Source organism: Babylonia areolata, chromosome 17 (assembly GCF_041734735.1).
Source record: "Babylonia areolata isolate BAREFJ2019XMU chromosome 17, ASM4173473v1, whole genome shotgun sequence".
NCBI classification, from domain to species: Eukaryota; Metazoa; Mollusca; class Gastropoda; order Neogastropoda; family Buccinidae; genus Babylonia; species Babylonia areolata.
The window spans coordinates 16,427,644-16,566,067 of NC_134892.1; the positions used below are offsets into that span (position 1 = coordinate 16,427,644).

The 138,424-nt window shown below is 41.2% G+C and overlaps 4 protein-coding genes across 9 annotated transcripts; 2 read left to right on the forward strand and 2 right to left on the reverse strand.

The window, feature by feature from the left end:
- Nucleotides 1-45,651: 45,651 nt before the first annotated feature.
- LOC143291686 (GA-binding protein alpha chain-like) lies at nt 45,652-78,112 on the reverse strand. Of its 4 annotated transcripts, none has more exons than XM_076601702.1 (11): nt 77,975-78,112; nt 69,784-69,943; nt 68,471-68,648; nt 66,864-66,948; nt 62,453-62,530; nt 60,186-60,335; nt 56,947-57,159; nt 55,609-55,674; nt 54,929-55,012; nt 50,858-51,081; nt 45,652-50,454 (listed from the first exon to the last, which is right to left on the reverse strand). In XM_076601702.1, the coding sequence occupies exons 2-11, from the start codon at nt 69,930-69,932 to the stop codon at nt 50,254-50,256; spliced, it is 1,428 nt and encodes a 475-aa protein (XP_076457817.1). In that variant the 5' UTR covers nt 69,933-69,943; nt 77,975-78,112; the 3' UTR covers nt 45,652-50,253. The 4 variants fall into 4 exon arrangements, with proteins under 4 accessions (XP_076457817.1, XP_076457814.1, XP_076457815.1 ...); XM_076601699.1 differs by having other exon boundaries at nt 54,929-55,024; XM_076601700.1 differs by having other exon boundaries at nt 54,929-55,024; nt 69,784-69,940; nt 77,975-78,083.
- On the forward strand, nt 78,076-85,814 carry LOC143291688 (ATP synthase-coupling factor 6, mitochondrial-like). The gene is made up of 4 exons (XM_076601706.1): nt 78,076-78,212; nt 80,247-80,413; nt 81,926-82,059; nt 85,537-85,814. The coding sequence occupies exons 2-4, from the start codon at nt 80,250-80,252 to the stop codon at nt 85,647-85,649; spliced, it is 411 nt and encodes a 136-aa protein (XP_076457821.1). The 5' UTR covers nt 78,076-78,212; nt 80,247-80,249; the 3' UTR covers nt 85,650-85,814.
- Nucleotides 85,815-86,614: 800 nt separating this feature from the next.
- LOC143291687 (PIH1 domain-containing protein 2-like) lies at nt 86,615-96,657 on the reverse strand. Of its 2 annotated transcripts, none has more exons than XM_076601704.1 (5): nt 96,476-96,657; nt 95,568-95,808; nt 95,063-95,183; nt 90,672-91,261; nt 86,615-89,681 (listed from the first exon to the last, which is right to left on the reverse strand). In XM_076601704.1, exons 2-5 carry the CDS (start codon nt 95,790-95,792, stop codon nt 89,541-89,543), a joined length of 1,077 nt encoding a protein of 358 aa, XP_076457819.1. In that variant the 5' UTR covers nt 95,793-95,808; nt 96,476-96,657; the 3' UTR covers nt 86,615-89,540. The 2 variants fall into 2 exon arrangements, with proteins under 2 accessions (XP_076457819.1, XP_076457820.1); XM_076601705.1 differs by having other exon boundaries at nt 96,512-96,651.
- Nucleotides 96,658-96,726: 69 nt separating this feature from the next.
- LOC143291689 (uncharacterized) lies at nt 96,727-112,126 on the forward strand. Of its 2 annotated transcripts, none has more exons than XM_076601707.1 (5): nt 96,727-96,811; nt 102,885-103,050; nt 104,972-105,264; nt 107,568-107,672; nt 109,351-112,126. In XM_076601707.1, exons 2-5 carry the CDS (start codon nt 102,973-102,975, stop codon nt 110,246-110,248), a joined length of 1,374 nt encoding a protein of 457 aa, XP_076457822.1. In that variant the 5' UTR covers nt 96,727-96,811; nt 102,885-102,972; the 3' UTR covers nt 110,249-112,126. The 2 variants fall into 2 exon arrangements, with proteins under 2 accessions (XP_076457822.1, XP_076457823.1); XM_076601708.1 differs by having other exon boundaries at nt 96,741-96,753.
- Nucleotides 112,127-138,424: the final 26,298 nt, after the last annotated feature.

The window sequence follows — 138,424 nt, forward strand, 5'->3', positions numbered from 1 at the left end:
ATGGCTGGTGGGTGAGTGGCTGGGTGGGTGGGTGGGTGAGAGGTTGGGTGGGTGGGTGGGTGAGTGGTTGGGTGGGTGGGTGGGTGAGTGGGTGGGTGAGTAGTTGGGTGGGTGGGTGAGTGGGTGGGTGGGTGAGAGGTTGGGTGGGTGGGTGGGTGAGTGGTTGGGTGGGCGGGTGGGTGAGTGGTTGGGTACATGGCTGGTGGGTGAGTGGTTGGGTGGGTGGGTGAGTGGTTGGGTGGGTGGGTGAGTGGTTGGGTACATGGCTGGTGGGTGAGTGGTTGGGTGGGTGGGTGAGTGGTTGGGTACATGGCTGGGTGGGTGAGTGGTGGACTATTTGTGGAGCTGGTTGGCGTTATGGGTGATGACGATGTAAACAATGACTGTCTCAAGTGATGAACTTGTCACACTCAGTGTGAACAACACCCAACGATGACGACGCTGCTGCTCATGTCCCCCCCCCCCCCCCCCCCCCCGCCACCCCCCGTGTCTCTCTCCTGCCCCCATCCCCTCCTGCACACCCCCCCCCTTCCAGTCAGCAACATCGCACTCTCCCAGAGTCAGCAATCTGCGCCCTTCTCAGATTTGTATTTATCTCTGGTCCACTGCAGAGACCAACGCTTCCAGTCCTTCCATCTCTCTGCCTGTCATCCTGCCCGTGTGATCTCCCCCTCCCTTCCTCCCTCACACACACACACACACACACACACACACACACACACACACACATGCTCACACACACACACACACACACACACACACACTCTCACACACACACATACACACTCACACACACACACACACACACACTCACACACACACACACACACACACACACATGCTCACACACACACACACACACACACACACACACATGCTCACACACACACACACACACACACACACACACACACACACACACACACGCTCACACACACACACACACACACACACACACACACTCACACACACACACACACACACACACACACACACACACACACACACACACACACACACACACACACACACACACACACATACCGCCTACCCCCTACTCAGCCTCCTAATTCCCTGGCCACCCCATGGTGTCGGCGCTCAGCTCAAAAGCACAACCGTGTTCCCGCTGGGTCATCCGGGACCCTCCAGTCCAAGATTATCCCCCTTGAATCCGTCCCAGCGGCATCACGCGTCGCAGAACTCAGCACGAGATGGCGCTCTGGGGGTGGGGGTGGGGGAAATTAAGAGGTGTGTGTGGGGGAGGGGACCGGGGGGAGCGAGGGGGGAGGGGAGGGGGTTGGATAAACCACACACCGCCAAACAACTTCCTAACTGCGCCGACACGACCTCCGGAAAGCAGAACTGGCGGCAGGGAAAAAAAATACTACGGACCTATTGTCTCCTGCATGGCAATTAGCTGGGTCGATAATGTTGTGTTGTGCGCGGCAAAGCGCGACGGGAGGTGGGGGAGAGAGGCGAAGCGCGATCAGCAGTGCACGTGAAGTGACAGTGAAGATTTCCTTTCTGCACGTGCAGCCCGCGCATGAGCAGATGGCTTGCACTGTGTGTGTGTGTGTGTGTGTGTGTGTGTGCACATCTCGTGCCTCAAAACGAAAGGGTGAGGGAAGGCGTCGGTGAGAAAAGACTCTTATCGTACATATAGAGGAGCGCATGCACGTGTGTGTGTGTGTGTGTGTGTGTGTGTGTGTGTGTGTGTGTGTGTGTTTCCGAAATCATTTTAATGGAAATAGACCTCTGCCCACCTCCCCCCCCTCTCTCTCTCTCTCTATATATATATATATCATTAAACGTGTGGCCACACTCCATGTGAGTCATATTGTGCGAAAGTTTTCATCCAGAGTTTTACTTGTACACGAAGCCCCAAGCAGGAGACATTTGAAAAAATAAAAATAAAAATAACGGAACATTTCCTGGCAGTTACGTAAGAAGTATTCATATCAGAAGTCTGCATGTGGGTGATTTCCAAGTGTTCGACGGACATAGAGAAACATTCCATGTGCAGTCTTCTTCTTCGTGGGCTGCAACTCCCACGTTCACTCGTATGTACACGAGTGGGTTTTTACGTGTATGACCGTTTTTACCCCGCCATGTAGGCATGCATACTCCGCTTTCGGGGTGTGTGCATGCTGGGTATGTTCTTGTTTCCATAACCCACCGAACGTTGACATGGATTACAGGATCTTTTACGTGCGTATTTAATCTTCCGCTTGCGTATACACACGAAGGGGGCTCAGGCACTAGCAGGTCTGCACATCTGTTGACCCGGGAGATCAGAAAAATCTCCACCCTTTACCCACCAGACGCCGTCACCGAGATTCGAACCCGCGACCCTCATATTGAAAGTACAACGCTTTAACCACTCGGCTATTGCACCCGTCCCTTGTGCAGTCAATAATGGCACATGTACCTACACAGTGGTCCATCCCTTCCTCAACAACCCTATCAAGAGAAACAGAACTCGGCGTGGCTTGATCTTTCCACTTCCTTTTTACTTCTCCTCCCCTCCTCTTCTTTCTTCTCTACCTCCGATCCTTCCCTCTGTCTGTCCTGTCTTCTGTACCTCCACCCCTTCCCTCTGTCTGTCCTGTCTTCTGTACCTCCACCCCTTCCCTCTGTCTGTCTGTCCTGTCTTCTGTACCTCCACCCCTTCCCTCTGTCTGTCTGTCCTGTCTTCTGTACCTCCACCCCTTCCCTCTGTCTGTCCTGTCTTCTGTACCTCCACCCCTTCCCTCTGTCTGTCCTGTCTTCTGTACCTCCACCCCTTCCCTCTGTCTGTCCTGTCTTCTGTACCTCCACCCCTTCCCTCTGTCTGTCTGTCCTGTCTTCTGTACCTCCACCCCTTCCCTCTGTCTGTCTGTCCTGTCTTCTCTACCTCCACCCCTTCCCTGTGTCTGTCCTGTCTTCTCTACCTCCACCCCTTCCCTCTGTCTGTCCTGTCTTCTCTACCTCCACCCCTTCCCTCTGTCTGTCTGTCCTGTCTTCTCTACCTCCACCCCTTCCCTCTGTCTGTCTGTCCTGTCTTCTGTACCTCCACCCCTTCCCTCTGTCTGTCTGTCCTGTCTTCTGTACCTCCACCCCTTCCCTCTGTCTGTCCTGTCTTCTGTACCTCCACCCCTTCCCTCTGTCTGTCCTGTCCTGTCTTGGGAAGAAGGCTGTTATCCACTTGAACGAGCCTGTGCGATGTTTGCTTTGGCGGTGATTTCTGTCATTGATGGGTAAAGTGGGTATTGTGTGACCGCCTGCCGCCCGGTTCCACCCGTTCTTGTGTTGCCACCCGTCCCCGTATGCAGCGACAGACCGAGCTGTTAACTGTCAATTATCATACCTGAGGCTGGGGGGTGGGGGGAGGGGTGGTAGCGGTGGGGACAGTGATGTTTTCCTTTGCTGACTATTGATCCTCATAGTTCACACACACACACACACCAACTGGTCCTCGGCATGTCTTTCTTCTTGTCTCTGGAAGATCGATTTGAAGAATATCGTGTATGGGTCTTCTTCTTCTTTTGTCTTTTTTTGGGGGGTGGGGTGGGGGTGGGGGGTTATTGCTTTGTAAAACGTGGCAATTATACATAATTATGCCGCTGTGCATGATTCTCTTCTTGTTGCAACGATCCATTCGTTCTGACTCTCTCTCTCTTTCTCTCGCCTTCCACTTGCTCGTGACTCTTTCTCTCTCTCGCCTTCCACTCGCTCCTGACTCTCTCGCTCTCTCTCGTCTTTCACTTGCTCGTGACTCCTTCTCTCTCTCGCCTTCCACTCGCTCGTGGCTGTCTCTCGCCTTCCACGCGCTCGTGACTCTCTCTCGCCTTCCACTCGCTCGTGACTCTCTCTCGCCTTCCACTCGCTCGTGACTCTCTCTCTCTCGTCTTTCACTTGCTCGTGACTCTCTCTCTCTCGTCTTCCACTCGCTCGTGACTCTCTCTCTCTCGTCTTTCACTTGCTCGTGACTCTCTCTCTCTCTCGCCTTCCACTCGCTTGTGACTCTCTCTCTCTCTCGCCTTCCACTCGCTCGTGACTCTCTCTCTCTCGCCTTCCACTCGCTCGCTCTGTCGTCTGGTCGTTCCAGTGTGGAGGTCGGTAGAAAAAAGAGAAACCAATCTTTTTTTTTAATAGTATATTTACATTCAATAGAAAGTGGCTTAATTTTCTGAATGTTTTACCCTGTCCATAACACACGGCGCCCCAGTTCACAGAGTTAATTGGAGAAGAAGAAGGAGAATTAGAAGAAGAAGAAGATAACATACCAGAATATTGTACAATGTTTCACACATGACAATTTTCCTCTGCAGATGCAGAAAAACAAACAAACACTTAAACGATATCGCCAAAGCAAACATCAAAGGCAAACTCACAGGAGACGGCCGGCACCAGGTTTCAATACAAATGTTCAACAGCAAGACGTATCGATTGAATCCACAGCAGCGTCTGTCGTTGTTTTAGTTTGCTTTGATCATTTTCCGGGACAGTGAGGATCGCTTTCTTTTCAGTCCTGTCTGTCCGTCTGTTTTCTGTTCCGTTCGTCATCATTCCCTCTCTACCCTCTCTCTCTCTCGTGTGTGTGTGTGTGTGTGTGTGTGTGTGTGTGTGTGTGTGTGTGTGTGTGTGTGTGTGTGTGTGTGTGTTTGTGTGTGTGTGTGTTTGTGTGTGTGTGTGTGTGTGTGTGTGTGCGTGTGTGTGTGCGTGTGTGTGTGTGTGTGCTGCTTTGTTTCTTATCCCGATGAGGAAAGAGGTGCCGCACAGTTGAGACTGCAGTCAACCCGATCATGTGGAAAGTGACGGACGGTTAGTGCCTTCCAGTTAAAACACACACTTCCTCTGAAGAGCAATTCGGTGCTCTCTCATTGCCACCGCTATTCCCACCTGTGTGTGTGTGTGTGTGTGTGTGTGTGTGTGTGTGTGTTGTGTTGTGTTGTGTGTGTGTGTGTGTGTGTGTGTGTGTTGTGTTGTGTTGTGTTGTGTGTGTGTGTGTGTGTGTGTGTGTGTGTGTGTGAAATCGAGCCTGAATAAACAGACACAAATGCTTTGGTTCACATCTACACTGATATCAACGCCTTTGGCCTTTCATCTCTCCCTTCCAACACAGGCAATGGCGCTTCTTGTACTGAGCTTTTGTCGGTTTAAGATTTCAGTTAGATGTATTGAATCATTACTTCAGTTACGGATCCACTCCGAATGATAGAATCGAAGACAACACCAACTGCAAAATGAGCTTTATAGCTGAATGAATATGAATTAGCACAGTAATCTAGAGCAGATGGAATACCTACAAGCGAATAGTGGCATACAAGGGGCGTGTGATTATGATAACAAAGTATGTTCTTGTATGTTAATGCTGGGGCGTATGATGACAAGTGCGAGAACAGTAATGATAATGACTACCATAATAATTCATTATTATATGGTAATGATAATGTAAGTATACGACGTGTACAGATGATCAGTGAAGGAAAATATGTAAGAGTAACTCTCTCCATCGTCTGCTTTTTTTGTTTGATTTTTTTGTTGTTTTGTTGTTGTTGTTGTTGTTGTTTTTATGCAGGCGAAATTGACATGACTTAATTATATTGATTCATCCGTTAATCAACATGGTAAACGAGCTGAAGTTTTCAGGGTCATTGAAACACATCAGGCTTATTTCTTTTTCTTTCCTTCTTTTCTTTCTTTTCTTCTTTTCTTCTTTTCTTTCTTTTCTTTCTTTCTTTAATTCTAAACAGAACAAAGCATCTTTTCCACGGCGGCAAACCGCAAGGATTCAATTAAGCTTCCACTGAAAAAACACACAGCTCCAAACACTCAGAAACACGTGCACATACAAACACAACAAACACACAAAAGCACTACAATCACAATACAAACGGGCGGGAATGCGTAGAGAGTCAGTGAAGACCTCTTTGTTGCACACATCACCCCCTCCTTGCCCTCACACTGTTTCCCAAACACCGCTCCGGGACGCCATTGCCCTGATCACGTGACCTTTTTGTTTGCGCCACGAAGCCTGCTGGGCGTGATGGGCCGGAAAGAGCGTATTAATTTGTCGCGCGCAGCGTGAGTGCGGTCAGAGGTCGTGTGTCTGCAGGACAGCCCCACTGGTGATGAGAGGCTGGACAGCTCTTGGATGTCACACACCTCTCTTCAGGACAGAGGCGTCGGCTTCTTCCTTCGTGGGCAGCCGTTTCCACGTGCACTCCTCTCTCTCTCTCTCTCTCTCTCTCTCTCTCTCTCTCTCCAGATCTTGGCCCCACCCTACCTACCACTCATCGTTAAAAAAAAAACAATATTCCAGGCAACTATCCACCGTTTTCGGGAGTTCCCAAAACACGGGTTTTCCAGCAGAAAACGCTTTGAAACTCATTGTTGTTACTGCCTTTTAAGTCACATTCTTTGAGATGATGTGATTATGTCCGGAGAAAAACACTGTTGAAGCGGCACTTTCCTGAGCTGTGGTTGAACCGCTTTTGTGTTTGGCATCTCGCGAGCTTTTCCTGGCTTCAAGATTAATTGTTCCTTCCGTGACTCTGGAGACACAGTGATTGCACACATAAAATCCATCAATGCTTTGACTCGCGTGCACGCCGGTGTGTGTGTGTGTGTGTGTGTGTGTGTGTGTGTAAAGAAGGCAGCACATTCATGCACATGCACATAAATGCGATCGCTTGCACGCTCACACGCTTGCATCACAAGAAAACACAATATCTTGATGTGTTTGTTTTTCTTTTTTTTCCTTTTCTTTTTTTCTCTCTTTATATATTGTCACGACTGGCCTTGCAGGCTTGATGTGCATGCTCCTTTCTTTTCTTTTTTCTTTTTTTACTGGATTTATAAAGCGCTTTGAGCTTGCTTATGCGCTATACAAAAAATAAACCATCATTATTATTATTATCAAACATGCATACACCACATTTACAAACATATTTTCACACGCATTTAAGGACATATCAACCCTTATCCCGAGCTAAAAGAACACGTGAACTGGACACATTGCAACAGAAAGTAACCAAATATTTTCAGGTTTCTTTAGATGTAATTTAAACCTTTCGCTGTTTTCTTGGATGAGCAAACGTTAAGATTTGGATACAACGATGTGATTACGTATATTCCGTCCTCTTCAGGTTTCAGAGAACTCTGTATTGATAATTGTCCTCGAAAGCTATGATATTTCTCAACGTGCGGGTTTTAAAGACAGCATGTGATATGCTTTTTTTTGTTTTGTTTTATTGTTGTTGTTTTTTTAATTTATTTCATTTTTTTTTTAGCTAGTAGCAGTTTATTGATGACAGAATAGAACAGCGTTCTCTCTCTCTCTCTCTCTCTCTCTCTCTCTCTCTCATAGACACAACACAACAGTTCTTCAATTTGCTATCAACTTATATTCCTCTTCCTCATTTACACCCCTATCTCCCACCCTCCCCGCTTCCCCCACCCCCACCCCCCGACCCCCACCCCACTCTCCTGACTGTCTCGTAGTTTTTCCTGAAGGACTGCTCAGAGCGAAGCGCCCTCTTCCCCATCACACTTTAAATTACTTCACCTTCTGTCGCGTCTGTCCCTTGCAGTCGTGGACTAATTTTCTCCAGCCGACAGACTAGGGAGAGAAAGTGTGTGGTACAAATTCAAAGTTTTCACACACAGGGTGGGACTAATTTTCACTCTGAAGCTGGGTCACCGGCAAAATTCAAAGTGCGAGACTGAAAATGCTGCGGTGTGCATACGAAAGCGGCTGGAAGTCATTGGTTCCCAATCATTGGGGATGAGTCCCATGAGGTTTGGGGGACTTGGTGACTGATATCTGTCTGTGTGTGTCTGTGTCTGTGTGTGTCTGTGTCTGTCTGTCCTTTCCTCCACCCTGTCTCCCCCAACCTCCACCTCTTTCTCTCTTGGTCGATCTGGCTGTGGATGTGTCTCTGTCACACACACACACACACACACACACACACACACACACACACACACACACACACACACACACACACACACACACACACACACATTTGTATACATACACTGTATCTCCCCCTACACTCTCTGTCTCTCAGCAGTATCGGGTCATTGCTCTGTGTGGATGGGCATCTTGCATTGCTCTGTGTGGATGGGCATCTTGCATTGCTCTGTGTGGATGGGCATCTTGCATTGCTCTGTGTGGATGGGCATCTTGTATTGCTCTGTGTGGATGGGCATCTTGCACTGCTCTGTGTGGATGGGCATCTTGCATTGCTCTGTGTGGATGGGCATCTTGTATTGCTCTGTGTGGATGGGCATCTTGTATTGCTCTGTGTGGATGGGCATCTTGCATTGCTCTGTGTGGATGGGCATCTTGCATTGCTCTGTGTGGATGGGCATCTTGCATTGCTCTGCATGTCTATCTAGAAAACAGAAACAAAAAGAATAAGAGAGAGAGAGAAGGGGGTACCAATAAAAAAGAGTGAGTGAGAAACAGAGAGAGACAGAGAGATCTACCCCTCAATAAAAGGAAAGCAAGAGGCTGTTGTAAGCTTTCCAATTCCCAGTGTGATATGACTCCGCAACTACTCTAAACAATCTACATAATTATGTCCAGGCCGAACACAGACCATTCGAGAAGTCTTGCAACAGAAGGTCTTATGACGATGAAAAGTTGGAGCGCTCTTACCACACTCTTCCGTATTCAGTTTCACACGTGATGTCCGTGCCTCGGCAAGACACCAGCACTTCCTGCGTTTCCATATGTTTTCTCTTTCCCTCACAGTGGAGAGAAAGCGATGTGGAGAGGCTGGCAAGAAACATGTGGCCAAAAAACCTGCAGGCAGACAGGAATACAGGCCTGACCTGAAGCCAGATACAAGCACAGGCACACGACAGGCGACAACGATCTCTTGACTGACCGCGTGTGCCCCACGAGGGGTGAAAGGCCTGATTTTGGTACACAATGTTGACAGGTCAGACTGTGGGGGGAAAATAAAAATAAAAATGATTATATATATATATATATATTTGTATTTCTTTTTATCACAACAGATTTCTCTGTGTGAAATTCGGACTGCTCTCCCTAAGGACAGCGCGTCGCCACACTACAGCGCCACCCTTTTTTTTTTTTCCTTTTTTTTTGTATTTTTTCCTGCGTGCAGTTTTATTTGTTTTTCTATCGAAGTGAATTTTTCTGCAGAATTTTGCCAGGAACAACCCTTTTGTTACCGTGGGCTCTTTTACGTGCGCTAAGTGCATGCTGCACACGGGACCTCGGTTTATCGTCTCATCCGAATGACTAGCGTCCAGGCCACCACTCAATGTCTAGTGGAGGGGGAGAAAATATCGGCGGCTGAGCCGTGATTCGAACTAGTGCGCTCAGATTCTCTCGCTTCCTAGGAGGACGCGTTACCTCTAGGCCATCACTCCACATAACCTGTTGTTCCACTTTTTACAGCAGTTTGGTTGGTTGTTATCGGCAATAAAGAGGTCACATGATACACACGTGACCCATGTTTGGGGAACAGTCTGGAACTCCCACACCGTGTGTGTGCACAGCGGGGGCATGACGTCACATGTTCGTATCGCGTTAACGGTTTAAGATTGCAGCATTTTCTCTGCAGCTGTGTTGATTTTCTCCTTATATATCCCCCCCCCCGCCCCCACCCCCACCCCCGCCTCTTCATCGCGATTCCTTGTGGAGGTTCATGATGGGGTACAATATAGTGTTCCTTCCCAGAAATCACATCCGCGTGTTTCCATAAAATCGTCAGCTGTAAGCAAACATGCTACATACAGGGTTTTTGCTGTGAGGTTCAGAACCTCTCGGTGAGTCTACCTTTAAACGACCGACTGCTGCAGCTGCGGAAAAGAACAGTCACACGGAGACTGATTCGCGCTTAGCATTGAAACACGCTTTGACAAAGTTCTGATCTTTGACTGTGTATTCATGTCGCAAAGATATACTAGTGTTCTGACATATGATGACGAACTAACGTCGTAATGATGTGTTCTATTTATTTAATCTCATTTAATTATCTTTTGTTTTAAATAATGATCGAATTGAATTTCAAATGCACCCAGGTACTGGAAGAACTATGCTAGAATGTATATCAGCATGAACATTGATCTTATTCCAGCTTCAGTACCTGACAGTATGCTGATTTTCCAATGTCAAATTATTGCTGGTACATTTATTCATACTGGCAGCAATGTCAGTTTAAATAATTCAACGTCTGATTATCTTTATAAACTGTATGTCAAGAGAGGTCTAATCAATATTTATTACTGACTGTTTTCATTTTTGTAATTTTGATGATTTTGTAATGCCATCGCGCAGGCACACACACACACACACACACACACACACACACACACACACACACACACACACACACACACACACACACACACACACACACACACACTTCAGAATTGTGTTAATGGTTTCTGATTATTATAATTATTATTATTGAATTGTTACTGTTAAATGTAATAGCATGTTAGTTATACCCCATGCCCCCACCCCACCCCACCCCACCCCTTTAATTTTTTTTATTTTTATTATTATTTTTTTAACGTCTAATATCACTGATAGTGAAAAGACGCTAAACAAAAGAACGAACACACACACACACACACACACACACACACACACACACACACACACTCACACACACACACACACACTCACACACACACACACACACACACACACACACACACACACACACACACTCACACACACACACACACACACACACACACACACACACACACACACACACACTCACACACACACACACACACACACACACACACACACACACACACACACACACACACAGATTGATTTAATTGCATATTGTTGTTCAAGGACAAAGGAGTACCTTTTTTTCAGTTACGCATATTTGATGCTTCATGAATTTGAGATTATCAACCACATAAAGACGCGCAACCTAAACATATACACCCGTGCAAACGCACTCTCAGCCACACGCCCCCAAATGCAGACAGTGGCAGTCAGTAACGCAGAACGTTCCAGTGTGGCAGTCAGTAACACAGAACGTCCCAGCGTGGCAGCAGTCAGTAACACAGAACGTCCCAGCGTGGCAGTCAGTAACACAGAACGTCCCAGTGTGGCAGTCAGTAACACAGAACGTCCCAGCGTGGCAGTCAGTAACACAGAACGTCCCAGCGTGGCAGCAGTCAGTAACACAGAACGTCCCAGCGTGGCAGTCAGTAACACAGAACGTCCCAGCGTGGCAGCAGTCAGTAACACAGAACGTCCCAGCGTGGCAGTCAGTAACACAGAACGTCCCAGCGTGGCAGCAGTCAGTAACACAGAACGTCCCAGCGTGGCAGCAGTCAGTAACACAGAACGTCCCAGCGTGGCAGTCAGTAACACAGAACGTCCCAGCGTGGCAGCAGTCAGTAACACAGAACGTCCCAGTGTGGCAGCAGTCAGTAACACAGAACGTCCCTGTGTGGCAGCAGTCAGTAACACAGAACCTCCCAGCGTGGCAGTCAGTAACACAGAACGTCCCAGTGTGGCAGTCAGTAACACAGAACGTCCCAGTGTGGCAGCAGTCAGTTAACACAGAACGTCCCAGTGTGGCAGTCAGTAACACAGAACGTCCCAGTGTGGCAGCAGTCAGTAACACAGAACGTCCCTGTGTGGCAGCAGTCAGTAACACAGAACGTCCCAGCGTGGCAGTCAGTAACACAGAACGTCCCAGTGTGGCAGCAGTCAGTAACACAGAACGTCCCAGCGTGGCAGTCAGTAACACAGAACGTCCCTGTGTGGCAGCAGTCAGTAACACAGAACGTCCCAGCGTGGCAGTCAGTAACACAGAACGTCCCAGCGTGGCAGCAGTCAGTAACACAGAACGTCCCAGCGTGGCAGTCAGTAACACAGAACGTCCCAGCATGGCAGTCAGTAACACAGAACGTCCCAGCGTGGCAGTCAGTAACACAGAACGTCCCAGCGTGGCAGTCAGTAACACAGAACGTCCCAGCGTGGCAGCAGTCAGTAACACAGAACGTCCCAGCGTGGCAGTCAGTAACACAGAACGTCCCAGTGTGGCAGCAGTCAGTAACACAGAACGTCCCAGCGTGGCAGCAGTCAGTAACACAGAACGTCCCAGCGTGGCAGTCAGTAACACAGAACGTCCCAGCGTGGCAGTCAGTAACACAGAACGTCCCAGCGTGGCAGCAGTCAGTAACAGAACGTCCCAGCGTGGCAGCAGTCAGTAACACAGAACGTCCCAGCGTGGCAGTCAGTAACACAGAACGTCCCAGCGTGGCAGCAGTCAGTAACACAGAACGTCCCAGCGTGGCAGCAGTCAGTAACACAGAACGTCCCAGCGTGGCAGCAGTCAGTAACACAGAACGTCCCAGCGTGGCAGCAGCCGGGGAGGGGGAAGGGAAACAATGAGGACAACTGGCCGGCCTGAACAGAAGCAGCGTCCCCAGGGGCCCTAAAAGTGTTGCTCCTTTCCACTGTAATTTGCCGGGGCGTGGACTCGCGGGGTCCTGACATTTATTGGACACATTGTCTCCCCTGGCTCCCGGGCCCCTGGTGCCTGAATGGTCCTCCTGTGGTCCTCTTTGATTTGATTTCACGTCCTTCTCCACTAGCGTTCTTATACATCGTCTGGAGCCGGTCTGCTGCCTTCTGTTGGTCATAAGTGTGTGAGGTAAATTTTCAAGGTGGAACGGGGGGAGAGAGACACAGGGGGGCGGGGGTGGGAGCAGTGGGGAGGGGGGGTGCGAGGGGGGGGAGAAAGCTTTCAGGGTTTTGTGGGGAGGACATACAATCAGATTGGAATGAAAGACGTTTTCCGCGCTTTACACACACCACACAGTGTGATCCCTCCTTTACTGGCGACGGATATCTATCATTCTCACAGGGGACAGCCAGATGGTGAAAGTGACATAAAGGTGCTGATACACGGTACGGTGAAGGCGAACGTCGTGAGAGACACACTAGTTGTCACACGACCCAATTAAAAAAAAAGAAGAAAAAAAAAGGATAAACAAACAGGCAGATAAATCAAACTGAACCCAGCCAGTAACTGACAACACGCGGACAACAGTACAGCCAGACTGAGGAAAAGCTGAGAGATGCATACATATCCTCCCATCAAAATCTGAGGAGACCGCGATTTATACGAAAGAGCAGAAAATGATTCAAGTAGTTATATTCTAGAAGAATGCTTTTTTTTTCTTTTTTCTTTTATTGCATTGCATTATATGGTGTTGCTTTTTACTAGTTAATTTTACTCCCCGGGGAGTGCGCGTCGCTGCAGTACAGCGCCACCTTTGTTTTCTTTTTCCGGTCTGCAGAAAACAGAGAAATGAAATCCATTCCAATGAAAGTGGATTTTGCTACATGACTATGCCAGGGACAACCCTTTTGTTGCCGAGGGTTCTTTTTATGTGCGCTACATAAATGCTGCACACACTTGACTTGGGTGTAAAGTTCACTTTACTTGTGCTGTTGTTGTCGTGTGTTCATGTCAAATGAAGTGTAGGTGAATGAACTTTCAGCTTCCTTTTGTTTATTTCTCTGTGCCCTTTATGTATCTGTAGGTGTTGGCTAATGGGTAGTGTGAGCAGCGACGGTTCGAATGATTTTCCTTTGTCTTGTAAGAAAGATGTTCACCAGGTGCATAGTTATCCAAAGGCTGCTTCTAGAACTGTGAGAAGATACCACAGGTGTTTTCGCTTTGATCCCTGATAAATGTCACTTCTTCTTCTTCTCTCTGTCTCTCTCTCCCACTCTCTCTCTCTCCCCTCTCTCTCCGTCTCTCTCTGTCTCTCTTTTTCCGTCTCTCCCTGTCTCTCTCTCTCTCTCTCTCTCTCTCTCTCTCTCTCTGCCTTTCTGTCTGTCTGTCTCTCCCTCTCTCTCTGTCTTTTGTTCTCTCTCCTTCTCTCTCTTCCTCTCTCTGTCTTTCTCTTTCTGTCTCTCTCCTTCTCTCTCTCTCTTTCTGTCTGTCTGTCTCCTCTCTTTCTCTGTCTGTCTCTCTCCTTCTCTCTGTCTGTCTCTCTCTGTCTCTGTGTCTCTGTCTCTCCCTTTCTGTCTTTTGTTCTCTCTCCTTCTCTCGCTCTCTCTCTCTTTCTGTCTGTCTGTCCCCTTCTCTCTTTCTCTGTCTGTCTGTCTCTCTCTCTCTCCTTCTCTCTCTGTGTCTCTCTCACGCGTGGTAACAAGGTGAGGGTGGTGGGAGCGGTGGATGCTGGGAAGAAGAAAAAGAAAGGAAGTGAAACATTCGCTTACAAATGAAAAGAATGAGTGAAGAGAACATTTGTATTGCACACTGCAGTTGTGAATGTGGTGTTCTTTCAGTCTTTGGCTTCCTTCACTGATGTACTTTCTGGCATCTTTCTGTTCAGTCTTTGGCTTTCTTCACTGATGTACTTTCTGGCATCTTTCTGTTCAGTCTTTGGCTTTCTTCACTGATGTACTTTCTGACATCTTTCTTTTCAGTCTTTGGCTTCCTTCACTGATGTACTTTCTGGCATCTTTCTGTTCAGTCTTTGGCTTCCTTCACTGATGTACTTTCTGGCATCTTTCTGTTCAGTCTTTGGCTTTCTTCACTGATGTACTTTCTGGCATCTTTCTTTTCAGTCTTTGGCTTTCTTCACTGATGTACTTTCTGGCATCTTTCTTTTCAGTCTTTGGCTTCCTTCACTGATGTACTTTCTGGCATCTTTCTTTTCAGTCTTTGGCTTTCTTCACTGATGTACTTTCTGGCATTTTCTTTTCAGTCTTTGGCTTTCTTCACTGATGTACTTTCTGGCATCTTTCTTTTCAGTCTTTGGCTTTCTTCACTGATGTACTTTCTGGCATCTTTCTTTTCAGTCTTTGGCTTCCTTCACTGATGTACTTTCTGGCATCTTTCTTTTCAGTCTTTGGCTTTCTTCACTGATGTACTTTCTGGCATCTTTCTGTTCAGTCTTTGGCTTCCTTCACTGATGTACTTTCTGGCATCTTTCTGTTCAGTCTTGCACATGAACACAGAAGCAATCTGCTTTTGTTTGTGTGGGGTTTTTTTTTTTTTTTTTTTTGGTTGTTTTGTTTTGTTTTTGTTTTTTTACTGCTGAAGGACACACAGCGGATTTATTTCTCCAGAGGACTACACCTTCCTGACTTGTATCTTTTCCACTTGGGTTGTGTTAATGGCTGTTATCCTGGCACGTGAGTTTCGGCGTAATATTCTGTCAGAATTCGGGAATTGTTTTAAAGAGAGAGAGAGAGAGAGATAAGAAAAAAGGTAACAACAAAAAAAAACAAACAAAACAACAACAAAAAAACAAAAAAACAAAAAAAATCAAAACCACCAGAAACAATCACAGTCAAATCAACACTAAAAGGCAAAGTCATTCGGATGAGTCGATAAATCCAGATTCCGCGTGCAGCATGTACTTAGCGTAGGTAAAAGAACCCACGACAATAAGAAGGTTGTCCCTGTCGAAATTCAATCAGAAAATCCACTTTGTTAGCCGCAAAACAAGTACACTTACACACAGACAAAGGTAAAGAACAGAAACTGGTGGCGCTTTGCTGTGGCAAAACGAACTCCACGGAAAGGGAAGCCCGAATTTAACACAGAGAAATCTGCTGTGACCAAAAGTAATACAATACAATACAATACAACACAATACAATACAACAGACACAGTACAATACAATACAATACAATACAATAAGTATACAATATGATACAACACAATGCAATACAACACAATACAACACACACAATACAACACAATACAATACAACACACACAATACAATACAATACAATACAACACACACACAATACAGTACAATACACACAACACAATACAATACAACACACACAATACAATACAATATAATACAATAAGTATACAATATAATGCAATGCAATACAACACAATATGATACAATATAATGCAATACGATACAATATGATGCGATGCAGTGCAATGCAATTGAATCCAGTGCAATGCAACTGAATACAATACTATACGATGCAATACGATGCGATGCAATGATGATACAATAAATACAATACAATACAATACAATACAAACTACTCTACACGCCAAAGACAGACCACACCCCCAACATGGAGAGCGAAGTGACCATGCACACAGCCCATCATGACGACCACCGTGTCGTCGCCTGCAACTGTCCAGCATTCCCCCCCCTCTCCCCCACACCCTCCACCCCTTCCCCCCGGGAAGTGAAGAAGTGGCCGAGTCGTGGAGTGAGCAAGTTTCACGCCACAAAACCATATTAGCCTCCTCAGACACCAAGGCGAGGGCCGGGGCTCCGAACGAGGCTCGGGTACTTAAAGCGAGGCTGAATAATTCCGTCTCTTTGAATTTGGAGTGGAGGCCCGGCAATTCGATCACAGAGACATTAGCGAGAGATAATTATTGTTGTGGTCGTTTGGAAATAGAGGTGGAGGGAGGGGGTCTGGGTGGAGAAGACGGAGGGCTGAAGAGAAGGAGCACGTGAGATGAGATGCTGGAGGGTGTGGAGGGGTAAGACGCAGCAGTGTCTTTGATGTTAGTGGTTGCCATGTTGCGCGCGATCTTCATTGTTCCTTTAACCGTACCCACGAGGTGATTGTTCCGTTAACACAGAGGTTGAAAGAACGAGTCGAACTCATTGCTTACTGGTCGTTATCAGTTATTTGAGTGGAAATTGTCTTTGGAAGGACGACGTCTATGAAACTCTGTCTTCTTCTGTCTCACGAACTGCTATCCTTAATGACTTGATATATGACCGGTATTGTTGGAGCCTTGTTGAACCCTCAGTTCTACGACTTCAATGGCTATCTATAAACAAAATTTAGAATTCGCAGCTTGGCTTGAACAAAAACATAGAAATGAATAAATAAAGAAAACAAAAAGCGACATCGAGTTCTTGCAGTTTGATTTTTTTTTTTTCATAATGGTTGTTGTTTAGCCAGTGATATACTGAACTTGATACTGTATCTGTAACTTTGTTGCTGAAAGCCCAGGCAACCACACAGGTCATAGCATGGCTGAAAAACTGTAAACATCGATCCCGTACAACCAGAAAAAAAAACAAAACAACAAAACAACAACAAAACCAGGAAAATATAATTTGGCACAGGTACAGGCACATTCTTGCACATAATCTTACGATATGCCTCTGACGTTGACCATTCCGTCAATTTTTCGCCAGAGAATAAAAGAAGAAGAAAAAAAAGGTAATCTGAACATAGACATATAACACAAAGGTAAAAAAAAGAAGGCATACAAAACGAAAATTGCGAACGGACACGTCACATGTGCCATGTGCAATGAAAGTATACAACATGAAAGGACTGTAGAATTGACTTTATCTGGGTGTGGACATGAGAGACAAAAGAAATTAGAGAAAGACTGTACAGCTCCTTTTGTTATCGATGTCATGGCCACTTATAAAATAGTTTAAGAGATTCGGAAATAACAGTACAAGACTTGTTTTGGAAGAGAGAAATGGTGGATAGGTTAACTCTCTCCATACGAACGGCGAAAGAGACGACGTTAACAGCGTTTCACCCCAATTACCATCATCAAAATATTACAAGCGTAAGGCTCTTATACTGAAGACATGAATGTTGACAAAGAATACCACAATTCTGACGACGGAAGCTAAAGTCATTCAGACACCCACTGGACATCCGAGGGGTCTGTGTAGAGGAGAAGAGACACCACTGAATGGCGTACTGAGTGAGTTAAGGATGAACACATATCGCAACACACTCGCTCAGTTTAGGATGGGAGTACCACAAACCAATGGTCAAAGACACGGCCATTCAGGGAAAGAAGAAAGGTGAAATTGTCCGTTTTGTAGTGACACACTTTATCTTTGCGTGTCCAAAGTATGAAGACTTGAGATCTAGGTATTTACAGAAAATTGTTAATATCGAAAATTATCATATTTTGCTATACTCCGCAAAAACATAGGGATGTGCATTGCTGCTGTGGAGGTGTAGATGCTAACAAACATGCTTAGACTTGATGACGTCAAGACAGAAGCATATACCTACTGATTCTGAGTCAGCACTTAGTCATATTTCAGACCATACCTTGACTGTCTGCAGTGGTAATGTCACCTTTGAAAATTCTGTCAGAAACGGGGTACATATTTTGTTTCAGCTCTGTCCATGCATGACCATGTCAGTAATTTATGTAAAACTGCAAACTTCCAACTGAAAAAAATCCGTACATTGGACCGTATCTAACTATTGAAGCAACCACTCAGCTTGTCTGTTCCTTGATCCTAAGTCGCATTGACAACTGCAGTTCATCACTTGCTGGTCTGTCTTCTGATTTGTTGTCACGCCTTCAGATTATTTTGAACAACACTGCAAGAATCATTTTCAGAAAAGTCAAAAAAGAATCAGGTTACCTCACTCTTACGTCAACTTCATTGGTTACCCATCCTGTACAGAATTCAATACAAAATTGCCACTTTGAAGGATCTCTCCCATCTTACTTATCTTCTGTCCTTTATACTCACACCCCTTCCCGTTCTCTCGGGCCTTCTGTTGAATGGCTCCTTCAACTCCCCCAAACGTCTTCAAATACATTTGGCCGAGGTGCCTTTCAGCAAATTGTGGTATTATCGTGGTGTTTATAGATATACATATATGTGTTGTTTTTCCATGTGCAGAGGTATGTTATCATGCGCTATCGTATTTGTATTGTTTCATGTTAGGCGCTTAAACCCTATTATATGGGGAGCAGTAGTAGTAGTTGTAGTTGTTGTATTTTGTGAGAATTTCAATGGAGGGTGATCTTGATTTTGTCAGGTTCCTATCGCATGCAGACAGAAGTCTACAAAACAGAGGTGAAGCAGCGTTTTTGACAAACTGGTTGATTTCATCATCACGAAACATAAATATTTCCATTAATTTGTTGATTATTTATACGTGTTGTTTTTGCTTCTTTTCATTATCTAATTAGTAACATGTCTGTCGAACGTGAACCTCTGTTGAAAGGGGCTGTTGTTTGTCTGTTCAATAAACTAGTGTCAGCGTCTCTCTCTCTCTCACACACACACACACACACACACACACACACACATATATATATATATATATATATATATATATATACGCACGCACGCACTCACACACATTTACGCACGCACTCACACACATTTATGCACGCACTCACATACACGCGCACACGCACACACACACACACACACACGCGCGCGCGCGCACGCGTAGCCTAGCTTGATGTCGAGACATGACAAATGTAACACACTCAATTAAAGATAATCTCTTTAATTAAATGGGTATAAACCTCTTTCTTGTTTGTGACAAATAAATAATGACTAACATCATGTGAAACCATTTGTCAACATTCATTCTATGCCAGATAGTTTAAGGTAAGCTTGTAGCATCCGAAAATACAAAAATTGCTTCTTTTTTTTTTCTTTAAATGATTTTTGCACATCCACTAAGTATTCACCAGTTTACTAGATATTTGGAAGACAGATTGTTTAAATATTGTTGTTTGGATTTTGAGGGCATTATTTTGAAACACAGGTTATACGTTATGTTGTAAAAGTGTATTCAAGATTTATGAATAATTGCTCATGTGGCAAACAGTAACCTCAGTGTTTCCCTGATTTTTTTAAGTGTTGTAAACATGTTGGCGGTAAGGAAACATTCAACCAGTCAACGTGTAAACGGTTCAGTTTTAACTCCTCTTTTGAAATAGTTTATTTATGACGGGCGCAGTAGCCGAGTGGTTAAAGCGTTGGACTCTCAATCTCAGGGCCCCGGGTTTGAATCTCGGTAACGGCGCCTGGTGTGTAAAGGGTGGAGATTTTCCGATCTCCCAGGTCAACAGATGTGCAGACATGCTAGTGCCTGAACCCCCTTCGTGTGTATACGCAAGCAGAAAATCAAATACGTACGTTAAAGATCCTGAAATCCATGTCAGCGTGCGGTGGGTTATGGAAGCAAGAACATACCCAGCATGCACACCCCCGAAAGCGGAGTATGGCTGCCTACATGGCGGGGTAAAAACAGTGATACACGTAAAAGCCGACTCGTGTACAAACAAGTGAACGTGGGAGTTGCAGCCCTCGAACGCAGAAGAAGAGGAAGGAGAAGAAGAAATAGTTTATATCTCAGGTTTCTTTACGTAGATATTCTTTCCTATCAAACAGGAACAGCTGTCTCTTGTTGGTAACAGGTAGAGGGGGGATGCGGGAGGTGGGCATGGGGGTAAGGGGAGGTAATTCTCTTTTTTCATGGTTCCAAGATTAGGAGATGGATATGGCAGAGGAGATCAGAGATTTCGAGGCAGAGGAAGGAGATGAATAAGAGGACGGCAATGTGTGGATCAGATGGCTTACACACACACACACACACACACACACACACACACACACACACACACATATATATATATATATATATATATATATTATATATATGTCATGTGAAATCTGGATTAAAGATGGCTTTTTTTTTCTTTCTTTGGGGGGTCACTTCACCTTTCACTTCTCTCCTGGCGGAATTGATTCAACGCTGGTTAACTCAGCTTCATGCATTAAGTCTGCCTGTACCCATGTCGCACAAGAAAGATTTTTCCAAAATAATATATTGTCTGTTCAATGCTCAATCTATCTGCCCTGATCAAAAGACTGACTATATTTCTGATTTTATTTTTGAAAAAAAACTTTCATATCGTATTTCTTACCGAAACTTGTGAAGTGGAATGATGGCCTAGAGGTAGGAAGCGAGAGAATCTGAGCGCGCTGGTTCGAATCACGGCTCAGCCGCCGATATTTTCTCCTCCTCCATTAGACCTTGAGTGGTGGTCTGGACGCTAGTCATTCGGATGAGACGATAAACCGAGGTCCCGTGTGCAGCATGCACTTAGCGCACGTAAAAGAACCCACGGCAACAAAAGGGTTGTTCCTGGCAAAATTCTGTTGAAAAATCCACTTCGATAGGAAAAACAAATAAAACTGCACGCAGGAAAAAATACAAAAAATGGGTGGCGCTGTAGTGTAGTGACGCGCTCTCCCTGGGGAGAGCAGCCCGAATTTCACACAGAGAAATATATTGTGATAAAAAGAAATACAAATACAAATACAAAATTAAAACCTGGTTAAAGTCACAAGGTCACGAACCCAAACTTAAACAACTGACCCCCACCCCCCCACCCCCCCCTGGATACAAAACTATGTCACTTCCTCGATTGTCTCGTGGAGGTAGCATCGCCACCGTCTACAGAGATATCTTGGAGTCTTCCCTCTCCTTCTCCCATAACCACGCCTTTCTACATGATACCTTCGAAATGCTAGAAGTCACTCTCAGTGTTCCCGGTCACTCAATCATCTTCTTTTGTCTCTATCGGCCTCCTCCTTGTCGCAAAAACAACCGAACGTCTTCTCAGTTTCACGATAAGTTCCGAACACTACTTGATTACTACAACCTTCGTTCTGGCAAACTTATTATCCTCGGAGATTTCAATTTTCATTTCGACAACCAGACTTCCACTGATGTCAAACGCCTAAGTCTATCTCTGTCCACTCATTCTCTCTCTCAGTTCGTTACAGAACCAACACACAGATCTGGCCATACGTTGGACTGGCTCATCGCACGTGAGTCTGATGCCATGGTTGCGTCAGTGACTGTAACTGACAAACTTCCTTCCGACCATTCTGCTGTTATATTCTTGCTTAATATTTCAAAACCTACCAGAACCAAAAAATCTGTTACTCGTCGCAACCTGAAATCCATCAACATTAACACTTTTTCTTCTCAAGCTGCTGAACGCTTTTCCAAAATTTTTTCCCGTACCGACGTATCCGCACATTACAACACTGTCCTCTGGATGAACATGCACCCCCCACTACCCGCATGCTCCCTGACAGACCCTCCGCCCCATGGTACACACAAGACATTCGACTTGCAAAACACAAACGTCGCCAACTGGAAAGACGATGGCGATCAACAAAACTGCAAGTCCACAATCAAATATTCCGAAAACAAATAAATAAAGTCAAACATATGATCTCATCAGCAAAAACAAACTTCTTTTCTTATCAAGTTCTCGATGCCACATCCACCAAATCTCTTTACTCTGTCATGTCAAATCTTCTTAGAACTGCAAAAAAGACTCCTCTTCCTTCTGCCTACACTTTATCTGAACTCCCCAATGTCTTCTCCTCTTTCTTTTTCGACAAAGTCCAAAATATTCGTACCATCTTAGACCAAATGTCTTTCCAACCTGTCCATCCTGATCCTCAATTCAGCGGCACTCCTCTCCATTCTTTTAATCCATTGACTGAAACAGAAGTTCATGAAATCCTAAAAGATATGAAAATAAAATCCTGTGAGCTCGATCCTAAACCAGCCTCGGTCTTTTCCCAGTGTGTCTCACATCTTCTCCCCACAATCACCAATATTGTCAACTCATCCCTTCTCACTGAAACGTTTCCATCCACTTTCAAAACTGCAATCGTCCAGCCTCTTCTGAAGAAACCCAACCTTGACGCAAACATTTTGAAAAACTATCGACAAGTTTCTAATCTTCCATTCCTGTCCAAACTCGTTGAAAAAGCTGTCCTCAAGCAGCTCAACAACCACCTTTGTTTCAACAATATCATCCACCCATTTCAGTCTGCCTATCCCGCTGATCACAGTACCGAAACCACTCTCCACCACATTCTGAACAATCTACTGATAGCGTCTGACTCAGGAAAATTTCCCTTCTCATTCTTCTCGACTTGTCAGCCGCCTTTGACACGATAGACCATTCAATCCTTCTTTCCCGTCTTCATTTTACATTTGGTATCAACGGCACTGTTCTAAACTGGTTCAAATCTTATCTCACTGATCGATTCCAGTCTGTCATTGTTGATCATTTCCAATATGAACCCGTTAAAATCGAACATGGAGTCCCACAGGGATCTGTTTTAGGCCTTGTGCTCTTCACACTGTACACTACTCCTCTCGCTGAAATTATCAACCGCCATCATTCTTATGCTGATGACACTCAACTCCAGGACCCCTGAAAAATTGTTGTCGCTCTTGCAAGAAACATCCAACTGCTTCCTGGACATTCAAAACTGGATGACTCGAAATAAGTTACAGTTGAACGCGGATAAAACTGAAGCAATGATCATAGGAACTAAACAAAAACTGTCTTCCATCACAGTTGACACAATCAAACTTGGCAGTACATCCATCCCTCTTTCCACGTCAGTCAGGAACCTCGGCGTTGTCTTTGTCCTTGACAATACACTGTCCATGCAAAAATTTATCAGTCAGACATGTCAGTCCTGCTACTGTCAACTGCGGCGCATCAGTGCCGTCCGAAAATATCTGTCCACTGACACAACATCTAGACTTGTCGTTTTTCTCATTCTTTCTCGCCTTAACTCCTGTAACTCTCTATTGTCTGGTTTGCCTGCTTCATCCATTCAGTCCCTTCAGCGCATACAAAACTCTGCTGCCCGACTTGTCCTCAGAAAGAAAAGATCTGAGCACATCACTCCTCTTTTGCAACATCTCCACTGGCTCCCTGTCTCACACCGAATAAATACAAGATCAGCACTCTATGTTATAGATGCATTCACAAAACTGCCCCTTCCTATCTCTGCGGCTGCCTTCACCTCTACACTCCATCTCGCTCACTACGATCGGCTTCGGATCCACTCTGTTTACGCATACCCAGATTCAAACACTCGACTGTTGGCCGCCGTTCTTTCTCTGTCTCAGGACCTTGCGATTGGAATGAACCTCCTTTTTCGCTTCGTCAAGTCTCCACACTCAGCTCTTTAAAGTCTGGCCTTAAAACCCACCTCTTCCCAAAATAGCCTCCCTTGCCTGCCCTTCCTTGTCTTTAGTTTCTACAGTTTTAGAGTTATGCACGCGTGTGACAGACTGGTGCGAAAGCGCTTTGATTTGCCTCTGCACAAGATTCAGCGCTATATAAATACCATTATTATTATCATTATATGTTACGCATTATGTGTATGGTCTTGTGTGTACATTCATACGCTTTCAGGATCATATATTCTCTTTTCTTTTTTCGTGTGTGTATGTGTGTGTGTGTGTGTGTGTGTGTGTGTGTGTGTGTGTGTGTGTGCTTTGTTGTTTTGTTTTTGTTTTTAATCATCCATACATGTTCAATGATTTCAGTGCTACTGGGCGAATGGAGCAGACATCAAGAGAAGAGGAAAGACGACCTTGTGCGGATCTGATCATCCACGAACACGGTCCACAAGAATCACACACGGACATAGTAAACCCCCAACAACCTGTATTCGAAAATTGCCGGAAAAACGTAATGTGCGGGACATGATAAAAACGACTCTTCATTAAATTGGCGCATTCACATTTACAATTCACGGCGTCTTCACCATGGCTAATATCATTGCCACTGCTGGTATTTTGCAACATTCTGTTCAACGCTGAGACTAGTTTCCATGTGCAACGGAGTTTTAAAGTCACTTTTATCAACTTTTGTGTCTCATGAAACATACATTTGTGTTGTGTTCGATAAAACTGTTTCAGCAAAGACAAACTACGTGTAAGATTTGCAAAAGTGACCTCAAAGCGCTTCTTCTTTAAAGTGGACCAACTGGCAAGCAGAGCTGCTCCACCACTGTGCAGCTGTGTGGGTCAGTGCACAGCGCCTTGAAGCGCAAGACGTGACGGACTGTGTGAGGAGCACGTGAGACATGCGGATGCAGATGGAATCCACTGTGCTGCCAGTGGAGGAGCGGGGCACGTTCAGCAGCATGAACTGCAGCATGGACAGCAGCATGAACTGCAGCATGGACAGCGTGCAGGGACAGGGCCTCAGCCCGGACCACCACCTCCCCCTCCCCCTCAAACCTCTCCCACAGGACATCGACTACCAGCCTCACAGACATCCCCGCTGCCCCGCGCAGCCGCAGAACGCTTCTTCCGGTGGTGCCAGGACACGAAGGGGAAACAGCCAGGATCACCTCTCGCACCTGTCACGTGAGGAGCGGCGCAGGCGCAGACGGGCCACGCAGAAATATCGCACTGCGCATGCTACAAGGGAGAGAATTAGGGTGGAAGCTTTCAATGTGGCTTTTGCTGACCTCAGAAAGCTACTGCCCACGCTGCCTCCGGACAAAAAGTTGTCCAAGATAGAAATCCTCCGACTAGCCATCTGTTATATATCTTACCTGAACCATGTGTTGGAACTGAGTTAGTCCAACAAAACAAAGGATACTGACGAACAGTGCAGACTGCCACTCTGTGTCATGGTCAGTGTGATCCATGTATATGTTTCGGTGGCAATTTAAAAACCAGGGATTTTTCCTTTTCTGAATAGAAACTTATTATTTTCCATCTTATCTGTGTACTTTTTTTTTCTTTTGTAGGAACGATAACTTTATTCGAGCAAATTGTGTTCTGTGAATAATTGATACGATGTACTGCCAGGTGATTACGGCAAAATCAGGGGTATTATTTCTCTGTGTGTTGAGGTATAGACATGTAAATCAATTCGTGAATTGCTGTCAGTCTCGGGTCAGATTTTTTTTTATCTTAATTTTCTTATAAATAATCCGTTCAAATATCTTTGGTAGCACAGGTTATCTTGCTGTTAGTCTGTACCAAATTTACCCAGCAAAGTTGTTCAAACTGTAAAAAAAAAAAATTAAATAAATAAATAAAAGTAATAAAAATAAAAATAAAAAAGAGATCAAAGAGAAAAAGCGTTGTTGTGAAACCTACAATCACTTTGAACTGTCAATATTGCACAAACTGTAGTAGCAAGTCAAGCACGTCAAACAACATAAATGAGAGATGAAGAAAAAAGAAAAAAAAATGAATAAAGTGAAATAAGCTATTCCGAAGTTCCTTTTCTTTCTTTGTGATGTCTGTGGTCTGTGTTGAAACGTTCGCTGTACAGTAGAAACAAATGTTGTTCACCTGTTGTTACTCATTTTCATAAATGTATTAAAATTTAGATGCATGCCGAGGGGGGAAAAGCCAAACGACAATAGAAAGCTCTCTCTCTCTCTCTCTCTCTCTCTCTCTCTCTCTCTCTCTCTCTATATATATATATATATATATATATATATATTATATATATATATATATATATCTCACGCACACACACCGCCGTTCAGCACACACACACACACACACACACACACACACACACACACACACAAAGAACATAGACTCCGGCTCAAACATTTATAGATTTATCAGATAATGAACTAGATTATCATTTTTCAGCGTAACAAAACAAGCCAAGTAATTCAGAATAGTGAATTCAAAGATTTGGAAGAAATAAAGAAATATTGCCAAGCAGAGAACATCAACTGAGACCAGAACAATGGTAAGTGCTTTAGGCGTTCATCACTTTTCATTGCTGTGAGGCAGTTCAGACAGCCACTCGGGATGATTGTATGCAATACATGAACATTCTAAAACTATCTGCACAGATACAACTGAAACGCTTACATATAAACCACACACAAGCACTGTTTTGACAAGAACAAAAACAGATTTACAAATGTTTTGAAACAAGCAAGAAGTATACCATTACATAGATTAGGAAACAAACTTTAACTCACCACAGAGTACAGACCTGTCTCGACTCTGCCCGTTCTATGAGAACCATCAGAGCAACAGTCAACAACTGTCTTCTTTTTAATGTATACATTTGAATAATCTTTGTGTTGTTGTTGCTGCTGCTTCTAGCCCAGATGACCACAAAGGCCATAGCGGGGCTTAAAACCTGTAAAAACGAAGAACCTGAAAAAACAAGAACAAAGAAAATGATTCAAAATACACACCTGGAAAAGGAAATGAGGCACAGGTAGATACACGTTCCTGCCCCTCACGTTGATCATTTCGTCCCCCCCGAAAGCGGAGTATGGCTGCCTACATAGCGGGGTAAAAACGGTCATACACGTAAAAGCCCACTCGTATACATACGAGTGAACGTGGGAGTTACAACCTACGAACACAGAAGAAGAAGATCATTTCGTCAAATGTTCATCAGAGGATAAAAACAACAACAACAACAACAACAAAAACAACAACAACAAACAAACAAACAAACAAAACAAACATGAACATAAACACTGATAAACATACATAATAAACATAACCATTCATAATGAATAACAGACACACAAAACCAAACATTGCCAACGAGCACCTCACACGTCCTGTGAAATAATAATACAGCATTATAATCACGCCCAATTAGCAAGCAAGAAAAAGAGAAAAAAAATCAATACTTTCTTGAGAAAACATACGTGAATGGACCAGCAAGGGAGAAAAACAAAAAAGGAACAGACGACAGTATTAAAAGAAAAAATCCTAAAACAAAGAGAGCGACAGAAAAGTTAGAAAAGAGGAAATTCCTAGTGCAGAATATAGACAGGGTGGGGATGCTGTTTGCACTGACAGATCCCCCGGCATCCCCACGGGGTCCGTGTAAACAGGTATGATCTCGTATCTACAAATCCACAGTATTACCGTCTACATCTGGGGATAACCATTCTTGTTACACAACACTTATCAATGGAATAGCTGTTTGGCTTGAAATATTAATATAAACAATTAACCAATTTTTTATGATACCGCAAGCGGCCCTTAACGTCATAAACCACGAACTGTTCATTAAAGAATTAATAGTTTATAAAGTATTTTCTAAAACACTGAAATTCATTTCATGTGTGTGTGTGTGTGTGTGTGTGTGTAAGTCGAAGTCGAAATATTTTAATTGTCAGACCACAAATCCATAACAGTGGAGTTCACAAGGACAAACAGAATTAATACAGGGAAATGAATATTAGGACAATCACTGAACAACATGGGCATCGATAACGATTCTATAGCATTTGCTCGTAATGATAACGCTTTGAATACAAATTTGCACATACTGACACTCAATCTCTCGCTCACACAAGATAACAACATGGACATCTTAAAAGCACTTGGATGTTTGTGAAATATAGCAGGAATAAACTGAGAACGCAGAGAACAGTACTTAGACAGACCAAAAGAAAATGCATTTCGGTTTCCGAAGTGTCATCACAAAAAGGACAATTCCTACTTTGCCCATCATAATTGAACTGCAAAAAAGTGTGAGCGCAAGTTGGACATTCCAATTCTAAACCGCGAAAAAACACGGCGCATATTCATACATTTGACATTGTTCAAGTAAGGTTTAAGTGTCAGGGACTGATTGTAAATTGAATACACATTATAAACAGCGTGAGACTGGAGAGCTGAATGTCAGTCTTGGGTAAAGCAATCAACCAGACGCTGCTTAAATTCAATCATAAACATTTTGTCATTACCAACTGACTGAGCCTCCCAAACAACACCAAATCCAAATTTTATACAAAACATTTCTCACAGAGCAAGCCCAAGTACAATAATTATGACTTTACAAAAATAACATCATATCATAAGCTTTCTTGGGGAAACGGTAATTATCCATAAAGACAACACGAAGCCAAAATTTAATGCACTTGGAGTTGGTGGTCACACTGGGGATATCGACCAAGTTCACGTAAATCAAGTGTCTTGAAGCTCTCTGACTCACGTCCAAAAGACGCTTCATTGCAGACAGGTGCACCCTTTCAATGCACTCTTGATTTCCAGTCAAACCCCAAATTTCTGCTCCGTATGTCAAAATTGGTTCGATATGCATGTCAAATAGTTTGAAAAAAATACCTGGGGAGTGTTCACCAACAGACCAAAGCATTTTAAAGATAGCTACACATCCCTTTCTAGCACGTTCAGACAAATCACGCATAGTGGGATGGAAAGAAAGCCCTGTAGTAAGGATAACACCAAGATACTTGTACATGCTGACAGTTTTCAGTTGTGCATCACCGAACATCCATGCCTCGTTTTGTGCCAGAAAACCTCCATTTCTAAAGACAACATCATTTGATTTATCAAGGTTTACAACTAAATCAAGGCGTCTGGCGGTTTCGAACAAAACATTCAGTTGGGTTTGAAGACCAATTATGCTGTAGGATAACAAGGCAACATCGTCGGCGAATAACAAGATCAAATGTGGATAAACTCTGGTGAAAGTTGAATGCCGTTCCAACCATGTTTATTAATTTCTTTTGTTAACTCGTAAATAAATAATTAAAACAATGCAGGAGAACATGCTTCGCCTTGTTTCAGCCCGCGAGGACATAGAAAAGTGTCTGTGAGGTCACCTCCGACGCGAACACGTGCCTTAACTGTGTAAATACTTTTCAGTGCATTTCAAAATTTTCCATTGATACCATTGACACTCAGAATTCTCCAGAGCTTATCTCTTCTAACAGTATCGAAAGTTTTCGAAAATCAATAAATGCAACATATAATTTCCTATGTCTGAGTAGGTGCCTCTGTATTAATATAAGCAATGTAGAAATGTGATCAGTTGTGGCATGACCCTCTCTAAACACAGCATGTTCTTCCCCAATACCCCATTTTCTTCAATCCATTTAGTAAGACGTCTATTTAACACAAAAGTGTAAAGCTTGCTGCAAATGTTTAACAGGGAGATAGCACGGTACTTGTCAGGCACATTCAAACCGCCCTTCTTATGGAGTGGCTGCAACACTGACAAACACCAACCATCTGCAAAAATGCCGTGATCAAATATGAAATTAAAAAACTTCAGCAAAAAAGGCATGATGTGAAATGCACTATGTTTGTAAAATTCTCCAGTCAGCCTATCAGGCCCAGCAGCTTTCTGACTCTTGAGTGCCCTGACAGCAGCTTCGATTTCTGATACAGAAATTTCTTGATCTAATGAATTATTTCTCTCGCATAAACGGCATGCCGGTTATCATAATACATACAAATGTCATCATCCTACCGTTATCCACAGAAAAAATCATTGAAAACATTTTGAAAGTGGGAGAACCAATCACTGCAAGAAATATTGTCGGTACAACCTGATCTAGACCTAACAGAACGAAATGTGTCCCAGAATTGCTTTGGATTAGTCGAGTGACATTGTAGAGACTGAATCACATCCTCTCTATGCAGTTTTCTTTTTTGACGCAATAACTCTTTATATTCTCAACGTTTTTGGACATAAACAAGACGGTCAGTGTCCAGGTTAGTTCTAGAGGCCCTATGCTCTCACGGCATACAAGGTCAGACCACACTTTTCTTCTCTCATTCCCAAACACAACCGTTTTCTTCATACATTCATCCGAGAAAGCAAAATATTCATTAAATTTTGACGGTGCAGCGTTAACATCAGCATCTACAAGTGAAATTGCATCCTGCTTGACTGCTTCGAACTTTTCTCGTTTTGAATAAAAGCCCATTGGCAGGGTAACTGTTGTGTTTTTTTCCATCGCAGTTCACTTGGCCTACGTTCTAATGTTGCAGTTCCAGGCAATATTCACACCCTTCAAATATAAATGTATTTCAGAGAACAAGAGGGGGAACAGGGTATAAAATGGCCCAGAGGATACAAAATGGTCTTGGCAAAACTTACAAAATATCCGGGGTATATTCTGACCAGTACCAGATTATACGTTGGCATGTTCTGGACGAGGCCACTACGGGATCTTACCCTGGACAGGGTGGAGGCTGGCCTGTTCACCGGCAACTGAACGAAAATCATGTGAAGCCTTTATCCTCATGGGAAACCTACTCTGTATGTTCTCTGTTCATCCTGAGACAGAGACACGGCTAGCCGGAGAGAGACAGAGACGAAAGAGAGCACAGCGAAAGACAGTCATCTGGAGTATCAAATTATCATTGGAGGAAAGACAAAGGTCACGCAGGCAGTAAAATGTGGACAACGAGACATCAATGCCTGGAGCAAGTGCCCGTTTCTTCTTCTTTGCGCTGCAATGACTGCACGACACAGGTAATAACAAAAATCAAAGTTAAATCTGACAAGCGACACAGGCACCTGATGACACAAATATTTTGGCGAAGGCGACAATAACAATAGAAAAAATGGAGAGAGAGAGAGAAAGAAAGAGAAAGAGAGAGAGAGAGAGAGAGAGAGAGAGAGAGAGAGAGAGAGAGAGAGAGAGAGAGAGAGAGATTTAACACATACATATCAAGCACTTTATTTTTTTTTTAACAAAGTAACCATGTTCGGATTGTCCTTTTGGGCTTGCGTGCGCGCGCGCGCACGTGTGTGTGTAAGAGAGAGAGAGAGAGAGAGAGAGAGAGAGAGAGAGAGAGAGAGAGAGAGAGAGTCTCAGTAGTATGAGTGTGCGGGGGGGAGAGAGAGCAAGACAGGGAAAGAGAGCGCGGGATGGGGTGGGGCGTGGGGGGGTCAGGGGAGGGGAAGGGGGTCAAGGGGCGGGAGGAGGGTGGAAGGGCAAACCTCCATCCACATCAGATCTTGAGCGGTGGTCTGTGTGCTAGTCTTTCGGATGAGGCGATAAACCGAGGTCCCGTGTCGCTTACGCAGTTGAAAGAACCCGCGTCAACAAAAGGGTTGTCCCTGATAAAATTTTGTAGAGAAATCCACTTTGATGGTAAAACATATTTGCAGACACACACAAAAAAATAAGCAAAAAAAACAACAAAAACAAACAAACAAACAAAAAAACGGGAGGGGGAAGGTGGGGGGCGAGGGGGAGGGGGGCCGCGGGGGGCGGGAAGGGGGGGGGGGATAGTCGTAGCGCTGCACTGCATCGTCGCGCTCTTCCCTGTGAGAACAGCCCGGCTTTCACACAGAGAAATCCGCTGTAACAAAAAAGTAATACTTAAAGACAGTTTCAGTCGTTTCACTGTGTAGTACTCCAGAAAATAACCAGTTGAACTTTAAGTCGAATCAAAGGCCGGAGGAAAATGCAACAACAGACTACTCGCTTGACCTGACCGACCCAGACCACAGACACCCACTTCACTCACAGCACACCACCCCCACCCTTCCACTTCCCTCTCGTCAGGACACGGAGAGAAAAAGATCACCACGAAAACCAAATCAAAGAGAAAAAAAATGACATAGTAGCAGACGACAAATTTCATCGATCAGATGACACACGGGTCACTCTCTTCAAAGGAAAGGAAGGATTGACGGTGAAGGGAGGAAACTCCGCTTGTCTCCGCCCTCATTCCGGAGACATATGGCGGGGAGGAGTTTCGCTTTGTGCTCGCGGACAAACACGAGAGGGCGAGGGACGCAGAGGTGGCAATTAGGGCCGAGGTTTCCCGAGCTTTGGAAAACAATAGCTTTCTCTTCAGTTGTCGCTTTCACCAGCCCCACCCAGGCCGGCCCCTGGCTGTCAACCTCACCGCTGTTCTGCCGCACAGTGAGAACTGATCCCGTGCTGGGCACTGGCTGCTGTGTGTGCTCACGCGCGCGTACACACACACACACACACACACACACACACACACATACACAGAGAGAGAGAGAGAGAGAGAGAGAGAGAGAAGCACAAGTGAGTGGTTGGATTGTTGTTTTTTGTTGTTGTTTGTTGCTGTTTTTTTCCGTCTGAGGCTTTTGAGTTCGAATCTTGTCAGCGCGACGAAGATTTTCTTGTCGATGTCCCTGATCCACAGATGACAACCTGTTAGTTTCTGAATCCCCTTTGTGTCCATACACGCAGAAGAAATACTGACGCACGTTAGATGTCCCATAATCAATTGAGAAACTGAAAACAATTCATGCCAGCATACACCAGCTGCCATAGTCTAAATTCCTTGCTAACTGATGGTCGCGAACATGCCAGGAGACAACGTAGAAAGAGATATCGGGATGTTTACTCTCGTAATTATCCAATCTACAACCATCTCTTGACTGTAAACTGACGGGCTTGATATTTTCTCCGAATGACATGCATGACATACACAGGGCATGTTGACTTACACATTCAAATTGTAAGATTTGTAAGATTAAAAAAGTGTGTATTGTTGACTTTGTGGACACTGACAGACAGACAGACAGGAAGGGGTGACACGTGTGTATTGTTGACTTTGTGGACACTGACAGACAGACAGACAGGAAGGGGTGACACGTGTGTATTGTTGACTTTGTGGATACTGACAGACAGACAGACAGGAAGGGATGACACGTGTGTATTGTTGACTTTGTGGACACAGACAGACAGACAGACAGACAGACAGGAAGGGGTGACACGTGTGTATTGTTGACTTTGTGGACACTGACAGACAGACAGACAGACAGGAAGGTATGACACGTGTGTATTGTTGACTTTGTGGACACTGACAGACAGACAGACAGACAGGAAGGTATGACACGTGTGTATTGTTGACTTTGTGGACACTGACAGACAGACAGACAGGAAGGGGTGACACGTGTGTATTGTTGACTTTGTGGACACTGACAGACAGACAGACAGACAGGAAGGGGTGACACATGTGTATTGTTGACTTTGTGGACACTGACAGACAGACAGGAAGGGATGACACGTGTGTATTGTTGACTTTGTGGACACTGACAGACAGACAGACAGACAGGAAGGTATGACACGTGTGTATTGTTGACTTTGTGGACACAGACAGACAGACAGACAGACAGGAAGGTATGACACGTGTGTATTGTTGACTTTGTGGACACTGACAGACAGACAGGAAGGGGTGACACATGTGTATTGTTGACTTTGTGGACACTGACAGACAGACAGGAAGGGATGACACGTGTGTATTGTTGACTTTGTGGACACTGACAGACAGACAGACAGACAGGAAGGGATGACACGTGTGTATTGTTGACTTTGTGGACAGACAGACAGACAGGAAGGTATGACACGTGTGTATTGTTGACTTTGTTGACACAGACAGACAGACAGACAGACAGACAGGAAGGGGTGACACGTGTGTATTGTTGACTTTGTGGACACTGACAGACAGACAGACAGACAGGAAGGGATGACACGTGTGTATTGTTGACTGTGTGGACACTGACAGACAGACAGACAGACATGAAGGGATGACACGTGTGCATTGTTGACTGTGTGGACACTGACACAAAGAGAGAGGAGGGCAAGAGAATGTGAAGGGGAAGGTGTGTGTGGAGAGAGACATGAAATAACACTGAAGCAGATACGAACTAAGCCCCGCGTGCTCCATCACCAGATTGCAAAGCCTGTAAAACTACCAGGAAAACGCGGGTGTGTTACGCGTGTGTACAAATGTAATGTGTGTGCGTCTTTGCCTGCATGCATATATACGTGTGTGCGTGCGTGCGTGCGTCGCGTGTGTGGGACGCTCTCTCTCTGTCTGTCTGTCTGTCTCTCTCTTTCTCTCTCTCTCTCTCTCTCTCTCTCTCTCTCTCTCTCAAGGGGCTGAAATATGGTGTCTTTTTGATTCAGCAATTCATTGTGAACAAAATAATTGGTTGTCATTTATTTGCTTTGTAATAAATTTCTTGTAGTGACCATGCAAACGCCCACTGATTTAATTTATGATGAAAGAAATAGTTACCCAGATGTTTGAATTCTGTTATCAAATGTATATCTTACTGGTTGAAAATAGCATGGAAGATGTCAGACTGCCAAAGAAAGCGTAGAAGACGCCATAATTATGATTTAGATATTAGAGGTAAAATAAATTGTGTGTAAAAAAAAAGGGGGGGGGTAAAACTGTATGAAATGGGATTTGCATATGCATGGTTAAATCAGGGAGTAGATGATATAAAGGGATTTGTGCGTTCACTTCGTTTGAGACCAATCGACTGCCGTTGGCAAGAATAATCATCTCATAGTCAAGATAGTACTCGACTTAATTTTTATAGACTAGTTAATATGACACACTTTGTTCCTGTTTATTTATCTATGAACATGGATCAACATCTAAAATTCATAATGACAAGGTTTAGATTTGGAATTTATTACCTGTTTGTACATCGTTTTCGCTATAGACAACCTAATGATAATGACCTACTTTGTCCTTTGTGTAAAGGTGCGAAAGAGACTGAAGTTCACTTTGTGTTTTCCTGTCCTGTGTTTAAATGAACTTAGAAATCAGCTGATTCATAGCCAACCCTCCATGTTCAGATTTTCTATCCACGAATCAGATATCATCCACGAAGGAATCCGTTATCAAGCAATAAGCAATTTATTTTTGCAAAGCTTTCAAAATTAGAAGTACGATATGTAGTTGAATGATGTATGCTCATAATAATTAAAAACCACAGCCACGAACAACTTGACCTTAAAGGCGGATCGCCAGTATATCGTTAAACTCACCGCTACAACCTACAACTGCTTATATCACCCTTTCATGAGGGGCTATAGCCTATATTGAATAAAACATTTGTATCCATATCCGTGTCCCTAACTCTCTCTCTCTCTCTCTCTCTCTCTCTCTCTCTCTCTCTCTCTCTCTCTCTCTCTTACCCCCTGCAATTAATTTTTTTTTCTTTTTCTGCATTGAAATTTTTTTTTTCATCCCGCGGATCATGAATCTGAAACATCCCTTTAAAAAATAATATGGGAAAAGGAGCAGAACGAAGAAGAAAGAAACAGGAGAGGGGGGTGGGGGGTGGAGCGATTCCCTGGTGTAAAAGTCAACGACAGATAGCCGAGGAACAAGGTGTTTTTTTGTCTCCTCGCCAGCTAATCAGAGAGCAGATCGTGGCCACCCCTTTTGTCCCTCGTGCCTTGTTAGTTCCTGGTCACAGAGTCTGCCACCCGCATCTCCACGGATGGTGCCGTCTGTCTGGGTGGGGGTGGGACAGATGGTTTCCCTCGGTCTGTAATTCTGCCGGCACGTTGAGTGCCAGGCTCCGGCTGGCCCCGGTTCCATTCTTTCCTTCTCTCGCTGGCTGTGATCTTCAGCGGCGCTCCGTCGTGCCGCAGATCGATGCCGGAAGGAGCATTGTTTATGTACCCATCACTTGCTCCTCTTCTCAACGTGGGGGTGTTTCCGTGGGACGGGGTGCGTGAGCCTTCGCGAAAAACACTTACAGTGAACACACGCGCGTTAGCACGGATGAACTCACACACACACGCGCGCACGCACACACACACACACTGAGAAATCTTCAGAAACATCTCATTGACTATTCAGTAAAAGATGGACAGTCACTTTGCTAGCCTGTTATCTACCAGTGCACTGCTTCATTATTATTTGAGTCATGTTTTGTGCATGCTAGCGCTGACTGTGTACTTGTGGTGTGCGAGGAAACACGTGTGTGTAAATTGCGGTTGGGGTGAGGTGATCGTGCGCAGGCATGTGTGTTTGCATTTTTTGTGTAAATGAGAAATGCATGTATATGTTTGTTTGTATTTGAATTTTTTTTCTCAGTTTCTTTGCTTTCATATTTACTCTCTGTTTTCTTTTTCTTTTTTAATACTTTGTGTTCAGAAGGCTTGATGTAAGAAAAGAAAAGGTTGTAAATCTGATACGCATAGTCAATTGTGAACTTCGTCGCTTCAACTCTATCCGTCAGTACCTTTCTGTTGAAACTACTAAAATTCTTATTTCTGCTTTTGTGTTGTCACGAATCGACTCAGTACTATAATTCTCTTCTCATAGGCTGTCCACATAATATTCTTCAGCGAATTAAAAAACTTAAAAACAATGCTGCCCGTCTGACTCAGAGTCCCACGTACTGATCACATTTCTCCTCACTTCCGCACTCTACATTGGCTCCCCATGGAAGCGAGAATTAAATACAAAGTTGCGTGTCTCTGCTATTCTGTTTTCCACTCCGCAGGACCTACATATCTTTCTGACCTTATCAGTGTTTACATTCCCGCAAGAAATCTCCGCTCTTCCTCTGACTGTTACCTTTTGAAACTTCCTCGTGTCAATATAAGAACCCATGGTGAACGTTCTTTCTTCTTTGCTGCTCCTCACATCTGGAACAACCTTCCTCATCATATCCGTGCAATCTGATTCTATTTCTACTTTTCGCTCATCACTAAAAACTCATCTTTTTAAAACCTATCTTTTAGCACTGTCAGCTTCCTTGTTTTCCAAACGCCCCCCTCCCACCCCCCTGTCATCTCACTTTGGATGTATGTGGAGTGGGAGGGGGAGAGAGAGTGTGTGTGTATATGGGGAGGGGGGGAGGGCAAGGGGGGGGGGCGGAGGGGAGGGGAGATGGGGGTTTGAGAAAGAGTGGTCATGAATGTTTTATGTAACTTGCAATATTTTTCTTTCATGTAAAGCGCCCTAAGCTCTTAGAGAGAAAGGGCGGTATATAAATGTACATTATTATTATTATTATTATTTAAAAAAACAGTTGCTGCTTCCATCACTGATGAAATAAAATTTTGACTTTAGCTTTGAAACACACACACACACCCTCAAGCCAGTGCGTGCAGAATGAGATAGGGCGAGTTCAAATGAACTGAAGAGCAATTGGAATCAAATCAGGGACACGCTCAGACGATGGGTTGGTTTTTTTTCGTTTTTTTTTCGTTTATTCATTTATAGACTGTCATAAACACAGGGGTGGAGAGAGACAAAAGGCTAGGGTGGGGTGGGGTGGGGTGGGGTGGAGAAAGATATACCCGGGGACGAGAGGAATGGAGTCAAATTTTAAAGACCTGGAAAGCAGGAGAGAGAGAGAGAGAGAGAGAGAGAGTCCGCTCTCAAGGGATCCGAGCCCCTATTTCCCAGAAGTCAAAGCGTGGGCCGGAAAGGAAAGCCCCCACTCCCCACTCCCTCCCGTCACCACCCCTCCCTTCCCGTCACCACCCCTCCCTTCCCATCACCACCCCCTCCCTTCCCACACAGCCTCAAACGGACTGTAACCATCTGGTCAGTCAAAGCCACCAGCACTTCCTGTCTGGACGATCGCAGAAAACATTTCCTGTCCTCGTGTCACCCCCCACATCTCCGCCCTCCCCCCTCTCTCTGTTCCCCCACCACCCTCACCCTCCTCTCTCTCTTCCTCCTCTCTCTCTGTTCCCCCACCACCCTCACCCTCCTCTCTCTCTTCCTCCTCTCTCTCTCTTCCCCACCACCCGCCACCCTCCTCTCTCTCTTCCTCCTCTCTCTCTGTTCCCCCACCACCCTCACCCTCCTCTCTCTCTTCCTCCTCTCTCTCTGTTCCCCCACCACCCTCACCCTCCTCTCTCTCTTCCTGCCCCCCGCCCCTCCCCTAGGATAGTTTTCATTTGGAACTTATGTCATATCAATTGTCCATGTATGTCGTATTATGGCTTTTTCATCACTCTATTTTTCGGTTTGTAATTCTTTTTTTCTATTTTGAAGATTGTACACGTCAAAGGAGATGGCACCCAAGACAGCTTTCTTCTTGCTTTTCACCTGGCATTGGTTTTTTCGTGATGTGAAATCCGGCTGTCGTGTGTTCAGTGGTTCTTTCTTCAAAGAATCAACTCTGTCTCTATCTCTGCCTGCCTGCCTGTCTGTCTGTCTGTCTATCTCTCTGTCTGTCTCTCTCTCTCTTTATTTATTTGAGGAGGGGAAAAAATTAATTTGCCTGTTTGTGTTCTTATATTCAATTTAAAAAAAGAAAAAGAAAACGAGATTGCCAGTGAGAAAGCTGACAACTAGCTTATCTTGTTTCCTTTCTTACTTGTGTCTTTATTGTTTCGTTCCCTGTCAATTTTCCCGTCTCCCCACTTACCCTTATCCGTTCCACCCTCCCCTCCCACTTTCTCTCTGTTGCTCTCTCTGTCTTTCCTTTCTGCACCTCTTCTTGTTAGGGGTTCTGCCGTCAAAGGCTAAAGACCTTGAACTTTTAACCTATTCTAATACTCCAATTCAGAATAGAACTGCACATTTTGAGATCCTTGTGGCAGGTCCACTTCCTTTGTGTTAGCTGTGCTTGACTATGTATGTATACATTATGTATGTGTACATAACTACATGCATGTATATGAATGTGTATTGTGTGTGCGTGCGTTTATGTAAGTTTGTGCCTGCCTATGCGTGTGTATGTGTTAGGGTAGCTGTTAGATACACATGTATTGTTAAAATGTATGCATGCAGTGTGTGTGCGTGTGTGTGTGTTTGTGTGTGTGTGCGCGCGCGCGCGCGTGTGTGTGTGTAGTCATATTTTGGTGTGTGTATGTAACATAGATGTAATGTTTTATGTTAACAAAGCGTTTTTGTAAAGCACCTAGAGCAGATTTCTGGATAGTGTGCTATATAAGTGTCCATTATTATTATTATTATTATTATTATTATTATTATTATTATCCTTTCTCGTTCTCCGAGTCCACATCAGATGGAAGGCCACAAATGCTGTGCTTACCATTTTATTGTTAACATCAAACCCGAGCATCAGCTCAACGTTCACACTTGATCCGGAGGGAACTTGTGAATTTAGGACATGATACAAAGTCCCCCAGCCCACCTCTGTGCGTGTGTGTGTGACATCTGGACAATTTGGGCGTGTGACCCACCTTCGTTTCCTTTTCCTGTGTTCTCTTTTTTACCTGCCGTTACCACTTTCTCCACAGAGACGTGAACTTTCTTTCCAGGCGCGGGACACCTGATTGTTGCTCAGCTCACCTGAGCGAGCGTTCAGTTGGGAAGCGACAAGTTTCGAGGCTTTTGCAGCCAGCACTTGCAAGCTGGCGTTCCTGTTTGGTCTACTTGGGGTAGTGACCGCGACATACTGTGGCAAAATTGCGATCGAAATTTTACAAATTGAGTTCTGAAATTAAACAGCCCATTCCATCTTTTATGGCAGTTGGTGAAATAGGTAAGTTTTCTGTGTCTGACCGTAAAAACCAGAATGTCAGCGTTTTAGTTTATATGTTAGTCCGTTGGACAGTATTCCTATTTACATTTCTTCCCTTGAACTTTTTCGTTTCGAAGACGAAAAAAGTTGTAAATTGATTATTAACATTGTAATACATAATTATACTAATTTCTTCCACCCACCCATTCTTTTATTGGCCTTCTTTACGGCATTTGAGAGGGAAGAAATGTATATTACAGTGTTTTTAACAATTCATAACATTTTCCGTCCTCGAAACGAAACTGAACGGAAAGAGTATAGGGGAATAAATGTGGGTATTGCCAACTTGTAGATAACGATATTATGTTTATCAATTACAGGATGTTTAAACAAAATTTTGGTCAGGTGATAAAAAGTCAGATGTCACTCTGCTTGTGTTCTGAAGGGTTTCCTTTCAGTGGGATGAGTGGGAAAGGGTGAAGAGAGGGTGGACAGGGATGATGAGGGTGGCGTTCGGAAGTTTTGACAAGAAAGTTACTTTTTGCATCCACAGTTACTTTTGCCTCCACTGTGTGCCGTTCGTCGTGTGCGTGTTCTTGTTGTTCGCCTCTTGTATGTGGGGGTGTAGGTGAGAGAGAGACTGTGTGTGTGTGTGTGTGTGTGTGTGTGTGTACGTGGGTGTGTATACTTACTTGTCTTTGGAGTGGGGGACAGAGATCAAAATGTGACAAAACACTGAACTGACAAGTGTACTTGGGGTGGGGGATGAGCTGGGGGAATCTGGAAGGGCATATGTGTGCATGTATGGATGTATGTAGGGGTTGCACGTCTGTGAGTAGGTGTGTGTGTGTTAAAACATTTTTTGAGATACTTGTCGCGTGCGACAGTGTAGTGACGGAAGGAAGAGGAAATTTTGGTCAACTTGACCCCTTGAATACGTCATGATTTTCGTTGTTTTTTTTGTTTTGTTTTTTGTTGTTTTTTTTTTTCCTTTTTCCTTCTTTCTTTCCGTGCGTTCATGTGTGTGTGTGCGTGTGTACGCGCGCGTGCGTGTGTGTTCCTCCTCTCCCTCAGTCAGCTCAGGTTGTTTTGCTTTTTTCTCTCGTGCATGTATACCTGCACGTTGTTAAGCTGAGCTGCAGGTTTGATGATGAAAAGCTCACCTGTCGATATCGTGGGCATCGGAAGTTGTTTTATTCACTGGCAGTTGCACCCGGTGAGGTTGTTTCTTTTTCAATCCTGCTCCATTCATTTTGGAGTGTGTTTTTTTCCGATTCAGTTAGGTTTTGGGGCCTCCAGTGCCACTGCATATCCTGGGTCTGTGTCCGACCAGGAGGTCTGGAATTGTGTTCCAGTTCCAGGGATTTAATCTCCCTTACGTTGTTTTTTTTCCCTCACGAGCTCTTGAGGTGAGTCATGTTGGGAGTGAAGAGTGTTAGTTTTGTTTTGTTTTTCTATAGACATAGAGCGGCCACTAATATATATTTCAGCTTTTGTTGCTTTATTTTATATAATTATACACTTTAATTTCAGTGCAGTTTTGCTCTATCTGTCCTTGTGGGCTTTTCCAAATACAATAGACTGAGCAACACACTAGACGCCACGTTCTTGGCATCAGAGATCTTTTCCCATCCCATTTGCGGCCAATCAGTGGCAGCCTCTGTGCGTGTGTGTATGTGTGTATGTGCGGGTCTGTGTGTTTGTGTGCGTTTGCGCATGCGCGAGGGTGGAGGAGGAATTTTTGTTTAATGTCCCGTCACACATATCGGTGATTGAAGACATTTTGTAAAAGTATTTATGAATACATCTGAGTATTATCGGTTAGAAGGGGTGGGAGATGTGGATGAATGGAGGGTTGGGGGAAACTGGGCAAATGAGGGTAACAATGTGGGTGAAATTTGGAAGAAAAAAACAAACAAAACAAAAAAAACCCTCTAAATACAGTTACAGGAAATTACTTAAAGGACTTCGTAAAAGAGAAGTCGTTAAACTGACAAGCGAAACAACTGATAATGAATGCAAAAAGTCAAAAACATCAACGTTCTCAGTCACTTGTGAAGACACACTTTCGTGTACAAAAGGCTTCATCAAGCTACAGTGAAAAATTATATGCTCAATTGTCAGGTTATTAAAGCATATACACTTGACATTAGAACAATACTTGGTCCGTAATGAATTTGATAATAGTCTGAGAGCTAAGCTCAGAATTGGTCTGCGAATCGGACCAAAGTCTGAGAGAGTCAACTGACGAGGTTTTAGACTTGAATTCAAGCACCTATAAAAGTCTCTTTCTAGTATATTGCTTATTTCCTTGTATGACAATGGGCAATATACTTTTATACTATCTATATGATTTTTTGCTCCCCTTTTTGCTGCCCTATCTGCTTGGTCGTTATAATGGAATCCAGTGTGGGATGGTATCCAACAAAAATCAACATTTGTACCCTTCACAAATAGGGAGTGCAATAAATACCTAATTTCAAAAAATAAATCTTCTCTTTGATTATTCTCAAAAAGGAGCAAACCTTTTAAGACAGATTGAGAATCAACACAAAATAGGATATTACTTACTATGATTGGTATATGCGCGAGGGTGTAAGTGTACACAAGTGTCAGGAGAGTTCTGTGCACGTGCGTATGTGTGTGTGTGTGTGTGGGGGGGGGGGGGGGGGGCGGTGCGGGGTGGAGGGATGGTAGAGGATGAGGTATGGGTGTGTGTATGCATACCTACACTGTGGGAGCAACGGAATATTGGAACATGCGGGTGTGCATATATATATCTTTGTATACATGTGTTTGGGTTTGGGGGTGGGGGATATGGGCGTATGTGTGTGTGCTTGTACAAGGAAGTGTTCCTCTGTGTGTGTGTGTGTGTGTGTGTGTGTGTGTGTGTGCCCCGGGGAAGCTGCGACACGTAGCCTAGAAATGAGTGTGTGGAGGAGGGGGGTAGAGGAGGTGCAGGGTAATGTGCGTGTGTGTGTGTGTTGGGGCCCATGTACGTTTATTTGTATTTGACCGTGCTTTCATATCTGTGAAACTGCATATTTGGTGCATATCTGTTATGCATATGTGTGTGTATGTGTAAATGTGTGTCTGCATGTTTTACATTTATTTGCTTATTTATCATCATTGTTGTCTTTTTTTTCTTCAACTAATTGTTTATTTATGTACGCTTATAGTTGACTTCGTCAAGTTTTTGCGCCTTATACATATTATTATTAGTAGTAGTACTTTTTTATGTATTTATCTATTATTTATTCACTTTTTTTTTTCTTTTTTTTTCTCAAGTGCGTTGGGTTACGCTGCTGGTCAGGCATCTGCTTGGCAGATGTGGTGTAGTGTATATGGATTTGTCCGAACGCAGTGATGCCTCCTTGAGAAACTGAAACTGAAACGGATCCAGATTTATGTATATCTGTGTGCACACATATTCTGGTTTTTTTGTGTGTTTTTTTTCTTCTTTTTTTCTTAATGATAAACAATTGTATGAAGGCTTTCAGCTGTACGTGTGGGTATGTACCAAACCCCTCTGTGTGTCTGCTTTAGCACATGCATTCTGTTTTGTTTTTTTTTTCTTGTGCTTGACTCGAGTCTCGTTACAGCTCCGAAGAAACAATTCCAGGAAGTTCTGAGGGTGCCTGCAGGTTCTCCGGGTGCCCGTAGTCTTCCTTGATTTATGAAACCAACCTTCCCGAGGCTCCGCCGTTTTCATGGGCGCCTACGGCCTTCCCTGGGGCTCGAGTGTTCCTCGGGTTTGTCGCTGGAGTGTCCATGCCGGGCATGGGGATAGACTGCCGCCTTGCTGGATGACCTCAGTGCATGGCCTGTCTGCACGGGGACTGGGACTCTCGGTGGTTGCCGGCATCTTGGCGGTTTGTCTGTGGCATGGACCATCGGGCTCAGGCCCAACGTGAGCCAGACATGGTTGTGCATGTGTGAACGCAGTACCACAAGAGGGGTTGAGTGTGTGAGTTCAAGCGATTGTGGTGTTTTGTTTTGTATGTTTTTTTGTGTGGTTTTTTTTGCTCTCTTTATATTCCGAAAAGACCACTGATATAGTGAGGCGAGCGGGTTAGTAAGGTTGGGGTGGTAGGGGGGATAAAGGGAAATAGTTGTTGAGGCCTCACTGCTGTTTCGGTTGTCAGTATGTCTGAGTGAGTGAATAAAGTTTTGCATTTATAAATTCTTGGTGTTGGTTGCACTTAATTGAGCGTGCGAGGATCCGGAGATCCATTTTTTTCTTAAATGTTCTTTTATTAGATTGCGCGGGGCCGGTCGGGTTGTAGGTGGGTGCTCAACCTTTACCGGTCACGTGACAATACTGATATTGATATTTGGTCAATTGATTTGTTGAATACGTGTCTTTTAAAAATTGTATTCATATTATCAGTTTTTCAAATTTGATTCATTTTGTGTTGCTCAGTTAACATTAATTTCAATGTTAAAATGTCGGTACAAAAAAAAGTTAATCTGACAATAAATGATTTCAGTCAGTTGTTCACCTCTTCAGTTTCAGACCAGCCCGCCTGATGAATGACGTTGTTCTCTCCATGTCCTGTCTGGAGCCAAGGAGCTTGTGTGCGTGTTACATTTCGCAGGTTTTATCATTAGGTGATCCTCGATCTTGATTCGTGATTAAGTGCAACCGGGTGATCCTGTATATTGTAAGGACACACACACACACACACACACACACACTGTGTACAGAAAATGTATGGTTTCTGGGAAAACATTACCATAATGATTTTCAAAAGAGGCAAATCATTTCTCTGATCTGCAGATGGAAAATGAATTATTTTAGGACAAAATGTCAGTAATGTTTCTTGCATCTGTGGTGCTCACATGAAATCATCTTCAGTGTTGACGATCTTCAGCAGTCCACTGCTAATATCACTTACAGTGAAAAGACATTAAAATAAAGAACGAACACGCACACACACACATACACACACACAGAGTTGTATGTGCCAGTGAATGAGCTCTTGCCGCGATGAGCACTGCAATCTTTGGCTTGTCAGTGAAACTGAGTAATTCCCGTTTTGTAGTTTGAACGCACTGTGTGTGTTTCGATCCTTACTAAGTTTTGGTTAGTACCATCAAGAATAGTTATTACTTGGCATGGCGGGGCACTCCGTGATGTTTCAGATTTCGTCCCGAGTCCTAATTCTGTTCGGAAGGGAAGTTACCGGGAGCTGTTTGAGGAAGATACTTTTAACAGAAACGATGTCAGTGGGGAAGACGAAGACTGTATATCCCGTATGTAGTGTGGATGAAGACGTCGGCTGCAGCAGCTGTCACTACAGCCTTTCATTGGTTGTGTATGTGTGGGCGTGTCAGTGTGCCTGCGCCCTGCCGTGGAGGCACTCTTGCATCCTTTCAAGGGAAATATTCTATCTGTACCAATATTTTTCGGGACAGTTCTTCCCCCCCACATTTCTGTTGAGCTCTCTCGAGAAAAAAACAAAACAAACTTTATTGTGGAAGCAAAATCTGTGCTTGTGTTGTCTATGTTCAACTTTTTGTGCATTAAGTTGTATTTTCTGCAGAACGGTGAACAAAATTGCACAAAGGAGTCAGTTTTATTAAAGACAATCATTGGCCTGAAATTTGTGTTCACACTGAACATGTTCACTGAAAGGGACAGCAAACATGTGAATTGTACCCTTTCCTTTTATTTTGTATGGGGAGAAAAAGATGTGTACAAATCATTTCTGGTTTTATTTCACTGTTGAGCACCAAGAAGTCATTTAAAAGAGCAGTTCCCCCACCCACCCCACAGGTTGCTCCCTTTCCCATGTTGTCTTTTGTCACAATATTTTGTTTTCATACATTTGAGTAGTGTTTGTATGCGTGAATAAGGACATTCTAAGCATATGTTTTATCTGTTTGCTGTAAAAAGCCAGTGTGAACCAAAACTGGGCCCTAAACCCACACCAATGCCACAGGGGTACATAAATGCTACTGAAATATTTTGTATCCAAACATTTGTTGAATAAAATAAGAACTGATCGATCTAGGAGTGCTACCCAACTGCACAGGGCACACTCGCTCCACTGACAACAAAAACATTGTTCACACCATTGAAAGCACTCACATCATTTATTCATTTTGAAGGCATCATACATGACAACATTCCACTCAAAGTCCCCTCAGCAACTCATCCAAAGCAAATCCATACACCATCCCTTAAAAAAAATAGTAAATTCATCATGTCATGTACAAACATCCACTGAGTCTCCACCACATCACTCACTTGTTCAAGTGCAACATAACCACATGCAAACCAAAAACGCATTATACAGCTGGTACACTTCACCGGACAAAGCCTCAGAGGACAAACATTCATCAATACTTCAGAGTTCTGTTCAAGCCAGTTTGGGATCTTGTTTCAGAGAGAATGGGGTGTGTTCAGATGTACCTATATCCACGTGTATCCAGCCCGTTCTCAACAGTCTTTTCTTTTCCAAATTCCAACAAGTCAACATTCCATATATATATATATATATATATATATATAAACGCACAAAAATGCTATCTGCACAGAATATGCATGACCAAAATTTATGACTTTCAAACAACTTTCCCAACTGATCCATTACGCAGTTTCCTGTAATGATTTCAAATGCTAGTTTGTGCCACAAATTGAACTGTTTGGATTGTGATACATTTTCCAGATTTGTTTAAACATGCATGCAGTGTTGTCAGTGTGTTTGAAATCAAGAAGAAAAAAACAAGAGAGCTCTGTTGGCCTTTCCCAGTAGAAGGGAGGCAACTTGAAAAAATCCATGCTGTGTGTGCAAGAGGTGATTTTCTGACTTGGCCCCATCTTTCCATCTCAGCATGAACAAAGGCAGTGGTAACTGGATGAGTTGTGCTTGCAGTCATTAAAATGATTCAAACAGGAAAATTAACATACTGGGTAAAAATGAATTAGGACAGTCTTATAAATAAAGTCATGTGATCCTTGATTCCATAAAATAATGTGCTGGGGTGGCAGTAGTACTTTCTTCAGGTCTTCTCACAGATGTCACATTAGCTGATGTGCTCGTGTATTTTGAATACTATCATTTGTAGCTAGTTTGCATCAGATAGAATGTTAAGGAATGCAAATTAATATCTGAACCTGTACAAACCAAACTTCTTTTAAGTTCTAAAAAGTTTTAATTTGTTTGTGCCTACTTTGACTTCAATGGCTTTGTGTCGTGCACTTTTTTTTTTTTTTTTTAATGTTTAATTGTCTAATCCTTGCAAATCCTTTCTCCCTGCCCAGACCTTTCCTTCTGAAGCTGACTTTCATCCAACAGAACTCCTTGTATTCCAAACCAGTGTTTCAATGAACATCTGTCCATGTTCTTGCCCCTCACCCCTTTCCCTCCACACTCTTGCAGACAATGTCATTCTTAGTCTTACATATCACATGCACACAATTCTGTTCACAGAAATCTTTCATACAGGCACTCAGATTATCTCACACACTTGAGGGCACTTAGAAAATGTTATACACTTTACATGTACAGATACCAGAATGTATCAATACCAGACAGATTTAAACTGCCACATGTTAATGTGTAATAATAAATACAAAAAGTGCAAGAGAGAGAGAGAGAGAGGAGAAAGAGTAGAAGAGACAATCCTTAATATGAGACGTCTCACATAATTAGATGGTGTACAGAAAATATTTGTTTCTAAACACCCACTCCTGTGAGTTTCTGAAAGAAATGGCAATGAGTTTCAAGCTGCTCTGTAATAGTAATTGCTTTGACATCTACCAGAAATGTGCTGGCAAGTCACAATTACATATCTGTACACACCAAGATCTGTACATGCACAAAGAAAAAGAAAGATGCAACAAAGAGACATTCCAGCACTCAGGAATCTGCAAAATGCGAAAATAAATACTAATTTCAGTTTCAGTGGTTCATCAACTAATTCTCTCACAACCACATGCACACACAGAGAGACACAGTTCACTAGTCAATGTACTTTTACTTTCTGTTCCTTTTCTGGAGTTCAGTTAGTAGCACTTGCGTTCTACTTAAGACTTTTCCCCATTCTTCACATCAACAAAATAAAAGGTGCTATAAAAGAATCCTGAAACAAAGGCAACATGGTCAAGTCAAGAACACTTTCCCTTGTATCTTAATGGCTCAGAATGTGCTTTCTTGTCCCTTGACATGTCATTTTGTGGAACATTATGACGTACTGACCTAATCTATGGGTTGGTAAGGGGTGACTTATGCTGCTTTTCTGGATGCTGGTCTTTAGCTATGGTTTGATTCCATGTTTCATGCAGTAATAGTGTTTTTCATTCTAAATGTGCATGTCAGGACAGACAAAACAGCAAGCTCAGAACAATACAAAATTGAGGTTGAACATATCCATTTCCTTCATTTTCTCATTCTCTCTCTCTCTCTCACACACACACACACACACACACACACACACACACACTAAGACACACACTAAGTCACCACAATGTAAGTGTAACATTCCATAATCAACATTCTCTCCCAATCTCACAGTCTTGCATAATCACACACACAAAAAAAGTCCTTTTACCCAAATTTCCATGCAAAGAAATAAAGGACATACTTCACAATCTGTGTATAAACCCGTTGGAAAGATTTGCTGCAAAGCCGAATGGGAGTTGTATATGAAGTTAAAAATGACTGGTCAAATGATGATAGCTTATGGGGAAAAAAATGAAAACGTATAAACCTTGCTGCAAGTTAACAGAAGGTGGGAGAAGCATGGGTGTGGGGTGTGGGGGGATAAGAAAGGTACAGGATTAAGAAAGGCAGCAATATTGATGGAGGGGAAAGGAGACCAGGGGACAGGAGTGTGGGAAGGGGGTGGTGGGGGGATGAAATGAACCAGAGGAATGACAGACTGCAGTTACTTAAAAACTGAAGGGAAGAGTAATGGGTACAGGAATTAAAATAGTTGTGTTACAATATCCATCCTATCCAAAGACAGTATTGGTTGGTGGGATGAAAACAGATGGGGGAAAACACAACTGATTCACTTGCACTTACACACACACACACAGAGTCCAATTAAAAAAGCCATGACATTAAAAAAAAAACTAAGGGAAAAAAAATTTCAAATAAATTTTCAGCCTAATTCAGGGTATGGTTTATCAGTATTCAACATAAAATGGTGGAAAACCTATTGTTGAAAATAAAAGAATATACAAACACTTCAATGTTCAATTACTTTGATAACTAAATAAATAAAATAAAATGCAGATCTGCCAAAGCCTTACTGGACTTGAAAGTAATATTTCCATTATTTGAGAGCAGTAAAACAGGTGTAGCACCAACAATCCCCATGCCTAAGTATATAGAGTATTTTGTTTAATATTTCTCATTATGACTGGCATTCACAGGATAGTGGGGAAGGCCAAATCAACTGAATGCAGGGGAGCCATGACCAAGCTGGAGGGTGAGAGTTGATCTTCATTACACTATTTTGACCTTTAGACGCCTTTCCTACTAATAATGGCAATCAAGTTTTCCCTTTCCCACTTTCATGCCTGCTACAAATTCATACTCTTTCCAGTGTATAGTCTGGGGGGAACAAAGCTCTATAATAACCTTCTGGGACGAATTAGTGAATGGTAGACCTTGCTTTGGATGCTGTGGGGTGGTTCTAGGTGGCCACAGCAGCCTTGGACCAAAGAAACCAGCCAGTCGGTTCTCCTGTTTCAAGCAAATGGTATTTATTGTGCCAGAAAAAAATGTTGGTCAGAGGAATAGGAGGCACTACTGTCTCTCAATTAAGCTCTTGAAATATCAATTCAAACATAATTAAATTGTTTGTGAAGGGTTTGCAATTTCCACTGATACCAAATACAATACTTTTAATCACTGGTGAGGTACTGTAATTTTTTCTTTCTTTTTTTAATGTAAGTGGCAAAATAGGTGCAATGGCAGGGACTGTTCAACTTGTGTGAATAAGCATAAATCAGCCCCCACACACTCCCTGCATCTGGATAGTATTAATGTGCAGATAAATGTTAGGATTGAATCTATCAATGTTTTACCATTTAGCTGACCTGCAGGCAAGATCATTAGATGATGGACTGAGAGTTGGAGACCAATTCCCTTTGTAAGTCTAGATGACATACAATTCAAAGAATGTGGTTTGTGCCAAGAGACGAAGGTTCACTGCTGTACGCTTTGGGACAGCACTGTGGCTTGTTTCTTTTCTGTCATTGCCAATTCAGCCATTTTCCTGTCACTTTTATCAAGAAACAGCCAAGAGAGACCAGTAAGTTTCCATGATAATATTCTCAAGAACACAAGTGGAGATAAACTAACTTACGCTAATAAAACATGAAAACTCTCATAGTTGACAATAACATGCCACAAACAACAGAGGCTGATAATCCTTCTTTCATGCCAGTTCGCTCTCAGTATAAATCTTTATTCTCTATTATTATCATCATTATCAATTTTATTGCTTTAAATCACAACTTTATTTTTGCAGCTTCATGTAGAATCTATATGTGAGGACTGCATTCTAAAGCTTGGCAGAGCATGCTATGTACCACCCCTGACCCCCCACCACAATAAAAAAAAAAAAAAAAAGCCAAAAAACAAAAACTGACAAAGATGGGTAAAAAACAAAACAAAAAAAAACAAAAACAAAAAAATCACGATGCATCAAAAACATGGACCTCAGTCCATGGTTTGAACAATCTGTGTCCTCTGTTCAATTCGTTGTTTGGATATCACTCCCATCGGCCTCAAGTTGTCCTTGACATTCTGCAGTTTTTTTTCCATGCACTCTGTGACCTGTCGATTCAGTTCTCCAGCGGAGTAACCCAGCAGGGACTTCAAGTCACAGACAAACTTGTAAACAAAACGCTTGCCATGCACCTGAAAGAAATCACATCCTGAAAAATTCATATCTCAAAACTTTTTTTTTTTTTAAGTTTTAAAAAAATTCTAAAAGTCTACCAAACAGTGATCACTTCATCTAATGCTTATGTCTATCCAGTACTGAATAAACTTCATTTTGAGGATTTTTCCAGGAAAAAAACCAAACAAAAAAAAAAAAAAACCACCTGACAATTTCCTACTTCATATTCTGCATGCCTGAGGAACCTAAGAATTAGAGAATGTGTGAAGGTGAGTGTATGAAATACAGTGTGTTGAGAGTTAGGAACTGTGTGAATGAGCGTTGAGTGTACGTGTGAGAAATTGTGTTCACAAGCTGAACACACAGTAAGACTTTTACAGAAACCAAGCTGCCAACATCAGTCAAGACAGGTCCCCTCACCTTGGCGATCATGTCTCCGTCATAGTAGTAGCGGAGGGCACGGGACAGCTTCTCGTAGTTCATGGTGGGTTTGTTCTTGCGTTGGCCCCACAGCTGGGCTACCATCTCAGGGTTGTTCAGCTTGAACTCACCCTCATCCCCCAGCCAGCCAATTACCTCTCGACAGTCCTTGTCCGTCAACAGCTCCAACAGGAACTGCCAGAGCTGGATCTGGCCATTGTTGCCTGACAACACATACAGTGCCTTTGTCACCACACAGTGTCACTGTCAACACACAGTGTCACTATTACCACCATAGTGTCACTGTCACCATACAGTGTCACTGTCACCACACAGTGTCACTGTCACCACACAGTGTCACTATCACCACCATACACAGTGTCATTATCACCACAGTGTCACTGTCACCACCATACAGTGTCACTATCATCACACAGTGTCACTGTCACCACACACAGTATCACTGTTTCTTTCTTTCTTTCTTTTTTTTTGTTGTCTTTTTTACTGCCGAGTGCCTACTAGCGCAAGCAAAACGCTTGGTTACTATAGGCACAGCATTCGCTGTTTAGGTAAATCAGATTCTCAAGACATTAAGTGCCTCGCTTTTGCCACTTCTAGCCTTGTGTTTTGCACTTTATAGGATCTGATTTGGTTGAGTTTTACTGAAGTTTTGATTTTTCACAGTTGCAAGATGAGTTTGATGACTGATGAGGAGCTCTGACGTATTCTGAACGATGACTCTGATAATGATGGTGATTTTTAAAGTGCTTTAGGCAACGAATTATTGATTGCAGGTGGCAAGACTGGCATGATCATATACAAAACAGTGATAGATTTGCACAGTTTAAACTCTTCAAGACATCGCATGGCATAGAACCATACATCGAGTTGGTATTGAACAGATTTATAAAATGTGCATTGACAAAATTTAGATTTGGTGTTTCTGATATTGCTACTCATTGTTTTAGATACGGAAATTTAAGGGAATCGGTGTTTACTTGTCGTTTATGTAATCTGGGTAAGGAAGACGAGCTACATTTTGTGTTATGTTGCCCTGCCTTGAGTGACCTCAGACAAAAACTAATCCAACCAAAATATCATAAAGATCCATCTAACTTTAGATTTAATTTGCTCATGTCGTCAAGACATGAGTCTACTCTGTGTAACTTGGCCATTTATATATATGAGGCATTGAAGAGATTGAGAATAGTTGCGACGTGAATGTTGTTGAACATCTGTGTTAGATATTTTTTGGTTGGTTTGTGTTGAAGATGCACAGTGTGTCATGTAAAATCTTATTTATCTTTCTTTAATGTCACCCCCTTCAGTAAGGGGCTTTGGCCTTTATCTGAATAAAAAATCGTTATCGTTATGGTGAACCATTTAAAGGATTTCTGCAAGTGGAGTTTGTAAAAACTGATCCTACTGAGGTGGAAAATGACCTATACATTGACTTCAATGTCACTGCAGCCGAGTTAGTTGACTGTGACAGTGTCAGTGAGACAGAAGATGGTTCAAGCATAAATTGGTTGCTTGACCTCCCAAATCGAAACTGGCAGGAAGACCTACGCAGTATGTCAGTCATTGATTTCAATGAAAATGTTGGCGTTGTGCATAATCTCTGTGTGGGCTAGTCCCATGGACTACTTTTCTCTTTTCTTAACGGAGAAGATGTTAAAGATATGCAGGGTTCGAATTTAACATAACATTTAAGTGCCTAATTGGGGTTTTGGGTGCCAGCATATCAAAATGAAATAAAAATCTTTCTTCGTTTCAACGGTGTGCTAAGGAAAGTCTCTGCCAGGCTTCATTGTCGACGCGCTGGCTCTTTGATTTGCACAAAGATGCTGCTCCGCGAAGCAAACTGCAGCAGACGACACTTTACATTTCGATTGACTGCGTTTGAGCTTGCTTTCTTGGTTGTCTCTGATTAATTTTCTTTTGCCTCTATCAATTTTTGAGTGCCAACTGGGCACTCTTGACAGAAAATTTCCGTGTCCAAGCCAACTTTTCCTAGCATTTGCACCCGCTAATTCGAACCCTTATATGGCAGGCCACACTAACTTATTTTAACATCATACTGGGTTGGGTTTTTCTCCTTGTTCTTTTTTTTTCTTTTTTTCTTTTTTTTTTAATAGTTGACCATCAAATTTGACATTTTGTTGGGGTTTTTTTTTGGGGGGGCGGGGTACACAGCAAAATCAGACTGAAAAAATAATCTTTTACTATATTTATCATTTGCAGATCACATGAAAAGCAGCTCAGTGCAATAAAAGAAGATAATTAAATTTCTACATCTTATAATCATTTTTCTAAACTACTTACAATCAAAAACTGCAACAGTTCTTTCCCTTGACATGGGATTTTATTGGTAGTTAAGTGCTAGTGACCTGAGGGTCAGTGGGTTTACAAAACTCATTCCTATATCGAAAGTGTACCAGTGAGGACATGCACACCCACACATTCAATATTGTGATTATGCACATGACAAAGCATTGAGGAATATCCCTCACGTGTCACAAAGAACTGTCAAGCATGATTTTTAGCCCTAAGAATGTCATGTGCACATAGATGGCTTTATCTTACTTTGTCATTGCTTAAAGCTCAGTCAACCATGGAAACCATAACTGGGCTGGCAATACAAGAAAAACACTGCACACTGTCCAGAACCTACTTTATGTCAAGAACACATCAATAAATCAACATATTCCAAATCACAGATGAAAGGAGACCAGACATCCAACCACATCATAATATCTCTCTGATAACTATGCTGTTTCACACATGTCCAACACCTACATCCTGTATCCAAAATCATATATATATAAAGAATATAATAGCAAATAATGCCACATAAGTAGCATTAACCCGGAGAGCGCGATGAGCCACGATCGTGGCTTTCCCAGTAAAGTGCAATGGGCCACAATCGTGGCTCTGTTTACATAAGGTCCAACATCGTACGGCTATGCTCGGCAGCCTTCGTAAAACTGCCTCGTTCTGGTGTTACTGCCTCCCTGCTTGTGTTTGCACAAGCTTTGACCGAGTTTACAAGTCCAGATCTTCGTATTTTGTAAACAATGAGTGACATGGAAGTTGACAAAGCTCAGGAAATGAGTGACCTTGTCACCAGTGATGATTCGTTTGCTGACAGGGATTCTGGTGAAAACGGCTTTGTTTTTTTGACACTTGGGCATGCTGGCTTGCTTGTTGTTCATTCAGTTTTGTGTCTCCAGCTACAAAAACTAGGGGTGGGGAGGGGTGGTAAAGTGGGTTAGGCATGGATCTATTGCGATTTCTTGACCAAATCAAGATAGAAAACTGGAAATTATTTTGATTTAAAGCATTCTTGCTGCTTTTGAAAGCAACATGAGCTAAAAGAAAACATTTATTTCAGTTTTTGCCTGTGATTGCATAAAGTATTGTAGATGTGCGCGTGCGTGGCGTCGGTGGGTGTGTCTCAAACAAATAATACAATGCTTATAATTTCATTGTTTCAGTTATATTCATATCATGATTCTGCAGCCAGAACATTTTTTGTACAGTTTAATTCCAATTTTGAGATTTTGACTCTGTAAAAGATGTGAAAATACCTATAAACATTGTGGTTGACGATTTTGGAAAACAAGTGTGCAAAATTTGTTAATTATATCCTATGGAATATCTCCAACTACATACAACGTACAGCCTTTTTCTTACTTTTATCTGATTCTTCATTCACTCTACTTTCCAAAAATGTATAGGTTTACCTATTTATTCTTACTGATAAGCATACAAATGCCCCAAATCAGAGCATAGGTAGCGGAGGCAAACTATCCCTTTGTTTTAAGCATGATTTCTGTATGTAGGTTTTATTATATCCAGCACTTTGAGGGTTAAGTACTCAACCTTGAGTTACAGAAGACATCACATATATGCCTGATAGTTTACCCCCATCCCAGTCTACAAACATGCAACTGTGACCACTGCCATAATTACACACTGATACAACATATGAATACATTCATATTTTTTCACAAGCATGCACACTCACATACTTACACAACGCACACAAGAACACCACACACTGATTACCTGTCCTGTTGCCAGGTGATAACCGCTCATCACCAGTGATTCTGGGGGAGCGAGGTCGGTGTTTACCCACAGTTCTCACCCGGCCTGGAAACACAGCTGACAATGGACATACTCTATTACTATCATGAAACACTCATCCTGTGGTCTTCAACTTGCACATGCTTCAAATGAATGATAAATCTTCAATAGTCTCTTCAATAAAACTAAACTTCAATAACAAAAACCAAACAAAATACATCCCCCTTTGCCCTTCCAAAACCAATGTGCACAAAATTACCATCCATTAGTAAACCAAAACACGCAAACTTTGACTTTGATCTACTGGAGATACCTGAACTTTTGATTGGATTCAAACAAATGGACTTTATACACAGCTGATCACACTACATAAATGGTAGAAATTAAATTAGCACAACAAAATTTTTCCATGAAACATGATGCAGTCCTATGCAATCCGAAGTTGTTAAGTTTAATTAATACATATTGCCAAGTCAAAAAGAAAAAAAAATGTCCGACAACTTGCACCCCTATAACAACATATATCAACAAAAGAAGGAAATAAATTTAGAATTACAAAACCACAAAATACTTTGTTTCTTGGAAAAAAAAAAGAAGTTAAAACAAAACCTGTGTAAACCATATCCACATGATGTAATGACAAAATACATGGCCAAACTTACCTTCCCCATCTGTGGTGGACACGGTGACAGTGGTGACTGGTTGTGGGGCAGGCTGCTGCATCACCGCTGTCAACACACCCACCACAATCACTTAAGGGATTGTCACAACAACACACACAAACTATTAAAATTAAAAAAAAGATAAATATATAAATATTCAATTTAATTAATTCTTAAATCAAGCCCAACGCTAGAGATTTGCCTTTGCTAAATGCATACAGTTATCATCTCATTCCCTCTCAGGAACAAGCTCTGCCCTAACTCAGTACTGCCACTTAGCTCCCCTGACTTTCCCCACAGATGACCCATTTGTATGGGTAAGAAATAAAACCACCAAAAAAACAAATGTTAGAATGTATGAACTGAAAACTTCCAAACTGATCTGTAACACAATGAGTGAGTTGGGAACAAAATAAAACTTCCTCCTTTCTTATGCTATCATACAGTGAGATGATTTAAGTATCTATTTTTTGTTAAAAATTTGCACACAGTGATGACTTGAAAACAAATCAAGGAAAGGACAAAGTTTGAAACCGATTAAATTCAGAATGTTACATAGCCACAATAGGGCCCCTTCGTCTAATTTTGTTGTCGGCCTTGTGACTGAGATGAAAATGATCAGACGCCATAGTTGACACACAATGTTCACATGAACCAGTCACCTCGAAAATAACTCTCACAAGCACTGCAACACACACTGCATTTATTGGTTGCAGTGGAGAGTGGAAAGGTCCGTTAAGATATTCTTAGCTCATGACGTCATCATGGAAATTAGGTGCCACTCGAAAAATTCAAAACTAACTATGGCCCCAATCAGGGCCCTTCGTCTGAAATGGTTGTAAACAGCAGTGCCCCCGATTTGGGTCTTTCATCTGGAGTGAGTTAAGAGAGAGAGAGAGAGAGAGAGAGAGAGAGAGAATATCTAACAAAACAAATTCACCACTTTCAACAGAAACAAGTAATAATGCCCAACGATTTCAGAAATCCACTGGGGGGAAAAAATTATAAATGATGCCTAATATAAGGGTGGTAACTATAATTCAGTGTTCATTTTGACAGACATCAAAATCCTATCCAACCTGGTCTGAACTCTGATCAGCCCCTGCTTAAAAAATGTCACCTACCCATGTAAAAGTTAAGGTTAATGTTTAAGGTCCCACAGTCTTTTACAGCCATTGGGACACTGAATCTATATTCAGTTCATCTAGGGTTCAGCAAAGGAAAGTGGGGTCCAATTCTCTCTTCAACCATTTCAATCTTCCCTAACTGTAGTAAAAGAGCAGGCCTCAATTCACCCAACAAAGAGAGAAGAAAACTCAGCAAGGCCATTATACTCACCAACAAAGCGGCACTTTCTGAGCAGTTCCAGGTGAGTCCAGAATATGTCGCCAGGGTCGTGGGGAATGTAGCTGACAAACTCCGGGTGGGTAAGGGCACACAGCTTGGCACCATCCATGTTGAAGTTGCTGATGTTTACTCCCACCAGACCAAACTCTTTCACTGCCCACTGGATCCAGTGTTTCACATGCACCCTGGTCCACAGTACAGGGTCTGGCACACACAGGCACATGGACATGGTCATTGTCTGCCACTGTTGTTTTTCGTCAAATGGACTACAGGGGCCATATTAGGACAGCTTAACTAAATTAAAAATTCACTCACAAACACAAGTCTGTCATAGCTTTAAAAACAACAACAAAAAACAACTGCAAGACAACACAGTCCATATGTTATCTAAACCATTAAGCTCCTTAAGGTGAGTAAAGACTAGGCTGTGTCAAGGACCTATTTAATTCACCATTCCCAGAATATAAAAATATAAGAAAAAGAATATAAAAAGTACTTCAAAGTCAAAATACACATGAAAGGCCATGTAAGCAAACAACACTATAGAGTGGAAAGCTAGTGCCCATCCCAACACATACAATATCACTACCTAATCACCCAAGCAAAACAACAGAGTACAATGCAGACTGCACAACAGAGAAAAAAGTGTCAATGAAAAATGTGGCTGGTCAGGCAGAAAAAGCAGACAATAAAGAGGGAATAAAAAAAAAACAGAACCTGAATTGAAGACAGCAATTAAAGAGAAGAAATGCCCGTCAGAATTTCCAGAAATTCAGAGGGCACGGATGCTATTTATAATGAAAGACCCCTGGCATCACGTGAGGGGGTGTGGTGTGGGGGTCACTGTCAGCATGATGCATCATAACACACAGCATCAACATCAACTATTAAAAATAGCCAAACTGCAAGAACTGAGTCATAACAAACAGACAAAAATCACTAATTTTCTGTCACCTCTTATTCTTGCCTGTCAAATAGTGGTACACTTTCATCATATTAGGTCATTCAAAAAGTGATTGTAAACATCAATTCCTTTCCATCCTGAAAAAATGCTCATTACATATGCATCAATACAAGAAATGTGCATTCTTGCATGTTTGTGAATATATTTATTTATCTGCTGGCATGTGTGTTTGTGTGTGTGTGTGTGTGTGTGTGTGTGTGTGTGTGTGGTAGGGAGTAGATGGATGTGCAAATTTTCAGAAAGGCATGTAAACAAAATGACTGACCAGAAACTGGGGACAGAGAGAAGAAATGTAACTGGTCAAGAACTTGCTCATCCTTTAGAAAAGCATTACGTTGAAACACTATGCAGACCAATCACCATTCTGTATGAGACCAGCAGAACAGGTTCTCCTTCCACACTTTGCTGGTTCTATTTTGTAGTCAACACGTTCAGATGAAAGAGGTAAAAATCCATCACTCAAAGGGCATGACAACACCATCTTACAGGTCTACAATTTGAATCTCATGCTTATCTGGTTGGTCAAGTCTTTTTCTCCCTCCTTCATCTGTGTCTGACATCCATACATGTCAGTTGCAGATTTAAGATCAGATGAGGATGTACAGCTGTATGGGTGTTTTCACAGATCAGATAAGAAAGTGCATATTACGAGTATGGCTGTAGGAATGAGTGTGTGTGTGTGTGCCCACATTTGTGCTCTGAATGTGAGCACACATGAACAGGTGTGCAGCTGAAATGTTCTATATTTGTTCTTAATCCTCATTCCGTAAAAACACCCGCAAGCAGCTTGCTGTGTCACAAACAAATGCGCCCGGTACCACCCACTAAACACGTGCTTACTATGGGCGCAGCCATTGTTGTTTACATAAATAAGACTCTCGCGAAATTCACAGCCTAGTTTTCAGCACTTCCTGTCCTGCATTTTGCACTTTTCAGAGTCTGATATGCTTGAGTTTTGACAAAATTGTGAATTTTTTAAATTGTAAGATGAGTCTGATGACTGCCAAGAGATTAAGTGTAATCTGAGTGACGATTCTGAACCATCTTAATGATTTTTGTGTGGGAATCTTGTAAAAATTGATCATACTGAGTAACCTAGATAACGACTGACCCGAGTTTCACTAACAATGAGAGTGAAGTTGGTACTTTGAATGTGAATCAATGACCTGCCTTAATGTCTTCTGCATGAGAATTTTGTAAAAGTCGATTGTACTGAGTGACCTTGACATCGACTGAGTTTCACCGATACTGAGAGTGAAGTCGGTACTCGAGTGTGAATCGATTGCCGGACCTCCGAAATCGTGAATTGATCCCCAGACCACCGAAATCATGGATCGGCTGCCGTACCTCCGAAACTGTGAATCGATCACCAGACCATCTGAATTGATACTGTTAGTGAGTCAGTCGCTGATTTCAATGATATTTATTGGCGTTCTGCACGATCTTCCTGATTTTGCTAGTTCAATGGATTATATTTTTCTTATTATGGAGAAATTACACACATGTGAGGTAGGTTTGTTGTTTGTTTGCTGTAGTTTTTCTCCCTACCATCAAAGTTAAATACATCATCCATCAAAATGAAAAGAATATAAAAATCAGCATGTTTATTGTTGCAATTCAAGTTCAGGAAGAAAAGACTAACAAGATAAAAGTCAAGATTTTAAGAAGACAGCGTCAGACAACGATAAAACAAAAAAAAAGAAAAGAAAGAAGACATGTTACAAGACACAGCAGACCAGACAAACTTATTCTATAAAAAAAACCCAAAAAAACCTGTAATTAAAAAAAATAGTTTTTCAAAGTTGACCATCAAAGCCTGGAAACAAAATTCTTTTTCAACTTGACTATGTGTGGAATGCCAGAAAAATAAATATGTGCAACAAAAGAAAGTAAGTATATTTTTAATCAATTTTCATACTACCAACTATCAAAAAACGCAGAGTTATTCCTCTTGACAACGGATTTCATGGGTGATTAGTGCTGGGCGACCTTGGGGTAATAGGGTTAAATGTGCTAAATATCTTGGCATTTGCATTACACATAAGCAAGCATGCAAATGAGCACAAGTTCAAAGTACAGGCATTGTTCTCATGTTAGAACTCTGCAGAGTATGGCTTCACCTTTGGCAAAATCCAGCGACAAAAGGTAAGTGCAGTCCACTAGTTCAGTAGAAACACTACTTTTGAACAATGCAAAGAACGCACACACACACCGACTCAATACTGACCAAAAAAAAAACACTCACACAACCACAACTACTATTCACCGTAAGGAATTTTAAGGCGGTCCTGGTCCCGTCTGAAGTTCTGGTCAATGACCCAACGAGTGACGTTGTCTGTTTCTTCTGGCACTGGCACCATCAGTTTGGTTGTGGCAGGGGCAGCAGCTGGAATGGCTTGCAACGGCTCCTCCAACACTGTAAACACACACACTAGTATCTAACACTGAAAAGACAACAACAAAAACATGCGTGCGTGCGCGTGTGTGTAAATTAGGTTAATACCATCTTTACTGCCACAGTTCATCAAACTATAGCTTTGTGTGTTTGTCAACGAAATATATGGCACTGGAAATTGATATCACTTCAAAAGTAATGAACTTCAGAATTTTAATTCCAGAATTCCATGTTTACCAGAGTAAATTGCAAAATACAGCTCCAAGTGTGACAGTCTTTTTTGAGAACATTAAAACAGTTATACGACTGAAAAATGTCAACATATGTTGTTAACACGGGAAACCAGAAAATGAGAAATATGAAATAAACTGGTATCCATATATCCCCCCCCTCTCCCCCTTTACTGATTCACAATGCAATGATTTGTGCGAGTGTAGATATAATGTTTTTGATTTAAGTTATCAAACTGAGAATATCCGCATCCTAATAGAACATTTTACTTAAATGAAATTGGAATACCGTGAACTCATCTGGTGCATGATGATAAATTAAAAGGCTGGGAATGTCTTTGTTCAATGGATATTTACTCTTCATGCTGTGCTAGATGATAAATATAAGGTTATGAGCGTTACAAAAAAATCAGAGATAGGACTATGTGTGGCATGGGCAGGTCAGGGAAGTAGAAATATTGACAGTGTAAGGAGGTTCGGGGAAGGGGGTTGGGGGTTTACCATTAGAAAAGTCCTTGCAGTGACTTATTCTTGTTAACCCTTTCGCTGCCAGGAAAAGATTTAAGTGAAATCTATTTGCCAAAGTTTTTTTCCACAAAAAATGGGTATAAATTTTCAAAAAATTCTGTGCTCTTTGTTATTGGAGAAAGACCCATAAAAGTATATATTTTCTGAAAGGTAAATGAATAAAGAATACAAATCACATGATGTTTTCCCATTTTATATATTTTTAGTGACACACTGTTGTTTTGAAATCAGTGGTTTGGTTTTTGTCAAATTTTCAACTTGTTCATTACAAACATTAGTCAGGTAATTTGCACTAAAATATCATACTTTCTGGACAAATGGATATCTGCACACACAAAATCATACTAGAATAACCACAATAAAAAAAATTAAAAAGAGATAAATACACAATGCATTGTGACTTCTCCAAGTGATAATATGGATGTGAGGCCACGCCCCCTCAGTCTCCACCCCTCTGGTAGTCGTATCTTGGCCACCCTCTTGGTTGCTCCCTTTATTTTCTATCAAATCATCCTATAAATGTTCATCACTGTCTTCTCCTTCGAATTTACGCTTCAATTTTTTCTGAGCATCAGCTAAAGAAAGCAATCTTGGATGATTTAGTTCCCCACGATTGAATGTCTTGAGCACGGCATCAGTCTGACATTTTGTTAAGCGAGCGAGGAAAGGAGCCAGGCAAACACTGCTACAGTAACCCAACCAAAGCGTTCAAATAAATGATTGCCTCATGACGTAGATGGTGTTTCTATCTATGATAAGAATCTAGAAAGATTACCCAAGCTAAAGCAACCAGTATTTTTGTAATGAACTGAATGAAAACCAGGGAAAAGTCAGAATATTTCGATGATGAGTTATCTCGTCATCGTGGCAGCGAAGCGTACATGCTTGCGATGACGAGTTATCTCGTCATACAGGCAGAAGTTAAGTTGAGTCAGTCTTGCAGGTTATGATAATATTGCATATCAACATCATGACTATATAATTGCAATTCCTGCATTGGTGGTGTTAACATGTGTTCACCATATTCATTATCTAATCATCAGTGGTGCTGACTTCATTGAATGTCAAATGTTTTTGGCTCATTATGTATTGAATATGAACTGTGCTGTATTGATTAGAAAGAAAAGCACCTTCTTTGCAAAGGGGGGAAAAATCAACAATACAATCACATTTGACACAAATAAATAATCAAATACAAAATCATTTATTATTAGCACGATTAACGCTAACAGCAGAAATTTGTTATCTTTGAAAATATTCAGGGAGACACATGAATCCCTTTCCATACCGAGATCTGCTGACAAAAGTGACACCTGCATTGCAGCAATACCCTTTTCCCTCTGCAGGAAAGGTGAAAATTTAGGTGAAAATGAGACTCACCTTGTTCTTGTACAGCCTGTGAATCGAAGTCTTCTGTGGTTTTCAGAATGTCTACAATGTTGATCTTGGGTTTCACACCTGCAATAGACACTTTTCTACAGGTTTCATTTTTTAATATATATTTTTTTCTTAAAATGTATTCACAAACATTCTGTTATACCACAGCATGGCATTAACATGCATTTATCATGCAGAATTATTATCACTGATAATAAATAAATAGTAAGAAGTTGTGATGCAAATATGCCAACCAAAAAAAAAAAAAAAAAAAAGGATTGTAAGCATGTTTGCTGCAAACACAAATACCCACTTTACATAAATATCCATGTATACATATAAAGCCATGCCATCTATGCATGTGTTCTTACTGCTGTATCTACACAATACATATCCATATACTGGACTGAAAATTTTCAAGTACACAGACCTGTCAACTCCTATCAAGACTAGAAAATTACAGTATTTTCATCATTTGACCATAGCAAACCAGTCCATGTTTTTGGACTGAAACATGTTTAAATCCTGAACAGTGTGGGTCTGGGCTAGAGAAAATTCCCTGGGCCAAACTACAATGAGGATGCTTGCTATTCACCATTCAGGATGTGCTATTCATGCTCTTTCTTTCCTGCACTTTTTTTTTTTTTTTAAAAACAAGTGTCAAAGGATGAAGGGGAAAAATTACTGCTGCTCATTTTTAACAGATGCGTTACAAGCTCCTAAATACTTGCATTTGTCAACAATGTGTCAAGAATTGAAGCTGCACAAGTGAAGCCACCTTTTTCCCACTGCTGCCATACTGAAGCATATGACTACACAACACTGCACCCAGTGCGTCAATTTAGGGTAAACATGAGGCAAAACTTCTCTCCAGAGTGTTTTTCTCCTTCACCCACTCACATCCTCCACTTCTTTTGCAGTTTTCAACATCAGTTTCAGTTTCAGTAGCTCAAGGAGGCGTCACTGCGTTCGGACAAAACCATATACGCTACACCACATCTGCCAAGCAGATGCCTGACCAGCAGCGTAACCCAACGCGCTTAGTCAGGCCTTGGAGAAAAAACAAAACAAAAAAAACAACAAAAAAACGGGGGAATAAATAATAGATAAGCTTGCATAAATAAATAAATAAATAATAATTATAATATAGAAAAAGGTAGTAGTAATAATATTAGTAATACTAATAAAATGATAATAATAAAACATAAATAAATAAATAAATAAGACAACAATGGTGATAAATAAGCGAATAAATGTATATATATACACACGTTCCAATATCCTGTTGCTCCCACAGTGTAGGCATGCATACACTCACATACCTCATCCTCTACCCCACCTCCCCCCACACTCCCACCTCCCCTCACACACACACACGTACACATATCTCTCCTGACACTTGTGTACAATTTCACTCTCGCGCATTCACAAACGCACTCAAAAGCACAGACCCACACATACACACAAACACACACAGCCGCCACTGACTGGCCGCAAGAGGGATGGGAAAAGATCTCTGATGCCAAGAACGTGGCGTCTAGTGTGTTGCTCGGTCTATTGTATTTGGAAAGGCCCACAGAGACTCTGTTCCGTTTTGAAGAAATTTGCGCAATGTTGGTTTGGAAATGATGCCGATATTTGTTTGATTTGCAAAGCATCGTGCTCTACCTTTCATGTTAGATTTGCGGCTGCTCCCTCTCTCTGCTTCTATTTCTTTGAGGCGATCGATGGTGTGATGGCCTTGTACCTGTTCTTTTTGGTATTCTTTGACTTTTCTGAGGATTTCCGATTTTCCTAGATGTAGGCCGCTCGTTGGTGTTGCGTTACCAGCAAGTCTGTCAGCTCGCTCATTTCCCTTAACACCTGCATGTCCAGGGCAGTATGACCATGTGAGTTTCTTAATCTGAAAGTTGTGCATTGCGTTATGCCACTCTGGGCTTCCCATTCCGTTTTCAATTTTCTGTATGAAGTTCATTGAGTCGGTTAGAATCATGGCATGTTGGTTTCCGGGCGTATGGAAGGACGATAGCCACTGGAGGGCATGTGTCACAGCTTCAACTTCCATCGTTAGGCTGGAGGTTGTGACTTTGTAGGCAGCATTCTCTTCCCAAATTGTTTTTCCATTTTGTTTCGCAGTGAATCCCCAGCCAGACTGGTCTTTGGTGACTGAGCCATCTGTGTATATGATGATGTCCTCTTCTTTACTGTTTTCTTCTATAAGCAGCTTCACTTCCGCATCAGTTTTGCCCTCTGGCCATTCCCGACAATGTCTTCCTAGAGTGGGTGAAATGACTGTGTTGAATAGATGGCTGAGGTTTTCGGGGTTTTTCTCCCATTCTTTTGTTTCTTTCAGGTCTTGAAGTCGGCATACTAGCTGGATTGTGTCTTCTGCTTGCCCCATCCATGATCTTCCTCGTCCTAGACGGCTGCCTTTTGGTTCTTTGACTGCGTCATGCAGTGGGTTTTGAGGGTTTTCTAATGCTTTGAAGTAGGTCTTGACCTGTTCTAACTTGTTTCTGGCCTGCACTGAAGGAAGGTCAAGCAGGTATCGCATGGTTTCTGTGGGCGTGTCTTTTGTTGTTCCAAGGATCAGCCTCATAGCTTCATTTTGGACTCTTTCTAATTTTAGGAGGTTGCTTTGAGACGGTGTTGTTAGCCCAAGTCCGTAGTCGATCACACTGAGGACGAGTGATTGGTATAGCAGGAAGAGGTGGCGTTCAATTCCTTTGGTTGCCATTGCTTTTAAGACTGAAAGGCCCTTTTTGCATTTGAGAACAGTGTTTTCCGTATGTTTTCTGAAGGTCAGCATCCTGTCGAAGTGTATTCCTAGGTAGCGTAGGCATTCAGTTTTCTCAATTTGAATTCCATCGAATGACACAGAAGGTGGTGATTTGCTCGCGGTTTTGTTGTTCATAGAATGTGTAATGACTGATGCTCTGGAAGGACACACTGGCACTATTCGCTGATACTATCAACATTCAACATCAACGGATGTACCATCACAAACCTCTTATGTGCTGATGATATCGATGGGATGGCAGGCAATGAGAAAGAACTAGCAAAACTGGTGAACCACATCAATCAAGTAAGGTATGAAGATCAAAGCCAAGATGACAAAACTCATGACAAACTGCAAGACCCAATCAAGACCAAGATCAATGTCAGCAGTCAACAGCTTGAAACAGTGAAGCAGTTTAAGTACACTGGTCAGTGAAGAAGTGTCCAAGACCAAAATACTGACAAGAGCTGCGCAGATTGCAACAGCACTGTCAAGACTGAAGCCCAAATGGAGAGGCAAAAACATCTCAGAACAAAGCTGAAGTTCCTACATGGACTAGTTCAACTTTCTTGTATGCACATGAGTCCTGGACTCTTACAGCACAGCTTCAGGGAAGGATCCAAGCAGTGGAAATGAGATGCTTCAGGAGACTCCTTGGCATCATCCTCATATAAAGACCACATAACAAATGAAGAAGAAAGAAAAACCATCAGACAGTATCTGAAAATGATGGTCAGCATGAACAGCTGCCCACAGTGAAAAAAGGAAATGAGATGGTATGATCACGTGACAAGATCAGACAGGCTCTCCAAGACCATCTTTCAGGGAACAGTGTACAGGAGAAAAAGAGACCAGGCAATGAAAGAAATAGACATCACTGTGTGGACAGAGTGGAGCTTTACCGAAAATCAGACTCTATTCCATGACTGCCAGACATGAAGAATGTTGATGATGCATTCAGCAATGCAGCACCCCAACAACCGAACCAGGTTTCAGGACTGGTGACAGTGATGGTCAACTTCCTTGTCTTGACTTGCATCTTTCTCTCCCAAGGCCTTATATATGTTGAATTCAAAGATGGCGATCAATGGTCTATGGAAAGGGGAATAGCTTACCAGAACACTCACAAGGAACCTCAGACAAACCAAGTGAGGCGAATCTCAGACAAACCAAAATAAACTGACTAAAAAAAAAAAAAATTGTTTAAAATAAAGTTTGACTTCTGAAATCTGGCTCCACCTGGGAAAAAGGTCCCACCCACGCCAGTGTCTGACTGGCGAGTCCCACTGGCATTTTGAAAGAATAAAGAAACTGATAGTGTTGCCACTTTATGCCCAAGTCAATTTGACACTCACTGAACAAAACAAGGTTTAAATTCACAAATGAAGGCTGAATACACAGGTATCACTATGTGGATTTTCATTTCTTTGCCACTGATGTCAATCCACCACTGGCTTTTCTATTTGAAAAGTATTTTCTTTCTATTAATTCGAATATTATAAATAAGGTAACAGACAAAATGCAAATTCTTTTGATTCCTTTGTTAAGAGACATGAATTTCATGAAAAATAAATAAAACACTAAGATTCACAGGTATGAGCGTAGATTGATATTCTTTCTTCATAACTAACTCACCTGGTTGTGACTTGACCTCCAGGTTCACCTGCACCATGCCCTCTCCCTGTACACACTGCTCTACCAGACTTTTGTCGCTGTTCAGCTGCAGCCACAAATGAACAAGCAAATGTACCTACATTCATATACATGTTACTTGGGTTGTTAGGTTATTAGATTTAAAAGCATGTGAAAATTAAACAGAAATATCAATATTATGAAAAATTTGTTCACTTCAACTTTTTGTCAAGTTCCGTATGATCCAGTAAGAGGGAAAACACTGAAATTTGAGCTAGCAGCATGATCACATCTCCATGACTGGCAGGTAATTTGCATCAATGATCAGCAAAACTTAAAACTTGGTTTCTTCACCTATGTAGCAAGCCTACTGTTTTTAACATGTGTTTAGACAAAAAACAGAACGCTCATATTAAATCCCCATTGCATTCATCAAGACCAGTCTTCTTTCGATTTCACCAGGTATGCACACTTCAAAGCTACAATGATGTAATAACAGAAGAGGCACAGACAAACAGCACAATGAAGCCATCAATCTTAGAACAGTTTTTTCACATCCTTCTAGACTTGAATTGGGGGGAAAAAAAAATCTAAGGTCTACTACATATCAGTTTACCACTGCTTTCTTATCCTCTTGTCAGAAGCTGTTTGTTACCTGCAATGTTGCTGGTGTCAAAACTATACTAAACAAAATTTTAACAAAATGGGGAAAAGATGTTACCTAAGCACACACACACACACACACACACACAAATTACCTGACAAATGGACTAGAACTACACTTTTTAATTCAGTCTTTTCTCATAAAAAAAAAATATATATATATATATTGTTAAATTCAAATGCAACCACACTATACTGAGGTACCTCACAAACCATAAATCATCCCAAACAAAAAATAAAGGAAATTGAAAAGCCTAACAGAAAAAAAGTTTTTATATAAAGGAAATTGAAAAGCCTAACAGAAAAAAAGTTTTTACTTTACTGTTTACATTATCTTCTTTTAAAAAAAACCCAAATATATGTAATATCGTCATCGTCATCGCCTCATCATCATCAATGCACTTTAACAATGAAAATACGCTGTCATGATCATCATTTTTAGTTTTCGTCGTCGTCATCATCATCATCAATGCACTTTAACAATGAAAATATGTCATCATGATCATCATCTTCAGTTTGCGTCGTCATCATCATCACCATCATCATCATCAATGCACTTTAACAATGAAAATATGTCATCATGATTATCATCTTCAGAATGCATCATCATCGTCATTAAATATCAATCACTGTTACTCTTGATGACAAAAATTCATGCACACCTTTCTATGTCCCACTAAGAGTAATAATGCTTGTTCTTGGATATACATCTATATATATATATATATATGTATACATATTATTATTATTATAATAATTATTATATATATCCCTCTCTTGATTAATGTATTCATGCTGATAGGAACACAAATATATATGTTTGCACTCAAGGCCTTGGTAAGCGCCTTGGGTTGTGCTGCTGGTCAGCCACACAGATAGTATTTATGCATTTGTCTGAATGCGGTGATGCCTACTTGAGAAACTGAAACTGAAAACATGTTGCTAACCTGAATGTTTTCCTGTAGGAAGAACTGGTGGTCAGCCAGGGAGCACTGCAGTCGTGACTCCAGCAGGGCTTTCAGTGTGGACAGGGGTTCAGCAATGTCCATGTGCTGGATAATGAGGTTCTGGTACTGTGGAGCTGGCTGCTGGCCCTCCGGCACTACCTCCTCCTCATACACAACGCTGGGTGCACCAACCAACATGTAACTTCTTTGGTGGCCACAAATCAGGTTTTTTTTTAAAGAAGAGAAGTTGGTTTTAGAGTCCACAAAGAAATCATGGAGATACTGTGTGAGTTTGCAAACCTGTATCATATTGTGTGTGTGTGTGTGTATGTGTCCGTGCATGTTCAAAATAACAAGTAGTGAGAACACAAAACATGTATGAGCAAGAAACAATAACAGCTTAATTTATAAAGTGCATTTCCATGTAAAACATGCTCAATTGCGCTGTACAATATAAATACTGACGTTTGAAACATAAATTCAAACACTAACATGAAAAAAAAAAAATTATATGCATAGCCCTTTACAGTCAGCTAATCAACACTGGCCCTTTACAGAATTACACTATTACAGTCAGCCAACCAAACACTCAAGCACAAAATTTATATATACACACACACAATCATCACACTCAGGTATATCACATGAAAAAGCCTAAATAATGCAATATCATGGCTTACATCAAAATAATAAAAACTATTCTCAATGTTACAATAACTGAAAACCTTATCACAATAACTGAAAATTCACTTCCAACTCTTAGCACCAGTCACACATGTCACAATATAATAAAAAATATACATTTTAAAGTGAAAAATATAAAAGCAGTCACATCCTCCCCCTTCCCCACCCAGGAAATGGAGAATCACATGCGTACTCAGTTCTTGCTAAAATTAACTGGAAAATCTTCATGAAAACCAGACGGAAAGTGAGTCTGCAGACCCCCCCGAATATTTCATTTTCAGGCTAATCAATAGTAAGCACAATGAAGACTAAACAAAATACAGTACAGTAGCATTTACAAAATATATCAAATTAATAATTTTGTACTAATTCCATTTGCATGTTGCCACTTATCACTTATGTAATAAAAAAAATATACATTTTAAAACATGCAACACAAACACAAGTATACCTTGTAAAAAAAAAAAAAAAAAAAAAAGTCTGACATGACTTACACTGAAATAACGTTAAACTAAAGAACAAACGAACAACCTAGAAAAAACACAGCAAACAGGAATCTGTGCACTTGTTCTTATCAAAAATGCATTGTACACACATACTGAACTGATTCAATCAAAGCAGACACTTACCCTTCATCAATGCACACCTCCTCTTCTGCCTCTGTTTTGAGGCGTTTCTCCTCTGGCAAAATGACTTCTTCCACCCCTTCCACAACTCCTTCCACTACCATTGTGGACTCCTCTACCTCCGCCAGTATCGGAGATGCTGCACGTTTCATGGTTTTGACTGCTGTGGACAAAACACACATAGAAATAAACATCCTCTGTATTGTGTGTTGTCTGGGAATACATAGACTGATGATAGAGACAGTATCATTTCATGCCCAAGGTAAGAATCAATATTTCTGTCAACTTGCACTCAAGTTACTCTACATTTGACACGAGAAGTACAAATCTGACCCAAGAAAAATTCTGAACATTTATAATGCAAATGATGTAAATTCAAAGTTGTACATCTCTTGAACATATTTTATATTTAATCATAATCATATGACTATCTAGTCTACACAGCATTATCAATGAAATAGTAAATAAGATTATTAAAGAAAGAACATAAAGATTTCCACATACTATGTTCATAAGACTATCATTGTATCAAACTAAAAAGATAACATGCATAAAACTATAAAAAGAAAAAACACTGTCCAACATGTGCAAACATGTGCACTGATTACACCCTCAGCAATCACCCATTCATCGAAAGTACCAGCAACCCTCAACTTACACAGTGGAGTGTACTTTTCATAAACATGGGACTGGGAGAAAAATCAAGTTTAACAAATGAAATTAAAATGAAAAGAATAAAGTTTTCTTTTCTTAGTACTCAAGTCAGATTAGAAATTTCAGGCAGCATTCCTTAAATCAGGACAATGCATATGAAAGTGTAATGAACAGTACACATCTTCAGTGTTCTTCCTTGCAAAATTCAGAAGAAAATCCACCTAATCACTCAGTATGACAATACAATAAGTATACATCTACTGATAGTTAACAGGGGGAAAAAAAACAAAAAAATACAATCTGCGGCAATGATTAGCAGTAGCACATATAGCAGATTAGCAGCATGCTATTCTTGAGCAAAGCAGCTTTAATCAGTGAACGTTACGAAAAGGAATCAGCTGTTTAAAAAACTTGTTAGTCAATATTTTGGCAACACCACTGTTGCATGCTCTTCAAACACATAACAAGAGAGGCATGGCCTTCAAGACTGACTTGTGATACACTTAAAAAAAAAAAAAAAAATCTAACTGTTAAAATGTGTTCTGTATTCCATTTATTAGTATAAAGCTTCCGGTTAAAAAATAAAAAATACAAAAAAAGTCCTGACGGCAGATTCGAGCCCTGTGTGTTCGGGTGAGAAGAAACTGTCTTACCCAATACACTATTGGGGCTCCTTAACTGACGTGCAAAAATTTAACATTTAAACATGCTTTTTTAAAGGGCAATAAACTGATTGTGGTATTCACAGTGAGAACGCTGTTTAAATCATATTATTCTGGTGTATCTCTGGCATTCAAAAAATCTTTAAGGGCAATTAAAAATTCTTTTTAAGTCCGCGGTAAAGGAGACGTGGCTATCACCGCAATCACGCTGCAATATTTAGCTGTTTTCTCTGGATCTAAATAGATGTACAAGTTTAGTTACACCCACCGGGAATGTATGACACGGTTGATTCAATTTCTCTTTTATGTTCATTCCAGTTTTATAGTCTTAAAGCTGATATGAAAATTGAGTATTTTATTAAACTAATAACATGTAGAGCCAAGTACAAGTACTTCTAAACGTCGTATGAAGTGAAAAGGACTTCATTTTGAGAAAAGTCAAGACTGGAAATTTTTACGTTTCATCAAGGGTATTAACTCTCATGGTTTATTATTTTTCACTGTGAATTTGACTGATTTTGGCGGTATTTTTTATGGCAGTTTGGGGCATAATCCAGTAAGTGATGAGGTGTTCACAAATCTTTCTCTGAATAAATATCTAACCATCTCCTTCTCCAACTTTCCATCACATGTTATTGTGTATTGTCGATTGAATATAGGATTGAACGGGCAGCTCGACAATTTGAAACAACCTTCACGTTCGCAAGGAACATGAGCATGCGCTTTGAATATGTATAAATATGTGTACGCAATGGATTTTCGCCTATGACCTTCAGGGCTCAGCCAATAGATCTATGAAGTCCACTTGTACAGTTGTAGTACTGATTTTAATATTTTCTGAAAAAGACCACTTGGACGAAGGAACACAGTGAAAGCCCTGTACACAGAGTAAAACACACAAACTTTTTATGTATTGAGTATAATTTCAGAATGTAATGTTTAAAATGAGAAAGATCAGTTTAAAGCAAATTAACCCCCCTAGCATTAATTACAGATTAATTTCCCTTTTTTTACTATCTGCAGCAAAGACATGCACCAGAAATATAACTTCCATGCTTAGCAAATTTAAGTTCCTGTTTGAACAAAAAATGATAAAAATGACTGCTCTTGTTGTTGTGTCAGAATATCAGATCAAAGTGCCAAGTTAAGAGAATAAAAAAAGAAGAGATAAATATAACAGTCAATTCAGTTTGCATATAATCTGGCTTTTTTTTTTCTTTTTTTTTTTTTGTGTGCCCATCCCAGAGGTGCAATATTGTTTTAAACAAGATGACTGGAAAGAACTGAATTTTTCCTATTTTTATGCCAAATTTGGTGTCAACTGACAAAGTATTTGCAGAGAAAATGGCAATGTTAAAGTTTATCACGGACACAGACACACACACACAGACAACTGAACACCGGGTTAAAACATAGACTCACTTTGTTTACACAAGCGAGTCAAAAACTCAAATTTGCCACATCTTTCATGTATTTAGCAATGTGGACTATTGTAGTTCCTTGTGTCAACTGCATAGCAACAAACTATACAGTACTACAACACTTGCTATATTGTATCATTTTGATCCACAGCAGACCATGCACAGAGGGTGGTAAAGTAACCCCACTGGCCTTACAAATTCAGTTCACAAAAAAAGAAAAGAAAAAAAAGTCTGGTGAGAACACAGAAGTTTTTTAGTTAAAGGAGTAGAATCTAGCAGACATGTCCATGTGTGTATGGTGAAGGAAAGAGGCAAGATATGAAAACAGGGTTTAGGTTTGGAGTCAACTGTTGGTCACTGATATACACATATACATTTAAAATGACCTATTGATGCAGCAGCAAACTGTGCACTTACTCAAGTTACTGTTTCGTTGAAAACATGGTCAGACTAAAACTTAAGTCTTCTGTTGGTTTCTCTTAAGTTATTCTCTTGTAAAATAATTGTGACTGCAATTTCAAATGCCAACAATCTGAACTGTTATTGCAAACAGTGATGTACCTCTAATTTCACATTAGCTCAGACAAACAGTACCACTTGCACAAAGTCATCAACACTTGCAGGGTGTGAATTTCTGTGAAGTGCATAATACTGCACATGTTCAACTTTTTACTTCCCCACGTTTCACTGACAAACAATATGAAAGATTAGTTGGGTAAACAGGACCATGGTACTGACCAGTAAAACAGCCTATAACACTGAGAAAGATCAAATGAATGAAACAACTGCAATTTGCTATACTGTAAACCAATCGCCTGGACAGTTTGAAAAAATTCTTCAGCATTTGTGGGCAGCTTCCATGTTCACTTCATCAATGTTAATATACAGCAAAGCTACATGGTCCTTATGACTGAAATCAAGATCCAATTAAGATATTTATAAATGCACCTTTATGTGATTGACATTTTTACTCCCATGACATTTTTACTCCCAGATTTAGACAGCCATATTTCATTTTCAAAGCATCTATATACTGGCTGTGTTTCCACTGCCCAACTAACACTGGACAACAGAATTCTGATCTTAAACCTTGGTGTTTACATGAAGATTAATGAAGGCACTAGTAGGTCTGCAGTCATACTGCTAATACTGTTATAGTTTCTTTGTAACCGAGCCAATTGCAGAAGCCATTAGAGCCCATTCAGTGCCCTTAAGACGTCAGCTGACATGCTACTCAAAATGTTGCAATGGTGCCTATGACTAAACAAGTATAAGACATCTACTGACGTTCTGCAACTATTCTGATTTTTCCTTCATCAGAGTATGGTTCAAGGAACATAAACAAAATATGAACTGCTAGTTTTATGTGTCTGAATTATAAACATAATATCAAATAAGCATATGTAAAATCATCGTAAATAAAAAAGACCAATTCAAACATGCCTTGTTCACTGTAAAGATCTGGGTCTCCATAAAGAAAGGAAACTGCTTGCCAAAAACTGAAAGTAATATTAGACTGACAGTGACACTAAGTATGGATCTACTGTCTTTGAGTTTGACCTATACTGTTTTTAATTTTTTTCATAACAAACAATATTAATTTACAATATGAAAGCTTACTTTCCAGAGCAGTCAACACACAATCAGTGCTTCAGCTTTACAGGTTTGAGTTTATTATTGACAATCTTGTGACACAGACAAAGTTGTCTTTTTTTAGATCTGTGCTGACGAGCACAATAGCCGAGTGGTTAAAGCGTTAGACTCAATCTGAGGGTCCCGGGTTCAAACCTCAGTACCAGTGTCTGATGGGTAAAAGGTGGACAATTTTCAGATCTCTTAGGTCAACATATCACGTCATATGTGCAGACCTGCTAGTGCCTGAACCCCCTTCATGTGTATATATGCAAGCAGAAGATCAAATACGCACGTTAAAGATCCTATAATCCATGTCAGCATTTGGTGGGTTATGGAAACAAGTACATACCCAGCATGCAAGCCCCCCAAAACGGAGAATGGCTGTCTACATGGTGAGGTAAAAACGGTCATGCACCAAAAAAAAGCCCACTTGTGTACATATGAGTAAACGTGGGAGTTGAAGCCCATGAATGAAGATCTGTGCTCATCTGTCATCACCTCAGTGATTCATTCATGTAGTCTTTCACTAGAAAACACTGGCACACATTCGCACACATTTCGAATTAGACTGACATACAAGAGTACAACCGACAAAGTTTAATTTACTCATAGTCATATGAAATTCAACTTTCCCCCCCTTTTTTCAGGTGTGTATATGTGTGTGTTCAAAGGGGTAGGGTGTGGCTATGGGAAAGAAGATTGAAGTGCTGACTCATCACTTTATAAATTGACCTGATTTTATGGTCAAATCATAACATTATATAAAAAAAAAATTATAATCATATAAACAATTTGCTCAACCAAACCTGAACCATACAAAAGGCCTTCATTTTTAAAGCTTATGAGTGAACAAACTGAGAGAGAGAGAGAGAGAGAGAGAGAGAGAGAGAGAGAGAGAGAGAGAGAGAGAGAAACACTAAACAGGTCCCACTTTAAAGTACTTTGTATTCAACTTAGTTTTAATTAGAAGTGAAATCTGTCTGCGAGTATCACAAATACATTCATGCCGGACTCTGATAGTCTCTACACACTAAACAGTTCTAAACTTGCATTTTTAACGAAATGTGTGTTTTGTTTTTGATCAATTTACATTAAAAAAAAAACCCTTCATCTTTAGAAACTTGAGCTCACTTTTGTGATCAGACCAGGCCATGGCTGAGATATATTGTGGTCAGCTGAGCTCAGGTTTGGTTCAGGACACCACGGGTCATTTGACCAGTTCACCACAAAATCAATGGGTCATTTTCAAACTTAATCAAGTTAATGGGTCAGGAAAAACAACCCCTTATTCCCTCTCCCTGCACCCCCATCAGACCAAAACACATACCCCCAAATTGTAATAATAATAATAATGGATACTTATATAGCACACTATCCTGAAATCTGCTCTAGGTGCTTTACAAAAACACTTTTGTTAATATAAAATATTACATCCATGTTACATACATACACCAAAATGTGACTACACACACACACACACACACTGTATACATACATTTTAACATACACGTGTATCTAACAGCTACCCTAACACATATGCACACATAGGCAGGCACAAACTTACATAAACACACACAATACACATTCATATACATGCATGTAGTTATGTACACATACATATGTATACACACATTGTCAAGCACAGCTAATGCAAAGGAAGTGGACCTGCCACAATTAAACTTACTGAACTTAAATTATAACTGAATTTATAGTTTGCACTTGGTGTGTGTGTGTGTGTGTGTGTGTGTGTGTGTGTGTGTGTGTGTGTGTGTGATGTGCTAATATTTGCTGTGTCATAATGCACACAAAAAATACAACATAATAATTATTAAACTTTCTTTTCCAGTGCTGAAACACTGATCTATGCTGAATGCTCTCAAACCAAATCCAATTAATACATAAGAAAAATTTCAAAGAAAAGCAAAGCACTACAGCTGAAAACCATCAGATCTACAGTGCAACTGTCACTTGCATTAGTCTAGTACTGTAGTACTACTACCACAGTGTTCCCAATGGGCCTGATTTTTTGAGGGTCACTGTGACCCTTTGACTGGAATTTTTGAGGGTCATTGTCACATTTCTGAGGGTCAACAGGAAAACATACAAAAAATCAATGAAGACAATTGTACAATGAAAATGAAAAGAAACCCACACCTTCTCCAAACAAGGACATTCGAAATGCTTGAATACAATGAAAACACAGTCAACTACTTATAATGAGCACATAACCATACTCACTACTAATGAACACACAACAGTGTTTGCCTGCATCGGCAAGGGAAGTTACTCTAACACGTTTTTGGCCAGCTCAGTTTCGTCTGCTATGCACTAGCCTAAGCTTAGGCCCACGATGCGTGCTTCGCGGTTTTCCTGGAAGCCGTAAGATGCTTGTTAGTTTCAGGAAAAAGTGTGCGTCACATTGACGCACAGGGTAAAAATTTTGTGCGTCAAAGTTGTAAATCTGTGCGTCATTTACGCACATATGTACGTTTTTGGGAACACTGCTACCATTGTTTTAGGAAAGCACTTTCATCTGCAAAATGTCTCTAACATTTCCTAAAGCATACCTATGGCTTCCATGATACTATAGTCTGCAAATCTGATTCCATTTTTATAAATACAGGAAGACCAAATGCACTTTATGTCAGTGCGAGTAAATTGGGTTATGGAAACATAAGTCTACCCCCAGAATGAAGTATGGCTGTTCAAATAATGAAATAAAAATGGTCATCCAATAAAAGTGTGTTTGTATGCATCTTGATGTGATCTCAATTTTACTCAGGTCAAAAGGGCCACACTCTAGTTTTGCATTGCATCAACTAAGTAAACGTATCAGTTGCCCACAAATGCTGAAGAACTTTCAGATTCACTCTCCTGACACTTGCAGAATAGAAGAGAATGCGGGGACCTACCTACTTAAATCTTCAGCAAATGTTGGTGTTCACTTGTTTATTTTTCTTTTCTTTTTTTCCCTACTAACATTTCACATCAAAACTGAATAATTCAAGTTAACCACAAGTGACATGAGCGCATACCACAATAATTCAAGTTAACCACAAGTGACATGGAGCGCATGCCACATGTTCATTAGCAAAAAAAAAAGAAAAAAAAAAAGAGAAGATTCCAATGCCTATCCATTATTCACTGCTATATTAACTTTATTAAGTCATTTCATCTGGTGTATGAGTGCAGTATGTGCGCTGTTGTGTATGTTTATATATATAAATTATAAGCATAGATCTCTAATCTGTCATTAGTGTCAAAATCATACAAACATGACATGTGGTCACCCGAACACCTTGACCTAATTCAGTCATTTCTCAAGACTGCCAAACCTTTTGCTCTGAAAATACCGTGTTACTGTAGCAGAAATGCTGTATTATACACAGAGCAAGTTAAAGTGCATTGCGAATCATTCACAGTCGACCGAAAGTAACACTGCTAAACGAAAAACGTATCACCATATTTGCGAAGCTGCTGATTTGGGACGAAGCCAAGATGGCGGGTGGTGATTTGAACAAATGGACACACAATGCTTCATTTTTTACTCTGACTGTCCCTTATTTGTACAGAAAAAAACAGCTATTTCTTCTTTCGATGGGAATCTGCTTGTTGCTTCTTTAGGAAGAGGAAATAGATGTCTGAGACGGATGTTTATGAAGAAGACTTCCGGCATAAGCAACCACGTTCAACATCCTGTTAGGACCTATCCAGTTTAGGCGGTCACTGTCAGTGCAGCTAACAATGACACCGATTAAAAGCACCACATTGCTTCAAATAATGACCCTTAAAGCTTACTTCAACGAAGAGCATATTACTCACCTCTTGGTGTTCTCTTTTCCAAAATGAGACTGAGAAGAATCTGATGAATTGATGCGACACGATCAACCGGAAACCTAGAACAACGGAAACCGACCAAAGACCAAAAATTTTAAGGGGCTTCGTGTCACGTGATGTCTTTCTTTTCTCGTCATTTTCACATGCAACTTCTCGCTCACGAGATTTCGGCTCGTTTTCATGACCGCAAGGAGAACGTGTCCTCTGCTACAGATACTGATCGGTAAACAGTTGCTTTTTTTATTTCAGTATTATTGGGACAGTTGGGGTAATAAATCAGACAGATGTATTACCCAGATATAGATATATTTTTAATGTATACTTATCAGGAATATTTATCTACATGAGTAACAACTAACATGCCTTGATATCACGGTGTTCTTGACACAGGAGGGGGGGTCAGGATTCCGCATTCAACTCCATTTGTTGTTTATGCTTGTGGTAACTAAGTAATGCTAAGAGACTGCTTTTAGAGAACGAAATGTGAGATGTGCATCATAAATAGGTGACGAAGAAATCAAACGCATTGATGATAACCATGCTGCTGTCGATGAAGTAATCCCCGCGATAATTTCGCTGATAACACTTTCGCAACATGCGCGGAGTTTAGGCCCGGATTTGAAATAACTACATCTAGATCTGCAATTGTGGTGGCAGATGTCATTGGCATTATTGTGCACATATCGATGAATGATTTTGGAACGGAACAGTTAAATTTTATCTTCTGATTCTGTCATACCCTTTGCGACCTGAAGAAAGTTGGATTCCACCCCCACCGCAATCATCCACGACAGTCCCAGCCCCTCATCAAGCCCTAAAGTGATAAAATATGAAGACAGCCAAACGTTTGATGCAGTCAGAACTATGACCGTGGAAATGTTTTGTTCGTTGTAATATTCAGTTTTCTGTGTCAATTTATTGAATCATGAATGATAGATAATGCAGGTTTGCATGTCACTTTTTCATGTTGCAACACCTGCTGTGCCAATATCATGCATTGAATATGGTCATGTGAAACAATGTTGAACCACTTAAGACTTAGCAAAATCACAAAGCCCTATTTATTTATTTGCCACACTTGTTGCTAAGCATTTTGTCTATATATTCAAAAGAAGTATGAACAGGCCCATTGCAGGGGTTTCCAACATTGTTCAAGTCAAGTTAGTTCTTTTCACATTTTTGCTGTCATGTGCAGTTTCAGTTTGTTTATTTTCTGAAAATGTCAGTAACCATAATGATAATTAATGAGGAAGTCAACATTGTGAGCAACTTTGCTGTCTTATTAAAAAAAACTTTTCAGTGGGCTAGTTTCAAATGTCATTGATTTCAACATTAGTTTATCTGCTGCATGTTTGTGTTTGTTACCAATGTTAGTATACCAAACAATTTTGAAAATGATGTTGCTGACACAGTTTTAAAAACTGATGTTGCTGACAGTAATTGATAAGAAAATGTCTGTGTTACAAGAGGCTAACGTACAAGCACACACTTAGCCAAACAATGCTAGGAAATATGCTATCAGTATCACTTCACACATTCTCACTGTCACAGTCTACAACTGTACAAGTCAAAAATAACACACAAAAACTTGTTTTTCTCTAAATTACAAATAAGAATTAGTAAAGAGTTTTTGAAAGTAACAGTTGATAAATAAGCATGCACATGCACTCAGACTCATAGTCACATAATATACTTAAAATCCTGTGTGGAGACGCAGTGACACACAAGAGTAAAATTTATAAATACACATTATGAGGTGTGGACACACTGATGTCTGTGAATATTGTTAGCAGTACAAGATCAGTATCCTACAGTACTGTATGCTATATACACTTATATGAATCCCTCCCAAGTTGATTCCAATCACTCAGAATCAGTTGGTTTTTAAAAATGAATTTTGTTCATGTGTTGTTTTATTTAATTTGAATGACCTTTCTTTTGTCTGATTGATCCTAAGAAATGGTGCACAAAGGAGATCTGTTTAAAAAAAAATTACAACGTAGTTTCTGTGAACTGTGTTATAACAACTTTTTAAAAAGTCTTACATTAACTCCGATTTCAGTCAAACCAGCCAGGTCAAAGTAAGAAGATAGTGAAAAAGGTGAAAATGGATTTTAAAAAGCTTTGGGTTGGCTTAGATCGATCGAACATTCTTTACAATTACAGTCATTGAATATTTTTTATATTTCTGCATGTTTTGTCCAATTTACTCTGCAGTCAATGAGCAATTTAATTTTCAGTGTAATGCATGTTGCAGACAATGTTTCTGCGAGCTGCAAGTCGTGTGGGCCAGGTAAGCAGACAGGTGGTGCTGCTTTCCCAACGTAACATTGGGATCAGTGCTGTAGCTGCCCAGAAGGCTGCCACCGTGTCTGACCCCATCCAGCAGTTGTTTCTCGACAAAATCCGGGAATACAAAACAAAGTGAGGGACATGAAATGAGTGACACAGTGTGAATGTTTCTGTCTTTACTACATGTCCGTACCAAGGAACAAGAGGAACATATGCAGGTATTGGAAAATAGCATGTAATTACGTGCTCTCATTATTTTCAGATTGGTTGGTTGATTTCCATAACATCTTTGCTTGATATATTTGCAGCTCTTGTTCTTGCAAATGTGAGAGCACCCTGACAAAGGTTAAGGTCATATTCTCCTAAGGAGACTTGGTCTTCCACCAGCAATTGACCTTCATAAGCCACAGATGTATATAAGTACAAGTGAAGGATTCAAACCACGTTTCTGATCTAAATGATTATCACTGTATCACTGGCTCACTGCTTTAGTTATAAGAAAGCAGATACACTTGGCATAGTTGATATTTTATGAATTTGCATTATATGATGTGATGTCAAACTTTTATAAGCTGGTTAAATCCAGTGTGTAGGGTTGTGTGCTTTTTCCTCTGTATATCATTAATGTTTGCATGCATATGCGTGAGGAAATATGGGTCAGCTGTGAGTGTTTGCTTGCAAGTCATGCAAGTGTATGTGTATTTTTTTTTTTTTTATTAAATGGATTTAGTTTTAGTCTAAGCAATATTTACTTGTATAATTTTATTTTTGATGTCAAATGTCATATAGTGCTGTACCATGTCAAACTGATTCAAACCAGGCCTATCAGTTTGCTCCTCTTGGTCAAAATTTTGTGGTAACTCACTCACTCAGTGATAAGACGTCTCACTATAGTCTGCCATCTGCTAGACAATCAAACACCATTTCTGGCTGGAGCTAATAACTCTTAATCCACAATGGCCACCATTCCTGAGATAAGTATATTATCTTGTTGCTCTGACTTTGCCAACTTCTTATGCATTAGAAATGTTATTTTCTTGCATTTTTTATTTTATGTGGCATTCTGGGATGTTTTCAACTCAGAATTCAGATTGTTTACATTGTTTGCACCAGTTCTTGATGTAATATTTGATGCTTTGTGTCGTCCAATATGTCTCACTCTTCTTTCTTCCTTTCCATTTCTTATGGCCTTATTGACTTGTCCCAGTCGCTATCCATCACACACCTCCCTGCAATTGCCAGACCCATAGGGTTGAGATAGTGCTCTCTTGGGAAACTATCTCAGATCCTGGAGCCCACAGGTTTTCCTGTTTGCAATCAGGATGGTGCATCTTTGCAGATTTACTTGAAAAAATTATTGTTTGATGGATTTTGAAATGTACTTTTTCAGCTGTATATACTCATTCAAATTTTTTATTTATATATATATGTGTGTATGCATAGGATGTTTTTCATTGACAGAGAGGAGTGTTTTATGTTTGATCATTAATGTCTTGTTTACATTAATCTGCAACATGTTTGGCATATTAAGCAGTATTAATGCTGGATATCATGCCATACAAAATCTTTTTTGGTTGGAGCTTGTATTTCACAACCTGAAAACTAGTGAAACTGACTACACTCCGAACACCTGGGATGTTGCAGATCTGCGGGGGGTAAACTGGTGGAGGCCACACCTGATGTGGAGGCAGCCTTGATGGGTGAACTGGAAAAACTGGACCGTGTCTACAATGCCAAGGGCAAGGACATGACCCAGTTCCCCTCGTTCAGTTTCACAGGTGAGCTAGATACAGGCTGATATTCTGTGCTCACTGCTGATGGTTGACAAGAACATGAGCCATTGGATGGCCAGACTATATTCAGTATGAGCTGAATGGGTTAATATATCTCTGGTAGGATTGCTGCATTCTGGGAATAGCAACACAACATGGCAAGAAATAAAGTGGTATTAACTAATTAAGTTGTTATATATCATAGCAAGGATAACACGTTGACTGTAATTATGAAGCCTTTTTTTTCCATGTTGCCTTTTGGATGTTCAAGGCAGCATAGACTCAATAAGTGTTGCAGTCAGAGTCCATTTTTTCTCTGTTGCTCTTTTTTACACAATAATTTTTATTTTATTTAATTTTGGTGTCATATTGATATACTGTACTTTGTCAAACTTTTTTTTTTTTTAATTTTTAAACATCACTTTGAGCATCACACAAAACACATGATTCAGTTATGCATTTCATGCAAGTTTCAAGGGAAGAATTTGAACTTGGGAGACTGGGTTGTTATGTTAACAAGGGAACAAAATTGAGACTGATCATAACAATATCAGTGTTTAAACCAAAGGTCAGATGCTTTAGATGGGGTCATCTGTTTAGAGCATTGATGAAGGAGGTGCGGTAAAAAAAAATTTTAAATGATTTTGGACAGGATTTTCACTCTCCAGGAAGGTTTTTCGCTAAGTTTATTGATAGTGTGGAAGTTGTTGATGTATTAATGAAGGAATTTTAAATAATAAAGCATCTTCTTGACATCAGGTGTGCAGTATTTCTCTGGTTAGAAACATTGATCAAAAATTGAAGTTCATTTGTGTATACAGTGAACATAAATATATGCTTTGTGTGTTCTATGCGCCATGAAAAAGTGTGTAACTGTAAGTAATGTTTCTGGTGTATGGCATTGAAATGTGGAATGAAACATTGTTGGGGAAAAAAGGTGAGGTGGGGTGGCCTTGGCAAATTCGGTTCATGCAGTATGTAAATGATTTAAATAACCCAAATAACCCTGTGTGTGTGTGTGTGTGTGTGTGTGTTGAAGACAAAGGCAGGACAGTGCAATTAACACACAGTTTCTTAGAGATCAGTTGTTCATACACATGTGTGCATAGCAGAGCAAAATTCGTACTCTGGGTCAGTTTCTTTCAGATGCTTGGTTATTGGTAACAGTTGTCTCTGTTATATATTCACTACTCTGTTTTAAAAGTGGTGTCAGTGACTTTGGTGTTGTGTTAGAAAATATTTAACAGTGACTCTGGAGGTTATCATTGGATAGTTGATATTCTAATGATTCAGAACCAAGGTTTTTCACCATTGACTGATCGAGACTACTGTTGAGTATTTAAAAGCATTAAAAAAATAATAATAATAAAATAAATTAAAATAAAATAACAAAAAATCAAGCACATTCAGAGGGGAAAAAATGAACTCAATCACCAGATATTATTTATTCATATTGGCACAGTGAAATCTGAAATATTAATTTTAGGATGAACTGAAAAAGAATTGAGCTGGTGGACATATATATATATGTGTATATATATATGTATATAGAAAATAAGATAGGCTTGACATGGACGTAACTGGCAGAAATGTAAGAAGAAAAAAGACATCAAGGTGAAGAAGACAAACCAAACAATAACAAATGTCCGGCACATAAAGAACAGTTTTGAACAAATGGATATATATATATATATATATAATACACACACACACACACACACACACACACACACACACACACACACACACATTGCTGTGTGCACATGTCAAATGAACGGTATAAGAGCAAGCCCGGCGCTTCCTTTTTTGGGGAAGTGTCTGGGTTTGTTCTAATGAACCTTTTATTTACATGTGTGCTAGCTGAATTGGTAGCATAAGCAGCATTGGCTTGTATGTACCTTGTGTGTGGCGAGTTACCACGCTTTACTATTTGTTAATCACTTGATCTCCTGGCCTCATTGTTTATTAATTTCAAGTTGAAAAACCACCAAGGCAACCATGTGTTTGTTCTGTATTGTCCGTGTGTTCTGTGTGGCTTGTTCAGGAGGCTATGCCAGTCTTGAATAAAAGCTAATTTGTGTTTGCACATCTCTTCTGTCATTGCTGCTGTGTGCACATGTCAAATTAACAGTATAAGAGCAAGCCCGGTGCTTCCTTTTTGAGGGAGTGTCTGGGTTTGTTCCAGTGTTCCTTTTATTTACCTGTGCTAGCTGAATTGGTAGCATTGGCTTGAGGTTATGTACCTTGTGTGTGGAGAGAGTTACCACTCTTTACTATTTGTTTATATATGTGTGTGTATGTGTGTGTTTACCTGCACATATATATATGTGTGTGTGTGTGTATTATACTATTTATATTTATATTATATATATATAGAGAGAGAGAGATTTCCGTACAATTTGGACTATTGAGTGCATCATTATAAACTCCGCATCCACTGAATTTTTTTTTTAACCTGAAATTTAAACTCACACAATCCGCGAATGTTGCACAATAAACCATGTGCAAAAATCTTCTGAAAATTAATCACTAAAAGTGAGAAACTCTACAGCCATAGAAACTTATCAGATGTGTGCAAAGCACAACTTCATTTTCAAATTCAGTGACGAAGCAACACAAAAAGATAAAAATACAGCTACATCAAAGATACCCTCAAACACACAAACAATTACTGGTAGTCACATTTATTCATTTATTGTTGTTGTCATTTCCACTGAAGCCACTGAAATTTTCATTTTCAGTGTTGGAATTGAACAACAGAAACACAGCTTCTTCTGCCATGGCATGGCTGACCCCAGCCTCATTTTCACTGTTGGATGAATCCTAGTCTTGCTGGCTGGAGCTGGTGGCTTCTCTGTCATCTGCTGCATTCAAGAGTCCAGCTTTGCAAAGCCATTGATGATTGTAGATTGTTTTACACTTTCTCATGCTGTCAAAATCATTGACAGACTTCTGCATGGATTCATTTACTCTAAGTTATAGGCAGCAGCTCGGTTTCCCTTTTCAATAGCCAGATCAGTCGCCTTCTGTTTGAATGTTGCATCTTAAGCATTGCATCGTGTTTTCAGCAAGAAGGAAGTTGTCTGAACAAGGGCGATCAGCTGAATGTTTCGTGTGTGTAAAGGCCATGTGTAAATTTAGAAGAAAAAAACGTAAACAGTTATCAAAAGCACACTTTTACAGTGGGTTTTGAATTCATGAAGAGTCAAAACCAGTTTTGAAACATAATGTGAAACTAAAATTAGACTGGAGACTGATGGCAACAACTTAATTTGACCTGAACACATTAGAAAACCCGCAACATCGGGAAAATTCCATAAACAAGCACACCATTATTTTAGCCACAGGGGTTGAAGTTTGGGGGAAAAGTTGTGGAAAATAGTCCGAATTTTACAGTACTTTTTTGTGCTTTTCACTGCTTTCAGACATACATTGTTTAGTTTACATTACACATTACACTGTATTGTTTTGATTTGTTGACAGATCCACAGCTGGAGAGTGTAGGTCTTGGGGAAACTAAGGACCTGGAGCCGGTGGAAGCCGTGGAAGAGGTGGAAGAGGATGAGGAAGATAACAAGCCATACTTCATTGCCTAGATTACCTGTTGAATCTGACAAACACAGATGTTTCGTGTGTTGTTGCTATTGTCATTGTTCGAGTGTGTAGCATGTCTGGGAGAATGAAGGACTTTTTTTTCTCTTTTTTTGTTGTAATATTTGGCATGCCTGAACAGTGATAGGAATAAAAATTCAGGAACATTATTTTAGTTGTGTGTGTGTGTGTGTGTTCTGTGCAGTATAAAGCACAATAGAAATGCAAATAAACATTTTTTTGTTATAAGGAACACACACAACACATTAGTTGCTATTACAATAAAGTGGTTAACCCCTAGGCTGCCTATATGACGAGATAACTCATCACTGCAAGCATGTACACTTTGCTGCCACAGTGTTGAGAAAACTCATCATCAAAATCTTCGGACTTTTCCCTGGTTTGCATTCAGTTCGTTGACAAAAATACTGGTCACTTTAGCTTGGGGAATCTTTCTAGATTCTATTCATAGCTAGAAACACCATCTACTTCATGAGGCAGTCCTTTTTATCTGAATGTTTTGGTTGGGTTATTGTCACAGTGTTTGCCTGGCTCCTTTCCTCACTCGCTCAATGAGATGTCAGACTGACGCCGTGCTCAAGACATGTGATCGTGGCGAACTAAATAAACCAAGATTGCTTTCTTTAGCTGATGCTCAGGAAGAATTGAAGCGTAACTTCAAAGAAGACAGTGATGAACATTTTTATTGGACGATTTGATAGAAAATAAAGGGAGCAATCAAGAGATACAATTATCAGTGAGTGATGCCGGCTATACAGCTGTAACAGACGACAGAAAGTGACTGAATTATTAGCAGGACACATTGTGTGTGATTTTCTTGGCACTCAATCAACGCAGTCTGATGAGAACTGGATAAAATGACCGTGTGAGGGGGGTGGAGACTGAGGGGGGGTGGCCTCACATCCATATTATCACTTGGAAAAGCCACAATGCATTGTGTATCTATCTCTTTAAAAAAAAAAAAAAAATTATTGTGGTGGTTTGAGTATGGTTTTGTGTGTGCAGATATCCATTTGTCCAGAAAATACGTTATTTTAGTGCATATTACCTGACTAATCTTTCGAATGAACAAGCTGAAAATGTGACAAAAAACAAAACGCTGATTTCCAAACAACAGCATGTCACTAGAAATATATAAAATGGGAAAACATGTGTTTTGTATTCTTTATTCATTTACCTTTCAGAAAATATATACTTTTCTGGGTCTTTCTCCAATAACAAAGAGCACATAATTTTTTGAAAATTTATACCCGCGTTTTGTGTAGAAAAACCCTGGCAAAAAGATTTCACTTAAATCTTATTTTCCTGGCAGCAAAAGGGTTAATATATAGTTATAATGATGATAAGAAGAACTATACTTTTTTGGTGTTTTTGTTGTTGTTGTTTCCATATTGTTATTTTGTTGTATTTCAATTACATTGTCTCATAGAAAATAAGATAGGCTTGACATGGACAAACGGGTAGACATGTAAGAAGAAAAAAGACAAAAGGTGAAGAAGACAAACCAAACCTTGACATGGACGAACAGGTAGACATGTAAAAAGAAAAAAGACAAAAGTTGAAGAAGACAAACCAAACAATAACAGATGCGCGGCACATTAAGAACAGTTTTGAACAAATGGAGAAAAAGTTACAAATCAACGGCCTATTTTGAATTAGGCTTGCAAAAGAGCCTTAACTATTGATATGAAACATCTAAAACTTGCATTTTTGTCTTTTAAAAAATGTGAAAGATATGGTGCAAAATTGTATTGGAAATAATTCTTTGTTGTGCTTGTATAATTTTCTTGAATGTCTGCAGCTGTTTTGATTCAGGGCTGAGGTTTTTGATTCCAGTTATAGCCAATCCAATACAGATTAAAAAAAAAAAAGAAAAAGTTTTTATGCTGGATTTAGAAGGATCCAGTGATTGTTTCTGTCCAATAAGAAATGGCAGAACATTGCGACGATCACAGACATGCAGTTCATGAAAATTCAAATCTATGTCTACAAAACTTATTATACATCTTTATTATACATTAACTCATTATGGAAACTCAAATTCAAACATACCACAAACATGTACAGTGAATATTCAGCATAAAAGAATCCATGAAGACTGACATTTATACCCACCCCTCTCTACTAATTTTACTTTTGTGAAAACAAAAGATACAGTGTTTAAAATTTAAAAAGCATTAATTTAAATTAGAATGTGCAGTTCATCAGTCAATTCAGAGCTAAAAGCACATGATTGCATATTATTACTGACATTGATTACAGCACAGCCAACTGCACAGGGTCACATCTGGGCTGCCTAAAGAATATGACCTGACACTGGCATTCATGTGCACTTGCACACGCAGAGGTAAACATGCCATTATATTGGTCAACCAACAGAAAGGTGTGCTGAACTTTCTAAACCCTGAAAAAACAACGCAAAAACAACTCCAAAGAGACCTGTAGGTTTAAAAACATGTTTTTAGAGTACTGTGTATGTTCTGTTGATCTATCTGCTGGACCCCAGAAATGCTTAGCAAATATTCTGGGACGTTAATGTATAACGTAGTGTCAAAATGTGTACATAATACAATTGGCATTGAATACATTTTCTCAACAATATTTAAAAATTCCTTGTGTGTTGTGGGCAGTTGAAAACCCATTTGCATGACAAGAAAAGCACAGTTTTGTTAGCTTCATATGGAAGACACATTTCTATCAAGAAAACATATTACTGAATTGACTTCATTTAAATATTTATTTTACTAATGTGTGAACATTCCTGCTTTTTCAGTGCTTTATTTTCACACTCACACACAAGAAAAAAAAAATCTGTCACCTCATGCCAGTGAATGGGCTTGATAAGTTAAGAATGGATGACACCTTCAGTTCACTGCTGCCATACTGGCAATAGCTCAAGAAGCCTTTTGTGGTATACATGATGTAGGGCTGTCTTCAGTGAAGAAGGTGAGGAGAAGGTTACGGAATGATGCTAGAGCATTCAGAAAGAAGGCAAAGTCTTCACTCAGGCCTTTGCCAAACCCCAAACATATGTGTGATTCTAACAGACTTTCACACACTTTGAAGAATCTTTGTTTTCATGCTCTTGTGACTGCCACCCACACACTACATCAAATCAAATCAAATCATCATGTTCATCCCTGCTGTATCTATTGCCCAACTGACAGTCCGACAGCACCCAAGCATTGTTAGAAGTTGAATCAAAATATGAAACGGAACAAGTAGAAAAAAAGAAGAAAGAAACCAAGCCTTGTTACCTTGTAAACATTAAAGTTGGTTATAAAACACATTTCATTATAAACTAAAAAACACTATTTGGCAGAACTTCACAAAATAGGATCATCATGGAGTTAGCTGTAAAATGCTTGTGTCTGGTATCAGATCCAAGCAGTCATTCAATTGATGGTTAATATTGAGATGCTTGTCACAAGGCACAAATGACAGAGCTTCAACTGTCAGGAAAGTGTGATTTGCTCATTGCAGCCTGCAGAGGACAATCTCCTCTTTCCAATTTCGCAAGACAGAAGGATTGAATTCCTTGGAATAGTTTGTTGTCAGTTTGGAAATTTTTATTTTATTTTATACATCATAAGAAATGATAAATAAGATGATGATCCCTCTGATACACATAAGCCATGCAAACTGCGTACACATAAATACATAAGACATTCATCACACTCAAGTGAATGACATCTTTAAAATATCAAAAGCAGACACCACAGTAAAGTTTTAAATGATTGAAATCATAATTTTGTAAATTAAGCACAAAATTGATAACCTAAACAAATAACCAGCCAGTAGTGTTTATAAAAAATAGTTTTGATGGTTGAACACTGCACAAGCATCCTTCACTGACACAGGTGGTTGGAACTTGATCAAGAGTTGAGCAGAGGCATGTGAAGTGTCAATGTTGACTGCTTTTTGCTGAATTTGGCCCTGGCTTTACTGTCGTTGATCTGTGAGGGGAGTTGCACTGTCAGCTCATACTGCCCCTCAACATACAGTTTGACATCATCCTGCAACACAGCAATGAATCCATTATGTTTGTTGACGTCATAGATTTACAAAATCTGGTAAAGAGTGCATGAATTTTTAAAAAGCATCGTTAGTGCAGTTTTCATTTTCTGACCTGTATCAATGTATATATATAATGTGTGTGTGTGTGTAAAGGCTTGCTTGAAAAAAGAAGAGAATGGACTGGGAAGGCAGAAAAATGAGACAACGGTGAAGAAAGAAAAAAAAAAGAGGCAGAAACGAAGAGAGTGATAGAAAAGAGGAAATTTCAAGCACAGAATTTCCAGAAGGTGGGGATGCTGTTTATACTGAAAGGCCCTGCTATCCCCACAGGGGGGTGGGTTGTAAGTGTGTGTGTGTGTGTGTGTTGCAAATGGAATGTTCACTGCCAAATACAAGCAAAAACACCAAATATCTACCATAAAATAAGAATAAGAAAACACCAAAGATATTGATGTCAAATTTTCCTGCAGGTGCAGTTAGATACAGTGTTGCTCCAGTTATGATTCATTTCTGTTTGGTATCAAAGTGTGAATATCTGCTTTATGTTTGTTTTAATCAGTGAATTGATATAATATTTTGCCAGTGTTGTAACTATAATTATTCCCACTTTGCACAGTACACTCAAATATACAGACCAGAAACTGAAACATACACATACGCACATTCACACACAGAGAGACACTCATTCACTATATACAAACATGCACTCTTACTCAGCACATACACTTAGTTTACCACTCAAAAAAAAGCACATACAGCATTTACATTAAAAAAATAAAGCTGTTCACTAAAGCACACAAGCAAGTACATGCACGCAAATGCACATTCACAAACACAATGTCACTCTCCCATCCCTTCCCTCATCCATCGCCCACTTCCTATCAACATGCACACACACATGCAATCCTGCTCCTGTTTTTTTTTTCCTGTGACAAGGAAAACAACAACACTAATACAATTCATAGCAGTGCACAGACAGAACACCATACCTCAGAAATATCCAGTTCACACTGAGATACTGATGTCACACCTGGCAGGTCTACTTTCAGCTCCAAACCATCTCCCGAGGAAGATTTCTCTAATATGTACCCAGGATTCCTGAGAGTCGTCTCCTCACTGTTCAATTCCTGGATGAGTTGTTTCTTCTTTGTTGGTTTCAGTTCGCTCTTTGTCTCAGGCAATATGATTGGGGTATCATCCAAAGTTTTTTGAGAGGAACCATTGGATTGGCTGGTTCCAGCACCAGAGGTGGAAATGTTGGCCAACCTGGACAGCATGGATTCTGGCAAGTCGATGTCTGGAGCAGGGTCCTGCTCTGCAGTTTGCCCCTCTTTGTCCTTTTTCAGGGCTTTCTTCAAAGAGTCTGTGAAAAACTGTTGTGCTTTTTCCAAGTCTCCTTTGAACTGTACATTACGGGGAAGCAGAATAAAATTCCGATCAACAGGTCTTCCACAAAAGTGCTGAACGTAGTCCAGAGTCAGGTTTATGAAGTCTTTCCTTTGTTCTGCATCTTTGGCTTCTATCCCATACTCAGCTAACACCTCTGGGTTTGTGGCAATGGCAATTGTTGAAATAGTTTCTGTTTAAAAAAACAACAACAGTTTTGTTTACATCAATATGAGTCACCTGTTAAAAAATGAACAAACAAGCAGTCTTACATTGATATCAGTCACATGCACACACACACATGCACACACGCATGCACACTCACACACACACACACATGAATAAATTATCAAATGCATGTACAAAATCAAAAATACACACTAAGTGATGAATGCATAATAAACTATTTAAAAAAGGAAAGGACAACGAATGCTTTCAGGTCACTTCAAACAACAAATTCTGTGAGGTAATGTAAGGTAATAGGTCACTTCAAACAACTAACACTGTTAAGGTAATAGGTCACTTCAAACAACAAACACTTAAGTAGTAGGTCACTTCAAGCAACAAACACTTAAATAATAGGTCACTTCAAACAACAAACACTGTAAGGTAATAAGTCATTTCAAACAACAAACACTTAAGTAACAGGTCACTTCAAACAACAAACACTTATGTAACAGGTCACTTCAAGCAACAAACACTTAAGTAATAGGTCACTTCAAACAACAAACACTTAAGTAATAGGTCACTTCAAACAACAAACACTGTAAGGTAATAGGTCACTTCAAACAACAAACGCTGTAAGGTAATAGGTCACTTCAAACAACAAACACTGTAATGTAATAGGTCACTTCAAACAACAAACACTGTAATGTAATAGGTCACTTCAAACAACAAACGCTGTAAGGTAATAGGTTGCTTCAAACAAACACTGTAAGGTAATAGGTCACTTCAAACAACAAACACTGTAATGTAATAGGTCACTTCAAACAACAAACACTGTAATGTAATAGGTCACTTCAAACAACAAACGCTGTAAGGTAATAGGTCACTTCAAACAACAAACACTGTAAGGTAATAGGTTGCTTCAAACAAACACTGTAAGGTAATAGGTCACTTAAAACAACAAACACTGTAAGGTAATAATAATAATGATAATTATAATATACATTTATATAGCATCGTTTCTCTCTTAGAGCTCGGGATGCTTTACATGACAGAAAAATATTACAAATTACAAATCATTCATGACCACTCTTTCTCAAAACCCCTCCCCCTTCACGCCAACACACTCTCCCTTTCCCACTATTCATGCATCCAAAGTGAGCTGACATGGGTTGTGTTGGAGAACAAGGAAGCTGAGAGTGCATATAGACAGGGTTTTAAAAAGATGAGTCTTTAGTGATGAGCGAAAAGTAGAGATAGAATCAGATGCACAGATATGATGAAGAAGGTTATTCCAGATGTGAGGAGCAGCAAAGAAGAAAAAAACGGTCACCAAAGGTTCTTGTATTGACTCAAGGAAGTTTCAAAAGATAACAGAGGAAGAGCGGAGATTTCTTGAGGAAGTGTAAACACTGATAAGGTCAGAAAGATATGTTGGTCCTGTAGAGTGGAAAGCAGAATAGCAGAGACACGCAACTTTGTATTTCATTCTCGCTTTGATGGGGAGCCAATGCAGAGTGCGGAGGTGGGGAAAACTGTGATCAGTACGTGGGATTCTGAGAGTCAGACAGGCAGCATTGTTTGGAAGTTTTTGAATCCGCTGAAGATTATATAGACAGCCTATGAGAAGAGAATTACAATAGTCGATTCATGACAGCACAAAAGCAGAAATAAGAGTTTTAGTAGCTTCAACAGGAAGGTACTGATGGATAGAGTTAATGTGACAAAGTTCACAATTGACTATGCTTATCAGATTTACTACCTGAGCATTCATGCTGAGGTTTGAGTCAAGATGGACTCCAAGGTTCCTTGCTAATTTAGAAAACTGAACTATGGTATCACCAACCACAACAGAGACAGGAAAAGAAGTACATGTGGACATTCTTGCAGCGGAAATAATCATAGCAAGGTAACAGGTCACTTCAAACATCAAACACTGTACGGTTATAGGTCAGTACAAACAACAAATTAATGCTGTAAGGGCTTTATATATATATATATATATATATATTTTTTTTTTATAGCAAGCTGTGAATTATAATCCAGTTCTTTTCTATCTCAGTGACCAGCCTCAAAATCACTATACATGGATAATATCAATCAGTCCTTCCAGCTTCCTTTCAAATCTCTTTTATCCTTCTCTACGAAAGTTACAGGACCTAAAAGATGTGGTGTAGCACATATGGATTTGTCCAAACGCAGTGACACCTACTTCAGCATCTGAACTGAATTGAAATCTCCCATCCAGCCCCTCATTTGAGGTACATGTGGACATTCTTGCAGCGGAAATAATCATAGCTTCAGTTTTGTCATCATTTAATTTAGTTTGTTGAATGTCATCCAGGATCTAACATCAATGCAATCCTGCATTGACAGAATCAGACTGTACTTGATTAGGTTCTCAAGACTTTTGTAGCTGAGTATCATCAGCAAAAGAGTGGTGATAAAGAACAGAATGGCCATAAATGACATCAGAAAGAGGAGAAGTGTACAGAACTAACAGAACAGAGCCCAGGACAGAGCCATGTGGCACACCTAAGGAGATCTGGGTTGGATTAGACTACTTCAAAGTTGCTAACAGAGACAATCTGGAAGCAGTTGGATAGGCATGAAGAAAACCAATTCAGAACTGTTGCGTGAATCCCAGAAACATGTTCAAGTCTGGAAAGGAGTATACTGTGGTCTGTTGTGTCAAATGCAGCCGACAGTTCACTTCGATAGGTCACTTTAAACAACAAATACTTAAGTAATAGGTCACTGCAAATAACAAACACTACAAGGTAATAGGTCACTTCAAACAACAAACACTGTATGGTACTAGGTCACTTCAACCAACAAACACTGTATGATACTAGGTCACTGCAAACAACAAACACTGTAAAGTAACAGGTCACTTCAAACAACAAACACTGTAAAGTAACAGGTCACTTCAAACAACAAACACTGTAAAGTAACAGGTCACTTCAAACAACAAACACTGTATGGTACTAGGTCACTGAAAATAACAAACACTGAAAGGTAACAGGTCACTTCAAACATCAAACACTGTACGGTTATAGGTCAGTACAAACAACAAATTAATGCTGTAAGGGCTTTTTATATATATATATATATATATTTTTTTTTTATAGCAAGCTGTGAATTATAATCCAGTTCTTTTCTATCTCAGTGACCAGCCTCAAAATCACTATACATGGATAATATCAATCAGTCCTTCCAGCTTCCTTTCAAATCTCTTTTATCCTTCTCTACGAAAGTTACAGGACCTAAAAGATGTGGTGTAGCACATATGGATTTGTCCAAACGCAGTGACACCTACTTCAGCATCTGAACTGAATTGAAATCTCCCATCCAGCCCCTCATTTGAACAGGTAGTTCATTCTGCAGCAACACAGAAGCATTGATTATGAAAGAAAAATTGAGAAAGATTTTGTATCTAAACACTCCTGCTCTCTTGTCATCCCAGTGAGGAATATTTGTTGTGAAACTAATCATCTGCAAAAATGCTGCACTTGGAGATGACTTGATAAAGTTAATTATTCCTTCATAAAATGATTAGCTATCACTTCAGAAGTCTGTATATGGTTCTTTGGGGGGAAATGGAAACATCTTTAGGTGTGTTAATCTTTCAGTTTACTGCAGTCATACACACAGCAGTTGTTCGGTATTTGCAACCGAACAGTGAACACTGCTTCTTAGGAAACTACTGATACCACAGATCATTGGTGTGTGTGTGTGTGTGTGTGTGTGTGTGTGTGTGTGTGTGTGTGTGTGTGTGTGTGCATTCATGAGTGTGTTCATACATACATATGTATGTGTGCTAACATACCACCCATTTTCTTGTCCACAGTGTTGTCTAGTGGGGCAGCAAAAAGAGGAATGTTGTCCTCAGCTGATTTTGGCTTGGGAACACGTTGCCATGACATAATGTTCACATAGAGGGCAGTTCCCTGCAGAAAAAAATAGGAAATGTGTTGTGATTCTACACACACATGGTACTGGTATTGTTACATGTCTGATATCACTCAAAGTGAAAAGACTTTAAATCAAAGAAAAGAAAAGAACACACACACACACACACACACACACACACACACACACATACACACACGCACACACACACACACACACACATAGAGGGAGGAAAGTATGGCTTTTTAAAAAAATGTACTAATTTGAAATGTAATCTGTTTATATCATATCTAATCACAACTTTTTTTTTTCAAAAGCTCATTTTATAATGTTTCATTTATAAACCAAAAGCATCTGTTTTAATAAGATACATGAATCAAGATATCACATGATAAACTCATCTACATTAGCCATGCATTTACCAGGAACTGGGTTCTAACACACAAGTGAGGTTGTGGTGGAGCCTTCAGCTGCTTATATTCATTGGTCTGTTTCTCAATGAAGCGTGAGTAGGCCTGTGGGTCCTGTTCTGCCATGTCATCCAGCATGGACCAGATGTGTTGCGCCTGCTTCAGCAGCTTGTCTCCCCCTGGGCCCTCTGCTTCCCCACCCATCCCCATGCTCTTCAGCGCTTTAAGAGCATCCATGGTGCACAGAAACTATCTGAAAACAAAACATGGTTTATTTATAGTGTAGAATAATAATGTAATTATCTTCCTCCTTACTGCAGTTACATTACTGTCTTCTGAAAGCAACAAAGCATGTTGACAACAACAACAACAACAACAACAAAAAACCATAATAAAAACAACAACAAAAAACAACAACAACAACAAAAAACAACAACAAAAAAACTGCTGCACAGCGATGGAGTGGCAAGGACAACTTGTTTGGCTGGCACTGTGTTCAGTTCCTCATTTGGTGGATTTTTTAGTTCACATTTTCCTAATGTGATGCATCTGTGTTACGTCCTGTATGTGCTCAACTTTACATCATACAAGTTTTACAGCCTTGTCGTGTGTCAACTTTGTCACTGCTTGACCTGTCGGCAGCGTTTGACACCGTGGACCATGGCATCCTTATTATACGGTTGCAAACCACTTTTTGCTGATCTGGAACGGTCCTGGATTGGTTCATATCATGCTAAAGTTCTTGTTGACCAGTCACGAATCCACTCCATCTGTGTTAAGTATGGGGTGCCACAAAGGATTTAGTCTTCGGTCCATATTTTATGCGTGATCTAACCAATGTTATACATAGTTTAAGAAAAAAAATCTTCATCTATTGGATTGAATGTGTTTGGAAAACACGAAAATACAAATCGTCGTACTTGTGCTGGTCGTGTGAGAAAGTAGAAGTTGCTCACTGTTCGGGCTTGTTCTTGCCCCATAGACGTGTGGTCAGCGAACGGCGTCCTTGGTTATGTGTAAACGTCATCAAACAGGAAGTGCTCTTTTCTGGAAAGTGTACTCATATTTTCGTGATGAAATCAAAAACTGTATACAAGGTTCTGGATCTGGATCTGGATTTGTACGTCCGGAAAAAACAGGAAGAGCGCAGCATTAAAAAAAAAAAAAAAATTCTACTTCCGCTATGGATGATCCGCAGGTAGATTCCCACGTTATCATTGTAACATATATGTTGTGCCAACGAATCTCGTGCTTTTGTAAGTATTTTCACGCGTACTCATGCAGTTAGATAATGTAGGTTTTATTACAGTCGTTCTCTTTTTTCAATATCGTAATGTAAAGAGCCTATTTTAAAGTGTCAGTCGTTTCGCCGTCTTGTCAGTTCACCTCAACCAGTTCTGGGCCACCAGTTCTCCCACGAGCCGGCCAGTTCGCCCCCATATCACAGGTTGTTTCGCGGTCGATTCGCCCCCAGCCAGTTCACAGAATATAAACATTTGTCCTACTTTAGAATCCCAAATTCCTGGAGCTGTTTTTAGTAGTAGTAGTTAGACATTGAAGCTTATAAACACTACTAAAAGTAAAACAGTCCCTTTTTTGATCTCATGACACATTCTGTTTCAGACTTTGGTCAAGGTTCGACGCTTTATTTACATTTTATTTATTCACCAAACTATCTATAAAGATAGTTAAGAATTTTGTAGGAATGCCCAGTTGATTCTTGAAGGAGTTTGTTGATGGTGCTTGTTTTAAATGCAGTGGCAGTTGATTCCATACATTCGTAACTCAGTTACTGAAGCAAAACTTTCTTGTGTATTCACTATTTGAACGTTGTACAAACATTTTCCATCAGTATTTCTCGTGGAACTGTACTGAGGTGCAGAGAAGAACTGATCCCAAGATACATAACATGACCATTGAAAAGCTTATATGTCTCAGTGAAATCCCCACGTATCCTCCTACCCTTAAGGGAAAATAATTTTAAATAAGTTAATTCATCATTGTGATACATGAGCCTACATTCATGTACCAGCTTTGTGGCTCTTCTCTGTATTCTCTTAGTTGCAGTTGATTGTCACTTCAGATAAGGACACCATATATTATTTTCATACTCCAAGTGAGGTCATACCAGAGCTTTATACAAATTATAGTTTTGCAAAAATATCATGGTCAAGATAATTAAAAGTTCATTTTATTATTCCAATCATTTGATGTTGCTTTATTTATGCAGTTATGAATATGTAGGTCAAATGAAAGATAACTATCAAAAGTGACTCCTAGGTCTTTTTCATTGTTGCATGATTTTACTATGTTTGTAGTGTTATTCAGTTGCACAGTAACTAGTATATGTTTTGTTTGGATTTCTTCAGCCAACATCTGAACATGCATCACATTACATTTGTCCACATTAAGATACAGATTCCATTTCTCTGTTCAAGCCTGGAGTTTGTCTAGATCTTGTTGCAGGATGTTAGTTTTTTTTTTGTTACTGTTGCATGTCTTGTATATTTTGGTATCATCAGCAAAGATTAATTACAAGATGATTCTACACAGTCTGGAAGGTCTTTAATAAGAATAGTAAAGAGCACTGGTCCCAGAATACTTCCCTGCAGTATTCCACTATGAATGTCAGCCTCAGATGAGTACTCATCACTAACTCTGACTTTCTGAGTTCTTCCTGTCAAAAAGTCTCTTATCCATTTGTGTAATCTACTGACTATACCGTAAGGTTCTAGTTTCTTTAACAGTCTTTCATGTGGTACTGTACACTGTCAAAAGCTTTATGAAAATCTGAGTAAATTATGTCTACTGGGTCACCTTTATCAAGTAACGTAGTAATTTCCTCCATCACCTCCAAAAGCTGTGTGACACAAGACCTTTTATTTATGTCTAAAGCCATGTTGGCACTTAGCATACAGATTATTTGCATCCATGTGTGAAATAATGGCATCCCATACAAAGGGTTCTAAAATTTTGCATGTGGTAGGATTCTAAAGTGGGACGGAAAGAACACCACTTAGCGTCCTAAATTCCTGAGCTGAATTTATGATGCTAAAGTAAGACTATACCTGTGTATTGTTTTTTTGAATTTGCGGAAGTCTAGTGGTAGTAATAATTGTAGCCAAAACAGTGGATGGCTCGAAAATTGAATTGGATCAGTAAAATTGCATCTTAGCCGCACCACCTGCTAAGTTTATCTCTTAGAGGGGAGACAAGCCTGCTAAAACAAATAGGCCTACATAACCTAGGGTTAATGAAACAGAAACAGTTTCGGAAAAGGTAAATCAACAACCATTAAGTGAGTAAGAAGGATAATACTAATAGCAGAAACCCACAAAATGGAATCTTGGGTTTGTGATAATTGGGATATTGGCCAATGTATATGTATTTATAGTTCTATAGTTATCATAGGCCAATGTATTTTTATCCTGCATGTATGTAGGCCAATGTATTTTTATCCTGCATGTATGTTTGCAAATAAAAACATAGAAAGTACATTCTGTTTTTGTCTTTATTGGAGTAACACACACACACACACACACACACACACACACACACACACACACACACACACACACACACACACATTTCTTTCATTAGTATAAATTGTGCATGCAATATCACAGTCTGTTAGCAATACAGAACTATTTCAGTGTCTGAACCAGGTGAAACGATGACAAAGAGGGCAAACTGACCAGGGGCAAACTGACTAGGGGCGAACTGACAATGGGACAATTCCACTAAAAAAAAAGAAAAAAAAAGAAGAAAAAAAAAAAGCTTGCTTGAAGCTCTGGATCCGGATCTGGATAACTATGTTGCTGAAGCCATGATTGACTATATCTGCAATGGAGGGGATGAGGGGTGATCATTAGAGACTGTGATTTGAGGTTGTCAGTTGTCAGGATGCCGAAGTATTCTGGGTTTTTTTTTCCACTTTCAGTAGAATTTCATTGTTGAGGCTGCACATAAAACAAAAAGCAGTCCTCTTCTTTGTGTTGAGGACATACCTTCTTTGCGTTGAACTTCATTCTCCAGGTGTCAGCCCAGACTTCAAGGTGCTTAAAAGTTCATGATTTTCCAGTTCAAAATCATCTGCAAACAGTCGAACCAGGGATTTGACTGTCGCCGGTAGGTCATTTATAGGGCACAGGAAGAGCAGGGGCCTTGGACAGTACCCTGGGATACTCCTTAATCCACCCTGACTTTCCCCTGCTTGTCAGGAAATTTTTATCCATCTAAATGCTCTATGCATTGACTTTGTTCCTTTGACAACTTAGTGGGAGAGTTTGTGAAGTAGCTTCTGGTGAGGGAAACCGGAAAGTGTCAAACACCTTACTGAAGTCAAGGATGGCGAGTTCTACCTGTGCTCCATTGTCATAGGACTGTGTGAGGTCATGGATGGTGGTGAGTAGTTAAGTTTCACAGGAGAAACCAGCTTTGAAGCCGTGGTTTCAGTCCGAAGTTCTGGTGAAGGTGGTGGCAGACAATGTACTTCAGAACTTTACAGCAGTCAGCTGATTACTTGTAGGGAAATGGGATGGTAGTTTTCAGCAGGGACATTTATCACCTTTCTTGAAAGCACAGATGTCTGCTGTGCGCCAGGCCTGGCGAAGTTGGCCAGTGTCCATATTTAGCTTTGATAAATGTCTCTCAATGCTGGTGCAATTGCTTCTGCACAGTGTTGGTTTTGGCTGGATTGATGTTCAAAATTGAGAACAAAAGGGATGCTTATTGTGGATTTATACTGGATACAGTATGTCACAGCAACCATTCTTGACTGTGATGGTCATTAGATAAAAATTTTCAAAATTGAGAACAAAGGGGATACTCGTTTTGCATGTGGACTGGATACAGGATGTCACATTGTCAGGGTAACCATTGTTGACAGTCATTAGGTTAAAAAATAGCAATAGTTGTTTGAATTAGTAAAATTGTGTCATTTACATTTCTCCCGCAAAACAAAATTACTCATTTGTGTTTGTTGCTTTTTTTTCTTTCTTCCAAATGTAAGGTATGCTGCAGCCTTTAGTTTTATTGATAGGCTGTAGTACTGAATTTGTGTGAGGACTTTTATCAGATCTTGTGGGTTGGATCTTGTGACGACTGTTGTTTGGAGAGGAGCCTTAATTGTCCTGCTCAGGAGGCTGAGTCAGGTGCCTGTGTTAGTGTGTATGCATCTCTTCGAGTGGAGGGGTGTTTAGTTCTTGAGCATCAATTTTGTTCATGCTGCATGGACTTCTGTTCTGATCTTGTATTTGTACAGTTGTAGTCATTTGTTACCAAGCAGACTGCATGGCATTAAATTGTTTTAGGTTTTTCATCACTATGTTAATGGTGTAGGTCCCTGCTCTAATACCATACTTAAGCTTAGGCACTGGAAAGAGGGTTTGCCTCGCATGCTAACAGGTGTCAGACACTTTGTCAAATGAAGACAGTGGTCCCAGTCAGTGGATTTACACAACTTATGAACTTCGCAAGCTTTGCAGATGATTATATATGGGTATTCTAATGATGAGAGATGGATCTATCTTGTCTTGGACTTGAAGGTGATGACAAACAGTGATGAAACTGACAGCAATTTTCGACACATTTTTCAGTCCATTTATCCAATCAGACATCATTTTTGAGTAGGTGACCATGACTGACAGTAAAGGTGCAGTACTTTTGTGTACTTTAAGAAGAGGGGTAGGAGAGAGAGGAGTGGTGTTTGAAGTTGCTCTTCAGGGTGTCTTTGTCCCTCAGTTTGGGCCTCCCCGTCTGTGTTGGCCCTCCTGGAACTCACTATACATTAGTTGCCTGGGGATGTGGCTGTCATCCATTCTGATGACATGACCAGTCCAGCATAACTGAGCCTTCAGCAACAATGACTCGATGCTTGTCAAATCAGCTTTGTCCAACACCTCTTGGTTTGTGACTTTGTCCTGCCACCGAATGCCCATGATCATGTGCAGTGATCTCACGTGGAACTGTTCTAGCTGCTTGATGTGCCGTTGATACAGGGTCCATGTTTCCATACAGCAGTGAAGAAAGGACTACGGCCTTATAGATCTTTATCTTTGTTGACAGTTTTATGCCTATCTGCTGAAGAACCTTCACTTTCAATCTTCCAAGGGCCTGGCTGGCTTTCTGGATCCTGGACGTGATCTCTTTATCCAGTGATCCATCTCCAGAGATACTCAGATAGTGCTGCCCAGATACTTGAAGCTCTCCACACACTTCAGTTGGACTCCATCAGTAGTAATGGCTGGCTGGGGCTTGGCTGTGTCTGGGGCAGCTTGGACAAGGACCTCCATTTCTCTGAGACTGATTGCTATTCTGAACAGCTAGGATGCTTCTGCAAAGTGGTTGACAGCGACCTGCAGGTGATTCTCCTTGTGTGCCGTGAGGGCATGGTCATCCGTAAAGAGGGCCTGAACAGTTCAAGGATGATTTTTTCCAAGGTCTTGATTTGAACGGTGAGACGATGAAAATCGAACACAGATCCATCCAGGCGGTATTTGATGTATGCGCCCAAGTCCAGATCTTTCACAGTATGGAGTAGGACCTGCGTGAAGAACAAGTTAAACATCACGGAGGCTAAGACTCAGCCCTGTTTCACTTCATTTGTAATGTTGAAGGAGGTTGTGTGGTCACCATTGGAAAGAACTTGTCCGGTCATGTTGTCGTGGAAGAGCCGTATCAAGGTGGTGAACTTGCACAGGCATCCCAATAGATACCAACATTTAAAGGACTTGGGGGGAAAGCCCAGATGTAGAATCAATATTCATTTTCTATCACAAAAATGTTTAGTATCACTGTATATCTCATATAGATAGTGTGCCAGAATTAAAAAAAATTCATTGCCCCTGAATCCTCAAAATTCCCTGACAAGAGGAGAACACTTTTTTTTAAACAAAATTCTCTGACACTGAACAGGGTAAGGAAGACTCAACTTAGGTTGTACAGGTGAAGTCTTTTGATGGAGAAGACACAGCACTTCTTAACCTTTCAGTACTGCCCTCATTATATGTCTTTTCAAGAAATTGATGAGCCATGTGTGGACACAGTAGCCAAGTGGTCCAACTTGTGTAAGAGTCTGCTGCGTGGGACTGAGTTGAAAGCCTTGCTCAAGTAGCTGAAGTCTGAGATCACGAAATGATTTGTTGCTTTTAGAAGACAATCTCTGAATCAGGTAATTTAGATTGGGGATGGGGTGGGTGGGTGGGCGGAATAATTACATTATTACTGTGGACTTTAAATAAAACATGTTCTGTGGGTTTTTTTATTCTCATTATTATTTATCACAAACATGCTTCAGTTTTGGTTGTTTTATGTTCTATTAATTTTCAGATGTTTAGAGCAGTCTGGCATTTGGTGAACTTCTGGCAAGAAAATTCAAATTTACCTGTTTTTTGACCAAATTTACATACCGTCAAGTATGGCTGCACCAGTATTCTCCAAGACAACAAAGTTGATGCTGAAGAATGTCATCCGTCACACAAACTCTCATAACAAGGTAAGTGTCCTTTTGTGCATGTGTATTATTACTGTGCAGAGAGGTGTGAAAATTTCTGTGTTGTTGTGAGAGTGTGTGGCGCATGACTTAAGTTGAATAGGTCATGATGGAGGTACTGATTAGCCTTCAAAAGATAAATGTATGTATATCAGTGAGAACAGGCTGGATTCATGTGTAAGTTTAACCCCCTTTTTTTTTGTATTGAGTGCTTGTAACCATGAGTATGCTTTGTGTGTATAGGATGTACTGTCCATTTTCTGTTGTGCATTTTAGTATTGTACCTCGACTCCAGCTTAATCTTTCTTCATATCAGCTCTGTCTGTTGGTGTCTTCCAACTATTATTGGTACAGTGCAAACTTGTGTGCCAAGTACATTTTCCTTGAAAACAACACCACACACACACGCGCACACAGAGCAGAGGCCCCCGAATCGCGAAACGTCTTAAAAATCACTAATTTTGTTTTCAGCCATGGGGCTTTGCCCCCCTGGACCCCACCAGGGGCCAAAGGTAGCACCTGGACCCTGGCCGATTTTCAGAGGAAACTCTCCTGGACAATTCCACAGCCTCACACAGACAGACAGACACACACACACACACACACACACACACACACAGAGTTTAAAAATAAAACACACAGTTGTATTTAAAGCAGTGCACATACATGCACACATATGAACTTTCACTCTTTCCTCCCGTGTTCCGCCCCATTGAAAACACACACACACACACACGATTTTGAAAATAATAATAATAATAATGATGATGATAATAATAATAATAGTATTTATATAGCGCTGAATCTTGTGCTGAGACAAATCTAAGCGCTTTCACACTAGTCATTCACACGCATGCAAAACTCTAAAACTGAAGAAACTGAAGACAAGGAAGAGGCAGGGGAGGGAGTCTATCTTGTGAAGAAGTGGGTTTTAAGGCCAGATTTGAAAGAGCTGAGTGTGGAGACCTGTCATGTCCCCAAGGTTGAATTTTACAGGTTGCAAAACAAAAACATTTCAGACACGGAAGAATTGGACTGATTTTTGTCTTCTACGGGTTGGAATACCTCAGGCACTGGTGGCCCTCAAGTGCAGATTCTGAGATTGTAAGGTTTGAAATTGAGAAAAACCTTCAGCTGACCCCCACCTGGGGTGTTGCCCCATGGACCACCACTGGGGGCCTTCTGTGGCCCCCTGGTCCCCATCTTTGAGACTCGATCACATTTTTCAAATCTCATGCCTGACTGTGCCCCAGACACTGGTCGTATCTTGCTTGGCTGTATCATAAAATGGTCATTTCAGAAAGATGACAGTAGTCTTAACACATGTCCATAATTGCAGCATTATCATTTGTTTTTCATGCTTTAGCTACTGCTCAGTAGTCACAGCATTCTGCTGACGACTCTCTGGTGACACTGTTTCAACTTATTGTTGTTTGCCCCGCACCAAACTACCCATCTCTAATTGCAAATGGCAAACATTTTGCATTTGGGGCATGACCAGTCCAATTCTAATTTCTACCTCTTATTTCTGCCTCTTATTCTTTTATTTATTTATTTATTTTTTTCAATTTCCATTTTGATAATGCATAGAAGATTAAAATAAATTAAAATCCATACATTGTATATAATATGGAAAGGAAAGCCTGGGATTCTACCTATTTCTTGGCAAAAGACACAAAATGGGCTGTCCTGGTTGCCCAGTTGTCCTTAGTAGATCTTCAAGCACTTTCTCATTAGCACTTATTGTCTGTATTTCCTCCATTTACGTTGTATTTCTTCAGCTCAACTAATTTATTTTTCCTTCTGTTCATTATCATGTTGCCTGTCATGAGAGGCTGAACCACACTGAACTAAATACTTCTGACACACAGGCATTTGTTTCACACTGAACATGGTCATAAAACTTTGCTTTCCTTTCTTTCAGACGGTGGAGGAATCAGAAATGTGGCAACAATATGACCGGATGAAAGAGCTAGGTGGCTTAGACCCGTCCAATCCGTCCTACGGCCATGACGACCGTTGCAGTGGTAGGAACCGTGACAGGAGGAGGAATGACTACTGGAACAGCCGATCTGAGAAACGAGCCTACTTGTCGACAAGCTGCCGATCCAGACAAGCACACATGGATGAAGAGGAAGAGAAAGGCAAGGGTGGCAACTCCACCAGTACATACTGGATGAGGCAGCTGGAGAAGCTAGAAACTTCTGATCCGAATCGGTGTGTATTTCATATATTTGTCTGATGTGAATGTGGATACATGTGCTTGTATTTGTAACTTGTGTCCTTTTGTGTATGTGCATGAATGCATGCTTGCATGTGTGTGTGTTCATTCTTTGTGTGTGCATGTGGTTGTTTTCCACCCATGTGTGTGTGTGTGTGTGTTCACTGCTAAAGTATTATTGTGTGTGTGTTCTACATGGGCTTGTTCCCTTCTTTCTGGAGGTCATTTTATTTCAATCTTCTGTGTGTTAAAGTTCTTGTCTGCTGACATAATCCAAAGGTTTTCCACCTTCTCATTCTTTCTTTCTTATTTATTTATCTTTTTTAACGATAAGTAGTTGCTTTTGATTTTTCTTGATTTATGCAAGAATCCTTTGCCTTGCTTTTGAGCAGAAGTTGTGTAAATCAGTGTGTGTGGTACATACATTTTACAAATGGAATTGAATCTCTTTTGCTCCAAATTTATCAGCATTTGTCATGAAGAATTGCTTGTATGTTAGTTTTGAAATTAAAGGAAGTTTTCAGAATTCAAATCTTGATTTTTATTTGGATACTTAGCACCTATCCTCAGTCAAAACTAAGTTCTAACTCTAAGCACTCTACAAACTCAGTTATTTGCACAGCACACTGTCTGCCTTGGTAGAGCCGACTGATGGTTGCCATTGGCTGCTTATCATTCGTTTCCTGTGTTATTCAATCAGGTTTCAGGCACACACACATACATACTCAGACAGACATGTAACATTTTATGTGTATGACCGTTTTGATCATTTACCCTACCATGTAGGCAACCATACTCTGTTTTCGGGGATGAGAATGCTGGGTAAGTTCTTGTTTCCATAACCCACCGAATGCTGACATGGATTACAGAATCTTTAGCGTTTGTATTCAATGTTCTGTGTGGGAGTTCAGGCACTAGCATGTGTGGACATATTTTGATCTGGGAGATCAGAAAAATCTCTACACTTTACCCACCAGGTGCTGTTAACGAGATTCGAACCCATGGTCCTCAGGTTGAAAATCCAACGCTTTAACCTCTCGGTTATTGTGCCCAATAGAATGGAAAAGAGAAAGCTTATGTAATATTTTCACAGCCTTTGGATTTGTCACTGCGTTCGGACAAATCCATATACGCTACACCACATCTGCCAAGCAGATGCCTGACCAGTGGTGTAGCCCAACGCGCTTAGTCAGGCCTTGAAAAAAAGAAAAAGAAGAAAAAAGAGAAAAAAAAGGTGAATAAGTAATAGATAAGCGTACATAAATAAGTAAATAAATACATAAATAGATAAATAAATAAATAATAATTATAATATGAAAAAAAGAAAGAAAAAAAGTAGTAGTAATAATAATAATAAAAATAAAATAAAATAAATAAATAAGACAACTATGATGATAAATAAGCAAATAAATGTAAAACATGAAGACACACAGGGCATCAGAGATCTTTTCCCATCCCTCTTGCGGCCAATCAGTGGCAGCCTCTGTGCGTGTGTGTATGTGTGTGTTTGTGTGTATGTGTGGGTCTGTGTGTTTGTGTGCGTTTGTGCATGCGCAAGGGTGTAAGTGTACACAAGTGTCAGGAGAGTTCTGTGCACGTGCGTATGTTTGTGTGTGTGTGAGGGGGAGGTGAGGGTGCCGGTGGGAGGGGGGGTAGAGGATGAAGTATGTGAGTGTATGCATGCCTACACTGTGGGAGCAACGGGATATTGGAACGTGCGGGTGTGTATATATATATCTTTGTATATATGTGTGTGGGGTTGGGGGTGGGGGATATGGGCGTATGTGTGTGTGCTTGTACAAGTAAGTGTTCATCTGTGTGTGTGTGTGTGTGTGTGTGTGGTGGAAGCTGCGATACGTAGCCTAGAAATGAGTGTGTGGAGGAGGGGGGTAGAGGAGGTGCAGGGTAATGTGTGTGTGCGTGTGTGTTGGGGCTCATGTACGTTTATGTGTATTTGACTGTGCCTTCATATCTGTGAAACTGCATGTTTGGTGCATATCTGTTATGCATGTGTGGGTGTATGTGTGAATGCGTGTCTCAGAAAAAAAAGAGACACACATGTACCAAGCTGTTTTGTTTCTGTTTTTTGTTGTTTTTTTCAACTGCCAGATCAACGTGTGTGCACTTCAGTGAACTTCCTGTCAGCCTTCAGTTGTAAGCATCTCACACCCCTTTACCACAGTTTTTGTTGTCATTCTTTTTTGTTGTTTCTACATAGTTATCAGACATAATCTGCTTTTACATTTCAGCATTTGATGAAAGAAAATCAAAGATGAAATGAATGAACTTGTCTGTGTAGATGGGATCATAGTGGCTACAGAGAACTGTATCCTGACGACTTCAGAAGTAGCAGTTCCGATTCTGAAGATTCCAGATTAGTTTCTCATCACAAAAAGAAAGACAGGTAAGCTTGAAGTTGTATATGCTGACTGCATATAAGTATTAAAATACAAAACAAAAAACACACAAAAAAAAACCCCAACAACCCCACAGAGCTTTCTTGTCATTTTGATTTTTCAGTTTTGTTTCCAATGTTTTAATTAACAAAGTTAATGAGACTGTTTCAACTGTCAGTTTGTTTTAATGAACAAAGTTTACAAGAGACTGATTCAACTGATAATAACAAGAACAGAGCAGCCAATTCTTTTTAGATTTCCATGCAATATTGTACCTGCTACTTTTATTCATAGGAATGAAAAATTTACTTACCTTATCAAGATTATTTGTATGAGGACCGTGTAAACGGAGGAAGAGTGAACGCCAAATCCTGCGCATTGGGAATCCTTGCCTCTCTGTCACCATGTCACTCCATATGATGTCACATTTAGCCTTTTCAAAGTTCCATTAAGAATAGATAATTTGTTGATAGTATCCTCACTGACCAATAAATAATTTGTTGATGATATCTTAATTGACCCTCATACAGCATGAAAACAAGTGGCTCATGGATGGCGCACACAGAAAGATTGACAAGATAAATAAGATATATACCTTTTCTCTGTATATGTTCACACATAAATAGCTTCTTATCAATAAAAATTGGATTAAAAACTAAAGCGCTAAAAATCTTTTGTGATTCCACTGAATTACCAGCAACTTGTGTAAGCAACATTGAATATTCAACTGTTCCTTCTGCTCTAAGTCTTACAAGTTATCTGATTACATATAATGGTGCACACATGTCCGCACATGCTTGCTTAAGCTCTCTTTGTGGGTGCACACACACACCACACACACAAGGAAGAAAAGGTGAAATCAGGAAGTTAATTAAAGGGAAACAACTGTGCAACACATTACTTTACAAGTAGATTGAAAGCACATGACGAAACTGCACAGTTAGACCCCTGCAAGAGTCTGCACCAGTGGGTCACAGTTAGTATGTTAGGTAAAACGTAATATAGAAAGATAAGTAAAAAAAAGTATTTTGCCGGAGTTTTGTTGTAGTTCTGGCCAAAGCATAAGTCACTTCAAGGCTTGGAAAGTACATCAGGATAGCACTCTTGATAGATTTGACTTTTGTTGTACTGGATGACATTAGACTTGATTTATTTTTTAACAAATAAATTTTATGAGGTTAAAAAGTAAATGTCAGCCTGTGTGTGTGTGTGTGTGTGTGTGTGTGTGTGTGTGTGTGTGTGTGTGTGTGTGTCTTTTCTTTGTGTTTTCATGTGTGACTTGACAAGTAAAATTTCTCTCCAGGTTTGCCTCCATGGAACATGATATCTCTCTCTCCCTGTTTGTCCACATTATCTTGTTACAGTTGTGAACTTGTTTATTTGATATTAATTTTCATTATTCTGTCCTTAAATATGCTTGGATACTAATATACCTCAAATTTTTAGCAAATGCAGTTTACATGTCAGGCTGAAGTGAAAAAAGCTCAAACCAATTTGGATAAAATTAAAAGATCCTACCATTGTTCTTAATCTTATTATCCAGTTCTTATCCTCAGTTGGTATATATAAGAAAAAACTTTTTTGTGCATGCTGTATCTTTTGCAAATTTGTTTGTGCTTTTGACTTTGTGTCAGTGTGTGTTATGTCTTTAGCCTGTGTCTCACAGCAGTTTCTCTTGTCATCCAGAGCAAAGAAGAAGAAAAAGCACAGGAGCAAATCGAAGAAGCGAAGACAGAAGAAAAAGTCCTCCCACCGACACAGACATCAGGCCAGGAGAAGACGGCCATCATCTTCCTCAGACAGTTCAGAGTCTGACTCTGATTCAGAGTCTTTCTCATCTGTTTGTCCTCGCCAAAGACGCCAGCATATATCCAGAAGACATCACTTCGAACAGACCAAATCTCGGGAGTGTGCTGCACGTGAAAAGAGATTTAACAAAAGCACCACAACTTCATCATCAGACAGCAGCAGCAGTAGTTACTCTGATTCTGATAGGGACTCTGATTCCAGGGGACAGTCTCACAGAGGAAAAGGGAGAAAGAGGACTCACGAGTCAGTGTCCAAAGGAGCCCACTACAGTAAGACTGAATCTTATAAATATGTTTCCTCAGGCAGCAGCAGAAGTGGTTATGATTCAGATTCCAGAAGACATGCTCAGTCTCACAGACTAAAACACAGGAAAAGGACTTGTGATTCCTCAGAACCAACAGCCTCTTCAGATGATTTTGTGTCTTCACCAGAAAGAAAGAAGGTGAAAACCAGTAAATCAGGTTGTACAAAAAGAACTAAAACAAAAAATTCCAAGCTTGAAAGACAGAATGAGAGAAACACAGGCCATAGTAAACATGGCGACACAGAAAAAGAAGAAAATGACCTGGTGGTGATGTGGAAGGAGGTGAATGGACATGGGGGACCCTCCAACAGTAAGTTTGACAGACATCTGCAGAAAGAGATCTCCACTCAGTACCGCAGCCTGAAGCGCCAGTATGTGCAGAAGCACAAAGACACTGAAGTAAATGGAAATTCCTGGCACAAATTGAAGAAAAGAAGATATTCCTCATCATACAGTAGTGACAGTGATTAGTGTGGACTGCTAGACATCATGATTCTGCAGTGGTGACTTAGGTGTCCACTGTAACAGACCAGTACATGTATAACAGTTTAACTCTTTGGTCACTGTAGTCTCTGCTCGGCGACTTGCAGCAAGAACACCACAGTCACCACACGGCAACTTGTAGGGAGAAGGCTGCTGTCACCAGTTGGCAACTTAAGCATTAAAGTTAACAAACTTGCGCTACTTTAGAAAAAAATAACACCAGACTCAGTCATCACTTCCTGCCACATGTACGGGAAACATCCTTCTCATTGTTGAACCAACTCTCGAGCGGTTTTGAGGGATTTTCAGTGGTTTTTCAAAACTTAGTTCAAATGATAGCAAGTCCTTCAACCAGTTCAGATTGTAACTAGCAGTCTTGCTTTCAGCCACACTATACGGGACAGCAGACTGCAAGTCTAATTAAAAGGCATTTGGCATAAAATGATTTTGCTGCTGACAGTGACAGTGGAGAAAAGTTCGTGCCACATGGCCGCGAAAAAACGAGTACCCCACATTCCCACTGGCTGCTCTGTTGCACAGTCAGTTTTCAGCTCTATTTTGCAGCTGACTAAACCGGCTAGCAGATGTTAGCAGCTTGAACATAGCTGGCGATGTAAAGGTTAACATGCTCCCTTATTATGTCTCACTGCAATCAGCTATTAAGTACACTGTTACATCTCAGTGCAATCAACCATTACCCAAGTACACTGTTACATCAGAATGCGGTCTACTATTACCAAAGTACACTGTTAATCTCAGTGCAGTCTACCAATACCGTTACTTCAGTACACTGTGCCTCAGCATCTTACGCACCCAAACACACTGCACAGAACCACCCTTTTTATGAATAAAAACTATCCCACACATTTGATTAATGTACGACATCATCGACTTAAAATTGATAGAACCCAGTGCATACACTTGCAGCATTACAAGGAGCCTTTGATTTGAAGATGTGTGATCAGCATACATTCTGAACCCTTCTTCAGTGATTATCGAGAAAGAAAAGTGTGGAGTGTTACTTCTGTTCCCATCTGATTTATGAACTAAAAATGGTTTGCATGAGAATGTGTCGCAGAAAATCTTTGATTGTTGTATTTAGTTGGGGATGCGAGTGCACATGCATGCATGCATATGCCCGTCTGACATCAGACCACAAGGAAGATGATGAAAAATTAAGGGAAATGTATGCATGTGTATGATATATGCTTCATCTTTTTCTTGAAACACTTAAGACTTTGTTGCATTGTTCAATTTGTCATCAGTTTTGGACAGAGAAGTCATAAATGGTATGCATAAAAAATGTATATTTATATCAGTGAAACAACTTACTCATAATAATTATGGGGTTGCCAGCTAGGGATTCTTTCAAAATTTAAACAGTATCTTATAATCCCAACCTTTGAACTTGTGTGATTGAACTTAGAGAAATGTCCTCTTTTCTCATTCTGTAGCTCTGTTTATTTCTGTTGCCTCTTCTGTATTTTCTGCCTTGCTGCTCCACTCACCTGTACTTAATCTAGGACTCGTACTTCTCTTTAAGTTGACAGGTGTGATTGTGATTAGGCACTAGTTATCATTATGATTGTGTGTGTGTGTGTGTTTGTGTGTGCACTCAGGAAATACTAAATGCCTAACAGAACTTTTAAGCTGTGCACTTCATGTTTTCAGTGTACTTTTGAAATCCTCATCAATCCCATAACTTCTAGATTTGTTTAGGGGACCTCCTGTCTGGTCTGTTGGTGGCCGCTGAGTGGAGAGCTGACGTGGTCATGCCTGTCAAGTAAATAGTTGAATTTAATTGAATGTGTCTTTATTACCAAGTGTACCAGGGTCACAAGAAATATTGGGGCGAGTGGGGGTGTGGAGAGGCAGGGGGGGTGGGGGTTGGGGGGGGGGGATAGTACATAAAGAGGTACAAACATAAATTAAAAATCATACACAAACACAGATACAGCAGAATTTAGGATACATGCATGTGCATATCATTATAAGAATCCGTTATCTGTTAGCTCTGTAGGCGAACTGAAAGGGATCAAAAGGTGTGCTGGTTTTTAGGAACTGCAGTATCAAGCGTTCAAATGTTTTCATGACTACTGATGTTAAGGCTACGGGACGATAGTCATTAAGACATCTAGGCTGTGCTTTCTTTAGAACAGGAATGAGCAGAATCAAGCGTTCAAACGTTTTCATGACAACTGATGTTAAGGCTATTGGACAATAATCATTAAGACAACTAGGCTGTGCTTTCTTTTGAACAGGAATGATTGTTGATTTCTTAAAGCAGTGTGGCACCACACGTGACTGAAGGGACATGTTAAAATATGTCAGTGAAGACACTAGATAGCTGGACTGCACATTTCCTCAAAAGGCCTGGTGAGATGTTGTCAGGGCCAGCGGCTTTTCTCATTTTCAGATGACTGAAGTGGCATCTGACTTCATTTTCTTGGACAGAAAGGGCGAGTAGAGGTGATTTTGGGTGCAGCCACATCAGAAGTAGACAATGGTTTGTCACATCTGGAGTAGAATGAGTCAAGTTTGTCTGGAAGAGTTCTGTCAGTGATGTCGACTGTCTGGTTGGTCATTTTGTAATCAGTGGTGTTCTGCAGTTTGGTCCACACATTCCTAGAGTTGTTTGCAGACAAATTTTCTTCTGATTTTTTTCCTATAAAAAAAAGTTTGCCTTCTTAATGCATTTTTCAACACTTCTTTTTGCCTGATTGTGGACTATTTTATTATCAGTGATGGCCTAGAGGTAACCCATCTGCCTTGGAAGCAAGAGAATCTGAGCACACTGGTTCGAATCACACCGGCAGTCGCCAGTATTTTCTCCCCCTCCACTGGATCTTGGGTGGTGGTCTGGTTGCTGATCATTTGGATGAGACAGTAAACCAAGGTCCCATTTGCAACATGCATTTAACCCTTTCGCTGCCAGGAGAATAAGATTTAAGTGAAATCTGTTTGCCAGGGTTTTTTCACAAAAAAACGGGTATAAATTTTCCAAAAATTCTGTGCTCTTTGTTGTTGGAGAAAGACCCATAAAAGTATATATTTTCTGAAAGGTAAATGAATAAAGAATACAAAACACATGCTATTTTCCCATTTTATATATTTTTAGTGACATGTTGTTGTTTTGAAATCAGTGTTTTGTTTTTTGTCACATTTTCAACTTGTTCATTACAAACATTAGTCAGGTAATTTGCACAAAAACATCATATTTTCTGGACAAATGGATATCTGCAAACACAAAATCATACTAGAACAACCACAATATATATATATATATTTTTTTTTAAGAAATAGATACACAATACATTGTGACTTCTCCAAGTGATAAGATGGATGTGAGGCCACGCCCCCTCAGTCTCCAACCCCCCCCCCCCCCCCTCCTCCTCACCCCTCTCACACGGTCACTTGATTCAGTTCTCATCAGACCGCGTTGGCTGCGTGCCAAGAATATCGCTCTGCTGCTAATTCGGTCATCTGTCGTCTGCTAACAGCTGTACAGCTGACATCACTCACTGACAGTTGCATCTTGGCCACTCTCTTGATTGCTCCCTTTATTTTCTATCAGATCGTCCTATAAATGTTCATCTCTATCTTCTCCTTCGAATTTACGCTTCAGTTCTTTCTGAGCATCAGCTAAAGAAAGAAATCATTTTTGATTTAGTTCGTCACGATCGCATGTCTTGAGCACGGCGTCAGTCCGACATTTTGTTGAGCGAGCGAGGAGAGAAGTCAGGCAAACACTTGGACAGTGACCCAACCAAAACGTTCAAATAAAGGACTGCTTCATGACGTAGATGGGGTTTCTAGCTATGAATAGAATCTAGAGAGATTCCCCAGGCTAAAGCTACCACTATTTTTGCCAAGGAAGTGAATGCAAACCAGGGAAAAGTCAGAATATTTCGATGACGAGTTATCTCGTCATGCAGGCAGCGAAGCATACATGCTTGCCATGACGAATTATCTCGTCATGCAGGCAGCCTAGGGGTTAACGCACGTAAAAGAACCCACGGCAACAAAAGGCTTGTCCCTGGCAAAATTCTGTAGAAAAATTCACTTTGATAGGAAAACAAATAAAACTGCAGGCAGAAAAAAATACAAAAAATGGGTGGTGCTGTCATTGTAGCGATGCGCTCTCTCTGGGGAGAGCAGCCCGAATTTCACACAGAGAAATCTGTTGTGACAAAAAGAGAAATACAAATACAAATCATCAGTTTCATGAAAAACTCTTTTTCCTTTAGTTTTTGGCTAACAGCCCCGTTACACCAATTTTGTTGTTTGAAAATATTTTGATATTTCTTGTTGGTATGCACACACTTTCAGAGAAAAATAAACAATTAGACAAACAGTTAAAGAAATATGTTTATCCCTTCAGTGGCTGATGGTCAATATATATTAAGTGTATAATCCAGAAGCTGATACAGCACAATCAAACTATCTTACTCTTAATTAACAAACAATGAGGCCAGGAGATGAAATGATTAACAGATAGTAAAGAGTGATAACTCTCTCCATTCACAAGGTACACAACTTGAAGTCAGTGCTGCTTACGCTACTGATTCAGCTAGCACACAGGTGAAAAAAAAAGAAAAAAAAAAAGGTACATTGGAACAAATCCAGACACTTCCTCGAAAAGGAAGCGCCGGGCCTGTCCTTATACCGATCATTTGACATGTGCACACAGCAGCAAAGACAGAAGAAATGTGCAAACACAGATTAGCTTTTATTCAAGACTGGCATAGCCTCTTTAATCCTGAACAAGCCACACACAACACATGGACAATACAGAACAAACACATGGTTGCCTCGGTGGTTTTCAACTGGAAATTAACAAACAATGAGGCCAGGAGATGAAATGATTAACAAATAGTAAAGAGTGGTAACTCGCTCCATTTCACAAGGTACACAACTTCAAGTCAGTGCTGCTTACGCTACAGATTCAGCTAGCACACAGGTAAATGTTCAGGATTAAAGAGGCTGTGCCAGTCTTGAATAAAAGCTCATTTGTGTTTGCACATTTCTTCTGTCTTTGCTGCTGTGTACACATGTCAAATGATCGGTATAAGGATAGGCCCGGTGCTTCCTTTTTGAGTTACCACTCTTTACTATTTGTTAATTATCTTACTCTTAGTTAAAGGTTCATATCTGAAGAAACAAGTCTCACCTTTGTGAGGTGAATAAAGTGTTCAAATAGATGTTTGCAACCAATTTACATGTTCAGTTGTTCCCACCACAGAAATATTTCATGAGTCTTTGATGGGGATCTGTCCATCGTATAGCACTTTGCAGGGAATTTAATTCAGTCTTCCTTAGTTAATTGACAGTACTCCATTAGGTGTGCCGTGGCATCATTGGTCAGGCATAGATTTCTGATCCAGTTATAACCAGTGATCATGGTTCAAAGCCTAGGTTTCTGGCATGGTGTTGTGTGTTTGGGAAAGACAATCCACCCAGATGTGAACGGGTTGGGGTCCCACCTTTCTATGCCTACTCCTGAGATGTAATGGTGATTAGTCTTCTCGTTAGTTAGATGTAATGTAATGGGTATTGATTCACTGTCCTCCTGGCCATAAAAGGCAGTGTGACCTTTAACCTTTTTAACCTATTTTAATCTGGAGTAATCAACCAAAACACTAACAAAAAAAAAGAAAAGAAAAAAAAGCCGACCAGTAATAAGTCTTAACAAGTTGAGTGCCTAAAAGACATCAGCTGACGTCCTGCAAAAAGTGATGTCCTGCATGTATTTCGATTTTTCCTTCATCAGAGTTTGGTACAATAAATGTAAACAGACAGAATGATTGATTTAATGTATCTCGATTATGAATATCCTGTTTCAAATTTTAATTGAGAATCTATCAGGGGGGAGACCCCTTTTTTCTCCATAATGATTTGCTAACTGGACCTCTTTGAGCGTGCATGCAAAGAGGGTTTGCCTCTCATGCCAAAAAGGTGCAGACACTTCATCATGTGAAGACAGTGGTCCCAGTCAGCTGCCAGCTCCTAGTCCCAAGCTGAACTGATGATCATGTATGAGTATAATGATGGGAGATGGATCTGTCTTGCCTTATGATTGGTTCACACTTGAAGGTGATGACAAAACAGTAATGTAACTGACCAAAGAACATCCCACTCTTTCTTCAGTCCATCTATCCAATCAGACATTACTTCTGAAAGAGTGACCATGACTGACAGTGAAGGTACGGTACTTTAATGTGATTTGAGAAGAGGGAGAGGAGAGATAAAGGAGTGGTGTATGACAATAGGTCAAAGGCCAGAGGGTAGGGTTAAGTAGGCGTGGTCCAGCTGTCAATTAAGTCTTTAGGCGTGGTCCAGCTATCAATTAAGTCTAGGTGTGGTCCAGCTGTCAATTAAGTCTTTAGGCGTGGTCCAGCTGTCAATTAAGTCTTTAGGCGTGGTCCAGCTGTCAATTAAGTCTTTAGGCGTGGTCCAGCTATCAATTAAGTCTAGGTGTGGTCCAGCTGTCAATTAAGTCTTTAGGCGTGGTCCAGCTGTCAATTAAGTCTTTAGGTGTGGTCCAGCTGTCGATTAAGTCTTTAGGCGTGGTCCAGCTGTCAATTAAGTCTTTAGGCGTGGTCCAGCTGTCAATTAAGTCTTAAGGTGTGGTCCAGCTGTCAATGAAGTCTTTAGGCGTGGTCCAGCTATCAGTTAAGTCTTAACACAGTGATCAACTGCTGGGAATGGCATTTTCTTGAAACTCAGTTGACAGATGATAGACAGAATCATGTGTTGTTGTTTTTTATTCACATTTTAACACTTTTTTTTTTTTGTCACAGATCAGTTAACCGATTTAGTCAGAGGAGACAAACTGAATGCGTAGCAGACACTTTGTCAGAGCAGTTACATCAAGGAGGAAGGGAATATCATCTAAGTGCTTTCTGGCCTCAAGGGGAACACTTTTAGGTGTAAGAAAAGCTTGAACCCTCACTCTGAGAATGTGATTGACCCAACTCAACGTTTGTTGTTGCTGGGACAGTTATTCACTTACATGACCGCAAGTGTTGTGATTGGTTTCATAAACTTATAAGCCATTTTCTTTTCTTTTCCAGGTACATATCAGGCAATAAGTATGCTATTTACAGCTGTATTATATTTGTTTTCTTTCTGAGTGTAATTTTGTGGAGGTTGAAATAAACTTTCTAATGCTTAAAAATAATCATCTTCACTTTGAAATGTGTGATTAGTTATCTAGATTCAAAATAATTTAGGAGAAAAAAAAGCCCAGATTTAGAATTGACCTTCATTTTGCTACACAAAAACGATTACTTTCATTCTGTATCTCCTGTAGTTTTTGTGTCATGATTTAACAAAAAAATGATGACCCATAAATCCTCAAAATTCCCTGGCAAGGGGAGACCACTTTTTTTATACAAAATTTTTGTGGCACTGAACTAGTTAATTCCAGAATGTGCATACATTCTCATGCATGTGATTTGTGCATAGGTATAAAGTTTTTCTTTCCTGCGACTGATATCCACTCCTGTGCATGGAATAAGGAGGGAAAGAGGTTGGATTAGGTAGCGGATTTTTCAGAGGTGATAGTAATTTGGATAAAAAAAATTTGCATCTGAAAAATTTCTCATCTTACCATCATGTGATCTAAAATTATGCACGTTTTGTCAGAGTAAAAGGTTTAGTCTTTCAATCGATCAAATCGGTTCAAAATTCTCATATAAAATGCAAGGAAAATTTATTTGTGGGTGACAAGAAAGCACAAGACAACACACTAGTACAGTAGTAGAAATAAAATAACATTTTACATTCATAAAATTCTAAAAGTACAGCACACTCAAAACGAGAGAAATACAATACTTGAAACCACAGATTTGTTCTTTCAATTTCACAAACTCCAACTCCTCCCCTGCCCCCGATCACTGTCTTCCCTGCACCCTGACGCCCACCCTCTTAATCACCCCATGCGCAGGTCTCATTCCTCACCATCTCTCACTCATACTGCTCAGAGCTTTTTTCAAGTCTGATTACATAAAAGATGCACTTTGACACCTCAAAGATAATGAACATGAACTCAATATGTCTCCCCTTTAAAGAAATTTCATCAAAATGAGTGAAACCACTTAACACTTAAATACATATATAACAAATGATTAACCATAATTTTAACACATGCACACCCACCCACACACAAACATGCTGAGTCAGTGATTAAAAGAGAACAGCCAGATGAGTCCAGAGGTGGCAATGAATGGAAACATTGTTGAAACACACACACAGACACACACACAGTGTCAGTGATGAACAGAGAATAACCAGATGATTCCAGGGATGTCACCGAAGACACCTGTGAAACACGCATGTTCACACACACACACGCACTGTGTCAGTGAAGGGACTCGTTGTGCGGTCACATGGCTGTTGGGAGGAAGGAGTTCCTCATGGCCCTGGTCCTGGCCCTGATACACTGCTGTCACGCAGGAGACTCCCTCCTGGACTTAAGCAGTCAGCAGCTGGTGGAGTGGGTGGCTGGTGTCCACACGGACCCTGAGAGCAGCGCCCTGGAACATTGTGTCCAAGGATGTCAGAGCCTCAAGACAATGGAGGCCGCCCTGTCGGTGACCTTGTCACTTCTTCCGCCTCTCCCTGTCGGCCTTCTTGGTGCTGCTGTGGTAGCACAGCTGGTTGAAGGTTGGCACGCTCTGGATAGTGGACTGGTAGGAGAGGTGGAGGAGCCGGGGGGCTTGTATAAACTTGTAGTGCACACTGGTCACTGTCGCCTATCTTAGGGCAGCATTGTTTTCCTTTGATTCTTTTTTCTTTCTCTTTTCCTAGTGGGGGTTCTTGCACTTTTCAGTAAAACTTATTCTGTAGTATTCTGAGTATCCCCACCTTAGTTAAAGACATTTCTGCGCCAAAAAATTACACTTTCCTATCACTTTTTTTTTTTTTTATCTCTCGCACCTTATGTCACCACTTTCTCATTTTCAGCCTTCTGAATCAATTCAGCTGTATTCATTCAATTTCTCTATTGCCATATTGGGCATTTTTATGTTGTTGTTTTTTTATGTCCATATAATGTGAAATGACTGTTGGCACTTACTTTTTGTGTGTGTGCATTTTTGCTGTACAGTGTAGAATTTTTGGGAATGTTTCTTTTTTTTTTTTCTAATCATTTGGTGAAAATGTGGCAGAAAGGTCCATTCCAGAGCCATATTCTGGGTTTATTAGCTGTAATTTAGTATTATAAGTGTGTCCATTTATTCCCCATCCATTATTTTATTTTATTTTTTTCAGAGGTTTTGCTTTGTGAGTTGTGCTTTGAAAGGTGCTGTTTTTCATTGCCTGATATGGCCCTGTGTGCTCAGCATGGGTCTAATTGGATCTGGATTAGATTTGAACAGTTTCGATTTTTGTTGTTGTTTGTTCAACATTGCTGCAGTGGATGATGGGAAAGTAAGATTTTCTTCATGGTGTGTGCTCATTGGATAAGTAACTTTTTGTAAGCAAATGCTGTGTAATAAATGCTGTATAGTAAATCCTGTGTAATATTTTGATGTGCACCAATGTTCAGATTGGACATCAACAGAAAAAATAACAAGTAAACACAATTTGCTTTCATGTGTACTGCTTGTTTCTTTAATTGTGCTTGTGTTTGTTTCTTTCCTTTTTCTTTCATGTTGGACTCATGAGAACTAGTGAAATAAGCTTCTGGTTTTGTCATTTTACACCAGAGAAAAAAAGTGATAATTTTGAGTCTGTAAAGCATTGCCCAAACCCAAATTATCCTTAGCTGGGGTTGTGTTGTTGTTGTTTCAGATGTCTGTCTTGGTATTTTGAGAAATTTGAACAAATGACATTTTTTGACACTTGGACCAAACAGCTGGGCTGATTCAAACAGGCTGACATTTGGACCAAACAGCTGGGCTGATTCAAACAGGCTGACATTTGGACCAAACAGGTGGACTGATTCAAACAGGCTGACATTTGGACCAAACAGGTGGACTGATTCAAACAGGCTGACATTTGGACCAAACAGGTGGACTGATTCAAACAGGCTGACATTTGGACCAAACAGGTGGACTGATTCAAACAGGCTGACATTTGGACCAAACAGGTGACTGATTCAAACAGGTTGAATTATGGACCAAACAGGTGGACTGATTCAAACAGGTTGAATTATGGACCAAACAGGTGGACTGATTCAAACAGGCTGACATTTGGACCAAACAGGTGACTGATTCAAACAGGCTGACATTTGGATCAAACAGCTGGACTGATTCAAACAGGCTGACATTTGGACCAAACAGCTGGACTGATTCAAACAGGCTGACATTTGGACCAAACAGCTGGACTGATTCAAACAGGCTGACATTTGGACCAAACAGGTGACGGATTCAAACAGGCTGACAGACGGGAGGATCAAAGCTGTTGGCCCAAGTGAGTCGCTTGTTGAACACATAAATGGCCCCAGCTACCATGCTCATCTGGAAAAAATGCATCAATGCATAAACAATTTCCATTTCAAAACAATTGGATCTTTTTACTTGAGCTACTGTTTTCAACCATACAGTCTGTGTCCATGTAAAAATAACCCTGAATCGTAAGGATTGCTTTTTTACTTTGTTTTTATGTGTTGTTGAGTTATGTATGTTTGTGTGTTTTGTTTCATTTGCTTTTTCAGTTTTGTATGTTGAGGGTGATAGTGAAGATGCACGTTATGATAACTGAAATCTTGTGAACATCAGTGAAGGTAATGAAGTAATTTATCTGCTGACAACTTCCAGTGGACTGCCATCCACTTTCCAGCTGTCATGTCTACAGTCTTTGACTACAAACAGGGTGTGTAGTGTGCGTTATAGTGACAGTCATGTTCTTTCACCTATGTGAGTATAACTTTGTGTGTGTGTGTGTGTGTGTGTGTGTGTGTGTGTGTGTGAATCAGAATCAGTTTTGAATGTCAGTTACACCTGGACAAGGTTTATAAGTCAGACACACAAAAAAACTATTGTCATTTTTTTTAAAAAGAGAAAGAACAAGAAATTTTGAATTATCTGTCCGAGTGACAATGTTTCTGAGAGCAGTTGTACACAAATTCTCCAAACATGTGTAGCCAAGTGCTCAGCTGGCAAATAACTGTAGTTAAACTCACAGCACATGCCGTAAAGTGGACCACAGTCTCACTGCAGTGACGGTGTCCAACCATTGACATGAGGAGGTAACTCCTGTGGCGTAACAAATTTAGATTTGAATTTGAAACGTAAGCTGTTAAGTGTCCACCAGTCACTTTCCGAGGTGCCGCTCTCAAGCACACATCGAGCATGTCGCACACAGTCAGCTGCTTAACGTTCCACTGCATTGTCTTCTCTCCTTCTTTTCTTTATATCCTGAAAGCTACTGTAAAATGAAACAATAGAAAACCCTTTTTGTGACTGGCCGTCTATATGTCCCTGGGCTGGTGTGCAGATCTTTGCTATCCTTTCAGTTTTAATTCAGTAAATCAGTCATTCTTTTGTACCGTCCCCTTATATATACCCCTCGGTTCATAACATGGCTACAAAAGTGGCCTTGTCAACAGTATAGCATATAAGGTCCACCACAAAATAGATCCAAAAATATTACTTTTAATGTTTTTAATTGTTTTAATCCTCTTATCCCAAATTCATAATTATATAAAAATAAACCAACCCTTACCACTAAGTGTACTCTATGACACATGCTCACACATTTATTTTCCAGTATGGGTTGTCTGTGTGCGTGTGTGTGTGATCAGTTCATGTACCTGAGTGAAGAGAATTAGCAAGATGACTGGGATCAGCCAGGGCAGAGTGGAGTTGATCACTTTAAAAATGGCATCAAAGCATCCCTGTCACATGATGAATTGATATCAACACACATGTGCACACACAAGCATATATCAAACTCCATGGCAAATTACACCACAGACACACAAAAATATTTTTCATGTGTGCCCTGATTGTTGTGATTTTCTGTTTGACTTTCAGGGTAATTACAGATTTCATTACTGACATTATTTGCACATATTTTTTGTCAAGTTTATTGGAAAACGCATTTTATATCACATGTGCATATGTTATAATTCTTCATTAGTTTTGATAGGAAAAGATAAATGCATATTTCAGAGGTTGATTTTCAGAGGGAAACTTTTTGTGTTTTAAAGATGAGAATTTATGGCATTTTATACCTCTCTCTCTCTCTCTGTGTCTGTGTGTGTGTATATATATCGGGTGTCCCCCAAAAAGTGAACCTCTTTTTGACAAGTATTTTCTCAGTGATAGAGAAACCGAATTCACTGAAAATTTTCACACAGTAACCTTAGGGTATCATCAACAAGTCAGCAAAATATATAAAAGTTTGGACGCAAATTATGCGAGTATTGTCAAATTCAAAACTGCATGTCAAAAAATCCAATAGCAGAGGAAAACTCACTTTTTTCAGTTTATGCTCGATGTGGCCTCCATCTTGCAGACTTGTTGATGATACCCAAAGGTTACTGTAAGAAAATTTTCAATGAATTTGGTTTCTCTATCACTGAGTAAATACTTGTCAAAAAGCGGTTCACTTTTTTTGGGACACCTGAGATATATATATATATATATATATATTATACACCTCAGTTTTGTGAGAGGTGCTAAAGTTGCGGGTGGAAGGTCTGATCCTGGTACAGCCTGCCAGATCCGACCTGGTCAGCTCACACTTCAACCCGCCATGGTCACGAAGAGTCCCTTCACTCTCCATGTCTGCACCAGTCAATTGGTTTACATTAACAACAGGAAGAATCATTACAGAATACTTAATTATGTCCAAAAACAGGAAATTGGTTTTAATTACACATACAATGATATGACACACTGGTGCAGGCTCCGGAATGGTTCTGATTCCCAGTCCTGTGCTAAATATTACCCCGCTGATGGGGGGAAAACGAAAGTAGACGTGGCTAGTTACCCCCACCCCCACCCTTCCGCTTAGGGTGCTAAGCTCTGTCTAAAAACTGAAGCCTGCAGGGAATTCCATGCTGGAGTTCTTTGGGGGAAAAGCGATGTTTGTTATGTGTTTGTCAGTTTTAGTAGCAGCTTGTCTGAATTAAAGGGAGTGGTTGCATCCAATGTGGATGGTGCCATGGAGAATGTACTGTTATGATGGAGCGTCAACCAATCCGTTTATGATTTTGTAGAACATGGATAGTTGACACCTTTTCCTATGGGACTCAAGCGATTCCCCGCATGGCTTTAATTCATTGAGTTTCGCTGAGGCGGCTGGTGGTGTCGCAGCAATTGATGATAATAATACATCTCTCTGCTCTTCTCGGCTGGATGGTCTCTAGCTTGTTGGTCATATCCTTGATGTGAGGATTCCAGTGACTATGCAGCAGTACTCAAGGTACTACTAGGAACAGACTAGGGTGTAGTAGGCGTAAACTTTCATTTCTCTGCTTGCAGTTCTGAAAATGATTTTGCCGGAAGAATCGGCCAATCATTTTGTTGGTCCTTCTTTGTGATTTTATCCACATGAGAATTCCAGCTCAGTTTTTTGCTGAGGTCGACTCCAACTTTGATCCCTAACCTGTGCATCTAAGCAGCTAAGTCTTTTTTTCTTTTCATTTTCTGACTGTAATCGTTTCTTTGACGTTCTTGCTTTGTATCATGTATTGTCATTTCTTCTAACACGACACAGGGCTGCCTCGCTCGTTTGGGCGATCAGACTGTAAGGCCTAGTTCACTGCAAACACCACTGCCCCTCCTCTTCCACCTCCTCTCCCTTACCATCCACCACCCTCCACACCGCCTCCTTGTGACAACGTCATCTCCGACCGTCACTGGCCAACTGGTCAGGTCGGTGCAATATCTTCTCCGACCCTTCGTCGGACAAAATTTCCGCGGTCTTGTTGGAAGGGACTGGCCATAATATTAACTGGATGCTGTCAGTCAGCAGGGCCAGAGCCTTCTTGTTGTGTCTGTTCCGTCACACGATGCACCCACACACGGACGAGAGTGGGGTCCTCTCTCAGTGATACTGACCAGAGTTCGGACGGACGTGAATGATGCACCACACACGGCAAGCCGACGAACTTGATCCCCTCTTCATTCGCCTGGCTATGAACGACTCGGGCAGGGATGCCCTCCTACATAGGGAGTATGGGATCCCACGAGGGGGATGTGTACAGTATGCAAAAAGCACCTCTCCATTCGCCAGCGACGACGGCACGAAGGGACGCAACCCCGCTCCCGCAGCCCCCTGCGGTTTCCGGAGCGGTCAGCCCCCTTGGACCACATGAGGCCCGGGAAGGGGACGAGTAAAGAAAAAGAAACCGCACCTCTGCTAATCTGCACTCTGTCAGCAGCCTCAGCAAGCCAATGAGAATTATCAGTCAAACATTAAAACATGCGAACTTGACCCTCCTTCTGCTTCCTTCTTCAACCACTGCCATGACACACTTCTTCCACACACCACTGCTGTTCAGTATTAACAACTTGACTCTCTTCTGTCTGGCTCCTTTCCCATTGTGTTTAAGTCTGTTATCTTACAGCCACTGTTCAAAAAGCCCAGTCTCGATACAGACTCACTAAAGAATTACAGACCTGTTTCTAATCTTGTCCTCTTTCTCAAAAGTCTCCGAGAAAGTTGTCTTTGCTCAACTTCTCGACCACCTCAGCACCAATAACTTGAATTACCCCTTTCAGTCTGCTGGTCACAACACTGAACAAGCCCTTCACAAAATTGCGAACGACGATTAATTTCTCTTGACAACAACGAAATATCTGTTCTCTCCGTCCTTGATCTTTCAGCCGCCTTTGGTACTGTTGATCATCAGATTCTCCTCAACCGTCTGAATCGCACTTTTGGAATCTGCGATCTTGCTCTCTCATGGTTCCGCTCTTAACTGTCTGACTGGTCCAATGTTGTTTCTGTCTGCGGTCTTTCATCCTCCCCTTCCGATGTACAGTTTTGTGTGCCACAAGGCTCCGTGCTTGGGCCCATTCTGTTTGTTCTCTATACACAACCGATTTTCACCATTGTGAATCATCATTCGTTGTCCCACATAGCTTTTCTGATGACATCCAGCTGTATCTGTCAGGACCTCCGTCTCTCCTTCCCTCTCTCATTGACTACTCAGGCCTGCGTCTCTGATCTGAAGACATGATGACTGAAAACAAGCTATAATTAAATGAGGATAAAACTGAAATCATGAATATCACCCCTCAAAGACTTTGCCACTCAGTCTCTCATCCTTCCTCAATTTCCCTCAGTGGCACCAACATTCCTCTTTCCTCTTCCGTCCGCAATGTTTGTGTCATACTCGACCAGTCTCTGTCCAATCTCCAGCATGTTGCAAATATATGCAAACTGTGTTACTTTAAAATTCGCATTATTGCATCCATTCGTCATCTCCTGACTGAAGATGCAACCCAAACTCTCATCTGTGTCTTTGTGCTGTCCCGCCTGGGTTATTGTATTTCCCTGCTTGTCTGTTCACCCAGCTACCTGAATGGCTAGGCTTCAGAAGTCCAGAACCATGCTGCTTGTCTTGTCTTTCGTTCCTCTAAGTTTGATCACGTCTCTCCTCTTCTTCATACTTCACACTGGCTTCCAGCACAAGAAAGAATTATTTACAAAGTCGTCTCTCTTTGTTTCAAGTCTATTGAGGCTTCTTGTCCACTGTATCTTTCTGATCTCATCAGTTCATCCTTGCATACCCTCACGCCAACTCACCTCTTCTTCTGACACCCGCATGCTTAGGATCCCCCCTCCCCCGCCCCCCCCCCCCCCCCCCACTCCCTGCTCGAACCAAGACGTATGGCCAACGCAGTTTTTCATACCAAGCCACCTTTCTTTCGAATCACCTTCTTCAGCCTCTCCATCACTCATCTTTGCTGCAATCTTTCAAATCCAGTTTGAAGACGCACCTTTTCCCCTCCTGAATAATTCTCAACAGCTCATTCCTTTCCAGTATGAACTGAAATGACTGTTAGTGAGTGAGTTTTGATAGTTTCAGAATTTTTTGGTTCTATTTTGATTCCGTAGTATTTATGATATGACGTGCGTGTGCGTGCGTGTGTGTATTGTGGGTGTGTGGGTGGGTGGGGGGGGGATGAATAATTTTTGATAATGTTTAGTATCTTGTGTTCATTTTTTTTCTCCTTTTTTAAGTTTACATATGAGTTATATTTGAAAACGCCTATGGCTTGTTTTCAAGATTAGGTATAAATGCTCATAATAATAATACTGAAACCCTCTCCATGCAGCAGGCTTTGTTCTGCTGTATAGACTGTGCCCCACACCCTTTCCTGCTGACACACCATCCACATCTGTTGCCATTTCCCCAAAATTCATTTTTTTTTGGTGTATGTTACATAACCTGATCAATGTACGAGGAAAATGACAGTCATACAATATGAATGCACAAAAGACATGCTTAAACTGATGCCAAGCTGACGTAAACCTCAAAGAAAATAATCACCATCATACATAATGCAACAATCACAGTAGAGGTTAGACATTAGATGTCAGACTATAAATAAACAAAATATGATTTAAACTAAGGTTCAACTGTAGGCTGTTTCAAAGTAATGTAAAGTGAAAACGAAGTATAACACACACACACACACACACACACACACACACTTAATAACTTATCAGTAATACCGGAATTATGGGGGCAAAAACTGTTAAGGGTAAAGGCTGTTTAGTCATTTAAGTCAATTAGGGTAAGTTTGCAGTTACAATAACCACGATCAGATTATAATGGTGCTGTCATTACTGTCATTCAAGGAAAACAAATATCAATTTCAAAATATCACAGTACAGTCATTATGCCAGAAACTATCTATATATATATACCCCACCCTTGGTGTAGAACACATCATGCTGGGAAACAGTGGGGAAATGTGTTGCACTGTTCCCACACGTTGTAACAAAGTGTGAATTTCTGCAAGAAAAAGACCATGTTATGTGAATTCATCTTCCCATACATCGGTAATTGTCATCATTTGAACAGAATGATTAAGGTCAATTTCCAACTGTTCTGGATGTTGTCTGAATCGATTTGTGTAGGCCAAGAAGGACCCATTTTGAAAGGTAAAGAAACACACACAGAGACAGAAATAAATGGTGGGCCTGCAGTTCACGATACGCTCTTCCCAGGACCCTACGTTCATATGGTGAAACCTGTTATTATCCACAAAAACGTAACAAACAAACAAAGAACAAGAAGAATAAAACGCAATACAGCGCACTTTTGCGCTGCTGCTGTTGCTTGTACAACATGGCCTGCTGTATAACCCACCACTGATACTACTAATCATGTATACAATCAACAATGCAAGCCTGGCCGTTTAAAAAAAAAAAAAAAAAAAAAACCGTTTACGCGTAGGTCAGGCGGCATCAGCTCTTAAAAATGTAGATGTGGTGCAGCGTTCATGTTCTACACGCCGGGTGTGACGCCTCCTTGACTCTAACACTGCCACAAGCACCACTGATCACCGACCTGCTGTGTTGCGGCAGTTCTTACGTCGCCGTGCAGCCAGAACAACCTCTCTCCTGCAGCACGTCTCCGGCACAAACTGGCTGCCGTACAGCGCCGTAAAGTCTTGCGGACCTTTCACACCGCAGCAGTCCAGCTGGTACCAACATGGGAACACAGAATGCGCTGATATACTGATTTACACAGTTGTGTTTCTCTTTTGTGTAACAAACAGGTGAGACAACCCCCCTCCCTTAATCTGTGCACACGTGTGTGTATACGTGTGTGTGGCTGAGCGCATGTGTGCACACGTGCACGTGTATATTTGCGTTTAGATGTGGATGTCAATATTTCAGTTACTTTTTTTTTCAAGTTGTGTGTGTGTGTGTGTGTGTGTGTGTGTGTGTGTGTAAAAACTGGGCTGGTCAGTTTGTGCATGCGTGCATACAATGATACAAGTTGGCCTACATACACGAAACGCACCGTCACACGAACACGGCGAAACGCAAGAAAGAAAAAAAAAAGACGACCATTGAACACACACACACACACACACACACACACACACACAATTGAACAACTTGACCAAAAAAATCAGCCTGCCATTTCCATTGGTGTACTTAAGAACTCATTGAATTTGTCCATGAAACGAAAATAGTGTGAACACTTATTATAATACTGCTTTATGCAGATTTAGAATGATACACAGCTTACAGAAACTGTGCTTTAATTGTAAGCCCTTTACAAGTACATTCGTTTGTGCGCGAGCGCGCGCGCGCACACACACACACACACACAGCGAAGTGAATGCAAGAGATACAATACCCAGAACAACATACAGCATACATTTGCAAACGCTCATCAATCTTTAGAAAACCACAAAGATAATTGTGAATGATGTTGTTCACCTGATATGTAGCTTTGTTGTTGTTTTTTTCTATTGTTATTTTATTTTTTTTGTTACGTTATATTTTTCATGCAACTGAAGATGTAAAACAAAAGAAAAAAAATCAGAATCTGTACATTAATGAGAAAAATTAAATCAGTGAAAAAAAAAAACCCAACACAAAAACACCCCCACTCCCCAGAAAAAAAGGAAAAGGTTGTGTTTCTCGGCCAATGGAGAAAACATGTAAAGCACTAGGAAATATAAAAAGAAAATGAATGAAATAAAACAGAAAATAAGAGAGAGAGAGAGAGAGAGAGAGAGAGAGAGAGAGAGAGAGAGAGAGAGAGAAATGCTGGTTCTCCGTGACCTGCATGCAACTGAGGCCACACAAAAAAGGTGTCACACCCACACACACACACACACACACACACGCACACTAACTGAACGCTGGCTTACAATAAGCATGGATTAATTCTGTGAAACTGTCAGCGCATCGCATTCAAGAGTAAATGAAGTATGGTGTGTGCGTGTGTGTGTGTGTGTGTGTGTGTGTGTGTGTGTGTGTGTGTGTACAATCATGTCGTGGTCCAGTGAACAAATCTCTAGGTGGTCCATGTCACATGGCGTTTCCCCTACGTTTGACCAGATTTTGACCATAACTGGCGAAACCTAGAAAAAATTCCATTAAACTCTAAAGTCGGAAAAAAAAGTTTTTGCAAGGCCAAACATAGTAGGTGTGTTGAGGCTGAAAGACAGTGAAGGGCGGCAACTCTTTAAACAGGAATCTCATGCAAAATTAACTTGTTCGCAGTTCCAGAAGTACGGATTAATATATTTGTTTTTACTGTAGTTCAATGACTGTAAGCTTTGTTCACCAAACTGTTTGCTTATCTTAATTACGCAACGAAGGAGGTTATTGTTAATTCACTGAAATGGACACGCAGATCTACATAAATGAAGGGTATTTTCCTTTCCCCCGCTGATTGGCGTATCTAGATTCCACTGAATTTTGTTGGGGAAAAAGCGCATTAGTGGAATCAAGCGGTCTGTGTGTACGTCGGTGAAGCCACCACTTCACCCCCCACCCCCACCCCAACCCTTGTGCTTCTTTTCAGTCAACCTGATCCGCCGCTACTGACCTTCGCGGCACCGATATTACATGACCTCCGCCGGCATATTCAGTTCATTAGTGTTGTTGTTGATGATGATGACGATGAAGATGATGATGATAACAATAATGAAGATAATGATGATAACAGTAACGTTAATAATAATAATGATTCTTATTTATTTGTTTGCTTTTTCATGAAAACAACATGGCAATAGCTTTTATTCATAGTGCACCAACAATCAGAAGAGGCATCCAGAGTGAAATGGAGCGGTGGGAGCAGCATGGGGTAGAGGGAAAAGGACGGAGAGAAGGCTCACATCACACTGCAATGAGACATGTTAAATGAACACATCACAACAACAACAACAAAAAGAAATGTTGGAATGAGCATATGATGGAAAGACATGTAAAGACAATCTAAGTTTGATAAATGAAAACATCACGTAACGCTGTGGAAAAGAATAATTCAGAAATATATACACATTATAGCATAATCAAAGCAGATGAAAAGTAAGAGTCAATGTCGTTGTTCACCCCCACCCGTGTTCCCCACACCCCCCACCCGTGTTCCCCACACCCCCCCACCCGTGTTCCCCACACCCCCCACCCGTGTTCCCCACACCCCCCACCCGTGTTCCCCACACCCCCCACCCGTGTTCCCCCCACCCCCAACCCGTGTTCCCCACACCCGTGTTCCCCACACCCCCACCCGTGTTCCCCACACCCGTGTTCCCCACACACCCCACCCGTGTTCCCCACACCCGTGTTCCCCACACACCCCCACCCGTGTTCCCCACAACCCCCCACCCGTGTTCCCCACACCCGTGTTCCCCACACCCGTGTTCCCCACACCCCCCCACCCGTGTTCCCCACACCCCCCCACCCGTGTTCCCCACACCCGTGTTCCCCACAACCTCCCACCCGTGTTCCCCCCACCCGTGTTCCCCACACCCCCCCACCCGTGTTCCCCACAACCCCCCACCCGTGTTCCCCCCCCCCCACCCGTGTTCCCCACACCCCCCACCCGTGTTCCCCACAACCCCCCACCCGTGTTCCCCCCACCCGTGTTCCCCACACCCGTGTTCCCCACACACACCCCACCCGTGTTCCCCACACCCCCCCACCCGTGTTCCCCACACCCGTGTTCCCCACACACCCCCACCCGTGTTCCCCACACACCCCCACCCGTGTTCCCCACACCCCGGGCCTACTCTCCCACCAACCACCCACTCCAGCTTTCCGAAGACATGAAAAGGTTCACATTTTACCAACAAACAAACAAAGCGCCTTGTGGTGCAGTAGCTTGTCAAAAGTGAGCACCGTGTGATGACTTCATTGCCTGGTCTGTCACACTCCTCAAGGTGGTGGAGGTGCAGGAGACGTCACTGAATTGACGCCAACCATGGCCAGGCAGCACACTTGAGACACTCCTGCACCACTACACAGTGTTTGCATCATCCCCTTCCAGGCAGGCCCAGGAGACTTCAGAGGCCAAGAGATGTCCCACTGTGTTTCACAGTGGCTGGTTCGATCTTTTACAGATATATCTAGCGGGTCTGTAAATATAAGTGCTGAGGAATTCTTCCACTCTGAACTGTAAATAGATTCCAATCCGTCCAGTGGCAACGATGTCTTTCATCTTGACGGATCTTTTGGGGATCTCTATTTTCACCTGGTTCCCTAGTGTGACACTATAACTCACACATATATGACACTGGTCTGGTGTTAAAGTGGTCCTGTATGACAGTGTTTCTGTGACACTGATGGAGTGATGTTGTGATCACATGTTTCAGCGACACTGATGGAGTGATGTGGTGATCACATGTTTCTGCGTCACTGATGGAGTGATGTGGTGATCACATGTTTCTGCGACACTGATGGAGTGATGTGGTGATCACATGTTTCTGTGACACTGATGGGAGTGATGTGGTGATCACATGTTTCAGCGACACTGATGGAGTGATGTGGTGATCACATGTTTCTGTGACACTGATGGAGTGATGTGGTGATCACATGTTTCGGCGACACTGATGGAGTGATGTGGTGATCACATGTTTCTGCGTCACTGATGGAGTGATGTGGTGATCACATGTTTCAGCGATCACTGATGGAGTGATGTGGTGATCACATGTTTCTGTGACACTGATGGAGTGATGTGGTGATCACATGTTTCTGCGTCACTGATGGAGTGATGTGGTGATCACATGTTTCTGCGTCACTGATGGAGTGATGTGGTGATCACATGTTTCAGCGACACTGATGGAGTGATGTGGTGATCACATGTTTCAGCGACACTGATGGAGTGATGTGGTGATCACATGTTTCTGCAACACTGATGGAGTGATGTGGTGATCACATGTTTCGGCGACACTGATGGAGTGATGTGGTGATCACATGTTTCAGCGACACTGATGGAGTGATGTGGTGATCACATGTTTCAGCGACACTGATGGAGTGATGTGGTGATCACATGTTTCAGCGACACTGATGGAGTGATGTGGTGATCACATGTTTCAGCGACACTGATGGAGTGATGTGGTGATCACATGTTTCAGCGACACTGATGGAGTGATGTGGTGATCACATGTTTCGGCGACACTGATGGAGTGATGTGGTGATCACATGTTTCAGCGACACTGATGGAGTGATGTGGTGATCACATGTTTCGGCGACACTGATGGAGTGATGTGGTGATCACATGTTTCGGCGACACTGATGGAGTGATGTGGTGATCACATGTTTCGGCGACACTGTGGCCCACGAAAAAAAAGTTGGTGGTGCAATGACGCTGGTGTGGTGATGCGAAAGTCTTGTGATTCAGTGCACGTGGTTTTCCTTCAGCAGGAACACTGATGGCATTCCAAACGGTGCTGTCCCCCTGCCATGCCGGACACCCGCCCCAAACCCACCGGCCATACAGTCAATGCAGACTGTCAACAGCCGACAAGCCACTGTGCCCGTTAGGGTGACCCAAGGAACGTGTGCCCAGGCACTGATCTGAACAGGTGGATTCTATTTCTAGATCAGTGGTGCCCGGGGTACAGCCCAGCGAGAAGGGGAATGAGCGATGAAGAAAAGCACTCCGTCAGGACCATAGACATATTACTGCAGACTATGGGGTCACTCCGTCAGGACCACAGACATATTACTGCAGACTATGGGGTCACTCCGTCAGGACCACAGACATATTACTGCAGACTATGGGGTCACTCCGTCAGGACCATAGACATATTACTGCAGACTATGGGGTCACGCCGTCAGGACCATAGACATATTACTGCAGACTATGGGGTCACTCCGTCAGGACCACAGACATATTACTGCAGACTATGGGGTCACTCTGTCAGGATCATAGACATATTACTGCAGACTATGGGGTCACGCCGTCAGGACCATAGACATATTACTGCAGACTATGCGGTCACGCCGTCAGGACCACAGACATATTACTGCAGACTATGGGGTCACGCCGTCAGGACCATAGACATATTACTGCAGACTATGGGGTCACACCGTCAGGACCATAGACATATTACTGCAGACTATGGGGTCACGCCGTCAGGACCATAGACATATTACTGCAGACTATGGGGTCACGCCGTCAGGACCATAGACATATTACTGCAGACTATGGGGTCACTCTGTCAGGATCATGGACATATTACTGCAGACTATGGGGTCACGCCGTCAGGACCATAGACATATTACTGCAGACTATGGAGTCACGCCGTCAGGACCACAGACATATTACTGCAGACTATGGGGTCACGACGTCAGGATCATAGACATATTACTACAGACTATGGGGTCATTCCGTCAGGACCACAGACATATTACTGCAGACTATGGGGTCACGCCATCAGGACCACAGACATATTACTGCAGACTATGGGGTCACACCATCAGGACCATAGACATATTACTGCAGACTATGGGGTCACGCCGTCAGGATCATAGACATATTACTGCAGACTATGGGGTCACGCCATCAGGACCACAGACATATTACTGCAGACTATGGGGTCACACCATCAGGACCATAGACATATTACTGCAGACTATGGGGTCACGCCGTCAGGACCATAGACATATTACTGCAGACTATGGGGTCACGCCGTCAGGACCATAGACATATTACTGCAGACTATGGGGTCACGCCGTCAGGACCATAGACATATTACTGCAGACTATGGGGTCACGCCGTCAGGACCATAGACATATTACTGCAGACTATGGGGTCACACCGTCAGGATCATAGACATATTACTGCAGACTATGGGGTCACGCCGTCAGGACCATAGACATATTACTGCAGACTATGGGGTCACACCGTCAGGATTATAGACATATTACTGCAGACTATGGGGTCACGCCGTCAGGATTATAGACATATTACTGCAGACTATGGGGTCACGCCGTCAGGACCATAGACATATTACTGCAGACTATGGGGTCACGCCGTCAGGACCATAGACATATTACTGCAGACTATGGGGTCACGCCGTCAGGATCATAGACATATTACTGCAGACTATGGGGTCACACCGTCAGGATCATAGACATATTACTGCAGACTATGGGGTCACGCCGTCAGGACCATAGACATATTACTGCAGACTATGGGGTCACGCCGTCAGGATTATAGACATATTACTGCAGACTATGGGGTCACGCCGTCAGGATTATAGACATATTACTGCAGACTATGGGGTCACTCCGTCAGGACCATAGACATATTACTGCAGACTATGGGGTCACGCCGTCAGGATAATAGACATATTACTGCAGACTATGGGGTCACTTCGTCAGGACCATAGACATATTACTGCAGACTATGGGGTCACTCCGTCAGGACCATAGACATATTACTGCAGACTATGGGGTCACGCCGAGAGGACCATAGACATATTACTGCAGACTATGGGGTCACGCCGTCAGGACCATAGACATATTACTGCAGACTATGGGGTCACGCCGAGAAAAGCGGAAACTGGGTGCCATGGGGTGCATGCTGGGTATGTTCTTGTTTCCATAACCCACCGAACGCTGACATGCATTACAGGATCTTGAACGTGTGTATTTGATCCCCTACTTGCGTATACACACGAAGGGGGGTTCAGGCACAAGCAGGTCTGCAATCACGTTCACCTGGGAGACCGGGAAAATCTCCACCCTTTACCCACCAGGTGGCGTATCCGAGATTCGAGCCCGGGACCCTCAAATAGTAAGTCCAACGTATTAACCACTCGGCTATTTCGCCCGTCGAATTCGCGTAACTGATTTCAGTTTAAACTTCTTAATGGCACACCTGGTGTATGATACAGTATAAAGTCTCTCGCATTTCATCATTTCTGAACATGGATGTGCCTGTTACTTGTGTTGTTTCCTGGATTCCATGGATATATACTTCTGTGTTTGCAACAGACATTCCGTGCAACAGACATTCCGTGCATTCCGTGCAACAGACATTCCGTGCAACAGACATTCTGTGACAGCTCTGCCATTACCGATACCAGATTGGCGCCCTCGCTTCGCGATGCTGACTACAAGCTTTCACATATGCAGTCAGTTATGTCTGAGTGGTCAGGACTTACCACCACCATGAGGAGCTGCAGTCCGTTCATCCAGGGGTCGTCCTGTCTCTGTCGCTCTGTCATCAAGGTTGTGTCCTCCAGTGTCTTGGAGGCCGCATCTTTGCCTTTCAGGCTCAACTGCCGGATCAAACAATGGTGAAAACCCGCAATAATTTTAAAGTGTAACGACATATGACATAGAATTAGAATTTCTGCGCTATTGTGCAATGGCTTACACAATAATGGTCGCATGATTTCACCTAATGTAATTATATTTCTTTTTTCTCTCGCATAAAAAAAAGCGACGAAACCCACAATGTAGGCTCAATATATACTGGGCTGAAAGGGATGCTGGGAGGCCGGACAGCCAGTACCTGAGGTCGGACATTGCCCGCTGGACCGTGCAGCCCCTCGCCAAGTTTTCCATTGTTATACAATGATGCTCGATAGAAGAGAGAGGATTGCACATACCCATATGTGTAAGCCATTGCACTCATATGGTGCAGAAATTAGCAACCACGACGAAAGTCAATCTGCTGCACTCAGCTGCACTGTTTGTGTGGGCTCACAAGCCGCGAGAATGATCAATTGCGAGTTAAGGTTCACTGTTATACCCAACTGCATGGTTTGTTTAGTCTAACAAGTCGAAGACAGTTGGACAACAACAAATAACTGGTGCAGAAGTGCAAGTAAATTTGTATTAATTGGTGCAAGTGAATGTCTGTTGAGTCTTAACTGGTGCAAGTGAATGTCTATTGAGTCTTAACTGGTGAAAGTGAATGTCTATTAAGTCTTAACTGGTGAAAGTGAATGTCTATTGAGTCTTAACTGGTGCAAGCGCGTGAAAACTGTAGCACATGTAAAGCATGTCTGCTTCAGAAACAACGCAGGCTGTTGTAGTCTTGTAAGTAACAGTATGTGAAACTGGGAAAAAATATGCGGATGTAGCCCGCCCCTTTCGTCAGTTGGCGTGTGAATGTATTAAAAACAAAACAAAAACAACTAAAGTGTGTGAATGCTTGATAAGTGGCTCGATGTAAGCTGCATGATAACGGCTCGTTAACATCTGTCACCATTCATACCATATCCACACACTCTCACACACACAGAAGCACACAGAGGTGCGTGTGGACACTTTCCAACACAAGTGCATAGTACCATACAGCAAACATACACACCTGATTGTAAACACACATGATGAACGTGCTCACACATGTACACATGCAGTCATGGACACACACACACACACACACACACTGCGCGAACACATTTATGCATACACACATACATATACACACTTCAGTAACTTTGCTGTAAAAACCTGAACACACTGAACAGCCTTTCGTGAAGAGTGACAGTCAATACTCACACAGGATCGCTGGATCCCTCACACTGACACATGTGTGCGCACGCACGCGCACACACACACATACGCGTGCACACACACACACTCCTCATACACTCTCACAGTCACACCTTACACGCATACACAAGCGCGTGCGTGCATACACACACACACACACACGCACACACTGGCACGCACACACACACACACGCGCGCGCGCGCACACACACACACACGACACACACACACACAGGCTCAGTGACGAATGATGACGTACAAACGAACCGCTGTCCAGAACGAACATGAAAGAGAGGACTTCTGTGATGATCACCATCGTCATCATCAGTATGAACTGCAAGCACAGTTTGAAAAAAAGAAAAAAAAAGAAAAAAGAAAAAAAGGAGTAATCATCAGTAATATCAACCTCAACTGCAAGTCTGAAAAAAAGGAGTAATTATCATCATTGCAAACCTCAACCCTCTGTTTGAACAACTTATGAGTGATTATCATCACATGATCATCATAGTCACCAACATTATAAACATCAACCTGCATTTTGAAAAAAAAAGAGTGATTATCATTATCATCATCACCGGTTATTACGACTTGAACACCAACCTGCAGTTTGAACAATGAGTGACTGACTATCGCCATCATCAGTATGACTCCCACTTTAAACAAACAGTGCTTATCATCATCATCATCATCATCAAGAAACACGGAGACAAATCAAGCGATCAAAATCACTCACTCACTCAAGTCAGTCAATAAATCCAACCTACAGAACCAGCTCCTGAGGATTGTATGGATCAACATCTGTATCTGCCATGAATGCGTGCGTGTGTGTGTGTGTGTGTGTGTGTGTGTGTGTGTGTGTGTGTGTGTGTGCGTGCGTGTGATTGACATTGTAAAGCACTCCGAGAGGTTGGAAAGAGCTGTGCAAGTGTATCATTATTAATATTACTATCATTTTGATATGCGAACTCAAAGCAGCATACCAAAACCAGCACGGGCCTTAAGCACAGCGCCCCCGCCAGGGCCAGGTCGCTGACAAGAACGACAACCACGCCCAGGTACATCAACGTGTTCCCAAAGTTCTCCCACAAGACACGCAGAGGTGCCCTGCCTGGGGCCCTGTTGGGGTGGTAAAAGGGCGTGTAGAGTTGTGCCACTGGGTCTTCCTGCACCTGATGCTTGAGCCACACCCCCAGCTTGAACGTCACGAACACCCCCACTCCTGTCATGGACAGTCCCTCCACCTGCTCCCATGTTGGGGGAAACAATTTGCACGTGCATGTGCCACACACACACACACACACACCGGCACACACACACAGAGTTAGAAAGGACACATCAATGTAATCGATTCTTTGATTTTGTACAATTTCTGTCACGAATACAAGGCTGCATATCAGCTGCTTTCTGGACAGTTTTTCCACAAGATTTCCGGCATATTCAATCATGACACCATTTACTGCGTCGGCGCAGAAAACATTGAGAACACATCCAGTGTGTGTATTCATTCATCAGGTTTTAAAAAAGAAAGAAAAAAGAAAAAAAAAGAAAAAAAGAAAAAAAGAAAAAAAAGGAAACTAATCTTATCTTCGAACTTTTCGAATCAACAGAAACAGGTTCCCCCCCTGTCGAGAAGGTGAGAGAGGCAGAGAGACGGTGGTAATGGGTGGGGTAGACAGTTGTACATTTTACATTTTGAGTGTTATGCAACAGGAGAACAAAAATGGTATTTCATTCCCAAAGTACTTAAAAGAATAATAATAATAACGGATA

What these genes read in the sequence shown, in the direction of transcription:
- LOC143291687 (XM_076601704.1), bottom strand. Translation starts at nt 95,792, where the DNA reads ATGGATGCTCTTAAAGCGCTGAAGAGCATGGGGATGGGTGGGGAAGCA. An exon ending in GTGTTAGAACCCAGTTCCTG is followed by an intron (nt 95,184 to 95,567) that starts GTAAATGCATGG and finishes TTTTTTCTGCAG; the next exon opens with GGAACTGCCCTCTATGTGAA. An exon ending in GTGAACTGGATATTTCTGAG is followed by an intron (nt 89,682 to 90,671) that starts GTATGGTGTTCT and finishes GCTGTGTTGCAG; the next exon opens with GATGATGTCAAACTGTATGT.
- LOC143291686 (XM_076601699.1), bottom strand. Translation starts at nt 69,932, where the DNA reads ATGAAACGTGCAGCATCTCCGATACTGGCGGAGGTAGAGGAGTCCACA. An exon ending in GAGGTGTGCATTGATGAAGG is followed by an intron (nt 68,649 to 69,783) that starts GTAAGTGTCTGC and finishes TGGTGCACCCAG; the next exon opens with CGTTGTGTATGAGGAGGAGG. An exon ending in CCGCCTTAAAATTCCTTACG is followed by an intron (nt 57,160 to 60,185) that starts GTGAATAGTAGT and finishes TGTGTGTGCCAG; the next exon opens with ACCCTGTACTGTGGACCAGG.
- LOC143291688 (XM_076601706.1), top strand. Translation starts at nt 80,250, where the DNA reads ATGTTTCTGCGAGCTGCAAGTCGTGTGGGCCAGGTAAGCAGACAGGTG. An exon ending in ATCCGGGAATACAAAACAAA is followed by an intron (nt 80,414 to 81,925) that starts GTGAGGGACATG and finishes GGGATGTTGCAG; the next exon opens with ATCTGCGGGGGGTAAACTGG. An exon ending in CCCCTCGTTCAGTTTCACAG is followed by an intron (nt 82,060 to 85,536) that starts GTGAGCTAGATA and finishes ATTTGTTGACAG; the next exon opens with ATCCACAGCTGGAGAGTGTA.
- LOC143291689 (XM_076601707.1), top strand. Translation starts at nt 102,973, where the DNA reads ATGGCTGCACCAGTATTCTCCAAGACAACAAAGTTGATGCTGAAGAAT. An exon ending in GAAACTTCTGATCCGAATCG is followed by an intron (nt 105,265 to 107,567) that starts GTGTGTATTTCA and finishes TTGTCTGTGTAG; the next exon opens with ATGGGATCATAGTGGCTACA. An exon ending in CATCACAAAAAGAAAGACAG is followed by an intron (nt 107,673 to 109,350) that starts GTAAGCTTGAAG and finishes CTTGTCATCCAG; the next exon opens with AGCAAAGAAGAAGAAAAAGC.